Source organism: Telmatherina bonti (assembly GCF_933228915.1).
Source record: "Telmatherina bonti genome assembly, chromosome: 9".
Taxonomy (NCBI): Eukaryota; Metazoa; Chordata; class Actinopteri; order Atheriniformes; family Telmatherinidae; genus Telmatherina; species Telmatherina bonti.
In genome coordinates this window covers 11,874,061-12,015,930 of record NC_136627.1, presented here as the reverse complement: position 1 = coordinate 12,015,930, position 141,870 = coordinate 11,874,061, and the positions used below count along the sequence as shown (strand labels likewise).

The 141,870-nt window shown below is 39.9% G+C and overlaps 10 protein-coding genes across 10 annotated transcripts in view; 3 read left to right on the top strand and 7 right to left on the bottom strand.

Annotated features, from left to right (window-relative positions):
- Positions 1-18,853: 18,853 nt before the first annotated feature.
- Positions 18,854-20,226, bottom strand: LOC306760726 (complement C1q-like protein 4; the record flags this gene model as incomplete). Its single annotated transcript, XM_079246694.1, has 4 exons — positions 18,854-19,290; positions 19,769-19,897; positions 19,992-20,096; positions 20,220-20,226. The coding sequence occupies 4 exons, from the start codon at positions 20,224-20,226 to the stop codon at positions 18,854-18,856; spliced, it is 678 nt and encodes a 225-aa protein (XP_079102820.1).
- A 3,998-nt stretch (positions 20,227-24,224) lies between these two features.
- ftr86 (finTRIM family, member 86) lies at positions 24,225-28,670 on the bottom strand (the record flags this gene model as incomplete). Its single annotated transcript, XM_079246693.1, has 10 exons — positions 24,225-24,560; positions 25,667-25,869; positions 25,957-26,028; positions 26,648-26,689; positions 26,789-26,839; positions 26,960-27,064; positions 27,140-27,302; positions 27,411-27,644; positions 27,791-27,886; positions 28,161-28,670. The coding sequence occupies 10 exons, from the start codon at positions 28,668-28,670 to the stop codon at positions 24,225-24,227; spliced, it is 1,812 nt and encodes a 603-aa protein (XP_079102819.1).
- Positions 28,671-29,262: 592 nt separating this feature from the next.
- On the top strand, positions 29,263-34,335 carry nudt8 (nudix hydrolase 8). Its single transcript, XM_079246984.1, has 5 exons — positions 29,263-29,325; positions 29,976-30,815; positions 30,892-31,024; positions 31,426-31,503; positions 33,642-34,335. Exons 2-5 carry the CDS (start codon positions 29,977-29,979, stop codon positions 33,825-33,827), a joined length of 1,236 nt encoding a protein of 411 aa, XP_079103110.1. The 5' UTR covers positions 29,263-29,325; position 29,976; the 3' UTR covers positions 33,828-34,335.
- Positions 34,336-35,373: 1,038 nt separating this feature from the next.
- Positions 35,374-41,487, bottom strand: mfrp (membrane frizzled-related protein; the record flags this gene model as incomplete). The annotated part of the gene is made up of 13 exons (XM_079246277.1): positions 35,374-35,598; positions 35,699-35,826; positions 36,021-36,155; positions 36,711-36,841; positions 36,961-37,109; positions 37,201-37,277; positions 37,362-37,487; positions 37,575-37,705; positions 38,036-38,255; positions 38,599-38,766; positions 38,893-39,030; positions 39,607-39,715; positions 41,434-41,487. 13 exons carry the CDS (start codon positions 41,485-41,487, stop codon positions 35,374-35,376), a joined length of 1,791 nt encoding a protein of 596 aa, XP_079102403.1.
- Positions 41,488-43,103: 1,616 nt separating this feature from the next.
- On the top strand, positions 43,104-53,383 carry LOC306760618 (complement C2). The gene is made up of 19 exons (XM_079246558.1): positions 43,104-43,181; positions 43,302-43,414; positions 45,616-45,763; positions 46,351-46,536; positions 46,676-46,849; positions 46,956-47,054; positions 47,147-47,289; positions 47,387-47,528; positions 47,665-47,799; positions 50,272-50,376; positions 50,502-50,639; positions 50,734-50,843; positions 50,926-51,043; positions 51,200-51,347; positions 52,478-52,551; positions 52,647-52,738; positions 52,816-52,948; positions 53,034-53,083; positions 53,157-53,383. Exons 1-19 carry the CDS (start codon positions 43,130-43,132, stop codon positions 53,328-53,330), a joined length of 2,334 nt encoding a protein of 777 aa, XP_079102684.1. The 5' UTR covers positions 43,104-43,129; the 3' UTR covers positions 53,331-53,383.
- Positions 53,384-54,416: 1,033 nt separating this feature from the next.
- Positions 54,417-65,415, bottom strand: pnkp (polynucleotide kinase 3'-phosphatase). The gene is made up of 17 exons (XM_079246200.1): positions 65,123-65,415; positions 62,278-62,324; positions 61,774-62,052; positions 61,406-61,702; positions 61,030-61,109; positions 60,824-60,881; positions 59,698-59,805; positions 59,553-59,624; positions 59,351-59,399; positions 59,132-59,202; positions 58,951-59,043; positions 55,862-55,958; positions 55,719-55,780; positions 55,505-55,614; positions 55,024-55,111; positions 54,860-54,927; positions 54,417-54,724 (listed from the first exon to the last, which is right to left on the bottom strand). Exons 1-17 carry the CDS (start codon positions 65,241-65,243, stop codon positions 54,604-54,606), a joined length of 1,821 nt encoding a protein of 606 aa, XP_079102326.1. The 5' UTR covers positions 65,244-65,415; the 3' UTR covers positions 54,417-54,603.
- Positions 65,416-67,868: 2,453 nt separating this feature from the next.
- On the top strand, positions 67,869-76,985 carry LOC306760479 (TRPM8 channel-associated factor homolog). The gene is made up of 12 exons (XM_079246337.1): positions 67,869-67,927; positions 68,265-68,990; positions 69,885-70,101; positions 70,203-70,494; positions 71,600-71,901; positions 73,415-73,589; positions 73,670-73,764; positions 74,449-74,659; positions 74,747-74,983; positions 76,061-76,284; positions 76,372-76,485; positions 76,575-76,985. The coding sequence occupies exons 2-12, from the start codon at positions 68,344-68,346 to the stop codon at positions 76,815-76,817; spliced, it is 2,757 nt and encodes a 918-aa protein (XP_079102463.1). The 5' UTR covers positions 67,869-67,927; positions 68,265-68,343; the 3' UTR covers positions 76,818-76,985.
- Positions 76,986-98,818: 21,833 nt separating this feature from the next.
- On the bottom strand, positions 98,819-116,811 carry LOC306760724 (TRPM8 channel-associated factor homolog; the record flags this gene model as incomplete). Its single annotated transcript, XM_079246692.1, has 11 exons — positions 98,819-99,061; positions 100,319-100,432; positions 102,711-102,934; positions 104,279-104,515; positions 107,326-107,536; positions 107,824-107,918; positions 108,045-108,219; positions 111,526-111,821; positions 113,644-113,929; positions 114,076-114,292; positions 116,165-116,811. 11 exons carry the CDS (start codon positions 116,809-116,811, stop codon positions 98,819-98,821), a joined length of 2,745 nt encoding a protein of 914 aa, XP_079102818.1.
- A 5,432-nt stretch (positions 116,812-122,243) lies between these two features.
- On the bottom strand, positions 122,244-124,313 carry LOC306760722 (endonuclease domain-containing 1 protein; the record flags this gene model as incomplete). The annotated part of the gene is given in 5 exon segments (XM_079246689.1): positions 122,244-122,635; positions 123,625-123,739; positions 123,743-123,781; positions 123,887-124,001; positions 124,294-124,313. Coding segments are annotated over 5 exon segments (681 nt in total).
- Positions 124,314-137,446: 13,133 nt separating this feature from the next.
- Positions 137,447-141,870, bottom strand: part of dpf1 (double PHD fingers 1) — a gene marked incomplete at its 3' end in the record, with an annotated part of 55,219 nt that continues 50,795 nt past the window's right edge. The window contains exons 10-12 of the mRNA XM_079246884.1: positions 138,750-138,862; positions 138,284-138,365; positions 137,447-137,517 (exon numbers count right to left, since the gene is read on the bottom strand). Coding sequence (XP_079103010.1) covers positions 137,447-137,517; positions 138,284-138,365; positions 138,750-138,862 — 266 coding nt within the window. The remainder of the gene's footprint in view (positions 137,518-138,283; positions 138,366-138,749; positions 138,863-141,870) is intronic.

Sequence of the window (141,870 nt, the reverse complement as noted above, 5' to 3'; positions counted from 1 at the left end):
TTGCCCAGTAAGACATCACTGCAGCCCAATGAGTCCCATTCCAGTTCACACCACCAGTACTCGTCTTGAGTTGCAAGAAAATTTCCCTCTGGCCGTTGTCAAGTCAAAAAATGCATTTTTTATCCACCCAAAACTCGGACACGAGAGGTCAGAGTGCAATAAACCTTTTCCATTTCACTGTCTCAGCGTTGTGGTGCAAACAGGACCTGAGACAGTCTCGTCAGATCATCTAATTGCTTCAAATCTTTAATCAAGACCTATATTACTTTCTAGCTGAACAGAAAAATAGAAAATATCAAAGAAATGTGCTTTACATAACTCAGACATGCACCCCCTCCCCACCACCTCACACAAACAAACATACAGCAGATGTAAATGCAGATAAACATGTGTGTGACTGTTTCCACGTAATGCTACAGCTTTACGCTGTTAGCAGAGTAATAGATGGTAATTATTGATAGTCTGTTGGAAAAGATCTATTGCATCACATTTCCTGCTTCCATTACTGTCAGTACACCCAACTGCATGAAATATACATAAAAGCACAAACAAACATGACCTTTGTGTTGATGAATCATACATAGTTATATATATCTGCTGAACAAACTCAGTAGCGTTTCCAACCAAATAAAAAGCAAAGACAGAAAGACATGAGAGAAGGGTTGTCTGTGGTTTATTTCACCAGTGGTACATTTACAGCGATAAGAAGTTAGAAGAAGAAAAACACACCAGAGTGAAATGAGGGAAAAGGGCATTTAAAAATAATCACAACGTTCCATTTCCCCGCTTAGGGACGGATAAAAGCAAGTTGTTTTCAGTAGCTAAGACGATAAATGTCATGTTACGCTGTAAAAAGTGAAATATTTTAGCAGAATGGTGCTGTATTACCAGCCCTGATTAAACTACAATAAAATATGTCTGTATGTTCTAGCAGTCAAATGACCGAGCTTTTTCTGTTATTGGTCCCAAGTTGTGGAATAAGCTGCCCCTGTACATTAGACAGGCTGAATCGCTTCTTGTTTTTAAGTCTTGTCTGAAGACTAATTTTTTCTCATTGGCGTTTGACTAATTTAAAGGGTTGTTTTACTATTAACAATGTGCTGATGCCCCATTATGATGTAAATATGTATGTTTTATTGTTTCTTCTGTACAGCACTTTGGTCAACTTTTTTGTTTTTAACGGTGCTTTATAAATAAACTGGATTGGATTGGATTGTAAATGATATTACATTTTCCAATTTTTAAAATTTGAGATTCTATCTATCCTATTTCTATATTTCCAGTTGCACGTTTTTCATGTCATTTTACATTACATGCCTGAATCTGTTGTTTCTTTATGTAATCTTATTGATATTTCCACTCATTTAAAAATACAGGAAAACAACTGTGAAAAAAAATACAGAAAAAATGTTACATCACAGTTAAAAAAAAATTTTTACAGTTAAAACTGTAAAAAAAAAAAAAAAAATTTACAGTTAAAAACATCACAGTTAATTTTTTACAGTTAAGACCTGTTCACAATAATACCATCCAAACACTTTACAGCTTATCTCTAGTGGCTGCAGGCGGATTAATATTAGGTTATTTAGTATGCAGTTAAGCATGCAGATCAATAAACATAAGTATAAACAGAGAAACAAACAATGTGAAGTGTCTATGATTGTCATGTCTGATCCTTTAATAGTAACAGACTGTGTTTTATCTATGTCGGCAAATGTAGATATTCTGTCATGATGCTAAGCTGCCAGTTTTTATAAACTCTACAGTCAAAAATTAAACAAGATTGCATAACAATGTTTTTTGTTTTGTATTAAAGGAAAAAAAAAAAGGAACATTTTGACTTTTTCATGCATAAAGAAAAGAAGTGCAGCGTTTGCATGCTGCTGCTGGGGGTACTGCAGACACGTTTTGTAAATGTTTCCCTTCATTAAAGCTGCTTTTAAAGCAGCAATGCTGCATCTTCATCCCCGACTGTTCGCAGCAGAGTCAGTCTGAGGCTCAAGAGCGACGTGGCAGCTCCTTCCAAAACACAACCAAAAGATTAAATACTGTCAATCACACCTGCATCAAACATTTATGACGGACACTTACATGCATTAGTAAATGAAATTACTGTGTGACTTATTTAAATTTAAGTTGATTTAAAAGCAAATTTAGGTTCTTTCTTTTTTCTTTTCCTTATTTGTTTTATTCTTTTTCCTCTTTTGTGTTATTGAGGGTTCTGAACAAGGTATGAATTAATGAAGCAACATAAAAAAAATAAATAAATAAACATCTGAATGTACATGAGCATATAACAGGTAAAGAATGTAAAGATTAAAAGGCAGTAAATTGCAGGTTATTATTCATACTGTATTGTTATTTCCAACATTATAATCCACATTCACCACTGTGCCAACTAAAGGTTGAATCTTTTAGAGGTAAATGTGGGTAGATGTGCAACAGTTTGGCAATTAATACAGACTAAAAACATCTTTACAACATGATGGATGCACAGATGTATATCAGATTAATACCAAAATTAGCTGATATTCAGATTGTTGTAAAAGTATGTCAGCACCTGCCGACCGAGGCTGATGTTTATCATGTGTGTGCAGTTGGGTTGCATTTATTTAGCCTTTAACCTGACAAATATTTATTTATATTTAATTTAGCTGAGAAAAATAACATCATGTAAGAGGCGAGAATGGTTTGTTTAACAGGCTGAAAAGTGTTTGTAAAATATAATTTTATTCATGTAAAAACTTAATAATACATTTTTCCATACTTTTATTTGCATTAATTTATGTTGATTTAGTGTTGAAATAATTGGAGTCTGTTGAAGCATGGTGTACATTTCACTCTACACCAAGTATTAATAGGAAAATTAGGAACAAAATCAATATGTGTTGGAGATTGACTAAATGAATATGAGTCAAGAAGATGCAGCCGACAAGATCCTTTTCTTCTATGAACTGAATTTACTCAAAGAAGGAAACTGGATGTGGGAGTTTAAATATGCAATGCAGCCGATTAAAAACAACAAATATCCTGGATTCATACTTTAAACGGAATAAAAGTAAAGAGAAATTTAAGATTTGTTTGTCCATTTATTTTTCCATGCAAGTAGCGAAATTATTTTTATATTGACATGGAAAATTATATAAGAACAACATATTGACATGTAGATTCTGCAGTGATGAAAGGAGGGTTTTAAATGATGCGCCATAAATCTACATATTTGCTTTTTGTTTTTTTGTTTTTTTAAATATAATAAGCTAAACAAGCGGTATTCCACTTGGTCCTACAAGGTCTGCAATCCAGCAGCTTTTCTGTGTATCCTTGCTCCAACACAGCTGACTCAAACAAGCTGACTCTCTCTCTCTCTCTCTCTCTCTCTCTCTCTCTCTCTCTCTCTCTCTCTCTCTCTCTCTCTCTCTATATATATATATATATATATATATATATATATATATATATATATATATATATAGAGAGAGAGAGAGAGAGAGAGATAGATAGATAGATAGATAGATAGATAATGCATATGTATACATATGTGTGTGTGTGTGTGTGTGTGTGTGTGTGTGTGTGTGTATACAGTTGTCCTCAAATTTGTTCATATCCTTTCGTTAAAGAAGAAGCTGAATTTACAAAAGTCACTCAAACAACTGGAGACTAAAAAAAAAGGAAAAATAACTAAAAATTTGTTCATTAATAATTTAGTGATATATGACCCTGTTTCTTTTTTATTTATTTATTTATTTTAATTTTACCGAGATGAAGAACAAACAAATTGGTCCTGAATAAATTAGAGCATTTTTCTCTTGATCAGTGGGACAAGATACGTGTCAACAGATGCAGAAGTCTGACTGAGAGGAACAGAAAACACCTGACTGAAGTGCAAACATCACGGGATTATTCAACAAAATATTAGTTTATGAGTGATGTAACGTCTATTATTTTATCATATTCACTTGCTTTTTAAATAAAACATTTCTATTAAACAAGAATTAGAAACCTCCAGCTTCCCCGCGACCCTGAATTGGAATAAGCGGTTCGGAAAATGAATGAATGAATGAATGAAAGAATTAGAAACTTATGTAACAATTTTCATAAACTTTTTTACTCATTATTTATTGCTTTTTCCCCCTTCTTTAATGGGAGGGCATGAATACATATAAGGACGACTGCATAAACATGAGTTATTTGGAGATAGGATTAGTGATCACATTAACAGGTTTATAAAATAGTATAATTAAACTGAGATTAAATCTCTCTTTGTCTCTAAATACAGACTCTGATAAGTTTAAACAGCTACAATGACTCTTTAGTAAAGTGTTAAATTGTCAATAAATATAGAAATAAATGTTGTCTCTTGTTGATATGTGATAGTGGCATTTATTATTATTTAATCTCTCTAAACATGAGCAGATTCAAGTGTTTAGTTTAAAGAGAATAGAAAGTTACTGCTGGAAATATGTTCTTTCATATAGATTGTTCCTCCTATGAATGAATGAATGAATTGGGAGTCTTTTCCTGGACATACCTCGTAGGCTGGTTGTGGGCCGTTTGGAGCTCCGCGTCCTGGTGGAGGAGGCGCTGCATGATGTGGACAGATCCAGATTAAAATGTGTGCAAAACATCCGTACAACAGACAGAAGTTTCTGAGATTCAGAGATTCCTACGTTTGGAGGAATGAGTGAGTGCATATGAGCTTCTCTTCTTGCCGTATCTGAATATCATCATCATCACAGCTGCAGTCCCGATCACGTCCACGATGATGATCAGCATAACGACAAACGCATCCACTTCGAAGCAGTTCTCACATACTGGAGGACAAAGTTCACCAAGTGTCAGCTTAATGACTAACATACAAAACAAAGGAAACAATGTCTTTACTTACCTTTTCCTTTTACGTAGAACAAATACGTCTTTTCATTTAAAATATTTGCTTGGGCTTCCTGGTATACACATTTGTACTTCAGCTTCTGTTTATACCCAATTTGATATGTTTTCCCTTTATGGATCTCCTTCTGGCTGTCATGCCAGGTCCCACTGCCTGGACAGGTCAGCGTGACGGTATTTCTCCAGAACTCTACTCCTCCTGTGAACAAACAGACAGATATCACGTTTGGTTATTTGCTGTTCATGATTGAATAAATAATTTCACACAGACGCCTTCTTTACTTCTCAGAAAAATGAGGAAACACTTCAAGCATAGCCAAGTGTGATTCAAATCTTGTTGTTCATGTAGTTTTTTTCTTGCTGTATAAGTTTAATAATCATTTTATAGAGAAAAACTAAAGATTTCAGCAGGAATTTGTGATTGATGATTAACATGAATGAAATGTGTTGACAAGGCAAAAAAGAATGCATGCGGATTTAGTATTTTATACATTTTAGGTAGTTACTCTGGTATGGTGTTGATTAATTTAATTTAATTTAATTTAATTTAATTTAATTTAATTTAATTTATTTTATTTTATTTTATTTTAATTAAATTAAATTAAATTAAATTAAATTAAATTAAATTAAATTAAATTAAATTAAATTTAATTTAATTATTTTAAACAGAAAAAATATTTCGTGTTTTGTATTCATGTAGTGGAAATAAGAAACAAGAGTAAAGAAAAATATTGAATTTTTAAAACGTGGCAGCAGCATGAACGAGACGTCAGTGCAGTAAAATGACTAAATCTAATTCATATGTCATTGAATATCATTATAGATGACAGAATATACATTTTCTAAAAAAAAAAAAAGAAAGAGGAATAAAACATTTTTAATTACCATCTTGAGTTTTCACGGTGGACGCCAGCATGAGGAGGATGACGAGCGCGGCCTGAAGACACATTTCTCAACACAAACTTCTTGCTTCTTTTTACACTTTGGATGTAATTTGTGATGGTTTTAATTTATGAATCTGGCTGCTCAGAGTCTCAGAGTCAACCTGCCGCTTCTCCTTCTGACTCCGTCTCACTAACACACACACACACACACACACACACACACACACACACACACACACACACACACACACATACTGAACCCCACAGGAAGTGTGTGTGTTTTTGTAAAAAGATGAATTCACAGTTGAACCTCAAAACAAAGTCAAACTGAAGTGTGGTGAATGAAAGACTCCTGTTTGCTTCCTGATTGGTAAGAAGCAGCTCCAGCACAGATTAAACGGAACATCAGTGTCAATATTTCATCATCTGGTCTTAAACACACACCAAGCTGCATACATGTCTGCTTTTCCTGCAACACACTCTCAGTGGTGGATTATTGATGTAAAAACAATGTAGAAATGTTCTGATTAAACTTGTTTGAGTTGTTTTACACGATTCATCTACTTTGAATCTTACAGTGTGTGATGTGTGGATCAATAACTGATCACCATCATGCAGCATCCTGACTGGACAAATGGGACTACTGTGAACAAAGCATTGAGTTAAATAAATTTTCTTTTATATAATGTCAGGGTGAAAATTTGTCACTAAGTAACCTGTTAAAACACATCAACATATTAAAATACGCCATAATTTGTGGATTATTTGTCATTCATAAACTATTAATGCAACATTGTTAAAAATCCTTCTGCATGAGGTGTTTTTCTTTTAGAGGCATGAAAAAAACAGTATGGAAATCATCTGGTCGTCAGGTCTGACAAACTGATACAAACTCAGATGAAGGAAAGTATGTTACATGTTACACCATGCCTGCATTTATTTAACAGAAGTCAAGGGAAACTGCAGAAGCAGTGTGTGAAAAGCAAAGTATTTCCATCGTTCAGCAGCTTGTAAAGCCGATCAGAAATCATTTGAAGTAACTATTTTTCTGTGACGTGTGGAAGATCGTGAAGATTTACCAGTAATGTAGAAGAGTTCTTATAAAACTTGTTTGAGCCGTTTTATATTATTCATCAACTTTGACTCTTACAGTGTGTGATGTGTCGATCAATAACTGATCATTAAACATACAACACACCCTGATGTGAGGTGAATCTGCTGTTATGTCGCTGCATGTCTAACCTCTCAGTAGAAGAGTTTTGTTTCTGAAGCTGCAGCACAGCTGCAGCTATGTTGGCTTTGTTCTGTACACTGCAAAAACTCAGCCTTAAAAAACAAGAAAAAAATATACAAAAATTAGGTAAATGTTGCTTAAAATAAGATAAAATATCTGCCAACAGAACAAGAGAATTTGGCTTGTCAAGACTTCCCAAAACGAGTAAAAATACTCTTAAAATGAGGAATTCTCTGGCATAACGACTAAGAATTATCTTACCTTTAAAAAATAAGCGTAAGTGTACTTAATTTAAGATTTTTAATCTTACTTAGATTTCAGTTTTTGCAGTGTACTTCTTCAGCTATTCTGTCCATCAGGATCATTAGCTGCATTTACGTGAAACACTTTTGATTGATTGAACAGCCAATCAGAAAAAAACGTGTCTTATAAATCCACCACCAGTTGATCTGAAACTGTTTTCAGTCCAGTCGACTGGTGGTGGTTTAAACCTTTTCACAACTGGACTAGCAGGATAAAAACAGCCATGTAGACATTCATTCTGACATTTTCTGTGGTGTGTTTCTGCACATGCTCAACCATGTGGGGGTCAGGTGACATAACGACAAACACAACAGATTATTATTAATGAGGATTATGGAGCATCTCCATGGTGGAAACGCTCAAAAAACCCATCCAGTCATTTTTCTATACAGTTTATTCCAAGTCCATGGTGGTGCTGGAGCCCATCCTAGTGCGCACTGGGCGAGAGGCGAGGGACACCCTGGACAGATCACTGGCCTCCCTCCTTACTGTTACTAGTTAACCCAGTGTTTCTCACTTCCGAACCTCAGACGCCCTTGCCCTGCCTGTTTTAGACACATTCCTCCTCCAAAGCACCTGAGTCAGATTATTGAACCTCCTCTTCAAGTTCTTTGCAGTCTGCTAACGAGCCCTGGGGGGGCCTGAGGACCTGGACTGAGTTAACCTAACATGTGTGACTTTGGACTGAAGGAAGAAACTGGATCACCTGAAGAGAACTCATGCATACACAAGCAAAGTCCACACAGAAATACCCCAGTTTGATCCAAACTGGGGATTAAACCAGTGACCTCCTTGCTAACCTCTACACCACCAGACTCATTAAAAAGGAATCAATTTTCTTCTTCTTTGTCTTCTTATATATAAGTTTGCATGAATCAAAAGAGTTCTGTACGTATTAAATTTTTCCAACTGGTCGCATCGCTTCGTCCAGGGGTTCCAGCATCTATGTATGGGCGGCTGTAGCTAAGGAGCAAGAGTCTTTCAACTCAAAAGTTGTGGGATTGATTCCACGCTTCCCCTAAATGTGTGCCGAAGTGTCCCTGGGCAAGACACTGAACCCTAAGTTGCCCCAATGTGCCTATCGGGGTATATATGTTCGTCGCTTTGGATTAAAGCGTCTACTAAATGACTGTAGAATGTAAAACAGGAATCTATATGTATAGATCATACATAGAATCCATATCTATATATATATATATATATATATATATATATATATATATATATATATACATCTATCTATATATATATATATATATATATATATATATATATATATATATATATATATATATATATATATATATACTGTATATGTTCTAATTGTACTGACGTGAACTTCACTATTTAAAATGCAAACAGAGGCCTGTAGATGTCCAACTCCTCCAGGCGCCACCATCCTGCAGGTGTTGGATGTTTCTCTGCAGCAACACACCTGATTCAAATGAAAGCTCTTCAAGGACTTGTGCAACAAGCTGTGGACATAGATTTAGTTTTACTCAGGTGTGTTGCAGTAGGAAAACCTTCTGTACCTGCAGGACACTGGATTTGGTGATCCCTGCTATCAAACTGCAGATGTAACTTTCTTTTTATTTGTTTTCTTTTTTGCAGCTTGTCTGACGACTGGTTTCTTCTTTTGGCTGAACTTGTTGAAACCTCCATCCCTGGGAAGATCAGCTTCTGTCTCGAATGTTTGTTTAACTACTAAATAATCTTACTGCAGTATATTATTGTCTATAAATGGGCCTTTATAAGCCTGATACCGGTTTGACAAGCAGAAACTGTTGCATCTCAAAGATGGTCTCAAACAGCAGTGTTTTAATGGTCATAAAAGGAAATGAATATGTGCCTTCAGATATGCGGATGCTGCTTTGTATTATTTCACCAGCAGTAAAAACGCTTTGATGAGCTCGAGCATCCCCTGTGGAAGTTTGAGCACAGTCTCGTCATTTGTGCAGGTTTAGCTTTGTAGGTCTGAATGTGTCTGTTTTATTTCCCTTTATTGACTTTAGCATGCCAAGTCAGTTCCTAGCTAAGTTTAGAGTAAACTGGAACATAATAAAAAGGTTTCTATCTGCTACAGATGAGGAAGTGTTAGGAAACGGATGCACATAAATACATAGTGATCCATTCAGATGCCATAAAGCAGTGTGCAAGAAAAAAATCATGATAAGGAAGTGGAAACTGATAACTTTAATCCCGTATTATGATTTGACAGACTTTATGACATAGTAATAAAGTATTCCTAAAGACATTTACCATAAAAAATTATATAGCAGGTTTGGGTGATGGGTGTTTTTGTTGTTTAAAATAAACTCATGATCAAGAAAGGAAATAATAATTGCCACTCTAATCATATACAGTCTTGTCATTATTGTAAATAATGCTTAATTCATGTGTAAGTCAGTATTATTAACAAGCATGTTTTTTAAAAAGAAAGTCATCAAAGTAAAGTAAAGCTCAGAGTTCAATACTTTAATTTCTTAAACAATTCCTCCATGTTCTCATTTCCATGTAGTTTTATGGATGTCAGACACTTATCTAAGACTTTACATCATTATTCAGCAGGAAAAGGAGCAAAACATTAGAAAACAGAGACTTTGAGGGCTTTCAGACTGAATACACATATAAATGGATTAAAAATGAGGCAGTCACTCGACATGAGATGTAATGAGATGAGAGGAGGTCCACGAGGCCTCACAGGCAGATTTCATCCTGCACATGCTAAGTTAATCAGTAGGAAAACGTTTGGATTGAAAACCATCTTATTCTGTCACATAAAGCAGGAAGGCACTGAAGGTGTTGTAGTGGCTGTTGTCGTCGCAGAGGAAGCAACCTTTGGATAAACTGACGAGCACTTTGTCTCCAGCTTTTAGTTGCAGGGCAACAGCAATCGTTGCACTGTCCTCTCGGTCATTTCTGTTCAGGTCTCTGACCCTGGCCACTGCTTCGCCATTAACCGTCAGAGTGCCGCACAGTCCCAGCGCGTTACCGGGAGAGCCTGCGTCGCTGTAGACTGTGACGGCCAGGCTGTACACACCAGCGTAGGGAACAGTGAAGACACCAGTGTCCGTACTATAGGCACCGCCATAGTTAATGAAGGCATGCTTGTAGACGATGATGCTGTTGTCGCTGAAAGGGCCGTAACACTTGAAATTATCCCCACGGAACAGAGAGACAGTGAAGGCAACTCGGCTGGCTGCAAATGCAAAAGGAAGACATTAAAAAGCTACGTCTGTGATCTCTCATTAGCTGCTTTGTGAAGCTTAATGGATGCACCACCCACCTTCCATAGAGTGGAGACTCTGGTTCGTTTTTGTGTATTCCTTCTCCAGCCCTTTCAGGGTTGCATCAAAGTACGTCTTCAGCCTGTTCATCTCTCGCAGCATCAAGCAGCAACCACATGAACCCTGGTCTGTGCTGCAGGCTGAACACAGACGCACATCAATACCTGTGCAGATGACAACCATTGCAAACATGCCGACTTTATGGTCCACAGTTCCTCACCACTGCCTGGGTTGATGTCCGTATCTGGCGCAACCCGGCTGGGCCCATCCCAGCTGTAGAGGTTGTTAGCAGAAGCTGCATGCAGCAGACAAAGCAACACGACGACTGGAAGGCAAAGAAGAAAAGATGGAAATGATCCAACCTGAGAAGAGTTTGGGTTTTGTTTGTTTGTTTGCAGATGTGTTAAGTCTCACCTCTCATGCTGGTGCTAAACAAAAAACAGCTTCAGAAGGAAGGAAGGTGTGATGGACTGATCAGCTGAGGAAGAATCGTGGATATATAGTTTTCCCAAAGCTCCTCCCTGAGTTTTATTCCTCCTCGGATGACATCGCTCCACCTGGTTTTCTTCCTTTTTGATCCATCCTCTATTTGCCTTCATAACATGACTGGGGATGTTTTATTGTCACCTCACTTCTCACTTCCTTTAATCCGACATTGGCAGACACACACCCTCCAGGCCTTTGTTGTCAGTGCAGGCTGGGTATCATCTATCACCTGGAAAGCTGCTGTCTCAGCTGTAGACGGGGGGGTGATGGTGTCAGTATTACCATTTCTGGTGTGTCACAAACGAGCTGGCTAAGATGGGCCAAAACAGCGTGTTGAAAATGGCTTTTTAAACAGGAGAAATGCACACAAGCAGGTAATTTGACCCTGAAATTTTCTTCTTCACTCCTTCGCTTGATGTGTGTTTAATTACATGGCCTTATAAAAGGACATGTTGGACACGTTTATTTTGTGATTATTTATATAATCCATCATTTGTTTTTTACTGGTTCAGCTTGATAAAACTCACAAGTCTTTGTTTGCACCATCAGATGCCCCCTGTTCTCTAATCTTCTGCTTATTGTCTCATATTCAGAAAACAAATCAGCATCCCAACAAAAATCCCTTGAAATTTAAATTACACCTCACATTCAGCTGTTTTCAGCTCATCAATAGACCTGAATCCTCCAAAAAGTGTGAAAAGTTATTGCCTTTGTCATATTGAGCCGCTGACGTGTCCCTCTAGCAAATCACCTGAATCTCAAGCATCACTAAACTATTTCAAACAACTTTAACACATATTGGAGACAAAAATGCATTGTAGATGTTATGATTAACCATTCTTGCCTTGTTTTGCCCATCTTATATTTGTAGAGTGACATACTTCAGTACTTTATCAGTCTTCTTGTTTTGTTCCAACCTCATCAACACAGCATGTAGATTTTATAGATTTTTGCTTTAATGGAAACTCATAATGCAGTTTGTTTGTTTAAAATCTGGTTTATTTTGTTTTTACTTCACAGATTTCATGAACAACTCATGTTACAATAATTCAGTCGCTGCAGATCAACATATACAGACAAAATATTGAACTTAAAGAGATATAAAAGTCATTCTTAGCGTTTGCAACGAGAAATAAAACTGGGAATGAGACTAGATGATTAAGCAGTAAGTAATGGAAACAGGGTGTAAAGAAGAACATTGAATCATGGTGGGTGAAAAACAGGACTTTTTGCTGATCTTGTTGGTGTCGTGGAAATGTTCCGAGCTACATTTTTACATTTTGTCAGTGGAATACAGCAGGAAGCCAGTGAAGGTGTTATAGTGGTTGATGTCATCGCAGACGATGCATCCTCCTGGCAGGCTGACGGTCACCTGGTCCCCGGCTTTCAGCTGCAAGGCTACAACAACGCTGTTGCTGTCTTCATTGTCCTGGCCGGACTTTTCAAAGAGCGCAGCTTCAGTTTTGCCGTTGACCTGCAGGTTGGCGCAGATGGGCTGGGTTCTACCAGACAGGCCAGGGCCGTAGATAGACACGGTGAAGCTGTAGACACCCGAACGGGGGACGGTGAAAATGCCATTCTGCACATTGTAGCCACCTCCCAGGTTCAGAAAGACGTGCTTGTGAATCATGACCCTGGCATTCGTTTGGACATCCAGGCAGCTCAACGTTTTCTCGTTGTTTAGAGCGACGGAGAAAGCACTGCGGCTGGCTGGAGAGACAAGAGAAACAAAAACAGAATAACAGACACACTGCACGTGTGAAGTTTCCGCCTTTGTGACGGGAAGAGTCGCTCACCTCTCATATTGTTAAGGGACGTCTTTGGTTTCATCAGCTGCATGTTCAGCTCTTCAGCTGTCAAGTTAAAGAACTCCTCTATCTTCCTCATTTGTTTCTGCATGAGACAGCAGCCACATGTCGACTCGCTAGCGCTGCACACTACGCAACACAGATGCAAAATTTAGTTTGATGATGGGAAAATGGAAACGATACTGAACGAAAAGCCAGATTCTCCAACCTGGGCCTGGACTGGGGTCTGTGCGCGGGACTGTCTGGACCGGCCCGTTCCAGGAAAACTTCGAATCCTGACCGAGAGCTGCATGTAGCAGACACAGCAGTACAAATGCTGGAGGGGGAAATAAAACAAATGCATGAACAACAAACTATAACATTACACTAGGACTAGGTCCAAATGAAGCAATAATTAAACCACTGAAGGAAAATAAGAATAAAAAACTCCCACATTTCTCCCACTACATCTGACGCTGCAGTTAAAACTCAGTCACGTCTCATATTCCAGCTTTAACAAGCTCCAGCAACGTTCCCTGAAAAAATAAAGTCCTGCCTCACCTCTCATGATGACACTGGCAAATATAAAAGGAGCCTGTAAAGGACTGGAGAGGTGTAGGCTGATCATAAGAGGTAAGACTATATATTCATCTGCAAGCTCCTCCCCTGTAAAATATCACTTTATTTTCTCTCTTAAAAAACATCTCCCCTCCCTTTCCTTTTGTTCTTCCCATTCGTCTTTATGACTGAGGAGGTATTTTTTCAGCACTAGGGGCTCTCTTATAACCACACATGGACACAAATACATCACGGCCTTGTGGATGCTGCCTAGATATCAGCTCAGAGGTGCATCTATACAACTGCATTGTTGAGGTAATTTGGTGATGTAGTCACTTGCTATGCTGGAAAAAATCATTTCCACTCTTAGCAAGTTTTGCTGCTTTTGTTTTTAACCGTTTGTGGATTTCTGTCTTTAGTTAGTGTTGCTTTATGTGTGAACAGATTTAATTTTGTCTTCTTGTTTTATTTTCTAAGGCCTGTTTCTTTGTTCAGGTTAATGTAATGGGCAGTCAGCCACACACAGAGGGGTTGTGAATAAAAACCAGTTTATTGAAAATGAGGAATGAGAGTGAAGGGGCAAAGGTTCAATCCTGGGGAATAGGCAGCAGAGAGAGTCCAGGTTCCAGAGACGGGGTCAGGAGGTATGGATGAGGTACTTATAGGCAACACTCAGGGGTCCAAAAAAGGCAAGAGTCTGTGTTCAGAAAATGTGAGAGTCTGTTCTAGGCAGAGCAAGAAGGGTAATCTAGAGACGTGGAAAAGTCAGTCAGCAGACAATATACTGAATACCAGACAATAACTAGACATGATCTACTGGAAATCTGGCAGGGGGAGAGACTAGAGAGTGTGGAGTGGGGCTGCGAGTCATGACCAAACAGGTGAAAGACCAGGTGGCCTGAATCAGACTGATGAGCACTGGGAACATGGCAGAGGCATTTAGGAAGCCCCATGTGTACTGAGTTCTACTGATGAGTGCCGTCTGGTCTGGAAAGAAAACGTGACATTTAGGGTGGATTCACATCAGGATAGTCCGCAAGACTTGGTCCGATTGGGGACTCGGCTCAGTTGTAGGGGGGGTGTATCCATCCATTTACAATAATATATCCCCATTCCCACCAAAGGTGGCGCTGCACTAGTGTTTAGCATAAGAGAGGACAAGACCGGCATGAAGAAGAAAACAGCGAGGTAAACATAGAGCAGGAAACTACCGCTGTTTTAGATTTTTTATGTTGTCTTATGCAAGTATAACACAGAAACACACTGCAACAACAGATGCAGTATGAACAGACAAGGCTGAGGACTCTCAACATGATCACTATGTATTTACCCACAATGCAATGCTAATTAAAAGCAGAAAGTGACTTTGCTTTGTCATCTGGTCCACTTGAATCAGGCCGAGACCTGCATTTGTCTGCTTCTCTGGTCTGAATCAGAATTCATTTGGGGCTTTCACATTTCCCCAAATGAAGCGGACTTTCCGAGCAAACGGACTTGGATTCAAATAAAAAAGACTGATGTGAATGTGCCTTTTATTTACTTCTTGTTCATTTGTTTTCTGTTGTTAATCTACATTTGGGTCATGCCTTCACACATCCACAGCTTTGTCCTTCTGCATGACTGACAGACTGAACTCCTGCAGAACACATAGAGGACTACATTTTTTTTTCCCAAACTCACTTTTATAAGATTGATACAGCTCAGAGGTTTGAAAATAATGATACTTAGTGTATGTAGAACGTTAAGTCAGTGGACTATGCATCTAAAGGCTCACTTATGCTCCATCATACATAAATGTGGACGTCATCACCTTCATGCTTCCATGTGTCTTTTACGCTGCAATAGTCAAGTCAGTTCCTCCACCAGTGGGCCGAGTTCAGAGTTCACTTCTGCATTTTGACACCAGTTCCTTTTCTTAGTTCCAACATGTCCACAAGCCTAGAAACGGCAGCAGGAGTGTAACCAACAAACCTAAAAGCAGTGTAACTCTAGAAGCTGTCTGGGGTAAAAAAAAAACAGATCTATCAGAAGCTTTTTAGCTTAACGTAACACTGCATACCCTTCTGACTTTAAAACTCTGTGCTTCTTCCATTTTCTTGCACACTGACCTAATTATGCACATTCCTGGAGCACCGTTATCCTGCAGCATACCAGAGCTGATAAAACGCACTTTGCAACCTTGTGTCCGGCCTCATGAGACAGCTATGTTTTGCTTTATGGCACCGTGTGAAACAGCAGCTAATATGAAAACATGGTCTGTTTTGGACGTTCATCATGGCTGGTTGAACCAAGAAGCCCAAAAGGACATTTTTGAAGGAAAAAAGAAAGAAGTGACAGATTAAAAGTCAATGCAGGACTTACTTTTCCTGGCTGGAAAACCCGCAGAGAACGACTTTATTGTCTGGCAATTTGTTGATAGAATAAATATCTTGACTCCAGGCCAGTGATGAACAATAAAGCAGCATTCATCCTACTTTGTGTTTTAGGGGAAAATAAAACAAACAGAATGATGGATCAGATGAAAACTGAAATCTGTGCCTGTAACACATTTTGTCCCCGATTATCAGCTCACAACAATAACAGATCACCAATTAACAACTGAATTTCCCTTTGGGGAATAATAAGGTATTTTTCATTTCATTTAATTTTCATTTCATTCATTAAATGCTGACTCACTGTTAATGTTGTTAAATGATGGTTAAATATCATGTTCTTGCTTTCAATATGAGGATTTAGTTCAGCGACATATAAAAGAACTGAATTTCAGATTGGCTGTTTAACCAGAGAACAAAACCAGTTAACCAGTTACACAACCAGTTAACCAGCTGTTTTGTTGTTGGGAACTGACATAATCAGCTAATTTAGTAAATGTAAGGAGACAAAGTAACAAGGCGATAAAACAGTTATATTGACGTGTTTTCATTCCTTCATCATAATTTTGTTCACTGGCTCGTATGGATCAGACTTACTGGGTTTAATGGTTTCTCTTCACTCAGAACCAAACCTCAGTGATGTGAAAGTAGTGCAACTTATTGTGTTTACTACCATCATTATCATCGTCACCCACGGCAGCTGATGAAGACCCTCTATGGTAAACATGTCAATCATTCCTGGACAATTAGCAGCAACTCGTTTCTTATTGTGCAGCTTCTCTGCATCTCCGTTTCCTTTGGTTCTGACTGATAGGTAGCTGCATCCACTGGTAAAGAACCAAACTGGTTTTAATGGTGTGTCCCAGTTATCTCATCAGACTAGGTGACATCATTACCGGGTAGATGGTGTTATAGTTTCACCAACTTGGGAAAAAACAGACACTTCCGTAATGGCTGATTTGTTTACATCTACAGTGAAGCTGTATAGAAGTAGAAAATCACAAACCAGTTGTAAAAATGTGCACCATGGAAACCAGCAAAGTCAGGTGATAATGATTAATAAACCACAAACATTTTGACATTTTTTAACAAAACAAGCCCACCGTGACAACGTTATTATTGATGACAAGTCATTGCTGTTCACATTAGAAACTTAATGAAACAAAATATTTCTAAAGTGGACTTCTGCAACTCTCTCTATTATGACCAATCTTCTATCCACAGACTACAGCTCATTCTGAATGCAGCAGCGCGATTTCTTACTGGGACAAGACGCAAGGAACATATCACTCCTGTACTGTGCATCCATTGGCTTCCTGATGCTTTTAGAATTCAATTGAAACTTTTGTTGTTTGTTTTCATATCTCTGCACAACTTGGCACCTTCCTGCTTGAGCGAATTGCTTACTTTGCAGAACTGAGGCAGATCTCTAATGTCAGCGGATCAGCTCCTCTTGCATTGTCACAGGTCCAGATTAAAGACAAAAGGAGACAGAGCCTTTTCTGTGTCAGGCCAAAGGAGAGACAAAAAAACAAAACAAAAACAAATATCATTTGGAGGTGGAACGTCACGGCTTCATGTAGGAAAAAAAAAGCTTGAGATGTGGAACTGATTAGCTATTAGCTGCATCAGCTACATTAGCATAAAGCAAGGCAAGTTTATTCATATAGCACTTTTCATGTACAAGAAAATTCAAAGTGCTTTGCATGAAACATTAAAAGCATTACAGATGGTGTAAAAACAAACAAAATAAAACATAAAAAAAACACAAATAGCAAAATCACAATAAAATCATAAATTATATTACAATAATTAAAATAAGAATTAATTAAAAGTTACTGTGCAGATGTCATTCATGCGTATGAGAAAATAAATGTTTTTCACTGGATTTATAATCATCTAGATTTGGTGAGAGTGTAATCTCCACTGGAAGTGTTATTCCACTTGTTTGGAGCGTAACAGATAAATGCTGCTTCTCCATGTTTAGTCTGGACTCTGGTCCAGACTAGTTGACCCAAGTCTTTGGATCGAAGAACTCAGCTTGGTTTGTAACACAACACACAACATTTGGTGCTTACCGCATCAAGTTTGAAAAACGGAAATTTGAAGGGAATAAAAACACATTATCTGGATATGATTTACCTATTTATTCTATCATGTCCACAGTGAGATATGAAATACAAAGCTATCAACTTGGGAGGTTCGATAATTTCCAATATCAATATCAACTGATAGTTATCTTTTAAACAAGTTGTTCTAAAGAAACAAAAATATCTGGAAAACTCTACAGGAAATTTTTCATATTTTGTCATTTTGAGTTAGAGGAGATTTAGCTGAAGAGTTTGATATATAATATGTGCACGTTGTATAAAAGTTGTGTCATTAAAAAAGTAAAAACCGATACCGATAATTTACAACATTACATTTTAATGTGAATATCGGCCAATAATATCGGTATGCCATTAATATCAGACATCTCTACCATCAACTGATAACATATATAAGCCTTGCAGCTTGCTCTTGAAAAGATCAAAATCAAGGTGATGTTATTCTTTAAATCCAGATTTATTTTTTTTATCATTTTACAGATCATATATTTCTTCTACATAAAATCAGTATGTTAACAATTTTGTTAATGAGATATTAAAATGCACAATATATATATATATATATATATATATATATATATATATATATATATATATATATATATATATATATATATATATGTAGATATATATGTATGTATATATATATATATATATATATATATATATATATGTATATATATATATATATATATATATATATATATATATATATATATATATATATATATATATATATATATATATATATTCCTATGATAAACAATAACATGAACAACAGCAAAGAGGAAGTAAGAACTGATTTGTAGTGGCTAAAGAGGTTTTAAACATGAGAAATCATTTTAAAGTATGGCATTAGGACTGGGAGAAAGCACAGTTAATCACATAGATGAAGAGCTACAAGTCATGTTTGCCACCAGTGGGATGACAAATCACATCATCCTGGCTCAGTCGGTAGCAAACAGCAGGAAACCAGTAAAAGTGTTATAGTGGCTGCTGTCATCACAGAGGAAACAGCCAATGGGCAGGCTGACCGACACCTTGTCTCCAGCCTTCAGGTGTAAGGCGATGACAATGCTAGCACTGTCTTCTTGGTCTTCCATGTTTTTCTCACTGAGTCCCGCCATCAGCTGACCATTAACCAGCAGGCCGGCACAGGCAGCCAAGCTGTTGCCAGGGGAACCAGCGTCGCTGTAAACGGTGAGGGCAAGGCTGTACACGCCAGAGCGGGGAACAGTGAAGACACCAGTGTTCACGTCATAACCGTCTCCCAGGTTGATGAAGACATGTTTGTAGACAATAATCCTCTCTTCGCCGCGGAACGGGCCAAAACAGGTCAAACTGTCGTCATCAGTCAGAGCGACGGAGAAGGCACTGCGGCTGGCTGGAGATGAGGGGAAAAGACAGAAATGGTGTGAAATTGCAAAATAAAGTTGCAATACATAACTTAGAAACCTTAAAATTATTTTCCAGACTCTCATGATGCCACTGTGACATCCGAGAAATGGTACAGTAAAACTTTCCTCTTGAGGACGCCGCATGACGTTGCAACTGAGTTTTGCTTTTCGCAGTTGGATATAAAAACACTGGCTATTTTGATAAACATACACAGTTATTCAGCAAATGGAGGAAGACAGGAAAAGAAAGGGTAAACAGGATGGGGCACAAATAAGACAAGTCAAAAATCGGACCGACTTTCACCATCTGGAGAGAACTCAGAGAAGAGACAGGATCAAGATGGATGCTAAATTAGCCGTCGTTATGGGAAAATCTGCCAAAGATTACTATTGCTTCTTCAAGTATGGAGGCAAGTTTGATAAATTATTTATCACCCCTTTCGAGTTTGAGTGCATATATCTCACCTCTAACGCTGTTAATGATGTTTTTTGTTTTCACCAGCTCCTTTTCCAGCTCGTTGAGGCTCATGTTAAAAAATGTCTTCATCCTGTGGATTTGCTGCTGCATCAGACAGCAGCCACACGACGCCTGGTCTGTAAGACAAACTGATAACATGCACACACACTAATTAAATGCATAATAATGCATTTCTCATCACTAAACTGACTTGTTTTCTGTGTCTCTCACCATTGGTGTTTGAACCGACGCCTCCATTGTCGGTGTTGCTTCCAGGTCCACCCCACGCGTATTCCTGACAGTGTGCTGCTTCCAACAGGCACAACAGTAGAAAAGCTGAGAGAGGAAAACCAAAGTTGAGAAGCACTAAACCCCAAATTAAAGCATTAAATCATGGGTTTTTTCTTTTATAAGCAAAGTTCCTCGTGCACATATCAACCACCAACTTCCAAGTCTCACCTCTCATGGTGACGGTATCGTCTGAAAAGCCTCAAGTTGGGACAGACTGCTGCAGGGTCAAGTGTTCCAGCTCTTATATTCATATATATATGTACTTCTTCTTTTGACATGGCTCCTCCCCGTCCCCCTCTATCCCTCTATGCCTTCATACATGCATACTTTAAATCATTTCTGTATTACATGTGAGGTTAACTGACACACACACACACCTGGAGTGTCTTTGTGTTGCCTATATAGGTCAGGTATCATCTGTCCTATGAGGAGTTGTGTGTGTGATTCCTATCAGCACACAAAGACATCGACTTTTCCTCATCATGTTTACGAGGACATGCAGCTGGTCATTGAAGAAAATGGAAAAAATTATGCTTGCAGAGTTTATAATGTGGTGTTTGAGGCTGCTGGGAGGTTAAACTGGTTGAGTTGATGCTCTACAATCCGAGACTGAAGCTCCTAGATGACGGTGTTGCTCCAAGGTCAGACCTGTTGATATTTGCCTCCCATGTGATGATCTGGCGAGCTGTCCAGGGTGTACCCTGCCTTTCAACCTCAGACTGCTGGGATAGGTTCCAGCTTCCCCGCGACCCTTCATCGGACTAAACGGTTAGGATAATGAATGAATGAATGTTCTTCTTTCTACTAAAGCCCAATAAGGTGGCATTCTGTTAGTATTTCATATTATTTCAGCTATATGTGGAAGATATAGCAGTATTTGTCCATGTGTGATAGATGTTCTGCACCTAAACATGCTAAAAGACAACATGCAGCAGTGGTAATTGTAAATAAATAACATTTCTAATCAGGGCAGGACGCAACAAGCTGTTGCCACCACGGGTAAAGTGAGAGCTTCAGTGCCCTCCTACAGTATGAATAGTGTTGGATTACTATCAACACAAAGAATGACACCCATAAGAATGTCTGGAAAAATAAAGGAAAAGTGATAAATTTCTTTATAATTCTAACAAGAAAGAAAGAAATTGAGGTAAAATCGATCTTTAAAGCAAATCATAAAGATTGTCCATCATGGGTTGATTAATAACTTCTAATGCTGATTCACAGAATAAAATCTGTGGACAAATGACCTTTGATAACTGGGAAGGTTCCCTCCAAACCTTGTGGGAGTAATGGTGGTATTAGAGATAATGACAGGGAGCTTTAATGCAGGTCACTTTGCTGCAGGTATCAAAGATATGATCAGCAGTATACTGGTTACACACTGGGACTGTGCAGCTGATATTTATAACTGGTTTGTTCGTTAACAAAAGTATTCCAAAGACACCAGGAAGAATGAAATGAAACAGGGAGAAGAGTTAAAGCACGGGAAAAGAAAGACGTCATCAAATTAGTTCCAGTTAATTAGTAAAACGATGAGACAGAGCATTGGTATTTGTTGTACAGTGTAGACTTTTATTGAAAGACATTAAATTTAAGGTAATTCAAGGAATGAAATTTGGATTTTTAGTTTGGTGATGTAACGATTTAAGCCCTGACACACAAAAAAAGTCACATTTTTAGAATATGAGGTCCTTTAACACAATTTAACAAGAAATTAACCGTTTTTGGGCGATATTTACAATTTATTACCATGTGATATGACAAAAATATCTGTAATTTTCTGCTCCCTGGTATGTATTAGGATGCAGGAGACAAGAACAAGATTAAGTTCGACAGGATTTTAAATAAAGTTTTTACCATAAAAGTTTCAGAAACTGTATGTATCAAATACTTCACATTGGACTTTACAGGGTAGATAATAGTTTTGCAAATACATAAAACTTTTTGAAATAACCTTTGAAAAAGAATTTGCTTGTCAATAATTAATTCATTTGACAGAAAAGTTTCAAATAATTCTTCATCACTAAGTCCCATTCAGGGGAAGCTGGAGCTTGTCCCAGCAGTTAGCCATTAACAAACGTTGTCCGTGTATCCTACAAAACAGATGTTCAGTCCGACTTTGCTGAATAATTACTTCTGTAAGTTGTCCAGACCAACCATAACAATGTACCCAACGTCCAGCCATGTGACAACCTCAGCAGGCGCAGGGCCCTGAGCAGATCTGGTATCCATGAGGACAATTCTGCGCCACTTCCCCAACAGTCGGCGCCCTCGGCAACCAGCTACGTCGCCGATGCCCAGGGCCGGTGTAACCACCAGATCTGCTCGGGCAGAGTCTAATAAGATGCTAATTTATCAATTGCTATTTTTCCTTTTTTTCGTATTTCTTTTTGCAATCTAAACATATTTTCCCAGGACCAATAAAGCCCCTTTGAATCTGAAGATGTGTTAATTTTACCATGATGGCAACTCGTCCATACATTTCAAACGCGTTTAAACCACCACTAAGGCTTGGCCTCGCAGTTGTCACACTTGTCCACATAATGCAGCAAGAAAAATGTTATTTTGGGATTTATGCATGATACCTGGTTAAATTGTAAATAAAAATTGCAATTATGAACTAAAAAGGACATGAACAAAAAGTCCCATTGTTGTTTTTAATTGTGTATATTTTTCAGTTCCTTCCAACATGGTCTTTCTGTTTTGAGTTTTAGAGGTCATGTTCAGGCTGTAAGTCCCGTTAAATTGGTAATGGTAGATTTCTTTGTAAGCTTTCCTCGTGTATCCTACGAAAAAGAACTACAATCCCACGTTGCTGTAAATTCCTTCCATAAGTTTTCCAAACCAACCACAGTAGTGAACCCAACGCCCAGCTGCAACATATCTGCAGGCACGGGGCCCCGAGCAGATCTGGTACCTACACCGGCCCTGACAAAGAGCACAGGGACATACACAACATAGAACTGCAACAGTCACAGATTGTAGACCATCTGCTACACCTGTACAGAAAGGTAAAGAGCATTTCATGGTCCCCCGCAGGAAGACAAAGTCAGCAACTGGAAGCAGCACCAGAGATGAACAAACCAAAAAACAAAACAATAAAAAACAAAACACGTGTTTCGACTAAAAACCAGAAACTCTCAGCAGTGAATTAACGGAAAATGTCTGATACTTGCAGAAGAGCGATCATGCCAATGTGACCCAACCTACACAAAGCTCAGAGGCAGAGCAGGAGAATGAAAGCCCCCCCAGACCCCAGCCACCCCACCCTGAGGTCAACCCTGCGTCCGCCCAAGAGGTGGAAGAGGGAGGCCCCAGCCAGAGCCCCCACGGTAAGAGGGCACAAGCTTACCTGTCCAGGCCGCAGGCCCCAAGAGCCTGAAGGTGACGCCGCCCCCCGCCCCCCAGTGTGTTGTGGGTTTTTTCACAACACACTGATTTAGAGTTCATTTCATTCCTACAAAATCAAATCAATGAACTGAGCTCAGTCACGTTTAAAAGTCGCATTTTAAAATGGCATCTAGTTAGTTAAAAAAAAAAGCAAAAAAAGCCAACTTTTACAGTGAAGTTCATCAGCAGGATTGATTTCCATAAAAGTTTTAAAAGATGATGCCATTAGTTTTTTCTCCAGTTCTTGGAGAAGGTATGCCATTTTAGATTGATCAATCTCAGTTGGTCGGTTTCTTCTGCATCTTAGAAAAAACATAACCAGAGTCGCTTTTAAAAGCATCTGTTTTAATTCTTTTGTTGTGATATCTGCATGATGCCTTAGACAAATATCAAAAAGAGGACTTGGTTTGAAAGCTACCGTACATTATGAAGTAAAAGGGCAAACTCAGAGAACATGTGTGCAAAATAACAATAACTCAAAACAAGTTGTAGACATTAAGTTAAAACAAAATGACTTTAGCCGTGTTATGCTTAGTATACTTTAATTTACTCCATTTTAAAGATTTACATGACACAAATGCAGTTTGGTGCACAAAGAACATTTTGCAAAGCAAGCATCTCTAATAAGAGCAAGACAACATTCACTGACATAATAAAATTTCAAATGCCTCCAGCCGCACAAGCAGGTTCCATAAACTACCAGACTACTACTACTACTACTACTACTACTACTACTACTACTACTACTACTACTACAACAAACTACCATAATTTCTGCTCAGCTCAGTCCAGCTTGCAAACAGTCAGCGTATGCCCAACTCCTCCCGATAATCTGAATCCTGCATACAGCGGCCCGTCGAATTGTGTCTCGTGCTGATGGATAAGAATAGCCTGATTGTTTGCAATGCGGTAGAAGTTTAAAATCCCTGCATGCTGGTCCAGATAGACACCGATCCGTTTAGCCTTCGGTGAGCCCAGCAGTTTTTCCTGGTTGTTGTGCCAGAAGGAGAAGCCAGTTCCAGACCAGTACAGGCTCCAGGACTGAGTGTTGTGGCCCAGACGGCTTTTATCATCCGCACTCTTACGCGCCATCTCCTTGTAAGCAACACCGACGGTGATCTGCACGTTGGGACAAGATGTAGAAACAGCAAAAAGATGATCAAACCATGAGTAACAACGGCTAAATGGCAAGCATATGGTGATACCAGCACTTAGAGCCAAGAGTCTTCAGGGATCTATTATGAAGAGCATTCAAAGTGCATCATTTTTGTGCCATGATGCTTTGATTCAGATCATGTGTTAGCATGCAAAAACACTCAAGTATCATCAGATTTCTGAATTTAGAAAGAAAAGTTTGTTTAAAAGCAGGATATTGCATGTTTGTAATACATTTCAAAGCATTGCATCTAATAGACATTTCTCCTAAAGACAACACAAAAATATAAAGGCATAACTAACATTCCTAACTCCATAAACTTACTGCAGACCATCAAGTCAGATGCTTTAAATCTGTCTAAATCAACATGCTGGACTGAAGTCATAAGATACCAGGTCTCATTCCTTATAATATCTGAGAGCTAAATTAGCGAATGACATCGGTAAGTGAATGACTACAGTTATGCTAACCATGAGTCATCCATCCATCCAACCACCCATCGTCTTAATAGCTTAGTCCATTTTAGGGTCACGGGAAGCTGGAGCCTATCCCAGCAATCATTACACGAGAGGCAGGGTACACCGTGGACAGATCGCCAGTCCATCACAGAGAGACAAAGAACCACTAACACTCACTCCTGGACACAATTTAGAATAACCAGTAAACCTAACATGAATGTGTTTGGACAGTGGGAGGAAGCCAGAGTACCCGGAGAGAACCCATGCATACACAGGGAGAACATGCAAACTCCACACAGAAAGGCCACCCTTCAAACCTCCTCCCATCCGAGACTGGAAACAGCAACCTTTCTACTGTGTGGCTACAGTGCTAACCACTACGCCACCATATGAACTAATACCAGCATGTTTCCTGGGTACTGTGTGCCATTCCAAAGTCTTTCCACATATTAGGTCAATGTCCTGTTCTGTGGAAAGGAAGGCAAAATTTCCCCCGAAAACTAATCAGGTGGTTTAAAGAAATATTTTTAAAATGACTGAAACTTTTTGTCTACAGACACACACACATTATATATATATATATTTTATTTAACTGATGCCTGAGGATTCACCTTCTGGCCAGTCCACTCCACCTCCCAGTAGTAAGGACTTCCTGCAAAGGGCTCTTTGCAGAGAACCTGTCTCCAGAAGAAGAAACGCTCAGGATGGTCAGGTGGGTTTAAGTTCTCAGCCCGCATTGTGGTCTTATGACCATTGTCTGACAACTGCAGGTGGCGATACGCCGTGTTGGGGTCCATGGTGGGTTCAAAGCGAACTGAAAGAAAAAAGATGCATTTCAGTGAAGACTTCATCACAGAAGTTTCAGTGCTGTGCTCCATTTTACATTCTGGTGAAAACTCACATTTTAACATTTCTTCTCTAGTTTTGGGCTCCGGATTCACAAGTCCAGTTGTTGTTGTTGTTGTTCCAGATGCTAACAGCACAAAACAAACCATGATTAGATGAGTACAACTATAAAAATTATGGGTAAAAAAAAAAAAAAAAAAAAAAAAAAAAAAAAGCTTCAAAAGGAAGTGACTCTCAGCCTCTCCTGCCACGTTATGAAGCATTTTAGTCCAAAGCAAACTTTTTTCGTCAAAACCTCTCAAGATAACATATAATGTATGTCTATATCTACTTCAATGGGAGACAGCCCTTATAAAAATACCAAATTTATTTAATAAATGTAGGTTATTTATTTTTCACAATTATCTGTCGATCCTTATGAAATGATCTTGCGACCCCCATGGGGGTCCCGACCCCTAGTTTGAGAACCACTGTTATGGTTAAAGATCAGTTGCCAACGCTGTGAGAAGAAACATAAAAACACAAAAAGTTATTCACAGCCTACTTTCATCCTGCATCCTGAAAAGACGTTTACCTTGATGTTGAGGAGGAGGGAGAGGTGGGGCCGAGGCTTCAGACAAAAAACAGGTCCAGAGAGGAAAAAAAAAAACAAAAAATAGCAATTGAACCAAGGATATTTCAGCTCCATGGCATCCAGAAGCAGTAAAAGCTACTTTACAGATAGCTGTTAGCATTATCCGTCTTACCTTGAAAACTCACAGAACCTCCCAACCTTGATGGCCGAGGAGCTGGAGAGAAAGCAATGAAAAGATCAAACTGTGGGACTTAAACAAGAGTAGTTTTCAAGCCACACAGATACTCCGTTATCTCTTTTTAAAGAGACTTGCCTTGGGGCCGTGGTGGTGGCAAAGGCAGCGGGTTGGTTATTGGCTCATATACTACAAAAACAGGGAATGGGTTGCCAGAAACATACCCGAGTCAATTTTCTGCGTTAAAAACAAACATTTTCCAGCTATAAAACGCCTGTATTCCAGCGTTGCTGGGTGAAGTTATCAAACCTGTGCCTGGAACGTCAACCTCATCAGAGTTATCAGCAAGTGTTGCACCTGCTGCTGCTGCTGCTGCCACACCATTTGGCGTTGGAGCCGCTACATCAAGATTCACTGCAAACAAAAAAGGGAAGTTTTGACCTTCACAAGCAGAGAAGAAGAAAAACAAAAGACGACAGCAGGTCTAACCTAACATGGCGATCTTGGCCACAGTGGCTTTGCAGAGGTCCTGCATAGACGCTTGTAGTTCTTTCACAACAGAGCGGACGGATGCTACAACAGCCTCATCATGACTCAGCACCGACTCTCCTGTCACGCCTGTCTGACCCAACGGCTCCATGAGGTTGAAATTCTTTGGCAAAAATAAATTAAGGGTCATTAAGTTTCATTAGAAAGGAAAATGCCTTGGTTTTTTACTCTCAAATCAGCTTGTAGCAACATCCTGCTTCACACTCCTTACCTTCAAGAAGCAGACGTCGTCGTCCATGTTGGCCAGCCTGCTCAGTTCTTCACTTTTCAGGAGAAGCTGAGCCACTTCCTGCTCTAGTTGCTGGACTTGTCCCTCCACACTGCTGCATAACGCAGTCTCATGGGAGCAGAGGAGCTCGCCGACTTGAGCGCCTGTTAGATTCAGGCTCTTGACCATCTCAGAGAATGAATCAGAGCTCTCCTTCTGCAGACCCTGCACCAAGGCCTGTGTGTAAACAAAGAAAGGATAAGGATGTCATGAGAAGACTTGAAGTGTGGGGTTTTTTTTTGTTTTTTTGTTTTTTTTTTTTAAAATCAAAACTACTAGAAATTTATTAGAAAAAATCTGCAATGATTGCAGTGTCTACAGACCTTGTGTTGACGAGCAGCATGTGGGAGCTCGATGGCCTTCCTCCTCTTCTCCTGGATTCTTCTCTGAACATCTACCTGCATCTGAAGGAGCTCTTTCTACACACACATACCGTAGTTTAGTGAACAACAGCAACAAGGCCTTTGAATGAGTGAATGAGATTAAATAGTTTTAACAGGAAATCATCACCAAAAGCAAAAAAACAAACAAAAAACTTTCATGTGTGCTATAGGACTCTTGTTTTACAAGTATTTCAAGCTAGGCGAGTCTGAAGAAATACTCCAACTGTGTTTGAAATCCCCTGCTTATTGTTTTTATTCATGAAAACCACAAGACAAAAAACAAAGAAAATGTTCATTTCCAGATTCATACCTGTCTCTCTTTTCTCTCTTCTTGTGGCCTGAGCACACGGTGTCCCTGATGTCCATGTTGGCAGCAAATCTCACACACACAATCCTTGTCTTCATGGCAGAACAGATCCATGGGTCGGTTGTGTTGAGGGCATAATTTAGGCTGAACTGAGGGAAGCTGTGGGTACACGCTGCCCTTCCTCGGCCCTATTCCTGGAAGGACCTCCAAATAGATGGGCATCGATGGTGGGCCAGAGGAGGCCGCTGTGAAAGACCTTTGCTTAAAGCTGTTGGTCCTCAGCTTCTCCATGGCTTCAGCAAGCAACGTGCTCTTTGCCAGCGAGGGTCGAGGGTTGAAGACCTGCCTACATTGAGGACAGGTGTACTGACCACTACTGTCTCCTTTGTCCCAGTGGTTTTGGATACAAACCAAACAGTACGAGTGCCCGCATGGGAGAGTGGCAGGGTCTTTCAGGGCTTCCAGACATACCGAGCAGGCAAAGCTGTCTTCTTCAGGCCAAGCTGAAGCCATGTGGTGCTGGATCCAAACTGGATACACGGGTGACCACAAGTTCACTGAATGAATAAGCTGTAGAGTCAAAATAATTCCAGCTGAGACGCTCAGAGCTTGTAGAGCTTAAAATGGCAGTTCAGACCAATCACATGCTGCTCACATACTAAAGTACCTGTGGTTCAGGGAGGGGCTGGTTGAACAGGTGTGGTAAGGTGTTTTTTTGGCACCTATGTCACTGTTGCCAAATAACTAAAGTAGATATTTTAGGAAAATTAACAATTCATACAAGCAATGCATGAAATAGAATAACACGATGTAGAGAAAATGGAACAAATGGTTTATTCCCCCGAAAAACAAAGTGATGAAAACTTTAAATCTGCTTCAGATAAGATCTGGATTAAGACAGTTTTTAACAAGACAAACTGGTTCATCCGCAGTTTCCATGTGATGCAAACAGTTGGGTATGACCTCACTCCTAAACAATGTGAATGTTTTCTTTTACTCCACCTTTGTCTCAGTTGACCAAAAAATAAGCTAAATGTTAGAGATGACGATAAAGCTTCACGCGCAGACGGCGCAGTAGTGACGCGCGTGAAGCTTCTCTCCCTCACGTTGACTAGCATCAGCCGGCTAGCTTGCCAAGAGAGCAGCCGCTCCTAATATCACCCTCAAGGTTAGTTTATTCCACGTTTAGTGTCATTTTTGCTTTTATAAAGGCCTTTTATTTGGAACTTTGTGTGATAAGCTTAAAATACTTGTCATTAACAAAATTAAGACGCATGCTCTGTTCTAAGAATGATATTAGCAAGCTAGCTGTTTGTTAGCATCGATGCTAGTTAGCCGGTACATTTAACCAGCGTAGTTTGTTTGTTTTGGAGGAAAAGAAGATTCGGAGATGATAAAGTTAGCTTTAATTATTATTTTATGAGTAAAATGTAATCCGTGAGTTGTTTATGTGGTTAATAAAGTGCAGATAGATAAGTAGAAACCGTGTCTTCTGGTCAAAAGTTTGACTTTAGTTACAAACTTTCACCAAATGTGAAGTTATAGAAATGTTGTCAAAAGATGTCCTTTCCCCTGTTACATTAGTTTAAGCGTCATTTTAACTAAATGTTTAAGTACTTAAATGAAGATGTTTGAGTTTTATTAAAGGGATTTTTTCTGATCATCTGGGTTTTGACCCACTCCTCTTTGTGTTAAATGTAAACAGTGTCTGTATGTAGAGGAAAGCTGCATTTTGTTGAGTTCAAGCATCAAGCTGAAGAGTTTATTTGACCCTGATGTTGTTCAAACTACCCTAGTGTACTTGTTTCTTTCTAACAGGATGTTTAGGGGTCTACAAATCCCAGTTTGGGCTTGTCCCATAAGACAGTTCCTGTTGCTGAAAGACTCCCACACGTCGGCTTTCTCTGAATCAGGATGGCAGGGTGCAAGACATGTAGAAGACAAGTGGTATGAACAAATATGTGGAAAAGGCTCAAATAAGGATGAATCATCATTATCAACAAGGACTGTATCCCGTTCCACACAGACGACTTCGCTCAACTCTGACTGTGACGAGTATGAGCTAAGAGACGCCTCCTCTGAAAACCTCCTAGCCAAAGCCATTTTAAGCCATCACCATCACCCTCAGGTCTCTACAAAAACCAAACACGTGTCTTATTTTGTAAACACTTTCTGGGACTGTTTAATCAGCAGCTGGAGAAGTCCGCTGGACCTGAGCCATCCTGCACTTAACTGCATTAGTAAGACTCAATGCAACCCTCAACAAAGCCATCCACATCTCAGACAGCACTCTGTTAGTCCTCTCTGTTTGTCTACACATAAGCCATGGAGTTTAAACGAGTTTCACTGGAAATCACTGCCTTTCAGCCACACTTTTCACCAAACCAGAGCTGCTCATCAGGCTGCCCCCAGTGTAGCAGACACCTGGAAGGACTGCCTATCCCTTGAAAATGAAAACAGGTGTCGACAGATCCTGGGGTCCAACCGAAACCTCTATGAGATGGACAAGGTGAGAAAGGGGGCAAGTCAGGCACTGGGAAAGAACCAGGGGAGATGGGCATCTATCCTGGTCTGTCTCTGCTCTGTGGAAGGGGAACCGTCGTTTCTGTTCACCCTGCGCTCCTGCATGCTGAAGGGCAGACACAAAGGAGATGTCAGGTTCGTGTGCGGCTTCAAACTTGCTTGTAAGGAGTTGTTTATCAGAGTACTGTACATGTCATCCTGTTTTTTCCAGCTTTGCTGGTGGGAAGAGTGATCCATCTGATAAAGATGTGGTAGCCACGGCCCTGCGGGAAGCCTGGGAGGAGCTGGGTGTCAACGTGGGAGCTGAGAGGGTTTGGGGTGTCATGAAGCCTCTGAGAGATATGGTGAGTTGGACGGTTTTTAATTGATTTTAGGTTTTGTCATCTTTATTAAATGCTGCTTTAAGAAATCTAATATTTGATTGCAGAAAATGTTGTTCATGTGACTTTGTTTTGATAAGAATCCATTCTTTTCTCATCAATTCCTGAATATAAAGAATCACTGAATAATTATAAGAACAGAAGAGATTTTTTCTTTTTTTATATCAAATCGTCTCCAGTCTGAACTGCAAAACAACATATATAAACCTTTATTTTCTATTTGTACAGATGGAAACTTTGTAACTGATAATTCTCACAAATAAAATCTATCAATACTACAAAAGAGAGGAGATTAGGTTTTTAAGGGTTTAAAAAGGTGTTTTGAACATTGATGTGTTTTTCTGAGAGTGTGTGTATCTTTCCAGTCAGGGATGATGATTGTTCCTGTGCTGGCGAACCTCGGTCCTCTAGAAGAGTTGACTTTCAAACCAAACCCCGAGGAGGTACAGTAAACCTACATGTCACAAGGGTTGAAATAGCTAGGTTCTCACTAGGGATGGGAAAATCTAATTGAAAAATCAAATAGTTTTTTTTACTTCACAATTTGAAAATAATTTTTTTTGTTTAAAAAAAAAAAGGATTTTTTTAAAATAAGTAAAAATGATCCATAATAATATTTTTGTCATTTTTACTGTTTTTATTGATCGTTTTTACTTGTGTTCTTGGGCATTATAGCAGCAGAATGATGATCTGGCTACTGTGTTGTAAGGCCCGACCGATATGTCGGCTGGCCGGTATGGGGGTCCAGGGTGATATCGACTATCTGTAAAACATTGCTGGTTTTTTATTGATTCATTTTTTTTCATGTTGCCAAGTTAAAAATGTAATTAGGCTACTTATCCAGCAGATGGCGCGCATGTCTGCTGGATAAGTAGCGGGGGCGGGGTCATCCTTGCTCATGGCTGCCTACCGTGGAAGCCGAGACAGAGCAAACCGGCCGGTGAAACAGATCGCAGCTGAGCCAAGTAAAGTGAAGTCTGCTCACGAGCATTTTATATTTTGTCACTGGTAAGTTGAAATGTTAAATAAACAAACACAGTTATGTTTTCCCTCTTACATTCTCTACAAACTTGTCATTGCGTGCCTCGTGGCCGCGCTGCAGCAAGGAATGCAGTGCTTAGTGTTTAGCCTTGTGAACGTGTGTTAAAGTTGGTGGCTGCGTGCCATTTACACGACTTCTGAATACTTATTATTATTAGTGGTGCAACGGATCATCATTGATCCGTGATCCGTTCGGATCAGTATCTACAGTTTGGCACACACGTGATCCGCGGATTGATATATATATATATAAAAAAAAAAAAAGAAAGCTGCGTGCATAATCGTTCCACACAAGTGCAGCGTGGTCATGGCGAGCGGAGGAACTTGAACGCCTCAGTTCATTCAAATCTCCGGTGTGGGAACACTTTGGTTTCCCTGTCAAATACGATGAAGAAGGAAAGAGGTCAGCTGATAAAACAGTGACGGTGTGTGGAATAAGGAAACCGTATTTACATTTTTTAAAATCAGTGAATAATTCAGATAGTTCATGGTATCTAACAGGTAGACATGAGTTTAAGAATGAGCTTAGAATGTAGTGTTTTTACTTTGAGTAATATTTTTGTATTTTTTTCTGGTGGATGGATTTACCAGCCATTATATCGGCTATCGGCCTGCTCTAAAGTCTTTATATCGGTATCGGTATAAAAAAAATCCTTATCGGTCGGGCCCTACTGTGTTGTTTTTTTTCCTAATTGAAATCAAGAAAAATGACAAGTAAAAAAATAAAATAAAGTTTTGTGTAGTTTTTGTTTTTAGTCTACAAAAATCAGCAATATTGTCGCAATTTAAATCAAATCAGCACCAAAAAATTGGAATTGAATCGGGACAAAAACAAATCGTCACAGCCCTAGTACTCACCAGACCAGGGGTGTCCAAACTCTGTCCTCGAGGGCCGTTGCTCATAGGTTTTTGATGTATCCCTGCTCCAACACACCTGACTTTCATTAAATAGATCCAACAGTCAATGAACTTCTGCACATTTGAGTCAGGTGTGTTGGAGCAGGGACACAGAGATAACCTGCAGGATTGTGGCCCTTAAGGACCGGAGCTGGACACCCTGCACCAGACGTGTTTTTGACACAAAAGAAATGTCTTTGTTCTGACTGCCGTTTTGTTTCTTTTCTTTTATTTGCAATATTCTCTGCAAACACCTGCTTGGAAATACTGTCATGTTTTGAGCCGTTCCTCATTTCCATGTGTGCCAAGAAATATTTCAACCTGTCTCGGGCATAGTTATGATTTATCTCTTTGAGTTTTTTTTTTTTTTTCCCACTATTATTATTCAGAAGTATATTTTAGGTGACTTAAAAACACAAAAAGATCATGTTGAACAGCTGCGCTAAAAGTGATGATGAGTGTGAAGTGGTAATATTTAATGCTAAAGAAAATCTTTGAAAGACTTCAGAGTTTAAATTCTGCTGCTAAAGACCATTTTTAAATTAATGAGACTTGTAGAAGAAAGTCTGGCTCTCCAGAAGCAGTAAATCAAAGCAGACCATGGAATAAAAACGATTTAATGCACATCTTTGTTTTATTTCAGGTGGAGGAAATCTTCACCTTGTCTGTGGCACACCTGTGCAACCCCCAAAACCGCGGCTACACCCACTTTCGCACCGGTGACAAGTACGGATACACACTGCCGGTGTTTCGTAACGGGAAACATCGTGTGTGGGGCCTGACTGCAGTTGCCCTGGACCACACCCTGAAGCTGGTTGTACTGCCGTAGTAGCTCACGCACAGACTGTGTCAGACTTATGGTGATTGAAGCATTGCTGACTTGTCCATTCTGGCATGTCTGTATTATTTATTCCTCTTTATTCATTAGAGGAGACACACTTTTCCTTCCGGGTTTTTTTTTTTTTTAAATCAGGGGAACCCTCTCATCCTACGCCTACAAGGTTTGGTGGTCAAAGACGGGCCTGCTGCTTTCACATCACTGGAAAAACTATTTTACGCTCCTGGTCAGCTGGTTTGAAAAGCATCTATGAAGAATCGACAAAACAAATACTTAAAATACTCGACTGATTGTGATATAAATGTTTGATTTTAAATGAATATTTCTGTACAAGAAGAAAGCTTTTAATGAGTCAGCTTAAAAACTGAATTGCTATATAACGTTCTTGTCAAGTAAATGAAGCACATCTGTACAGTACTTAGTGATTTCCAGCTGGACTCCATTCATTCTGTTACCCATGTTTTTCACTACAGATCAGATCTCGACTGTAAACACTGAATCATAGAAGCACATTGTTAATGTGTGAAAGAACAATGCAATAAAGTTTATTTTAAGTTATTTTCTCAGGGTTTTTTTTTATTCCTATTACCATTTGAAGTTGTCAACATCAAAGCAATAAATAGAGCAAAAAGCACGATTCAACTTCTGAGACTGTAAACGTACATTTTACCTGTCAGAACCAAGGCTGGATTATCCAATGGACATTATGGGTGCGGGCCCAGGGGCCTACGCCCATGTGGGGCCCACGTGGGCCCAACAGGGCATATCCCCCTGACTACCAGTAGTTCAATTTGTCTGTGGAGGACCTTTTGTAAACCTAAATATTTTCATCTCCCTGAATGCTACTGAACTAACACCTTTTGATCTTTAAAGAGGGCATTTAGTGCTTTTAAATGGTACCTCATGTGTGGGGTTGGGGCTTTGTGAACTTTCTCTCCAAGAAAAATAGCCTCCATTGCAACAAGCATGTTTTATGGGAAGAGCAAAAGTGCATAATAACTTTTCTTCGTGCTGATTTTTACTTGAAATTTTGTTATTTCCATTGAATATCTTATAAACACATGAAATTGTTTCTTAGATAAATATAACTATATTTTACCACAATATTTAAAAGTTTAAGCAATGTCCTCTGTAGTTACACTTTTTTTTTTCCTGGTAGTCAGGAGGATATACCAGCAGCTTGGACATGAAACAAAATGAACATAAAAGCCACATAGTTGTACAAGAGTGTCTAGTGTATTGCTGTTGGTACCACTGGTTCATAGAGAGTATCATTCACAACTTTCACAAACTTCCAGTGAGGAAGGGGGCCCCTGGAACACTCTGGGCCCAGGAGCCTGTGTACTTTTAATCCGGCCCTGGTCAGAACTATAGTTCTGATATATATAGAAGCAAAACCTTTTCAGACAAGTAAATTCCACACGAACAACATTTCTAAGTTGTTTCCAAGTGCAGACCTTCAGTCATTGAACATGCCACATAGCTGGCTGGATGTGATGTCCTGCATGAACTTTTACACATAGCTGCAGTCAAAGCGTCACGGCTGGGAGCACTCGGTGGGGTCCTGCGAGTCGGGCAGGAGGTGACAGTTGAATGGCCAGCTGAAGGAGAGGAGGTCCAGGGCTTGGCTGCACTGTTGCTCAGCGGAGGAGCAGACGGAGCGGCAGGGTTGGAGGACGCCACCCTCAGGGCTGCACTGGGGAAGAAACATCCCACACACCAACCTCTGCAGCGGCTCGAAGCACGCCAGCTCCATCAGCACCTGGGCGACCAAACCCAGAAAGAGGAGAGTGTAAACTACAGCCGTCAAAGTTTTATAAAGTGGGAGGTCTTTATGCGTGAGTTTTGAAGGGAACTTCTACCCGATATTGTCGCAGGAGAGTTGCAGCTTCTCTCTGGTCGGCAATGGACAGCCAGATGTTGGGGAAGGAGGTGTAGTTGTAGCTGAGGCCCTGGCACATCTCCACCTCTATCAACTCACACGGTGACGCTGTTTTAAAGGTTAGAGGAAATGCTTTAATTCTAAATATTTGTAAATGAAAACATTACAATCATAAAATATCAGATTTTTTTTGTTGACTTATTCAAATCTAAATCCTTGTGTCTATGCGCCTGATGTTGATTTAAAATTTCCTGCTTCTCATCAGCGCGCTCTCTGATCCAGGTCAGAAATAACAGACTCACTGAAGGGGGGGTAAGTGGAGTTTCCACAGTCCAGTTCATCGGCTCCATCTGGGCAGTCGTTCCAGCCATCACACAGCCACTGGTGCTGAACACACTCCCCTGTACTGCAGGTAAAGGGGTTGGGGCCACACGTGCCTTTAACACAGGAGGGGTTAGTAGAAAGCAAGGCCGGATTATCCAATGGGGCATTATGGACACAGGCCCAGGTGCTCATGCCCACTTGGGACCCACCCAGGGCAAGCACCAGCAGTTTGGACATGAAACAAAATGTACATAAAAACCAGATAGCTATACCACTACCAATAGAGTATTAATACAGGTACCATTGGCTGAGAGATGTTAGAAATGTCTTTTCACAGAGTTTCATTCACAATTATCACAATGTTGACGTGGGAAAGGGGGGCCCTGGAACACTCAGGGCCCAGGGACCTGTGCACTGTTGATACGGCTTTGGTAGAAAGAAGTCCGGACAGTTTTTAATGTAATTCTGTTCTGCAGCTTCAAATAACAGCACAGCATCACTTTATAAGGTGAGATATTATAATGAGAAACACAATTATTCCCTCTGGTTCAGATGCAGCAAAACGCCTCTAAACCCAGTTACTTCCATCACTGGTTCACATAAACAAAACAGTGATACCCCCTCTTTACTCTCTTTAAATATGAACTAACTTGACAACAATAACTCACTGTCCAGTACTGATACAGCTTGATACGTTGCATTGAAGCCGATGTCAGCCACGCCTTCATCAGCCACAAACACCACCGTCATATGGGGGCCGGAGGAGGTCAGGTCCGGTGGGAGGGTGGTACCACAAAACCTGGTGCACAGCAAACAGGAGCAGCTGATTCTGATCTTAGCAAACCAGGTTGGCATTGATTGTCTAGTTGGGTTAAAAAGTGCATGAAGCTGTGGATGGGGGGGGGGGGGTTGTCTTACCTCCCCAAGACCCTTCCAGCTCTGGTGTTGGCGCTGTCGTGCACCTCCACATAGTCAAACTGGCACACCTCCTGAGTTTCCAGGCTGAAGTTCCTGAAGCTCAGTGAGATGACTTGTCCCTCGTCAGCAGATATAGACCACACACACAACTAGAAGAGATGAAGAAGGAAAAGATTATTTTCTGTTTTGATAAGTTTTGTGGGTTTTTTTTTTTTTTTTTTTTTTGCATTCTGACTGCACCTGTAGGTGAGGGTAAGGCCTGGGGTGATTTGGACTTTCTAGATAACCATGCGGCCCAAACTTCTGGCCACCACATTCTGTGAAGCAGCAAAGTTTACAAACTCCCTCGTGTCTTCTCTCCTTGCAGTTTCAAAGTTCAGTTCTTGTTTTTATTCTCTCACCGTTGTGTTTTTGGCTGCAGTTTGCCTCGTCTGTACCGTCCTGACAGTCTGGATGACCGTCGCAGACGGAGACAGGCAGCAGACAGCGCCCGCTGTCACACATGAACTCTTCTCTGGAGCAGCTTTCTGAGAAAACATGCAATAAATGCATGCATGAAAACGCATGTGGGCATCATATTAGCATGCATGTACTTTAAAGTGCAGAATACTGACTGTGTCCAGGTAAAATGGCCGAGTACTGCACCGTAAAGCCGTTGCCTGCTATGCTGCTGTCTGAGCGGAAGGTGACCCACACCGTGCTGCTGTTTGTGTTCACTGTGGGTGGTGCAACGTTTCCACAGAACCTGCAGGAAAAACACTTAAATGAATAACCTTTGTTTTTTGTTTTTTCCATTCCACCACACAGTACAGCTTTTAGTTTGGCTACATGACAAAACATCACAGCTGTAAATACTTTAAAAGGTTTATAGGCAGGAGCTTTTAAAAAAAAAAAAAAAAAAAAAAAAAACATTTTTCAGAATTTACCAAGAATGTAAGTCAGCATAAAGGTCAAATTATTCACATGAGAATTTTCCAGGAATTCCACAGCATGCAAGAGAGCTCTCCATAAACACAGACCTTTAGCGCCATCTGGCAATCCTGGAAAGTAATGCCATGCTGGGAGGAGGACTGACCTGGTGACCACCGAGCCCTGCTCAAGGTGCTCCTGCACCTCCAGCCAGTCAAACAGACACCGAGATGGTCCCTCCAACGTCAACGAGGTCACATGAATCTGGACCAAATAAGGGGGCGGGACCTGGATCTTCCACACACACAGCAAGTTGGGGGGGTAGGAACCTGGATGGTTTGGAGAGCTGAAACTCCCTTTGGAGTCGGTCAATACACCCCCACATTCTGGGCAGTAGAAGAAATTAAATTAAATTAAATTAAATTGTGAATGTCAGATTTTATTTAAATAAAAAAGGATAAAATGTAGAATTGAATCGTGTGATAAAAATAAAAATTAAATAAAAATAATATAAATTTAGAATTAGTTTAATTCATTTTCATTTAAATGAAAAATGACCAAATAAAATAAAAGAATTATATTAAAATGTATGCATCAAATAATGTATAGAATAAAATACAATGTTAAAATGAAATAAAATTGAAAAACAAGAAAATAAAATCATGTCAAATGAAGCTAAAAATGAATTATAATTAATAATTTAGAAGAAAAATAAATAAGTAGGCCCACGTGTTTCAGACAGGGGGATGCTGGCAGGCTGTGGTGCCGCCGTGCTGTCCAGTTGGCTTGTGTTAGTGGGTGCTGTGGGTAAAACATGGGACGCTTCCTCTCCTGCACTCTGCAGGTTGGGAGTCGCTGTGGGAATCAACTCATCCTCCACAGCCTGGCTCTTTATCTCTACAGGAGGAGCAGGAAATTATATCAGGTCATTTTAACACACACTAACTCTACGTACGATTATTAGCAACCTCATAAGGTCATCAAATCATTTTAAAATATTCTTTTATATTTCTTTTCACTCACGTGTGAGAATGAGGGCCAGCGCCAGTCCAACAGCTGCTACCAGGAGCAGAGCAGCAGCAGAGACCACCACCACCCCCCAGCCACAACCTGGACCCCGGAGACGTATCACACACAATCCTAAAAGGCCACAACCGAGACCTGGACAGGAACAAAACGTGTGCTGTACTTTCATCATGGCTTTTATAAACAACAGCATTAAATCACATCCAGTCTGGAACTTGATTGAAAATTACAAGTTGTGACAAAACCTGGATCATATTGGCATTTAATCCTCCTCACATTTCAGAAGGGAAACTGTCTTTTTGCATGTTTATATTTAGAATAAAAGCAGCTGAGAGCCACAGAAAAGACGAGAAAAACTTTAAAGAAAGTACGTCTTCCAATCTCCACTAACCCTCATTTTAATTCAGATTTGCTGGTGTAAATTTCTACTTTACAACTTAAAATGACACAATGTTGATGACATAACTTAGATAAAATCAAATAACTACCCCGGATCTACACATGGCATTAATTATATTCTTCAAGGAATTAATATTTACACAAAATAGCACATAATAGCATCTTCAATATACTTTTACTGTTAATCTCTATTCACATAGTTATTATACAACATTTATTTGAAAGGTTTGTGTTTTTATTAACTACACGTAGAAAATGCAAGAATATTTGAGGTTCAGTCACTGAAAGCAGGAAGCTGATTGGTTGATTTACCCGCTGCTGGGGGTTTGATTGGTTCAGGGGTGGATGAAGATGTCCTGAACCCCTCCACCCTCTCCTCTCGCTCCCCCTCCAGCTCAAAGGCAGGGTTACAGAACACATTCTGTAAAAAGCAGAACACCAAACATGAAAAGAAGAAGCTGGAAATGAAAGTAAAGTCATTTTCTGTAATTGTACTATAAAGTTTCTCAGTAAATCTTATGTTGAAACCTTTTAAAGAAAAAAAAATGTCTTCCTCTTTCCATTAACAGGCAGACCCTTTCTCTGGATCTACTTTCACTTGGTATAGCTTGTCGTTACTACGGCAACAGTAAGAAAAACAAAGCAGCAACTATTTTATTTTATTTTATTTTATTCTCTTTGCCCAGCCACTTCTTTCAAAGTCAATCATCATTTTTAAAAATGCTGCCGAAGATTTTTTTTTTTTTTGCCAAATAAGTATAAAAAGAATGTGATCAACGGTGTCTCTGGCTTCATCTTTTTTCTTGTCATACAGTCAAGTGTGTCCATACAATGCATTATTGAACTAAGATTTTCTTTTTCTGTGTACTGATAGTGAAATTTGGAATAGGTGCAGAGATCTATTGAAACACATGCAAACATAAATAGAATTACAGTAACCTGTGTAAATCCTACTGAGCTTGTTTCGTATTGTTCAACGCAGCCTGAATAGCTTTATTGTAGTTTGTTGAAGTTGTCTAATCAGTAAACATGTTCTACTTTCAGTGCTAAGCTGTGAATTAGCTACTTTTATATTTAACACATCTAGAAAAACTCAGATAATTAAAAAAAAAAATCTGATATCTTCAAGACCAGAAGCCGGGCTGTGCTTCTCAAGACAGTAACTAAAACACCTGGAGCACATTTAATGTTAGATGTCATACATGCAGCTTCAAAAAGACCGCAGCACAAGCTGAGATGGCTAAGGTCAACACACATTACTGTAAATCGATGGTCACCAACTTTCAGACCTCGAGATCTACCATCCTACAGGTTTAAATGTTTCCCTCATACAAAACATCTGATCGAAATGAAAAGATTCTCCAACAGCTTGTCAACTTCTGCACCAGCCTGTCAATGAACCAATGATGGAAGTCAGGTGTGTTGCAGCAGGGAAACATTTAGACCTGCAGGATAGTAGATCTCAAGGACCAGAGTTGGTGACCACTGCTGTAAATGTGAGCTAACCAGTCAACAACAATACGCATCATGATGAAACCATTGAGGATGCACTTCTACAGAAAGATCACCATGACAACTGATCAGACCTCATCTATTAAAGAGGTTTATTGAAGATTTATAAACTCTGGTAGAACTTGCAACCAAGACCGGATTATCCAATGGGTATTATGGGCACAGGCCCAGGGGCCCATGCCCACTTGGGGCCCATGTGGGGCCAACGTAGGGCAAACACCAGCAGTTTGGACACAGCGTCTAGTGTATTGCTATTGGTACCATTGGCTGAGAGATGTTAAAAATGTCATTTCACAGTGTATCATTCACAATTTACACAATGGTATGGTGGCGAAGGGGCCCCTTGGAATACTCTGGGCCCAGAGGCCTGTGCATTTTTTTTTCCATCCCTGCTTGCAAGCAGTCTTGGTTTGGGATTGGTTAAAACAGTTAAAGCCTTAAAACTTGGTCTTTTTATATCATATCTCCCAATAAATGACCAAAACTGCACTATAAAGACACTGCGGTATAAAGACGGGGATTTGGGTCCACTTTGGTCATCCAAGTGAGTCTTTAAATTCAACAGTGACAAACAAGTTCAATTCCCATTAAAGGTAAAGTTACAAAGGTTTGAATTTTCCATCTCACCTTGTAAATGTCTGAGGAGTCTGAGTAGACCGTAACTTGGCTGAGGTCGGACATTTTTAGTCTCTCAGGGAAAGAAAGGGGACTTTGGTGACTGATTCTCCTCTGACAGGACCCAGTGTTTTAACAAACGCATCTGAAGAGAGCAGTTCCTCTGTCACGCTGTTTGAAAGACGTTTTCTTTTCATCCTTCATTTTTCGCAGGCCATAGATGCGCTCTGTGGCGGAACCATGCTGCCTTCAGTCCTCCAGCACTGCACAGTCCTCAGTCGGGGATCCATCAACATGAAAATGAAGGATTAAAACAAAAATAAATTCATAATGAAGGATTTTTTAGATTCCGGTTGGCCATTTGTTCAGCACGAGCAACTTCAACCTGCATTTCTCCTGGTTTCTTTTTTTGAGTTGTGTGATTTGCTACAAAGGAGTTTTAGAAAGTTTCTCAGTGCTGAGTAAAGCCGAGTCAGCTGAGAGGACTGAGCCTCTGAGGAAGGTGGGCAGAGAGAGAGATGGAGAGAGAGGGAGAGAGGGTTAAGGTGGTGGTGGTGGGGGGGGGGGGTGTCGGCTAAATCTTTATAATCCCCACAACGATCTTTTAAACCCCTAGCACTTTAATTGAAACACACACTTTGCATGCTCCATCCTGGATGAGACGTTACACAAACACACAACTATCAATGAACTTATTTGCATATACACACACACACACACACACACTTGAGTTTGAACCAAAAACCAGTGGCGCAGAGACAACAGTCTGAGTTGTTTACTAGTAATTCCATGTTGGTTTGGGTCAGATTGTTAGATAGCCATAGCCAGGGACGGACTTACCATTTGGCAAAACTAGGCTGTTGCCAAAAGGCCGGGCCCCCAGTTCTTTAGGGCCCCATAAAACTTGTCACACACTGATAGTTATTTATTACCTAGTTACTTATTAGTAACAAAAATTATGTTTTTGATTAAACTGCATTCGCTAAACTGTCAGCTGAATGATTATTGTATTATGTGTGTCTCTGCACCCCCCTTCAGGGCCGTGCACTGATACCTAATGTGATCTGTGTGTGTGATGTGGTCAGTGAGTTGATCTGTAACTTAAAGGATGACTCGTCACAATAAATGATTAGTTCGTACCATCGAGTGAAGCAACACTTCTCTGTCATTATACACGGTTCTCTCAGTCAGCAAAGAGACTTTTACACTGGCTGTTTGTTAGCAACGCAGATAATATACAGTAGTGGAGTAGAAAGTGCAATATTTACCATCGGGCCCCATGCCTGCTATTGCCTGGGGCCCCAAATCTCTTGAATCCGCCACTGGTCATAGTATAGTTGATTTTCTGTTGTTGGGTTACATGTGAGAGAAGACCAGTAAGAAAGTAGCTTGAAGATTTCAGTTCACAAACTTGTTGTGAAGTTAGGGATGCGGAGACCATCTCAGCTTAATATTTTAAGTCTCTGACTTAAGATACATGATTTCCCAGAATCCTGAACTGTGGGAAAGAGGTAGTAGAAAAAAAGAAAAAGAATATGTGAGCATAAATCTGTGTTCACTTCCTATGTTGCTTAATGTCTTTTCCTGTTTGATGCTGCGTTGGATGGGGGGGGGGTTATCATTCAGCAAATAAAACAGCTGGTCGCAGGTCGATTCAGACACTCCTGCTGTGATTTCTGCAACGTTCAGACAAAAAACCAGTCTGGCCATGTTTGCAAAGTCTGCATTGTGGACACTATTCTCCATCTATATTCAAGCGGGTAAGCCTTTCAGTGTTTAGTCAGCTTGATTTAGTTAAATTTACATGGTTTTATGCAATAATGCTGCTTGTGTACAGAGAAATGTGCTAATCATGTGCACACATACCCTTTGCACTGCAGTGCTTCTGCAGGACTACGGCTACGATTACAAGGATGAAGCATACGAGGATCAACAGCCTCTGAACTGCTCGACCACAGAAAGCATCAAAAACGGACATGTCAGCTATTCACAGGTGAATTTCCCATTTCCAGCAAATAGCATCACGTTTTACACAGAGCTGCACATCAGATATTACATATATATGCACATATTAATTCCTATTTATAAATTCTTATGTATTGAGTCATAATTTGGAAATGATGTCAAAACAAAAAGTCATAATAAAGAAATATTTGATATTCTAAAACAGCTGTTAAAACAGACAATTAAAACACTCATTATGAAGGTTAATTCATAGTAAAGAGAGAAAAAAGGAAGGAGCGGGCAGGAAAATGAAACTAGCACAGGTTTGTTACACTCTATACTATTTGATCTAAAGTAAAATAACAGCATGATAATCCATAAAAACTCTGCAGATCTTTCTCTTAGTTTTACTGAAAGACATTTCAGGTCTTCACATTTAATTAATTATCCTTTTACAAAACATATTATCGAACAACCTGATGTTTGTTTAAAAAAAATAGCAATTTTAACAACATTTTGCCTCAGTTGATCATTTACATGTGAATTACTTCCTGCAAATTATGGGACCAAAACCTCCAATCACAGATACCTGACACTGAAAAATACAGAATTTCATATTATAAACTAAATGTGAGGATTATCGTCCACCTTTATGGTTATCTGCTTCTAAAGGCCAAGTAAAGAAATTACAAGTAGTCCAGGTTAGTAGTACGTTGTCCCATAAGAACAAACACCATCAGTATGCATCGTCGGCTCTCATGGTTAACTGCAGAGAACATGCTGCTTTCATTTTCAACCTGCTTTCTTATATCACCACCTTGTCATATGCACAATCATATAAAACTTCAGACCACTGCATCGGCTCCCAGTGTGATTCGGGATCGACTTTAAGGTTCTTTTAATGGTTTTTAAATGTCTTAATGGTCTCGGACCCTCTTATCTCTCAGAACTGCTTTTACCCTACGAGCCATCACGATCCCTGCTCTCCTCTAGCAGCAGGCTTTTACTGATTCCCAAAGTCAGGACACATATCCACGATGAGGCGTCATTCCAGTGGTATGACCCTCATCTGTGGAACTCAGGGGTGCAGACAGCAGGCTCAAAACCCACCTTTTTAGTTTGGCCTAAGTTTTAATTGGTTAAGTTAATCTGTTTTCATTTTTTTAGTTGTTTATTTTCATTTATATATACATACATACATACATACATACATATATATATATATATATATATATATATATATATAACCCTAACCCTGCCTTTCGCCCTAAGACTGCTGGGATGGGCTCCAGCTTCCCTGCGACCCTTCATCGTACAGACTTCTCCTGTGATGGGGTTTCCACTACCAATCCATATTTAAAAGGAGTTGGAAGTGTCTTTTATATGATGTGTCTGTGTGTGTGTGTGTGTTTCCTTTCTGTCTTATTTTAAACTGTAAAGCACTTTGAGTCTCATATTTTATGTTGGAAAAGCACCTCATAAATAAAGTTTGATTGATTGATTGACATGTGCGTCAGGTTCGTTCTCATTTTACAAAGTCAGCAGATGATGGCCAAATGATGTCACTGCACCAAATTTAGATGTCTTAAGGAGAACAGTTGTTTATGGCGCTATTGATTATTGGAATATCTGTCCATTGGACAGTAAACCGATGAACTGAATAGCAAAGTATCTTTCAAGTATCATCTGAGAATGCACTGTTTAAATTTGGGAGTGGGGAATGGATACATTTATTGTTTGAATGCAGAGTGAATAATTTCTGATGTTAAGGATTTCTGCAACAGTTCATTCTTTGTAGGTTATTATTGTAATTTCTGTTTGTGTCTAGTGTATTTTTTTTTGCTTTTGTTTTTTTTTTTTTTCTGTCTTTTTGTATGGACCCCGGGAAGACTATCTCATCCCACTTTGGACACAAATAATGGGGATCCTATAAAGCAATAAATAATTATCTGTCAACATATTGTAATTATTTAGATGTACAAACATCTCCAGATGTGTGTAGTAATCCTGTAAACTATCTCATCTTGCCTTGTAAATGTTTTATACACAAACATAAAAAAACAAAACCTACGGTGGACTAAATGAGAATTGCAGTTACTTGTAATAAAGGTGTGTAGTTAATGTTTACTATGCAATTCTCCTGATGGACCTCCGAGACCTTATATTTGACACCTCTGCTTCAGCATCTCTTCACTAGAACACCGCATGATTACTTATCATAGCAAAAGTAACCCAGTACTTCCTCTGCAGGGAGGGTTGAAGGGCAGTGTGCTGACATATCACTGTGGCCCAGCGCAGTATCCATTCCCAGTCCGCTACAGGGTCTGTGGCGCTGATGGAGAGTGGTCCCCCATGACATCATCGAATGGCAGACCTGTCTTCAGAGCCACATGCAAAGGTCATTTTTATTTATTTTGCAACAGGCCTTCCATCCTTGTCTCTGCTGTGTCATCCTCTTTCAATTCAATTCAACTTTATTTGTATAGCGCCACTTCACAACAATGTTGTCACAGCGCACTTTACATACACATCATTTTGAGTCAATTCATACATATCCTATAATAGAAACCAACTGATTGCATCGAGTCATGACTTGGATCCAATCCCCCATCCTGAGCATGCACGCGGCGACAGTGGGAAGGAAAAAACTCCCCTTTAACAGGAAGAAAACCTCCGGCAGAGCCCGGCTCAGGGAGGGCAGCCATCTGCCTCGGCTGGTTGGGGTGGAGAGGACAGGAAAGACAGAACAACATGTACAACTGCACTTAATCAGGAAGACCTGCAGAAAGAAGGAGAAATAAGTTAGAGACGACAATATTGGCATATATTTATACATTAATATATTTGAGAAATGGAGCGAGGTACCTATCAGTGCATCAGGTAACATCCCCATTGCTACATAAGTAAAGGTTACCTAGACTACCCATAACTACAAGAGCAAAGAGCAGAACCTCTTCTGAACTTCCCTCTCCCTGCTGCGCTCAGATGTGTTGTGTCCGGCTCAGCTGCAGCTGGATAACGGCAACCTTTGGCCCAGAAACCAGTGGTTCCGCGTGAACACCACGCAGAGCTTCTCCTGCCAGCAAGGCTTCACCCTGCACGGATCAGCACACAGAAACTGCACTCTTTCTGGAGCATGGACTGGAGACACTCCAATCTGTGATAATCACGGTGAGGAAACATTTCAAAGGATGCTTCAGACTGATCATTTATCATGTTAATGGCTATTTATCCATCTGAAGTAGGAAACAAAGAAGAGAAGATCCGCTTTCATCATTTAAAGTGTATTAATGGATTTGTTTTAATGCAGCTGATGACTGTGATGACCCTGGGATTCCACCGGGGGCCGAGAGGTCAGCTGGCCGGTTTCACAGAGGAGAGAAGGTGACTTATCGCTGCCAGACTGGCCTGAATCTACTCGGGTCGGCTGAAAGGGTTTGCATGGAGAACAGGGAGTGGAGTGGCTCAACACCGCGGTGCCAAGGTGATTCTCCTCTTCGCTACAGAAATAATAGAACTGACTGAATAGTTTTCTCTGATTTTATCACCATTACAAGTTGTTTATTGCTTTTTTTTCTGCTTTATTTAAGGTCCAAATACGTTTGACTCCCCCAGCTTTGTGACTGCAGCCTTGGCAGGATCACTGGCAGGAGTGATGGATGTATTCTCTCCAGACTCCAAAAAGAAAAGTGGGTACAGAGCGGGACATTTCAGCTGTTTGGAGATGATGCTCATAAATCAGCTGCGAGATGGAAAAAGTCTGCTTTGTGTGTTGATGAAGGGGAAGACTTTTCTTTTGGCCGGACCTTCCGTGTGGCTGAAGTCAGTCAAATGAACATCTACATTTTACTGGACACATCAGGAAGCATTCGGAAGGAGGAGTTTGACGTGTCCAGGAACGCCACTGTTGCTCTGATCAGAAAGGTCGGCGCTAAAAGAGAAATATTAAACATTTCTTCACTTTGGTTGGTCACTTTGTGCCTTCTTCTTGAAGTGTTTTATGTCTGCATCGCCTCTCCAGCTGGACAGCTACGACGTGCAGCTGAATTTCCACGTCTTGTCATTCGCCAGCGAGGTTAAAGTCATTGTAGACATCATGCAAACTGATCTCAGCGGCGATGCCGATGATGTCGTGGACCTCCTCATGGAGTTTAACTACCACAGTAGGTCTTGTCTTGTGTGTCTTTTATCAATTAAATGACTTTATCATTTATGGAAACTCAACCATCAGGCCTGAAAAGATGCAGTTTATGATAATCCAGTGTGTCAAACATGTGTTTTTATTTCTATTCTCTGCAGGTCATGGCCGTAAGACAGGCACCAACCTGTACTCCGCGCTGCACAATGTCTATGAGAGGATTGGCATGTTAAAGGAAAACAGTGCAAAGAACCGTTTCAATGAGACTCAGAACATCATCATCATAGAAACAGATGGTAAAAGATTCTCACAAGCACCTGCACAAATCGCTTTGTTTATAAGAAGTTGCACTGAAATGCTTTTTTTTTTTTTTTTTTTTTTTGCTTCTTCTAGCTCAAAATGGCAGAACTTTAACATCACAGTTATGCAGACGATACATTAGTCTTTGTCACCTGCAGCTTGACAGACTTACTGTGTCAGTGTCTGAAGCAAGTAAACGCCTGGATGAGAGAGATTTTTCTACAGTTAAATAAAGAGAAAATACTGAGATTTTGTCTGTTTTGTAGCAAAGAGAAGAGGGTCAGCATTGGTAAAGGTAAACACCTGGAGACTCGGGCACTTAAAACCACCGACCAAGTCTGTAACCTTGCAGTTTTAACCCTTTATCAGGCACTTAATGAGAAACTTGGAAAGTTACATTTTTAACAATCGAAAAGAGTGTTTTTATAGTATCAGAAATTAAAATCTGAAAACCCTTTTTCTAAAATAAAAGTTAGAAAGTAGTCAGTGGTTATTTTTAAGAAATTTTTATAATTTAATCCTGAAGGCAGATCTCATGGAAGTCGCTGGAATGTAACCTGAAGCTTGACGACTGGTGTGGAGAACTTAGCGTGGTTCTATGGTTTCAAGGACGATCACGCAAAGATATTTTGTATGTCCAGTGAAGTGATCAGATGTGGTCATTTCCCCGATAAAGGGTTAATAAACTCAGATCTGACTTCCAGCAGCCACATAAAGGCTTCACGAAGAAGCTTTTTACCGTCAGAAACATGAACAGAATGAAGATTAGTCTCTCAGGAAGGCCAGGAGAAACTCCTCCATGCTTTCGTCTCTAGTTGGATCAGTGGTGGAAATTCCTGGTCCAGAAAGTAAAAGTCCTGTTCCGACCAGTCACCAAACCAGCTGAATTTAATGAGCAGAGTTTATTTTCCAGGTAAAGGAGCCTGTTAGTGAAAACACCTGTTCTAAACGTCCAGGTAGATCCAAAACATGGCAGGACTTTTCTGGACCAGGAATTACCACCTCTAAGTGGGATTACTGTAGGAGTGTTTTACCAGGACTTCCTAAAAGAGCAGTAAACATCTGGAGCTTATCCAGATGCTGCTGAAAGAGCTTTAAGTAGAACTAAGAGGTCTGAACACATCACACTGGTTTTAACATGTTTATACTGGTTTCCAGTCAGTCACAGGATAGATTATAAAAACCTTTAGAATGTTTTTTTTTTTCACAGCCAGAATACATCTGTGATTTGTTCAGAGAATATAAACTAAGCAGAGCTCAGGATTCTAGTCCTGACCAGAGTCTGGATCAGACTCCAGACCAGACTCCAGACCAGAATCCAGACCAGAGTCCGGACCAGAGTCTGGATCAGAATCCAGACCAGAGTCCGGGCAAGTTCCAGAACAGAATCCAGACCAGATTCCGGACCAGAGTCTGGATCCGAATCCAGACCAGAGTTTGGATAAGAGTACAGACCAGAGTCCAGACCAGACTCCTGACCAGACTCCTGACCAGACTCCAGACCAGAGTTCAGACCAGAATCCAGACCAGAACCTAGATTAGAGTCCAGACCAAAATCCAGACCAGAGTCCGGACAAGAGTCCAGAACAGTGTCCAGACCAGAATCCGGACCAGAGTCTGGACCAGACTCCAACCAGACTCCAGACCAGAATCCAGACCAGAGTCCAGGCAAGAGTCCAGACCAGAATCCAGACCAGAGTCCGGGCAAGAGTCCAGACCAGAATCCAGACCAGAGTCCAGATCAGAATCCAGACCAGACACCAGACCAGACTCCAGACCAGAATCCAGACCAGATTCCGGACCAGAGTCTGGATCAGAATCCAGACCAGACTCCAGACCAGACTCCAGATCAGAATCCAGATCAGAATCCAGACCAGAGTCCGGGCAAGAGTCCAGACCAGAATCCAGACCGGAGTTCGGGCAAGAGTCCAGACCAGAATCCAGATCAGAATCCAGATCAGAATCCAGACCAGAGTCTGGACCAGACTCCAAACCAGAGTCCGGACCAGAATCCAGACCAGAATCCAGACCAGAGTCCTGACCAGAGTCCGGACAAGAATCCAGACCAGAATCCAGGCCAGAGTCCTGACCAGACTCCAGACCAGACTCCAGACCAGAGTCCTGACCAGAGTCCGGACAAGAATCCAGGCCAGAGTCCTGACCAGACTCCAGACCAGACTCCAGACCAGAGTCCGGACCAGAGTCCGGACCAGACTCCGGACCAGACTCCGGACCAGAGTCACATTTCTCATGAAATCTGCTCGGTAACTTTTAACGAATTTGAACTGATGTTTGCTTTTAATCGTTTTCATTAAGTTATAATCTTACACTGATTTGCAGACCCTGTTATGCTGTTGATGTTTCATCTGGAGCACTTCGAATTATTGTACATGACACGTACCATATAAGAAAACTTGCCTTGCCTTAAAATCAGCATTAATTCTCTCCTAAAATCCTTCTCGCTTCAGGTTACTCCAACACAGGCAGGAACCCTGAGTCTGCTCTGGCCCAGATCCGGCATTCACTCGGCTACAACAGCAAACCCCACGATAACACAAACGAGAAAATGCTAGGTATCACATGAACCAATCTAAAATATTTACACAAGTGAATGTTAGTTTTTCAGAGTTAAGCGGTGTGTGCGTGTGTGTGTGTGTGTGTGTGTGTGTGTGTGTGTGTGTGTGTGTGTGTTTTCCAGATGTCTACGTGTTTGGTGTTGGAGAGAAAGTGAAGAGAGAGGAGCTGAACTCTCTGGCCTCAAAGAAAACTGATGAGCAGCATCTCTTCATTCTGAAAGATTTCCATACTCTGGGAGATGTGTTCAACAGCATCATTAGTGAGTAGCCGCGTCCATTCATTTCAAAACCACAAAAAACATCTTTTTCATAGCAGACCTAAATGAAAAAAGTGTCCATTGGCTGTGAATACAGGTGATCAGAGTGTGACAATGTGTGGGATAGCTCAGGAAGACATCTCGAAGGAACTGCAGATGGCTTCAGTAAAAGCCTACACCAAGCCCTGGCATGTGACTCTGGCATCAGTAAGAGCATCACACACTCTCTGAAAGCATCATGGCCATTTAAAGTCGGTTAGTTGTCACTCGGTTTTGTCCTCCTCTGCAGCCTGAATGGGGACCCAATAAGTACTGCTCAGGATCCATTTTAAGCCAGAACTGGGTTTTAACAGCTGCTCACTGCTTCACCAACAGCAGAGTCCCAGAAGAGCTGTCTATAGAGCACGGTTAGTGTTGTAATCACCATAATTTAAAATGGAAAATATAATTAGAGTCAAGAGCCGAGGACTCCATTATAACTGTGTACCAGTCCAGTTTAATTTCTGAAACCAGTCTGTGATTCATATTTTATACCCATCCATCAGCTGTCTTCTGGTTTTTAGGTGGGGGGAGAGTTCCTGTCAGCAAAGTGATCATACACTCAAATTACAACGTCAGAGCGCTAAGTCAGAGAAATGTGTCTGAATTCTACGACTATGATGTGGCTCTGGTTCGGACCAACGCCGGCATCCCGCTATCCTGGACAGCCAGGTAAGACATGACAACAGAAAAAGGCTCTTAAATATCGATGGGAATCAAAGATTTGACTCTTTTAACTCAGCTCCTTAAAAAGAATCTCTGTTGGTTTACAAATGGCTTTCTGTTTAGTATCACTTAGAGCTTCTATTTTATTTATCTATATAAATTATGAGTGATTACTGGGCTGTACAGTGGCGTAGTGGTTGGTACTGTGGCCTCAGAGCAAGAAGGTTCGGGGAGGTTCAAACAGTGGCCTTTCTGTGTGGAATTTGCATGTTCTCCCCGTGTATGCGTGGGTTCTCTTCGGCTTCCTCCTGTCAAAACACATGCATGTTAGGTTAATTAGTTACCCTAATTTGTCCCTAGGAGTGGGTGTGAGTGGTTGTTTCTCTCTCTGTGTGATGCTGTGATGGACTGGCGACATGTCCAGGGTGTACCTGCGTCTCACCCATTGATTGCTGAGATAGGCTTCAGCTTCCTTGGGACCCTTATATGGACTAAGTGGTTAAGAAAATGGATGGATGGATGAAGTGATTTATTTTTTTGGTATGAAATTTCTTGTCTTCTTTTATCATAAGAGCTTTATTTTTGTGCATTTTTTAATAGAAAATATTTATTTTCATACTTTAATCAAACCTTTAAACAAACAACTGAATACAGGTCCACATCAAGCAAACCAAGTAAATAAACGGCAAAATCTGAACATTATGACACTTAAATTTCCCTAATATTTCAATTTTTTCCCCCGATGCATATGTTGTTTAAAAGCTGGCTTCCAGGTCTCTCTGTAACCTGGTTCGTACCACACCGCCTGCCTTCTAAAAGGCCTTTCTGTCTTTACATAATATGATCCCAGTCTTTACTCTTACAGGATTAAGCACAGAGTGTGCCCATCAACATAAAGTCCTGCCTCTTCTAAAGAGTCAGCTCTTTTCAACAGGAGTCAATTGTTCTGGTTCCCTACAAGAATCGAGTCTTAGAGCCGGCTCGTTCATGAACGACACATCTCTACTCAGCGTCATGTCTGACTGAAAAGCAATGTTAGCAACAAGTTTAGTCATAAGAGTGCAAGTAGCCGCTGTGTTTCCTTGTAGTTTCCTGCCTCATTTCTTTTGGTGTGTTTACTGACGGCTGTCCAACAGACCCATCTGCCTACCGTGCACCATACCAGCCTCACGAGCCATGAGGAGAATCAACTCTACTTGTGAGGACCACAGTAGGTGACTTTTGACAAGATAAGAACTTATTTTTCCTGAGCAAACATCAGTACTTCTTGATCTTTCACTGAGTTAAATCAATGCATGTGAACAGGAAAGGAACTACTAGCCTATGAGAAGACTCCTGCCTTTTTCACCCACAAGAAGGAGGAACGTAAAACGACACACATTCACACACAAACTCTGGTGAGGCATTGCTCATGTCGATCAGTGATGAGGGAGCAAGTACACACAGTGTTTCAGTTTGTTATGTCTGACTGCAGAGGCCCGCCTGTGTGGAAAAGGCCAGGAAAATACTGAAACAGCCCACAGACGTGACTTTGGAGGAGTTTGTACCTGAAAGATTCCTCTGCACTGGAGGCACTGAGGGCTACCAGGACACCATCACATGCAAAGGTCTGCACTCTGCCTGTACTGAACAGCGACCATGTCAGCTGATATATCCGTGATTCCTTTAACGGTAACGTGTTTGTGTTTATAGGAGACTCTGGTGGACCCTTGTTTCTGCAGAAAAGAAAGCGCTACTTCCAGGTCTGTTTTGTTTCTTTCTACTTCAAAGATCTTTGCAGTCTGACTCTGAACGGTCTCCTATTTTCCTCCTCAGGTGGGAGTCGTGAGCTGGGGTATCGTAGACACATGTGAACTATCTGCTCGTGGGTCATACAGCAGCAGCAGGCCTCCTCCAGATGCTCGAGACTTTCACATCGACCTCTTCAAGATAATGCAGTGGCTGAAAGAGCAGCTGGGTGCAGAGATCCAGTTCCTGCCTGAGATCTAGAGCAGGTCCAGAATCAGCCTGAAGGATAATGACTGGTCTGATGCCAGTTTCAACAATGCTAATGCAAAGATGATGACTTTTCTATTTCTTGTTAAAGCCATTCTTGTAAATCAGTGTTATTTTCTTTCCTCTTTTCACAATCACTGGCAAATAGAGTGCAAAACTGTGAACTTTCTACTCTTTTACTCAAGTTGCTTTCTGCAGGTCTTCCAGAATAAAAGCTGCTGTACATGTTAATCTGTCTTTCCTGTCTGCTACACCCCAACCAGTCAAGGCAGATGGCTGTCCTCCCTGAGCCGGGTTCTGCTGGAGGTTTTTCTTTCCTGTTAAAAGGGAGTTTTTCCCTTCCCACTGTCGCCGCATGCATGCTCAGGATGGGGGATTGGATCAAAGTCAACATTCAATGCAATCAGTTGGTTTCTATAAGCTAGTCTATTTATTATGAATTAGCTTGAATGGATAAGTCTGTAAAGTGCTCTGAGACAACATTGTTGTGAAGTGGCGCTATGCAAATTAAGCTGATTCAATTTTAATTGAATTGATCTCTCCCTATGATGGACTGGCAATCTGTCCAGGGTGTACCCTGCGTCGCGCCCAAAGACTGCTGGGATAGCTTCCAGCTTCTACACAATCCTTAATCAGACTAAGCAGTTCAGATAATGAATGAATGAATGAAAGTTAGACTTACTTATTTTCTGGGTTTGGGCACTTTTACATAATATAAACTATATAGATGTAGAAGTTGAAAGTAGAATAAATAATCACACTTCTTACAATACAAAACAAAACATTTTAAAGGACTGAAACATTTGGATAATGAATGAATTGAACTGAATTGATCTCCCACAAGCCTGTCAGTTTCCATTCAGGGCTCATGCTGGTATTTTATAACTTTTTTTTTCAGTGGATGCAGACAAATATTAGATTTGTGGCAAGTCATGAGCAGTAATAATAACCAGATTTCAAAGCTTTATTGTCCATTTTGAATTATGATTCTGACTGAGGCAGAGTGAAGCAATAAAGGGGATTTTTGAGAAAAAAAAAACATGCAAAATTACTAATTTTTCTCTATACTCAATATGTACACAGCATAGCTTATCAGACCACTTTATTTCCGTTTATTTCAAAGCTGAACTCTTTCCTGTAACACAGTCAGAATAAATGACATGCTTCTCAGCTACAAGTCTAATTAACTTTACTGTTGTCATGGTGATTAATGTCAGTTAGACATTAAAAACGGCAAATCTTTGTCAGAAAAGTAAAAGGTGTCCAATCAGCCTTCAGAGAACTGTCTGAACAGAGTTTCAGACTGGCTGTCTTTGAAGTCTGGAACAAAGTGAATCTGGAGGATCTCGGAGAACCCTTCAGACAGAGCGGGAGCCACAAAGTGTTTCCTGTCCACAGAGAAACGGCATTTAGTTCATGGTGAGATAAATTCCTCTGAAGAGTTTTCACCTTCAGGGATCAGAACAAACAGGATCAGACTTCAGGAATCGGTTGTATTTACCATTACAGAGTTATTCACTTACTTGTAGCTGTGGAAAACCATGTCATTGACCTTTGCATGTTTACTGTCGGACGGAACCATCTCGCGGAACTGAGAACGACAACATTGAAAACCAGAAAACCGTCAGTCATCAGGATAATAACTCAGTCATGAGCAAAGAGGGCTGTGTGGAGAGGTGAGTCATACTCTGTTGTTGTGCTTGGCTTGTTCCAGAGAGGCCGAGAAGTGGAAACAACGACAAGATACTCCTGCTGCCTTGGCCACGTCCACATATCTGAAAAATACAGTTTTAAAAGAGACTTGCCAACTATGATACAGGATTTTATGACTTATCAAATGAATCTGAGGGACTATAAATAATTTTTATGAGTTCCTGGATCTCTTTAGTTCTTGAAATTACTTTTATTACTGTCCATCAAACAACATGAGGTAATCTATCAAACTGAGCCAACACCAAAAAGTGACTTAGATTAGAGTTTAAAGTAAAAACACACCGGCCTTCTCCACCCTGCTTGCAAATACACTCACAAGTCTGGGTGTGATCGTTTCCATCCATGCATGATTCATCCTTATGAAGCCTTTGTGCATAAAGGTGTAGCCGGTGGGGTGGACTGTGAGTGCATTAGTACAATAAAACAGCAGGTAGCACTGCTTCATTTATATCTACCGTTTACGGGACTCTAGATCAGGGTTGGTGTTATCTACAGCGACGCTGCGGCCCTCCCTCAGAGCACGCTCACATGCTGACACACAGGCCTGCCAGGAGCCGAGGGTGTCCTGATGCAGAAACAACAGGTTCGATGTAAAAAAAATTACAAGGAAAAACTTTTACAGGTGGTTTATCCAGATGATGGAGGTGTGTTCCAGTAAAATCCACTCACCCTGTTTACATAGACGTAGCCTTTTGGAATAATGTGGGTGTGGAAGAAGGTGGATTTACCAGCTGTCGAGAAAAAAAGGAGTCAAGATCAGACAGCTGATGATGGAAAGCAAGACCTTAAAGGTGACAAAGCGTTTCCCTTACATGCTGGGTAACCCACGGCAACAATGACTTCAGTCTCACTGCAGGTGAGAGAGGCGGATGGTGGGTCGTACAGCCTGGCGGTGGAGTCAAGCTTCCTCTGGTAATTCAGAATCAGAGGATTATTTAAAAAACACACACACACCAGAAAATGTATTCTACGCATAGGCCGTATAAAAGATGGACAAAGTCTTTAGGTTTCTGAAAAGTTTAAATGAAGCTCATGAGGCGGTATCTATTGTCACCATCTTGGCAGCGTTACATGCTGTCACTATCGGAGGATACAAAAATGGGCAAAGAGGTAGAGCTGAGAGGGGGACTGTGAGCGTGGCTGTGGATTATTTATATTTATCAAACTCCGACACGCATGTAGCTATAAGCTAACCAAGCTAACCCTGAGCTAACGGTGCTAAATAGCTAATGAAGCTAGGCAGGCTAAAGCTGTTAGCCAGCTAAATACAGCGGTTGTGCTACACTCTGGCTTCTTGCAGCAGCATATCAGGTATCTGTCAATCAAAAAAACAAACAAGTAAGCCAGGATTTTACAACTTCACTGGAAATATTAGCTTAACCCTAAAAGAAGAAAAATTAGGACGTAGGCAACAACAAGTTGAAAAACATGCTGAGAAACACGTTGCAATTAATTTGGTTAATCCGCAAAACGTCAGTAAAATAATGGGGTATGAAAAAAGCACTTTAACGCAGAGGTTCTTAAACTGGGGTCAGGAGATCATTTCAAGGGGTCATCAGATAATTGTAAGAAAAAAGAGAAGAAAGAAATAGCCTTCACTCATCAAATAAATGAGGAAATTTTAACAGGGCTCGCAAAATTAAACCATTAATGCAAAGAAAGATCTGCGAAATTTGATGCTAAAAATTTTTTAAAATATTAACTAGACCCGTCGCAATAAGCAATGGGTCAATTAATCGCACGATAACAAAAATGTGCGCAATAAGTTTGCTGGATGCAAAAATTTTCATTTGTCTTTTTTTTCTCTCTCTCTCTCTCTCTCTCTCGTTCAATGTCTAACCCAAAGTGAAAGAGTAAGCAAGTTCCACATTTGTTTTAATATAATATTAACTAATAGATTTATCAAATACAATACAATATTTAGAGACCGTACGTTCCAGATTACCATATTGCCAAAACCCCAGGAGAAATCCTGATCTGTTTTAGCAGACTGGAGATTGGATGAGCATAAACTAGTCTGCACATCGAGCTAAATGTTATTTAGAAATTAAAGTATGTCGATTTTTGAAAGGGTGTATTTGCATTATTATGGCATAATTGTTATTTTAGTTGAAAATAGTCTCAAAATGACAAGAATAATGACACAATATTATCACCTATCGCAATCATTTCTGAGACAATTAATTATATGGAAAAATTTGTTACTTGACAGGTCTAATATAAACAACAAAGTTAGTAAATATTAGGGGTGGGAAAGTCGAATAAAAAAAAAAAAAATTGGGGGATTTTTTTTTTTTTTGCTCAATTTTAAATATATATATATATTTTTTTTTTTTGTTAAAAAAAAAAGAAGATTTTTTTCAAATAAATAAAATGAATGCTGCGATGGACTGGCGAGCTGTCCAGGGTGTACCCTGCCTGTTGCCCAAAGCCAGCTGGGATAGGCTCCAGCTTACCCGCGACCCTGAATTGGATTAAGCAGTTCAGAAAATGAATGAATGAATGAATGAATAAAATGAATGCACCATTAAATTATTGACATTTTTATTGATCTTTTTACTTGTCTTCTTTGGCATTATAGCAGCAGAATGATGGTCTGGCTACTGCGTTGTTTTTTTCTCATTGAAATTAGCAAAAATGATGAACAAAAAGAGTTTTATACTTTTTTTTTTGTTTTTAATCTACAAAAATGAGCAATATCAAAGAATTGTGAGGATTGCAATTTAAATCGAATCTGTACCCAGAAATCAAAATCAAATCAAATCGGTACAAAAGCATATTGTCAAACCCCTAGTAAACATGTCACATAAAAAATCTGAATTTTACATTATCTCAGTGAAAAGTTGATAATGGGCATTTAGGTGCCTGGTCACAACTGTGAACCACCAAAAATCACTTTATCCTCTTTATTTATGAAGATTCTGACAGTTTTCCAGCTTTACATTAAGAGGATGTGGCAGGATGACCCATTTCACACATCACACATTTAATCACTCAGTTGTTACATGGGGGATGTGGGCCACAGATGCCAATGCAGGTTATCATCGCTCTGAGAACCACTGCTATAGAGAAGCAGAGTTTATGAAAAAAGACACGGTCAGACATTCAACAATCGATGAAAAAGTCTCCACAAATTGTTGAACAAGACTTTAAATTTTTCATCAGCTGCAGTAAAAAACATCATCAAAATATTCTGCGACTCTCACTCAGCAGATCTGGAAATGTCCTGGATGCCATTTTTACATTGAGGAGTGTTAGCTCGAATTTGTGCCAGAAATAGTAGCAGCAGGTTTTTTTTTCCAGACTGCAGAGAGACTCTGCCTCTAAGGTGCTCTCTATGTATACAGTTATGCTACTGGCCTCTTTTGCTAAATGTTCCTCCAGCCGTCCGTGTCCCCCGTCGCAACGTTTCTTCTGCCATGAAATTCTAGAAATCCTATTCTTCTTTAAATATTAAAATCTCTGACTTTCTGTGTTCTACTGCAACAAAAATAATTACTAACTATTACAAATTCATTTAAATCTGTTTTTAAATGAGTGGAATTGAGAGGGACTGATAAGCATTTGTGGACTTTGCATGCTGTTATTTGTAAGTTGGCACAGGATGTTTGTAGCTCTTGTGACATTTCCAGGAAATGTTTACCGACTGGGTGATGTAGCTAATTCCTCCTTTATACATCTTACTGCGAGGTCATGAACCCACACACTCAATCTCTCTACTTGTGGTGTAAATTAAGCCTGCAGTGATTAGGCCTATAGAAGGAGCTTGGAGCTAAAATAAGCTTTGTATAAGCCTGATAATGGCGCATTCATTAGAATCAGGCATGCTGGAGGAGGGACACATCTCAAACATGCAGGGCATACCCAGGATCAGGATCAGGAAAGTGTACTCTTAACTCACAGGATCAAACTGAGGCAAACTGTAGGGGGCGCTCTTCCAGCCCAAAAAGTACTCCTCTGGTGTGTGGAACTGCAGCCCGATGTTCAGAGCAAACTACAATGATAAATAAAAGACAGCTTTCTGCTTAGTTTACCTAGAAAATGACAACTTATGTAGAAGATGAAAGAATTTCGCCTTTTACCAGTCGATCACTGCAGGAGAAGTCCTTCTTTTTCTTACCAGGAGCCCAGTTTTCTGGCCTTCCTGCAGCATCTGAGCACAGAGAGGGAAGTTGCTTATGCTTATGTTGTGTTTTGACTCATTAAGGATTGTCTGTTGTTTACTTTAAGGGTTAAGTGAACAACAGCTGAACTTTAAGTTTACTTTTCATCATATCACATCCAAACTAGAGCTCACTTACCGCCTACATAAATACTCTGGGTCTTATCAACGGTCACACCATCATTAGCCTGAGCGGGAAACAAGAAAACAACAGTACACAAGACTGGAAAACACGATGACAAAAGCAGTTTCTGTGACTCAACACGACAGTAAATCGATCATTGCAACGTCTTGAGGTGTAGCTACCACCTGGTTGTGTGTGTCCACGGATTTCTACACACCTTCTCACACAGGTGATTCCACATTCCCATCACTGGTTTCCTGTAAACACCAGGACCGGTTGCTACAAACACCTGGAACACAGACGATAAGGGGATTCAACTTTACATCCTAATCAGTGTGAGATAACGGTACAACACCACCAACCTGCACAGGCAGCTGCAGAGTGGTGAGGATGTCCTCCACTTTAGACTTAAAGACTTCTGGTCTCAGTTTGCCTTTAGCGATCCCCATCTGGTTGGTGAAGAACACCACCTGGAAGAGGAGGCCACAAAACTCCGCAAAACACCTCCAGAATGTGTCAAACTATTATACTTCTCTGGCTTTAATCTAACAAATTACTGAAGATTAATAAACCCTGCACCCTCCTCATATTAAAAACCCTCTTTTTTACCTTTGTGGCATAAAATGTACATGATAAATAAAACTACTAAAACACCATCATACAGTAATATTTTTCACACCTTATAAAAATGTCAAACCTCCTAAAAACTACCAAATATTATATCTGTTTAATTTTTTGTATTTCAACCCTTAAAATGACTGTATAATTGTTCAAATGATGAATAATTTATTTTAAAAAACACAAAGAAAGCACAAATCATTTTATATAATAAATATCAAGGGGATCGGGCTTTGATGGGACTGAAAGTCCTGAATAAGTCAAAGATTAGCTGCTAAACTGATTTGATTGCATTTGTATTTCTTATGTAGTGGCAGATACTCCCTCTGACGACCTTTATGTCAAAAAATGTCCTTTGACTTCCATTAAAACTACATATTTTAATCTCACAAACATTACTATTTAAAATCATTAATTATTTAATAGTAGCATATAAAGAAAAGTAATAATATCTGACATTTTTACTGGATTCCACCAGATTTAACTGGGTTTTCCCCAGCAGGCAATGGGTCAACCAGTCAGCCTTAAGAGGGATTTGTTGGTGTGTTTATGTTAAATCATTTCTGATTATTTAGATACTGATTAGATATTAATAAGGAAATTATTTCACACAACATAACAAGATATACAAGATAAAGACGTGACTGTGGCAGTTTATTAAAAAGAAAAAAAAAAGAAATGTTGAAAAATAAAAAACTGCTCCTGGCAAAGACAAAATTATTATTATATTATTATTATCATTATTATTATTATTATTATTATACAGACAAAATGATCACAAATTAGAAAATAAAAAGTTGAGAAAGATGAACAAAAATCTGTTAGGAGGGTATAAATGTTAACAACTGCAGCCGACTTGCACTTCCCCACCTTGTAACCTTTCTTCAGCAAACTGGCCAGCCTGGGCTGAATCTCCGGATACAAGATCCTGTTAAATTAAACACAAGGACAATTAGAACAAATCATCTGTTTCAGGGACATAACAGACAGAGATGGAAATTCTGTTGTAAAAAAAAAAAAGGGAAAAAAGGTCTAAGCTGGCAGTAGTTAGGTGGAAAAGATGAGAGCAAGCTTACTTCCAGTCATCCGGTGCAGTAGGGAAGACTTTGCCAGACTTGGTGGTGATGATACAACCATCAATGTCAAAGCCAGCAATCTGAAGGCAGAAAAGAGACAAACTGTTCAATCTTAAGCACCTGAAGTAGTTCTGCATCAGATTATTGGGATGGATTTTGGGAAAGTAATTAAAATCGCAAGCCATCACTTGATTATCTGTTTCTTTAATTCTGAAAACATTTATTTCTATTATTCATACAAGAACTAAACTTAATAATTCTGTCTGAGGATGAGTTAGAAGTCAGACTTTGGACTTGGATGACAATGTGTAATAGACTAACCCAGTACGATCACATATTAAATCTTCTCTAGGTGTTTATTTAAAGCGGTCTCCACCTTGTCGCTTGCTTTTACACCTGCAGCTGTGTAAAGCAGCAGGTTGCCGATCTGCTGCCAGCTGCTCCTCACACACGCCTTCGCTGACGATGAAGACGGAGAAGATTGGCCGCCTTTGGTCTCCTCTGTATAAGACTTTTCTGCAAACTCCTGCAGACGCTTTAGTTTTTCCTCAGCCAGTCTCTCTTCCTCATCCTCCTCCTCCTCGTTCATGCCTCGATCTAAAGCCTCTTCGTCTCTTCTCTGTCGCTTCCTGTCGGGGTTGTGTCTCTCTGGGCTCAGATGCCGTTTAGACGACTAAAAACAAAATAACATTCACGCTCAAGCTATGAACATCGTGACGTTAAAAACATAATATATGATGTTACCTTTGCAGGAGAGGAGGCGAAGAAATCTTTTATGCTGCGTTTGGGCGTCGGACTCACTTGAGCTTCTTTTTCCTTCCCATTTTTTCCTGTTTTTGTTTTATCGGTGGCTTTCAGCCTCGTCCTAACCATGCTCGAAGCTGATCCGTTGGAGCTCAGAGAGAAGCTGAGGGTGAACGGGTGCTTCTGCCCCACCAGGTAGAGAGTACCTCCGGGAGTGAGTTTACCAGACTGGCCACGGCCCAGCTTCACACCATCCAGGAAACTGGGATTGGGGCCCAGCTGTGGAGGAAAACAAGTGGACTTTGGACAGTTAGTTTACGAGCTACAAGATAACCGGGGATGGCTTTACAGGTAAAGACAAAGGTGTGCCGACATCAGCTGTTCAGATGTTACATAACTGATTATGTGTTTATTGTTTGAGACAAGCATCACCCAGTTATGGTGTTTCTGTAGCTCCACAGGGAGATTTATTATATCAATGAGATTAAATGTATGCTTATTTACCTGAGTAACAACCACATCCTGATCTGCATAACAAGCCACCACCTTGACTGAAGAAAAGACAAGAGGATCAAAATGTGTACACACACACACACACAAAAGCAAACCCTTTTTTGTTTCCAAGGTTTTACATATAATGCCTTTTGTCCTAAACACACTGTCAAGGAGGAAAGACATCCGGAATGATCTTCTTGAGCCCCATCAATGTGAGAAGGGTTAAAAGGTCATTTCTAAACAACCTGTTCATCACTTTACAGACTGTATGAGACAGAAACTGTGAAAAGCCCTCAGACTCTACTGGTTAATACGTTAAATATTAAAGTTCTCTAACACAGTCAGAGAAAAGCTACACGAGAATGGCTTGTTTGGATGGTTAGCAAAGAGAAAGACTGTTCTGTCCGAGGTAAACATGGCGACACATGACTTCAGAACAGACTGGCCCAATGTGGACATAATAATAATGTACGGCACCACATTTGGTGAAAACCATGAGCACCTTATGAGCACAAACGCTTCATGCTAACTGTGGAGCACGGTGGTAGAGGGATGGTGATTTGGACTTGTGATAGACCTGTATATCTTGTATCACTGAGCATGAACTACTCTGTATACAAAGTATTCTAGAGTCAGATGTGAGGCGGTCTGTCAGACAGCTAAAGCTGCATGAAAACATGCACAGCAGCACAGCTACAACAGAATGAATGAAAAAAAAGTGTCAAGGTGGAACAAAGGCCCAATCAAACTGCAGACAGGGGCTTAAAAGACGTGTGCATGAGTAAATTCCTGCCAAACTCAATGAACTGAAGCAACATTTTAAAGAAGGCTTGAAACTCCTCCACAACAGTGTAAGTGAATAGCCACCAATGTTTCAGTCGCTAATGGGGATCTTCATAAATAAGTGACTGATAACATCAAACATTCATTCATTTTCCTAACTGCTTAATCCAATGAAGGGTCACGGAGAAGCCAGCAATCTTTGGGTGAAAGGCAGGGTACACCCTGGACAGCTCGCCAGTCCATCACAGGGCTAACGTCAAACAAACATGCACAAAAAAATAAATAAAATAAAAATGTACAGAAAATGCAACTAAAATAGGATTTACAAACAACTTAAACATGGCGTTTACTTAGTCTCTCACACACTGCTGCTGTTAAACAGTTTTAGTGTTTCGTTGTTTGCTTGAGCTTGTATTTACCCAATTCTTTTTTCATATTACAAGTTAGAATTAGCCCTGCGATGAACTGGTGACATGTCCAGGGTGTACCCTGCCTCTTGCCCAAAGACTGCTGGGATAGGCTCCAGCTTCCCCGCAACTCTTAACCGAACTAAGCGGTTCAGATAATGAATGAAAGTTAAAATGACTTATTTTTTGGGTTTGGGAACATTTACATAATATAAACTATATAGATGTAGAAGTTGAAAGTAGAATAAATAATCACACTTCTTACGATACAAAACCAAACATTCTAAAGGACTGAAAAATTTGCCTAAACTTTAAAGCCCTTCAAGTCTCATTTGATACTTCACACTTTGCAAAATCGTTTTAAATATAGCAGAAGCTGCAATATGAATATTTTATCATGTTAATGATAAGATGTTAAAGGTTTTAAAGAAAACGTACACAGTAGGCAGAGTTCTTTAATTTATTTACCTTTTCCTAAAAAATAATCTTTTTAGTAGGGGTGTGACAATATGCTTTTGTCCCGATTCGATTCAATTCCGATTTTTTGGGTGCCGATTCGATTTAAATTGCGATTCTCAGAATTCTCCGATATCGCTGATTTTTGTAGATTAAAAACAAACAAAAAAAATGAATAAAACTTTTTTTTGCTTGTCATTTTTCTTAATTTCATTGAGGAAAAAACAATGCAGTAGATATAACATCATTCTGCTGCTATGATGCCCAAGAAGACAAGTAAAAAAAAAAAAAAAAAAAACAATAAAAATGACAAAAAATTTATAGTGCATTTCTTTTTATTTATTTGAAAAAAAAAGTATTTTTTTAACAAAAAAAAAAAAAAATCGATTTTTTTAAATTGTGAAGAAAAAAAAAATGCTGATTTCCGATTTTTTGACTTGATTTTCCCACCTCTATTATTTAGTATGTGTAAATCTTCGATTGTGAAATATAAAGGCTGCCTTCTGTTATAAAGATGGGTGTTATAGTCTATTATAGATCTGTTTATTAAATGAAAAATACTTATTACTCCTAAGAGAAATAAGAAATTTGGGGATTTTATGACATACAGAGAAAGGAGGGAATTATGCTTCTCCTTTTCAGACACTAAGAAGAAAATGTGAATCTGTAGACAAATAAATAAATAAATAAAATTAGGTAACGTAAATCCTAGGACTGTGACAATATGCTTTTGTCCCAATTCAATCCCGATTTTTTTGGGTGCCGTTTCAATTTAAATTGTGATTCTCACAATTCTCCAATATTGCTGATTTTTGTAGATTAAAAACAACAAAGAAATTTAAAAAAAAATTTTTTTCTTCATTTCAATGAGGAAAAAACACAACGCAGTAGCCAAACCATCATTCTGCTGCTATAATGCCCAAAAAGACAAGTTAAAAGATCAATTAAAAACAATAAAATGACAAAAAATTTATAGTGCGTTCATTTTAATTATTTGGGGAAAAAAAAAATCTTTTTTTTTTTAACACAAAAAAAAAATCAATTTTAAAATTGTGAAGAAAAAAAATCCCGATTTCCGATTCGACGTTCCCACCCCTAGTTAAGTGCCATTTATCAATATATCCCATTTAAAAGTTCACGTTTCTCGCCATGAGGAACTTTATCACGCGCATTATTGCAGCACATGAACGAGCAGCGGTCCGCCTCACCCTGGTGCCTGGAGCATCTCTTGTCGGCCACCCCGGTGTCCGGACCTCGGCCCAGAATCACAGCCCGTCCATCCTGCAGACCAACCCGGGTTCCGGACGCGCTGGACAGCGTGCACCACATCCCAGCAGCAGCTTTCACACGTTTCCAAACTATTTTCAGACAGCTGAAGAGGTAAATGTAGCTGCGCGAATAATAACAGAAAACCTGCGTACGTTCTGAAACTGCCACGTCTCTTAATAAAACATTTTACCTGGGGAAATGTTCCGCTTTTAATGGCTAATTAAAACCAGAATATTTTGTGTTTGCTCCTAAATCTGCAGAGGAGTTTATTTTGGAATGTGTGCGAGGTTCAACCGAGAAATATGTTCGATGACAAACATGTCCCCAGCTAAGGTTCCGCAATGAGCCGTGCTTACAAGTTGTGTGCGTGTTTTATTTTGTTTTCGTACTTTTGTGTTGCTGATGAGTCGTAAACGTACCGGTAAGTGGAATAAGGTCTGAATATTTTTAATCAACAAGATTCTTGTGTTTATTCTTACAAGACATAATTTCTTCAGTGTAAATAGTTTTTTTTTTTTTCCCGTGTGAGGGAGTCGATGTTTTGGTCCTCCCTGTCAGACGTAATGCGGAAACGCCTGAACCTTATTAGATTAATCAGTATGTTTATATTGCAGAGATTAATCGAGGAACCCAAAGAGTAAACTACAGTTTGTCTTCTGTAAGTGTAAGTTACAACCTACTGGTTTATGAAAGAGACATGGTAGTTGGTTCAGACCTTTATTTTTATAGACTTTAAGTAACTTTCAGCTTTTAAATACGCGTTAATTGTCTGAATGGAAATGATGCGATGGTGTTTTTTCAAGGGACGTGACAATTGAGGCTTTTTGTTACCAATAATAAGTTAATGTGTAATCACTTTCTTTTTTTGGTTAATTACTTATAGAAAGTTGTATAAAATTTATTTGTGCTTCATGTGATGTAAACAAGTTATGTCTGTGAAGTACTTTAGGAAAAACCCCTGTTAGAAGCGGAGACAGACGGGCCTTCGGGCACACCTGGGTATATGTTTATATGGTTTTGGTGCGACAGTTTATTTATTGGTGTAACTGATCCATAAAACTTGGTAGATATGCGGCCAAACGAACACTGGCTCGATACCAACTCCTCTGTCTGGGGCCCTAAGTAAATCATACTTTCATTCATACATTCATACTTTCCTGACCACCAGCCCATCATCTGCAGCCGCTTTGTTCTGTTATTAAATAACATCAAACTAAAGTAATCAGATAGTTTAAATCAAATCAAACTTTATTTGTATAGTACTTTTAACACAGAGGCATATCAAATTGTTTAAAAATGTCAAAACTTAAAAAAATGATATTTCTCTAAAAAATTTCACAGTGATGAGTTGAATATGGCTTTTTGGCAAATAATGAAATAATTTTCAGGACATGTCAGAAACGGAATCAGGATCAAGTGATTACATGTTTGGGATGATCCGGATCACTGTCGTGGTCCAAGGTAGATTCTTTACGATAGGGAGATGGGAATAATTTTGCCATTACCGCATCTAACACAGATAATGGCATGAATAATTGACAAAAAACCCCCCCAAAAAAACCAAAACAAACATTTCAAGATGACATAATGGTTGATAACAATATAATCCGACATTTTCTGACCCGGTCATGTTGATCTGCTCAAATTGGTGTTCCAGTAACTTTAAGATTATCGTAGCCATTTGCTTCATGTTGCGGTCTGAAGGTATGTTTCCAGGGTCATAGATTTTAAATAAGATGTGGCATCTATCCTGATTATAGAAATAGTCATATATGCAAGTACACGAGTTCTATTATGGGGTTGGAGTCTTGGTGGGCTGAGTGCTTCAACTTGAAAGTGAGAACATAAATTTTAATCATCAACTCATCAACATGAACAGTGAGTCAGCAGCTTTTGTGATTTTATTTGTTGTGTAAGTTTTCCAACAACTTGTTGTCATCTTCTGCACCTGTCAGATGATGAGCCATTTGTTTGTGTCAGGTGTGTTTCAGTGGGGAAACACTAAAACCTGTAGGATGCAGCTAACAAGGACCGGAGACCCCTGGTGTAGGCTATAATTCTTTTTTTTTTTTTTTATTGGTTGTGGGCTGCTTTTGTGTCAAAATGTGTTTGAGGTAGCTTTTGTGTGGGTGTTAATAGACAATATACAGAAACAAACCACTTTCTAACAACAGTGTCTTATTTATTCCAATTTTTGTCCATATGTCATAATGTTGTCCCTGTGATGCACTGGCGACCTGTCCAGTGTGTACCTTGCCTCTCGCCGGATGATTGCTGGGATACGCCCCAGCTTCCTCGCGACCCTGAGCTGGTTTAATGTTATCATGGTGCATCTGTTTGGTATCAGAGAATCTAATAATTTTGGACCTGACTTAGTTAAACTAGGTTGAGCTAACATCTCCAGACAGAGACTGTTTCTACTCTTTTGACATCATTAAATATTGACTTTAAGCAAAACAATAAGCAGGGTTTTTTTCCATCCAGTCTTAGCAGGCGTGTACCTGCAAGATAATCTGCATGTGTAATTTCATACTCCCTCACTAAGTATGTTGACATACTGGTGTTGTTTCCTGTAAGCCGTCACAGGGTTGTCCTGTTTGAACCCTCTCTCTGTGTCATTGTCATCCTTCCTCAGATAGTCCCTCCCTTCCCCGCCCTGATTTCATTTCTTTCTTCTCCTCTGACAGGTAGTGTCCTTCTGTAAGTCACCTGCCTGGACAACTGTCTGCAGTCACATTCAACCAGTAAGACAACTTAAAAGTCCATTTTAATCTGTTTTAAATGTAAGTTTTGTAAAGTTTTTATGTATGCATTTAACTAATTGTTTATTATTTGAGTTTTTTTTTAAGGTTATTTATTAAATCTGTTCAGTATTTTTTTTAAAAATATTTTTAATGTTGAGCTGGAAAATCTATTACGGTCTTTTGTGTTTTCACATTGCAATGAACCTTCTTCTTGAAAACAGCCAAAAAGTGGCTATTTATTATATATTTCTCCACTTGTACCAGATGTTACTAGGTGGTTTTAAAACTTATTGATCATATTTGTCATCAGAACATCTCTCTCCCTCTCTTTCTGCAGGACTCACTGCACTGATTAATTTTCAACATTTTTGGTGACCATCCAGGGCGCTGCTCTCCTCACCGTTAAATCTATCATCATGTCTGAACGGCCAGTCCAAAACCACCATGAAGGGGCCTACATGTCAATAATGAAAGGCTTGAGAGAACTGGACTTCTGTGGTCCCTGTGTTCCCAGCGACCTGGTGCTGATTGGAGACCACGCCTTCCCTTTAGCAATGAACAGCCGCGGGCAGGTCCTGATGGCCGCGTCCCTGTACGGCAGTGGGAGGATTGTTGTCCTGGGTCATGAGGGCTACCTGACTGCTTTCCCTGCTTTGGTAGCAAACGCTCTGACTTGGCTGAGAGGTGACGGATCAGACAACCTCTCTGTAGGGGTGCACAGCAACGTCCGAGCTGTCGCTGAAAACCTCGTCACATCCGGCTTCCAGACAGAAGTGGTTGGGGCCTTTAAGAACGAACTGGGAGTTGGCGTTTATGTGACGGATGCCTACAGCGTTGGTTCTGACCCAAGAGATCTAGTGGCGTTTCTGAAAGCAGGAGGAGGCGTGCTGATTGCGGGGCAGGCGTGGAGCTGGGCTGCAGAGCACCCGAAGGAGAACACGCTGCATAATTTCGAAGGGAACAAGGTGTCTGGTGTTGCAGGGATCTACTTCTCGGACCATCTGGGTGAGGTGGAGAACCTGCCTGTCTATCCACAGATCCCATCCTCCTGGATGGCGGCAGTGTGAGTTTACACAACCAATACAGGCTGTCCTGGTTCTGCTGGAAGTTTTTCCTTTCCACTGTCGCCCACCATAACTGAATCAAAAAAAGGATCCATAGCTTCTCAGTCATTTTTATTCTATCAACTTACATGAACACAGTTGGTATAAATTGGACTAGCATTCTGACTCATTTCATTTAATTGGATTATAATTTGAGTAGGGCGAGGTGATATGACCTCAAATCAGTATCCTGTTACCTCAATTACAGTTAATTAGCTTTGTAATTTTAGCACTGAGTAATGTTTTAGCATAGATAACTGAATGTTTTGCTGCATAATAGAAGAGCTCGTGATGATAATAAAAATAAGTGAAAAGAAGCAGTTTAAGTATAAATTGTCATTTAATTAATATTTTTGAATATATCTAAGAGAAATAATTTGATTAATTAATTGAGAAGCAAGATCACATTGATTATCGGTTCTGAATGTCTGTTCCGGTTGTTTACCCAGTCCTGACTGAGACTGGACTTCGCCTTTAAAAGGATTCTAAGATCCATTTGTCATAAATTAATTAATTTAATTAAATTAATTGAATATGTCTAGTCACTTAATCTATTTTTCTAAAGTTATTTTATGATAACTTTGACATAATTTATTATTGTTTTACAGTTTTTATAATATCTTGAAGCTTCATTCATATTGTAACCATGGCAACTATGATAGTGACAAAAATGCCATTTATTTTATTAAGCTAACAGAAATATCTTTCTGTGATAAATTATCTCACATTTGTAGAATAAAATCTGTCTAAATTTTCATTGAGTTCAGATTTAGCTTCAACACATCGAACTGAAGCAGTCTACAGAAAGTCTTAAAGCATTTTGCTGCCGTCTGTCTTCTTCTCTCAAATTACAGAATTGGTAAAGATTTCGAGGATGACTTGGAGTTCCTCCTGCAGGGGATTTCAGAGTTTAATGTCCATACAGGGTTGGTAGCTTCTGAAGTTCTGGTCCATGGCCCGCTAGCCTTCCCCATCGGGACCACAGCTGATGGGCAGGCGTTCCTGGCAGGGGCCTACTATGGTCAGGGCCGGGTCATTGTGGTGACACATGAAGGACTACTAGGAAGTGAGGTAGAGTCAACGTAACAAAGACAGTAAATAGGAGACATTTCAGTGCTTATTTTGTTTCATGTTGCATGTTGCTTTTCTAACAATCACTCGTCTAATCGCAGGAAATGGCTCCATTTTGGAAAAATGCCCTTCACTGGTTGGACGAAGGCCGCAGGGGGGTTGTTGGTGTTGTCTTTGATCACGCCCTCCAAACGCTCAGCATGTCGGGCCTGAAGTGTGAGAAAACGGGCTTCAGGGAAGATCTGAGTGTGTTTGTGGGTTCGGCGTACAGCGGCGACCACATAGAAGAGATCCAGAACTTTGTAGCAGAAGGCGGCGGCCTGCTGATTGGTGGACACGCCTGGTACTGGGCACAGACCCACCATGGGCAAAACCCATTAACTGATTTCTCAGGTATGATGTTGTTCGCTCACATTTACTGGTATAATAATGTACAATAATGCTGATAATAGACAATAATATAATAGAGCTACCTGATGCATAATGTCAAGGGAAACGGAGTGAAAAAAGTTAGGATTAAGACGTTCTTCCTCAGGATTCTTGGAGGTTGGCCTTATCCAAGGATTCATTATAGTCCTTTGGAGTTGTTATTTAAAGCACAAAGCATCAAAAACATACTATTGTTTATGATTTTGTTAGAAATATAGTCTCCTTTTGTTTCAAATGGATATTTTTCCCCTCTCTGGTTCCTGTTAAAGCCAGATTTGGTTGAAAAGTTCTGATCAATCATTGGTGCAGTGGCCAAAATGGAACTTGTTCCATGTTAGGTACAAACATATGTTGAAGAACTTGTGCTGCAAAGATCCTCAGAACAAAATGTGGACTGGTTAAACTAAACTGGCTAAATCAGGGAAGAAGCTGCAGGGTGACTGGGAAGAACAAAACTGCTGTCCTGCAAATAAGCATCAGCCCTGGACGACTCCAAAGGAGTCTTCACCTTAAATTTAGGAGCTCTGGGAAACATTTTAATCTAAAGTCTTTATCATTGGGAATTATGCTGTTGAAGCTAAGTGGAACCAGTCCTTGTCACATAGCTCTGAATATACGTGTTGCATCGTCTAAACTGTTTTTATTATAAACTTTAAAATGAGCATACATGTATCTGAATGCTTGTATAGGTCTAAAATAATACACTGGGGATGAAAGCTGATTGGAGATAAGACCAGGAAAGCTATTTTTAAAAAGGAGAATGAATAAGGGAATATGACATTTTAAGTGGGTAGTACACACAGCTCATCATGTGGTCTGCAGCTGAGGACATCTAGAGGTCAAGAGAAGAAGTGCAAGTCAAATCCCAGATGTTGCGATGTAGCGTCAGTATATGGTTTATTATAATATTGCAGAATATATATATGAGAGACCTCGAATCTATATAATACTTCCTTTTAAAGCCACATTTAGACTCTAGCCACATGATGATGATAATATGTCTATAACCAGACTAAATGCAGCATGTCAGTTTAACATAGCAGATTAAGTCCAGTTTTTTGTCTTTCAGCTAACAAAATCCTCAACAAAATGGGGTTGAGCCTGTTGGGGGCCACAATTTCTGGAGGTGTATATGAAGCCCCAGTTCCCAGCCAGGCCATTAAAGACACCTACCACTTCCGCCACCTTCTACACCGCTTTGCTCAGCACGTAACTGCTGGTGAACAACTCGAGAAACACGAAGAGGAGCATCTTAGGAAGCTGGGCAACGACTGCACCGCATACTTGAACATGAAGGCTTATGACAGCTGCTTCTACAATCAGGTGCTGTCCACTCTCACGGATATCCTTAAGACGTCAGGGCTGCCACAGGTGAGTTGACACCATGAAAGAAACTAGTAAAAAAAAACAAAACAAAACAGTGTAGTAGAAGAGCACAAAGCCATCTAACCATTTTTAAAGTTTCTAAAGCAGCATATGGTGACAAGCTATTAACAGTATCAAATTATTCTGCATGTTTTTGTTCATTTATCTTAAATAACTCATACAAATTACAGTAAATAGGATGTTTTTTTTTAATCTTAAAAAGTTAATAGGTTGGCTTTTTTTTTTTTTTTTTTACCAATCAGTAAAACTCCAGTGTTTCAGATTATTCTGAATAAAACTTTCTGAACAAAAATGTTCACCTGTTGCAGTTTTTGCTTTCATTCGGTGATATTTTTTCCAGATCCAGTTCCATGTCATCATTTCTGCTTTTCTTTGACATCCTCTTAATAACACTAACAACTCTTCTTCATTGAACTTGCACATGCATAATTAGATTCTGCCTCAAAGATCCTCTTTCGTAAAGATTCAGCTTTGTCATGTATAAACACGTGACAAAGCTTGTCACATGAGTAGAAGCATTAAGATATGTAAAAATCATCAAATAAGTTGGAAGTAATAAATAAACAGACTTTTATATATTGATTTTTACTACATACAAAGCAATATAAATGCAAAAACAAATAGAGTGGATGTGGTTGAGGAGAGTATTAAACATGTGAGTGATGAGGTGCAATTATGGATTGTGAAGTTGGTTTTGCCATTTATCTGTTCAATAGAATGACTATTAGTCCTGATCTGCAGGATTCTGTGTTTCAAAAGACTGTGTGCAGTGTGAGTGGAGTCATTTGATGATTCCTGCTCCTTTTTTTTTTTTTTTAGTCCTGGAGGAGTACAGGACTTGAATATCGGCAGGGTGGCTCCAATGATGAACTCTGCAGTCCTCACAGTGTGTTGTAATCTTGTCTTGTCCTGCTTGGTGGTGCTTCATGCTGTGTTTTGGAGCATGGTGTGTTGTCTTTGCAGCGGAATACCTCAAAAGGAAATAGTCAGACACTAAATAGGTTTTGCAGAGGTCATTGTGACACTGTCAGATGTCCTCTCAAAGTCTACCTCTCATGCTGATGGAGATGGTGGTCATCCACCAACCATCCATTTGGACCATCCAGTAGCACAACATTCATAAATAAATAAAACTTCTTGAAAATTAGTCCATATACACCCGAGTGCACTTCAGATGCTTTTTGTAAGTAAACAGAAATCCAGCTTTAGCTACAGCTGTAACCTCTGAAATATCCTGCATGGAGAATTTTTAACGGTCCAGTGATCTCACTTAAGTGTTAATCAAATGTTTTCATGTTTATTGCATAGCGTGTTTTTATGCTCTTTATTTAGATCAGAAGTGCCTTATTTTCTCACCAAGGCAGTAAACTTGCCCCATAGCACTGTTGAGTGGAGTAACTCAATTCTCTATGCTGGGGATATGTGTTTTTCTCAATTAGCAGTAAAGCCACAATGCACAAACACACCATTAACCATGCATTATGTCTTTGTTGTCAAGGTGAGTGACAGCTGTCCTGTTCAGAGTCCCAAAGACCACCTTCTTCTCAATGTGGGGGCAGAGGTATTTAAGGTTTGTCCAGACCCAGATGCCCTCCTGCCCTACCTCATCAAGCACAACCCACTGTTACCAGCTGTCTACAACAAAAGAATCAAGATTGATGTCAACACAGAAGGTCAGACTCTGTTATTAGTTTCATGCATGAGCGTACCCTTTAATTTTATATGTGTGTTAATGTGGGTGTTTGTGTGTCAGGACGGGAGGAGTGGATCAGTACAGGTCTCTTCCTTTCTCCTGGTATGAAGACCTACTTGGCCATACCTGCAGAGATGGTCAACAAGGGATGGCAGGTACACTAGTTTACCCCCTTTCCTTTCTTAACCTTCATCACAGTGCATTAAAATGACTTTTTTTCCTCATAAAACTGGATTCATTTTCACAAACAGAAAAAAAAATCATGCTTACCTGTTTCAAAAGCACATATCTTTCTTGTTTATTGTTGTAATAAAGAATGGGAAAATATGTCAATAGTGTCTTTTTCATTGTTTTTTGCATATATTTATTGATAGAAAAATAACCCACACCAACGAAAATTTATTTACAGTTTTTCTTTGAAACTTTTTACTGGTGAAGATCAGGGGTGCGTGCTACTTTGAAATTTAAAGTGAGCAACACGACTCAATCGTCCGTCTCTGTCCCCCTTTGTATCTTTTACTTAGTCCGCATACCGGTTAGTCTCACGGACGAACAGAGTGGAAGAATAGCTCAAATAGTTCCCTTTCAGACACATCATTGTCTTCTAAATGTGGCTCTGCAAGTTTACGAACAGTAAACTGTATTGCTGTATTTCGACGCATTCAAACGCCAGCAGCTGTCGGGCGCTTGCAAAAATCGGACGCATGAATGCGTCGGCAGTGTGTTGAAGCTTAAAATATTGCCCCCCTCTCCTTCAGCCCCTTGTTACTAAACTGCTCCCTGCTTGAGATCAAAATGAAACATTAAGATCATATAAATATCTGCCTTTTTCTCATCAGATTCAAATCGGTTGTCAAACGGATCATCTTAATGCAACTGAGCTGAAGAGGCCTCCACGTGTTCATGAACGATTTCCTGTTACTTCAGAGATGGTGCAGGTGTGGAACCTGTGGGGAGGACTCCTCTATCTGGTGGCCCCTCCCAACACACAAGTGAAAGGGGTGGAGGTCATAGTTCAGATGGCTTCACTTGCACCTTACTATAAATCAGGTAAATGTGAGGGATTTTTACTAAACATCTGTGTATTTACCCATCGCACGTTTTTTTTTTTTTAATGCCTCCATTTATTCCTTTCAGGTGTGACGACAGCAGCGGAGTGGTTGGCGCTGCGCAGAGCTCCATCACCCTGGGCAGAGTTTGAGTTTGACAACATCATCCTCACTGTGCCATCAGAGGCAGTGTGGAACCTGGACCGCCCTGATGAGCTGGCAGCCCTTTGGAATGCCATCATGAAGGGCATCGCTGACCTCGCTGCCATACCACACAAATTTCCTCGCAAAGAACGCTTTGTAGCAGATGTGCAGATTTCTCATGGTGAGTGTGTGTGGCTTTCACACTAAGGTGCAAACACGTCAAAACAAAAGTATTTTAGCTATCAGAGAAACATGGCAAAATATCTTTTAGTTGGTATAATTGGTTTCACTTTGTTGTGGAGGAATTTTGGTATAAGCAGGCAATGCAAGTTTATTTATATAGCAAATTTCATGTATGAAAAAAATCAAGTGGCTTTAAACAAAAGCATCAAAACCATTGCAGTGCTGTAAATAGAAGACAGCACCTAATACGGGTTAAATTTTAGCTGTCGGATAGGTAATCTCACATTTCAACCTTAAATATTATGGGACACTAAGGAGTTCATGGTTGACTCGGTGGTTGTCCAGGTTCTGTAGCTGGAAAACAAGCCCAAATCATCCGTCTTCCCCCACCGTGCTTGATTTTTATCCCAGTTTGCTACAGTGCATCATGGCTAAATATATCTACTTTGTCCCAATCCTCCTGACAACACTGCAGGAACCTTGTGGGTTTATTCAGGTCCAAATGTGCAAACTTAACCATGATGCCATGTCCTTTTTTTTTGGAGACAAGAGTCTCTCCTTCAAACCAAGCCATACTTTTTCAGTCTTTTTCTAATTAAATTGCCAAAATTTGAAATATTTACTGACCTAACTGAGGCCTGCAATCTGAGAAGCTGCTCTAGCTCTTGGTTACGTTTCAGTTTCTAAGCTTTGCATCTCTAAATTTGCTCTCGCATCATAACTGGCAGCTGTCTTGTATTTTTTTCAATTGTGAATGAACTTTCTCATTGTTAAATTATGGACTCCAAATGATTTGGAAATGGCTTTTTTTTGTTTACCATGCCGGAGGGGGTGGGCAGCAGTATTTGTTAAATTAATATTTAAGATAATTTCCAAAGTCTTTCCTTTTTGGCATTGGGTCAGCAAATACCTGAAGGTGCCATGATACACTTGATTAGCATTAATAACAAGAAGACCTGCATTTTGTTTGTTATTCCAGTTTGATGCGCCTTTACTATGGTTCTGTGCCACAGCTGTGGATTCTTAAATAAATACTTACACGCTGTTACATGCTTAAACAAATTTCTCTGCTCAGGTTGGATGCATGCAGGTTATCCCATCATGGCACACAAATCCTCAGCAGCTGAGCTGGTCAGTGTTGAACATGCTAGGAGTAATGGCATGTGGGGTCCCATTCATGAGCTTGGACACAACCAACAGAGAAGCTGTTGGGAGTTCCCATCACACACTACAGAGTGTACATGCAACCTCTGGTCAGTGTACGTGCATGAGGAGGTGCTGGGTATCAACAGGGCAAAGGTAGTGGCTAGAAAAATGGGATCATGTTTGTCTTGTCTTGTTTGTATTACAGTACTTTACTGATATATTTTCTTATGGTCAATGCAGGCTCATCCTAACATGACTTTAGCAAATCGAAACTGTCGAGCAAAACAGTATGTCCAGGGCGGCAGGAATCTCAGCAGCTGGGACATGTGGGTGGCCCTGGAGACATACATGCAGGTGAGACTGTTGCATTTCTGCAGAGAAAAGGCTTATATCACATCAACAGTTCATAATTTTCATATTTACCCCGGTCTTCCTCCATATAGCTCCAAGACAAGTTTGGCTGGGATGCCTTCAAGAAGGTGTTTGCTGCCTACCACAAAATGAGCAATTTCCCCAATGACAACCAAGGAAAGATGAATTTGTATGCAGAGACTTTCTCCCAGTCGGTGGGGATGAACCTGACTGGATTCTTTAAGGCCTGGGGGTGGCCCATAGAAACAGCCACAGAACAGAAACTCTCCAGCCTGCCACCCTGGAGGGATCACCCCATGACCCAGTATGACTGACCATCTGACTGCTGCCGAGTGCCGACTTAGTTATGAGCATCAGTTTATTAGCATGAGCTGTATTATTCCTGCTGCATCTTGATTGTATTTATTCCATTATTTTCCATATTTATTCCATTTGTTCAGAGCAACTGAAAGTATGCAGTGTGTTTATGTGAAGGGTACAAACTTTTGGAGAAATAGTTACAATATGTTTCGTAGATTTATTGTTAAAGAGGGTAAACATCATCACCAATATTTCTGCTGCTTTTAGCTCTCACACTGGATATGTTTAGTCTTCTGAACAGCTTAAAGATGTAAGTACGTGATATTTGCACTACACCTCTGCCTTATACTAAAACTCCTATCACGTAGTTTGACACCATCAGCAAAAGTTGTTCATAGGAGGAAAGGAAGTTTTATTTTTCAGTTATGAGAGGTTTGCTATTATAGTAATCAATAAAAATAATATGAAAAACAATGTGTGTCTACATCAAAAAAGCAATATATTTGCAACAAAGTTTTGCTATAATGTTGTGCATTGAGGTTAATGAAGGGATAAAAATATTCTGTAAGGGGGGACTTTAAAGAGTTAATAAAATTAATCAGTTAACAATCTGAAATTATCTTAATATATTAAAAACCTGTTGATATGACCAAATTCTTCCCAGAAGTGTTCCTTTGTCATATTAAAACAATATTCTTCTATAAAAAAAAAAAAAAAAAAAGAAGGGGGAGGGGGGAAAAAAATTGGGTTTGTAAAAAAAAACAAAAAAACCCCCAAAAACATCTGTATCAAAATAGATTCACTGTCTATGTTTTTCTTTCCTTTAAAAAAAAATGAGAGAAGAGCATAAAATCAGATGAAAGAAGAAACTAACAAATATGCTTGTGATATTAGTGCCTACATTACCATGAAGAATTTTCCTATCGATCGAGCATCCAATCAGAATAAAAATGTGTCATGTAGAGATGTCAGCTGATTACTGAAGCATAGATTTTTTCACCCAAATAAAAATGACATTGTGATCTAATGTTATAACACAATACTGTAAAAAACATATAGTTTGGACACGGACGCCTCATGCGCTGCGGAGAGCGAACCAGCGTCGCCTCCATCTTGAATTGGTCTCCGCTTTCGAGTCTTGCTGCAGAGTGAACGCAGTTTCCCCACATAACTCTTTTCTGTGGAACAACGCGTATATATTACACACAAAACACTTTTCTACATAACTGGCTTATAAATAATGTTAACAGTGAATAATCTGCTAAATGCAAATGATAAATTTTAGTTCTATGAGGTGTTTATGGAAAAATATATTTATGCTTCAAAAAGACAGTTTTACATGGTAGCATAATTACCTCAGTCATCGAGGTTGTTTTCCGGCTTTATTTATTTGTCTCTTTGTGTTTAAGATAACTTAAAAAGTTATTTATTGATTTTCATGAAATTTTCAGGACTTGTTGGAAATATGAAAAGGAAGAACTGATTTAATTTTGGTGTGTCACCATTTCAATTTGGGAAGTTTTTAAAGAATTCTTTAACATTGTGCTTGGCAGAGGTTTGCGCTCTCCAAGTGTTTATGTTCCTTAAGTGCCAAAGAAACAAATGAAGGATTGTCATGTGGATTTAGTTTTTCTTGAGAGCAGTAAAGTGGAGGTCAGTGACACATTTGAGCTGTGAAACAAAATAGTAGCTAACTTAAATAAATATGCTGAAATATGGGTTTGTTGTCTAAAGTCGGTCCTTGAGGTCTGCTGTCCTGCAGGTTGTCAATGTATCCCTGTTCCAACATACCTGGCTTACATTAAATCCATCCACCAACCAATGAAGTTCTGCACAATGACTAATTAATTTGAGACAGGTGTGTTGGAGTAGGACACGAAACGCCGCAAGATTGTGGTCCTTGAGAACTAAAGATTCAATGTAATTTGTTGGTTTCCTTATTTAGGCTGTTATAAACAGCTGGATTAAATTGAATTATATAGTCTGTTTTAAATGAATTATTGTTGGACAACAATGAAATGGATTTGATGAGATTGTAAAAGTGCTTTGTTAGGGCATATTTGTGAATTGACACTATAAATATTTGGAATGGAATTAAAACAAACGAAAAAACAAAAATTGTGGGCAATATTGAAATTAAAATAGCATTCTCTGTTTTAATGTTCGATCATTTTGAAGATACACTTAGCAGGTTCATAACATGTCTAAAGTCAACAGCAGTTGGGCTGGCTATATGCAATGGCTGGAAAATAAAAAACCCAGAAGTCATAGTTTCACATTGAATAATAGGCAAAGTTGTGTCAATCAAAAATGAATAACTTTTTTATACCACATCATGTTACCTACAGATTTTAGTTGAAGACACAAGAAAAAAAAAAGTAACCTAATGTCTTTCTATAATAGTTTTTTTTCATTTATTTAAAATAGAAACAAATATTCATGACAGGAACTTCTTACAGAAAGGTTCACTGATGCTAACATGCCTGTTGGCTCTTCAGTCTGTGCAGCTAACTTGTTTCTACTTTTGCTGTTCATGGTGAACTAAGCTAACTGCTACATCATCACACGAAAGACATGTATTTATTTTTCATTTGAAGTGTTTACCAAATAATATCAAGTTTTTCATGAAGACTCTTTAAAGTCTATTTGTGAATATTTTCCCTCTTTCACTGTATAACATGACAAGTCGGCAAACAATAACCTTCACTGTGGCAGAAATGCTGATTTTTCTCCATTCTGCACAGCTAGCTTAATGCTATTTAGGGTAACCTAACTGTTGAGTCATTGTATTAACCCTTTCATGCATAGTGGCCATATAGTGGACACCCATAGATGTATATAGGTAGACACTGCATAGTATCACGCTACCCATAGACATTATATAAACTTAGACGCCTGTTTGAGTGCCGGAGAGTGAACCAGCATCGCTGGCATATTAAATGGGTCTCCGCTTTCAAGTCTTGCCACAGAGTCAACGTAGTTTCCCCACATGACGGTTTTCTGTGGAACAATGTGTATTTATTAAACACAAACAAAACACTTTACTACACAATTGGTTTATAAATAATGTTAACACAATGAATAATATACTAAATGCCAATGATAAATTTTACTCCTATCAGGTGTTTGTGGAAAAATATGATATTAATGCTTCACAAATAGAGTTTTACATGGTAGCATAATTACATCCGCTAAGGAGGATTTGTACCAGCTTTATCTGTTTGTGTTCAAGATAACTTAAAAAGTTACGGGCGAATTTTCATGAAATTTTTGGGATTCTGACGGAAATGTGAAAAGGAAGAACTGATTTTAATTTTGGTGGTGATCCACATCACCGTTTAGATCCAGAAACTTTTTAAAGGCCTTGGCGGAGGTTTGTGCTCTGTTTTTCTAGTTATCTTTTGAATTGCACAATTTTGATTCAATATTTTATTTTCAGACTTTGTACAACTGTATCTCTATATTGAAAAATGACTAAATGTAAAAAAGGAGTCAACAGTAGTCAAGATAAATCCAGCAACTATTTTCGTATTTTGTTAAGCATACAGTTGCAATAACTGGTGAAATATTTAAAGTGTGGAATTACATTTCACAATTAAGGTTAAATAATAATAAGTTATTTGACCAGATAAAAAGAGATGGATAAATCCAAATGCACCAATAAACAATCAAACTTGTTTTGTACCAAAGTAATTTATAAATTCATTTATATTGTAGCTGTATTGTTAAATAGCATTATAAAAATATTTTGGCAAGTAGTGTTTAATGTTTGACACTGACCTGTATCGTAACAACATCTCTGCCCCTCGTAACAAACCAAACTGAGAGAAATCAGATAAAAATTTGTGTTATTGTTGTGGTTACAAATAAATGCACTGGAGGGGTATGGGAGACCCATCCAAGATGGTGGTGTGATCGTACGTCTGCTCGTACTGGCAACGTTATACTATGCCACATCTACTAAATATGTCTGAGTTTAGATAACCACTAGTTTGTTAATTACACAACTAATAAACTTAAAATGGCCCAATTAAATAACACAGTCAACCTAATTTGTTGCAGAATATTTAGCCAATGACTCACAACGCCAAAACTGTCGTCATTTCAGCCACTTAGCTGAATGGTGGAACTGTTGGAGTTTGGAACTATAGGCAGCTCTATGAACCACGTGACTTCCGCATTCCATTCTTTCGATAGAAGTCTATGGCAGTGCTCATTGGAGCTCCTAACTATATGGCTATCTGTAAATTAAGAAACATAGTTAGACCCCTGAGTTTCCTGTAAATCTGTAAAAACTTACCAATCAAAACGTTTGGGCCAAAATGAAGTTGTTCATTTTTTAAAAATATTTTGTAAGCATCTTTTCTTGGCTCTCCACCTCCGCAGGGTGTATCTGATAGCCACACCCTGCATATATATTGCTAGTTCAGATAAAAATACAAAGTAGTGAAGAAGAAACACGGAAGGCAAACATGGCTGAGAAAATGCAGTAAGGATTTTCCCGACCCGGCTCAGTTTATTTGCCTCCTCCTGCAAAACAACCAAGAAAGAGAAATTTGAAATTTGAAAAAGGTACAAACTAGAAAAAAATTCCTGGATCCAAACAGTGATCCAGATCACAACCAAAATTAAATCAGTTCTTGCTTTTCACATTTCCAACAACTCCTGAAAATTTCAAAAAATTTAACCATAACTTTTTGAGTTGTCTTGAACAAAAACAGACAGATAATTGCTGGTAAAAACATAACCTCCTTGGTGGAGGTAAGAAAAAAGCCTTTCACATCTTGCTAGCTCCCCAACATTACCAATCCTAGCTTTACCATGGATGCGCAATTTCGCATGTATAACAGTCACACGGGCAGAGCTAAAGATCTGTTATGTTCCCGATCTGCGTGTGCAATCTAGATTTTTCGCGTGGGGCTGAACCACAAGGTTTGCAGGTGATTCATAAATGGGGGGCAGGTGCAAACGTGTTGCAGTCTCTATTTAAATTAGGGTTTGCGTGTGACGTGGTTTGCAGCATGACGAGTTTGTATTGAAAACATGACCAAATAAATCTGATTAACACACAAATAAATGCTGTATGGAAGCACAATTCTGAAAAATTAAATGCGAACACATGATGAAGGAAAAAGATGATAAAGACATTTCCGTTTCCGTTAATGACTGCCGAGTAGTTGCGAACCTAATAACCGTATCCATCCGGCGAGACATTACATTTAGGTGTTGGACAGCACATCTGATCCCAGCTGCGACACACAATATCGGTCTGCAGGTGTGTGTGACTCCTCTCCACATCCATCATGAGCTCCTCCAAAAGCTCTAAAATGCTGGATAAGACATTTGTGTTGATGATTTGATGACAGACATTTCCAAATTGTACTCATATCTTGAAATGTTGTAATAAATTCCTTTTTTTATAACTACGATGTAGCCTGCCTAGTTTCTGCTGGAATACTTGCGGTGTCATGGCTCTCAGATCTACCTGGAAATCAGGTTCATAAGGGAGGTCTCCTACTCTACACAGTTCTACACATACATACACACCACTCTGAGCTGGTGTTTGTAATATTTTGGAAACACCACATTTCCAAATGTCTTCTGACTGGAACTTTAGTTTATAGAGCCTCGTCTCTAACAACTCTGAAGCTTCCTGTTGTTCCTAAACTGTGGAATGAGTCGCCTTTGCACATCAAACAATCCACCTCGTTTCCAGCTTTCAAATGGTCTCTTAAAACATATTTTTTTCCCTTTGGTTTTTTGATGAGTTTAAAAGGCAGGTTATTGTTTCTTCTTTTATTGTTTAAAATTTTGTTTTTAATTCACATATTCTATGTATATTAAATTTTCTTGTGTTAAAATGGTTTTGTCTAGTTATGTGTGCATGTGCAGCACTTTGGTGAATCTGCATAGTTTTAAAGTGCTCTATAAAAAAAGATGAGTTGAGTTGAGTTAAGGGTAGAAAGTTCACTGGACCAGATGAGTTCAAATTCAGGCATTCCCAGTGCTGAATGTTCCCATAAATAAGGAAACAAGTGAGAAGAAGTGCATCAGGCAAGTCACCAGATGTCTGCTTGGTTTATCTGGACATTATCACGCAGCCTTTTGATTTTTTTTAACTAAGCATCATGCTGGACTGTAGCCTGTATTTTGCCTTTTGATAATATATAAGCAGCTCTTCACACAACTGACGTTCACCAAGAAAAACATTTCACTCGTACCTCCTGCAAAATCAGGCATATTTTCATCATTACTGTAATTTCTGCATTTCGTAAGCATGGGATCAATACATATTCATTAATTCTGCAAACCTACTGCAGCGGATTTAAATTACCCGCGTGTCCTTTTTGGAAGGTAACGAATACTCCACCACAGACCTGAGTTTGCGAGAAAAGCATTTTGATGAAAGCAGAGAGAAACAGTACCGCTGGGGCAGTACCGCTGGATTGGCAGACTGGGGTGGTGGTCCCCCTTTTTAAGAAGGGGGACCGGAGGGTGTGTTTCAATTCCAGGGTAATCACACTCCTCAGCCTCCCTGGTAAGGTCTATTCAGGGGTCCTGGAGAGGAGGGTCCGCCGGATTGTCGAATCCCGGATTGAGGAGGAGCAGTGTGGTTTTCGTGGACCAGCTCTATACCCTCTTTGTGGTCCTGGAGGGGACATGGGAGTTTGCCCAACCAGTCTACATGTGCTTTGTGGACCTGGAGAAGGCATTCGACCGTGTCCCCCGGAGGCTTCTGTGGGGGGTACTCCGGGAGTATGGGGTACCGGACCCCCTTGTACGAGCTGTCCGGTCCCTGTACGACAGGTGTCAGAGCTTGGTCCGCATTGCCGGTAGTAAGTCGGATTCGTTTCCGGTGAGGGTTGCACTCCGCCAAGGCTGCCCTTTATCACCGATTCTGTTCATAACTTATATGGACAGAATTTCTAGGCGCAGCCAAGGTGTTGAGGGGATCCGACTTGGTGGCCTCAAGATTGGGTCCCTGCTTTTTGCAGATGACGTGGTCCTGTTGGCTTCATCTGGTCGTGATCTCCAGCTCTCGCTTGAGCGATTCGTGGCCGAGTGTGAAGCGGCTGGGATGAGAATCAGCACCTCCAAATCTGAGACCATGGTCCTAAGCCGGAATAGGGTGGATTGCCCTCTCCGGGTCGGAAGTGAGGTCCTGCCTCAAGTGAGGGAGTTTAAATATCTCGGGGTCTTGTTCACAAGTGAGGGAAGGATGGAGCGCGAGATCGACAGACGGATCGGTGTGGCGTCTGCAGTAATGCGGACTCTGCGCTGGTCTGTCGTGGTGAAGAAGGAGCTGAACCAGAAGGCGAAGCTCTCGATTTACCAGTCGATCTATGTTCCTACCCTCACCTATGGTCATGAGCTGTGGGTCGTGACTGAAAGAACGAGATCTTGTATACAGGCGACTGAAATGGGTTTCCCCCGCAGGGTGGCCGGGCTCTCCCTTAGAGATAGGGTGAGGAGTTCGGTCATCTGGGAGGGGCTCAGAGGGGCTCCTCCACATCGAGAGGAACCAGTTGAGGTGGCTCGGGCATCTGGTCAGGATGCCTCCTGGACCTCCCTGGTGAGGTGTTCCAGGCTCGTCCCTCTGGGAGGAGACCCCGGGGAAGACCCAGGACACGCTGGAGGGATTATATCTCTCGGCTGGCCTGGGAACGCCTCGGGATCCCCCCCGCAGAGTTGGCAAATGTGGCTGGGGAGAGGGAAGTCTGGGCTTCCCTGCTTAGGCTGCTGCCCCCGCGACCCTACCCCGGATAAGCGCTGAAGATGAAGATTATGAAGACAGAGAGAAACAAAATGATCTTTTATGGACTTGATTGGGTCCTTTAGACTCTTTATGCCTTTAGGTTAGAGGCATAAAAAGGGTGTTTTGTAACCCAGAATAAAGGGGATTGGAGGTCTCGTATAATCTGCAGCACCAGCATGTTGACATGCTGTCTGCAGCTTGTTGAGAACTCAGCTGCCTACCTGTTAACGGAGAAAAGACGGTGTGAGCACATTACCCCCTGTACTGCGTTCTCTCTTCACTGGCTGCCTTTCACTTTTAGAATATTTCAAAAGTTTTACTTTTGGCTTTTAAATGTTTAAATGATCTGGCATGCTAGTATCTCTTTGAGCTTCTTCGCCGTCACCATCCTGTTAGAGCTCTCAGATCTGAATACCAGATGCTTCCAATGGTACCGAGGACTTGACTTGTGACTCGCTGAGACAATCGGGACAATCCCTTATACCCCTAAAGGTACAATTAGGTACTTTATTTTTTGAGAGTGTAAACAATTTGGACAGAGATAAACAAATCAATTTAGATGTCTTTTTGACATCCTGATGGCAAAATGTGCTCTGTGGGAGTGAAAAGTAAAGAGAGAGAGGGAAAAAGTGATAAGAAAATAGTGATAAGGAGCAAGTCAGAGTTGGATTGAGGTGGTAAGAAATTCCTCCAGATTTGGAAGAGTTTTTCCCATAACAGTCTGACGTCAGTTCGAGGAAGTAATTCCTCCATGATTTTTTGGAGATCTGGAGGAATTTTTTCCTACATAAGGTATTCTCAGCTTTTGATGCAGTGGGATTTCAGCCTCACAGATGTATTTTTTGCTTGTTCTTCTGTAAACATCAGAGCTTCTAGATTCTGAACCTTTCTCAGCAGGTCTTCTTTAGAGCATTTTTACTCTTCTTTCTCTTCTCGAGACTTCTTCAGCTTGGATAATTCTTGTAGAAAAGCTGACTTTTCATCCTGCTGTTGCTTCTCCTGGTCTTTCAGTTCTCTCTCAGACCTCATCAGATCTTTGCAGGGAAGCTCCAGTTTCTTCCCGCTCATCCAGGAGGCTGTTCCTCTCCCATTGTTGTTTCTGCTTGTCAAGTTCCTCTTGGGTTTTCTCCAAAGCAGACTTTATTCTGGAGGTTTCCTGAGCAAAGCTGGTCTCAGTTTTCAATAACCTCATCTTAGCAGTGATAGCTGCTTCCAGCTGGATGACTCTGTTGGAGACGTCTGCTCATAAAGTTTCTTCCTCAGTTCTGCATACAGAATGGCTGTTTATTTCTCAGACACAGATTTCTGAGATTTCATTTGTTGTTTTAGCTTCTCCACCTCAGTCATGAGAGCCATTTTCTCCTCTGTGAAATTCTGTTGTTCCTGGAGTTGAATTTGAATCTGGCTCAATTCTGTTTTGGCTTTGTCCGTTTCACATTACAGTTCTGATAAAGAAGTCTCGGCTGATTCTCTTTTCAGTATTTCCTTGGGGAGTTGTGTTTCCATTTGCTGCACATTCTTAGCAGCAAACTGCATTGCCACAATACTGACAATGCAGGTCCTTCAGCTGATTCAGCAGGTCATCCTGTTGTTTCTGCAGTGCTGAGATTTTCTCGTCTTTGGCAGCCAAGGTTTGATGAAACTGATGTTCTGGGATCATCAGTAGACCTGGTGAGGGATGTTCTGTACATCAACATGGTTCATGTTGACAGACTGCTTACTCGTTGGCTTGTTGGCAGCAGAAGCTTCAGGATTGGATGTGGCTCCACAGCTAGTGGTGCTGCCAATGATGGGATCAATTCAGGCTGTGGTTCTGATGGTGGTTTTTGAACCACCGATTCTGAAGGTAGCAAATAGTGTCTGATTATGGGTTTCCAGATGTTATTGAAGGATTTTCCAGGTTTTGCAGAAGTCTTTCTGAGGCCTGTCTAGGTGATGTATATATGTTTCACTTTCTGCCTGATGACGAGACTCATTTGAGTTTTCTTGAGCAGGCAGACAGATCGGCTATTTCTATCTCTGATGATGGATGGCTAAATTCTTCATCTTTACTCAGAACAAAAGGTTCTGTAATGACTTGCACTTGTATATCAGATCCAAATGTTACTGGAGGAGTTTCCAGGATTCCAGGTTCCAGAAGACACTCATGCATGGGATCAATTGGTACCTCAAAGAAAAGTACCGGTTTCTGTCTCAACTTTCATGCATTGTTGGATTTTCTTTTGACATCCTTGAGTACTTGCCTGCATAGAGATTATATGCATTTCTTCATAATCATGATGTTCCTTGGCTCTAAACTTCAGATGGTGTTGTCTGCAGAGAGTGTTCAACAATGAACCAAAGCATAACTTGCCTTTATCCGGCACATTTGATGGCTGTTTAACCAACTTTGATAACTGAGGAAATTCCTCAAGATAGTCATCGTAGGTTTTGCCCATGGATTCCAAATGTAGATCCCAGACAATCTTCGGTCTACTTTTCTTGCATAATTTTTTTTAAAACTTTGTTATTCCGTTCCATTTGGTTCATTGATTTACTTGACTTCTTGTGAAAGAGATGTTTTATTCTCCGATGCTTGTTTGGTGGCAGTCTGTACGGACTGCTCTGCAGCTGCTTGTTCACAATGCATTGCTGCAGGTTGGGGAATCTGGTCTGCAACAGACACATTGACGATAATGTCACCTGCAGTCACAAATGAATCTTGATTAGGTTCTCCAACCAGAGGCTGTCCAGAAAAAAACAGTCCAAGGGCTGTCCAGTTCAGCCTTTGTGTTGTCTTTTTGTCACTTGTCCATTGGATGTTGAGATGTTGGATTCTCTGCGTGATGACAAGACTCATTTAGGTTTTTTGGAGCAGGCAAAGAATCAGCTTCTTCAGTCTCTTATGATGGATAACTAGAAGTCTCCTCAAGCTGAACTTGTGTCGGTTTTGTAAGAACCAAAGGTTCTGCAATGAGTTCAACTTGGTGAATAGTCTGGCACACAGACCAGTGAGAGACTGGCTCATAGACATGTATACAGATCTCTTTATTATGTCTATGTTCAGGCTAAACTTGTTGCAGCTGATGGCTAACCGCACCACAGGTAACTTCAGCTGAGCTGCTGGGTGACATAGGTGCATGTGTAGGGACGTTTGTAATTGTAAAAGCAGCATCACAAATGGTTTAGAGGTGGGTATACTCAAGGCTGACTGAAAAAGAAGTGTGTATACTCTGGACTACACCACTGGTTACGAAGCTGATATGAAGATTTTTCTTCATTCTGCAAAGCTTGATTTTTCTGTTACCTCTTTTTTTTTTTTTTTTTTTTTAGCTTTTTTTTGTATGCAAATAAAGCAGCATTAATTTAGGACTTATGTAAAAAAGACTAACACATTACTGGTGTATGATAACAATAATTGAGAGCAGAGTTGGAAAAAAGTAGGAAAAATGAATGAAGTTTCAAGAAAACAAAGAAAACAAAAAAAGAGTAGTAAACAAAAAGAAGTCACAGTCAACACCCAAACCATCATGTTTCTGAGATTAAATGTGTAAACATGTGTGTACAAGTGTGCAGAGTTTAAAGGGAAGACATGGTGAAACTATCCTTCCAAGTATGTTCAGCATCAAATACAGTAAATGAACTACATTCAGCAAAATTTTTGGGAATTCGTGAATATTTTCAAAATAATTTTCCCAATAGGTATTTAGGCTTACATATTTCTCTCCAATATTTCTGTCATTGTAATAAAGTCCTTTTTTTCTCTTCTGTTTCAGACTAGGCATGATCGTGTCTGTTTTTAATGCAATTAGAAAAAGTCAACATTTACACCCTGAGCAACTACAAACAGAAGTACAGAGATGCCATCAAATAATGCTTCATATTGAAGGCAAGTCAGTATCAGAAGGGGAAGGCATTAAAGAATAGATTTAGATTATTCGCTGCTGTAACTTGGATGAAATCTATTTAATAATTTGGTAAAAGGGTGCAAGTTTGTTTTTTTCTCACAGTTTAAAAAGTCATGTTCAGACATCAAGGAATTTTTTCTTCAGTTAAACTGAAGGCATTTTGGATATCTTTCAAACACATTTAGATGTTTCTTGTTTTGGCCTGCTCTCAAGCTTTTGTTCTCTCAAAGTTTTTAATGATCTGAGGAGACTAGACAGAAGATGAATTCACAGACTGGGAACAAGTGTCACAAAACTCATCAAGAATGAAAAGTTTACCTTGCAAGTGGGGTTTCATGTTGACAGAATAATAATCCCACATGTTGTTAATACTATCAGATCTGATCACAGTTTGAGATTATTCCCAAAAAAAGGTTTTGCTTTTGTTGCTTTAGTTCAACCAAGTTTCACCTCTGAGTCCTGAGTCCTTTACATTTCTTTTATCTAACCGTCTCTCTGACTGGCTCCTCATCAGGAGCCTCATTTAATAAACTATGCGTAGCAACGATGATGTATGTACAGAAAACAAGAAATGCGGCACAAAATTTTTTTCCCGATCTAAAAAGCAGCGCGCATGCACGTTCCACACTTGTTTCGCTTTATAATTCAAGATCAACACTAAATTTTGCACACGTATGGAAACATCTTGTCACGCCCACATGTTTTTACCTTTTTTTAAAGGTAAAAAAAGAGGGATTTTCTGGAATATGAGGTAGAAATCTCAATAGATCAGGTTGTAAAAAGTAAAAATTGGTTTATTTGGTGGATATGGGATAAACACCTCCAACACCAGAAAGCCAGAGGAGCGTTAGCTGGTGACAGATGCTGTCAACGCATCTCATTAGACCACCGGACTTATACAGAAAAGAAAAATACAATGGTCAGACAAAATTTAGAGGGAAAGCACATTGCCGTTGTAGCGTTCAAAATATCTGCAGCAGTTTGTTCTTACGGGAGATAAGGACAGACCTCCATGTCTCGTCTCGTCTGGGAACTCACACAGACCATTTATTGAAACTGTTTATGCCCACGAAAAGAAAAAATAACATCTTGGTGCATGCAGGCACACGTGGTATTGTGACATCAGTACACATGCTACTTAACATGGCTGTGCTATTCATGTTCTTCTGAAATGTCCTCAACACTCCCACTCAAAGACATGTGTATAGCCCTCTTTTATATCAGTAAACATAAGAACAAGCAAAACAATAAAGATAGTGATACTGACAGTGTTCAAAATAATTCAAGATATTCACATCTGCCAGTTCACATTACTCCCCAAACAAATACTTTTTGAACCTCTCAAACTTAGCTTTTGTCAGTGGTTTGGTAAGGACATCAGCTACCATGTCTGCAGTACAGCAGTACTCAAAAGATATTTTCCCTTCTGTATGTGCAGACCGTACAAAATGGTACTTTATATCTATGTGTTTACTCCACTGTCTACACACTGGATTCTTAGACAGAGCTATTGCCCCATTGTTGTCTTCATATATCTTAACTGGTACATGATGATTACCACTATCTATCCCTTTGAGTAGTTGTGCGAGATACATACTTTCTTGAGTAGAGGCTGCTAGTGCCATGTACTCAGCTTCGCAGGTAGATAGTGTCACTGTTGGCTGTTTCCTGCTTTTCCATGAAATTACTGGACCATTCTCACTCAAACTGAAACAGTATCCAGATGTGCTCTTCCTATCGTTCCTATCAGCTGCCCAATCAGCATCACTATATCCTTCAAGTTGTAGGTTTTTCACACATTTTTGGTAGTGTAGTTCTTGGTCTACAGTTCCCTTCAAGTACCTCAAAACTTGTTTTGCTGCAGTCCACTGTGGCTGTTTTGGTTCTGCCAGGTGTTGTGACAGTTTACTAACAGTCCAGCTCAAATCAGGTCTAGTAGATGTCATAACACATATTAGACTACCTACTATTTCTCTATATCCTGTTGGGTCTATGATCTCACCCTCTGTGTCAAAGTTTAACTTTTGTTCACTTGGTGTTGATCTTGGTTTGCATTCTGACATCCCAAAGTTTGCTAACATCTTCTCTATTTGTCTCTTCTGAGTCATTTTTATCTCTCCTTCACTGCTTCAAGTCAATGCCCAGGAAGTATTTGAGTGGACCAATGTCTTTCATCTTAAACCTTCTCTTCAACATTTCTTTCACATCACTGAGTAAGGTGTTGTTACTTGCTGCAATAAGCAAATCATCTACCCAAACTAGTAGAATCACCTTCTCCTTCTCAGATTTTCTGCTGTAGACACAATGGTCAGCATCATTTTGTACAAATCCATTCTCTGTCAGGTAATCGTGCAATAACATGTTCCAGTTACGCTCGGACTGTTTTAAGCCATACAATGACTTGTTGAGTTTACATACTAAATGTTCTCCTGTTATTGACTTCACCTCAAAACCTTCTGGCTGCTCCATATAGACCTCACAGTCCATTGGAGCATGGAGGTAAGCAGTTTTTACATCCATTTGGTGTAAAGTAAGACCTTCCTGTACGACAATCTGCATTAGTGCTCTGACAGAAGTTATATTGGCCGTTGGTGAAAAAGTTTCTTTATAGTCAATCCATTGTACTTGTCCATATCCTTTTGCAACATACCTTGCTTTACACATCTCTAATCCTTCTGGATTCTCTTTCACTGCATATACCCAGCGACCTCCCACTGCTTGTTTACCTTCTGGTAGTGGGGTCAAAGTGAAAGTTTCATTTTCTGTCAAAGAGTTCATCTCCTCTTTCATCGCCTCAACCCATAGTTCTGAGTTCTTGGAGTCCATTGCCTCTTTAAATGTTTTAGGCATGTTATAAGTCACCCTGTAGAAATAATCAATATTATCATTTTCAACATCAATACACTCAGCCTTACACTGGTACTCCTTTAAGTGTTCTGGAGCTTTTCTTTCTCTCTTAGGGTATCTCCTTTCTTCTTCTTTCTGAGTCCCATCTATCTGGATTACTCTCGTCTCAGCAATCTCCTCATTGCTAGACTCATCACTCTCTTTAGGTTGTTTCTTGCTCTGACTGACCATGTTCTGTGGTGCATTACTGTAACACTCAATGTCATTTCTCACGTCACAGTCTGTCTGAGTTTGGTTATCTGATTTACTTTTAGTGATGAATTTCACCAGCCTATGTTTTCAGAATTTTTCCTGTCTCAGGATAGTATATGTTATGTGCTGGACTGTATTTATCATATCCAACAAAAATTCCCTTTTCATGTCTGCGATCCAGCTTCTTCTTACCCTGTTTATATACGTAGCACTCAGAGCCAAATATCTTCATGTTAGATAAGTTTGGTGTTTTTACTGTGAAAACACGGTAAGGTGTCTGCTCTAGACGCTTACTGTAACACCTGTTACAGTTTTGGGCTGCTGTCTGAACAACGTATTTCCATAGTTTTTTTTGGGAGGTTACTCTCCAGCAGCATGCATCGTGACATTTCAAACAAGGTTCTCTAACCTCTTTCAGCAGTTCCATTTTGTTGGGGTGAGTAGGGTGCACTTGTCTCGTGCCTTATCCCGTTACTCCTGAGTAAAGACTGGAACTCTTGCCTGGTAAACTCGGTACCATTGTCTGACCTTATGCACTTTATGCCTTGTTTTCATATGCTGTCCCTCACTGTCCAGTAAGTACACTTCAGCGTCTTCTCTCATCTTTGCCATCCCGCTCACCTTTGATCCATCAGCAAGCAAGCCTCAGGCTTGAAGTTCTCATCAACCGTTTTGAACTTGGTAGCATCGTCAATCATGTGTGTTGTGGCGCCGCAGTCGACCATGAGACCCTTCTCATTTCCTTTCCGAGTCGGGCAGTCACTCATCCTGAAGAAACAGAAAGACGCGTTTCTCTTTACATGATCACCAGTTAGTCCTTGACCACGCCCCCTTCCTCGCTGCGGTATGTCCTGTTTTCGTTGCTCTCTTCTTCCTGGTAATTCATGGGTTTCACTGATGTCACGGATTTTTTGCGCCATCTTTAGGACCTAGCGCCATCAACTGACCGAGGAAAATATGGCAATCGCACATCTCTCTCCAAAAGAAAAAGAGCGTTATTTTTAAAAAATTAGCATTTTAGGTTTCGATCCGTGTCTTTTACCAACTGAGTTACTAACTCCTCTAAAATCAGCCCAACTTTTACCAAATTTGTCTTTTGCTGACGTTTACATTTATTTAATTCATAATCCATCCCCCTACACCGGCGAATCCCTGAAGGCATATAAGAGTACCAACGCCTACCGCTACTTTACATCAGGATGGGTAACTGATGCCAAACTTCACCATCTGATGGACAAACATCTTTTCTTCATCACAGGAAAGGTACGTCTTCATTCACAATTTTGCTAGCTTAATATGCGGTTAAAACTGGGTAAGTTACGTTTGCTATCTTCTTTTTCTCTCGTTATGCGCCTCAGTTTGCTGTACGAAAAAACAACCATAAAGCGGGATAGATGGCATTTATTGATATTGTCTTTAATTTTTTCATTATAATAGATGTCGAAATACCCAAATAATCTATAATACCCTGATTATCTGACACTGAACATAATCAAAAGCGGGTATTCTTGCTGGAACACTAAACCTACGTATTCTTCTTGTGTTTGTGTGGATGCGTGGGTGTTTTAAACTTCAGGTAAAACATTCACAGAGTCTGAGTCTAACCCCCACACATCCCTGGATCACGGTGCAGGAGGATGGGACCGTCGTCATGGCTCACTGCACCTGTAAAGCAGGCCTGGGACAGGTGTGTTCTCATGCGGCAGCCCTCATGTATTCAGTGGTAGCTGCTGTTGAGGTGAGAAGTGGACAGGCCTGCACGCAGAAGCCCTGTGCTTGGACTCAGCCGAGTAGCGCATCTGTGAGTGGAGTTCCATATGAAGAGCTACGCAACATCAGCTTTTCTCATAAAGAGCCCCGCCAGACTCGAGCTCCTGGTCCTGACATCACACCATCTGATGAAGAGTGCCAGAGATTTCTGGACATGCTACATGACAGCAAGAAGCAGGAGTCCAAGCCCAAAAGAAGTGCGATCCTGTCTGTTTCAGAGGGCCACTCCCACAGGTAAGACAGATCAGAACTTAAAGTGTCTCCTTTGCATTTCCTCCAAGTCATGGTTTATTCATTTTCTCTGTTTTTCCTCTGTCCCTCTCTTTCAGGTTCATCCCAAAGGTGATGCAGCTGGACCTGCCCACTCCTCTGTCAAACTTGTTCTCAAGCTCCCGGCTTCAGATGGACTTGCCCTCCCTTCTGGTTGAGAGTGCCATGGTCTTTGATAATCTTCATCTCACACAGCAACAGGTATTGGAAATCTGAATTGGAACATTTCAAATTATTTTTTAAAAATTTAGCTGTAAATATTTAAAGGTAACATCATTTCAGTTTAGGAGAAATGGAGCAAAAGTTTTATTTTTCATTTTGAAAGTTGTACTGTGGCTGCTGCTTCAATTCATCAGTGTACTTTAGAACTATATTCATGTGTCACTGTTTTTTTTTCCAGTGTGTGATAGTTGAGGAAGAGACCAGGGAGCAAAGTAAATCTAAGGTTTGGTTTGATCAGAGGGCAGGAAGAGTCACATCATCACTTTTTAGTGAGGCAGCCAGAGCAGACAGATCAGCATCTTTGATCAAAAGGATTTGCTATCCCCGTGCGTCCCAGTTCTCCACTGAGGCTACAAGGTACAGAGAAAAGTTTGACAGGAGACTTCTGCACAGCTTCCAGTACATCTACTGAGAATTTAATGCTAGAGAACCCTGCATTCAGCAGGATCCATTGAGTTTAAACTTTAGTTGGTCAAATTTTGATTCACATTTCGTATTACAATCTTTGTCAGATGGGGCCAGGTGTGCGAGGAGAGAGCAACAGCAAGCTACATTGTTATGATGCAGGACAACCACAAAAGCCTCCAAGTAAGGGTTTCAGGGTTCATCATAAACCCAGAATACCCCTGGATTGGAGCTTCACCAGATGGTTTGGTTTCCTGTGCTTGCCACGGTGATGGCGTTTTAGAAATAAAATGCCCCTTCAAAGCCAGGCACTGCTCCCTCACCCAGAGCTGCCAGGATCCATCTTTCTGTCTTGCCATGGGAGGGGATGGGGTGATGTCTCTGAAACCCAACCACAAGTACATGCATCAAGTGCAGGTACAAATGCATATTGCAGAGGCAAGCTACTGTGACTTCATGGTTTGGACACCGCAGGAAGCTTTCACCCAGCGCATCTTGTATAATCCTGCCTTCTTCCATGATGCCTACAGCAAAGTGGTGGAATTTATCAAGAGAGGGGTGCTACCAGAGCTGCTGGGAAAATGGTACACAGCTCCTCGCCTCAGTTCCACAGCCACTGAACTGGGATGCAGTTGCGATCAACCGGCAGACTGAGATTCAATCGTCTGGAAGCTGCTGACAGCTGAACTTTCACAGATCCTGTCTTAAGCTGATCCTGGTGCCCAAAGCAATGTGTGCAAAGAGCAGGTTCAGCAACAGAGTTTGCATGTTCAAAGTTTGTTTTTCATGTTATTTTCATGAATTTTCAGCATGTTTACTGACTAAATAAGCCATTACTTTGAAACATTTTTTAAACTAACAATTAAATATTTAGGTTTCAAACAAGTAAACTCATCTCAATATTAAAACCCCAGCTGGCTAATTATATTTAAAGGTATCAGAGGAGCTAATGTATTTCAATGTGTTTTTACAACCTCCAATATTGCTTTAAAAATCATTTGAAAGTGCAAACAAACTAAATCAACTGGCAGGAGGGATAATTTGATCACTAAAAGATGCTAAAAATGACTGGGTTCACTTTTTATCTGACTTATGATGGCTCTTTGGAAGAAGTCTAGTATTGCCTACATATATGTGAAAATGAAAATGATTATTCCGCTAGTCTGTCCTTAAATGAAACATTTATTATTGGCTATTATCAAACTTTTTGCTTTTATATTTAGGAAGATGCAGGTAAATGTAAAATTTCTAACAAATAAAACATTAAATATTTCTTTTTTAAATACAACTTTTATTAAACCTTTTTGTTGAAACAAATTATAAACAAATAAACCAAGCAGAGAGAATTACTGTAAACAGCAGAGATGGGAAGTGAGAACGAGAGGCCTCACTCTGTCAAGATTTATTAATCAATGAAAAACTGACAACCTAAAAACACGGTGCCCATTGAAAAGTCGATAATCAGTAATAAATTGAGTAATGGCTTAAGCCAAAAAAATCCAAACTATTTACAGCATCACAATCCTTGCACACACATTACTCTGACGGGACAACAGATGGACAAATGTTGCACAGAGAACACCACACTCTGACTATCTTGTCTAGCGATGTGAGGTTTCCTGCAGTTGATGTCTGGCACAGAGAAATGGGTATTGTGCTTTGAAGAATTGTGTACTTGTTCCTCACGAGACCAATGACCCGCTCAACGTGAATCCAAACAGCTGCAAGTCCCCTGGAATCCTCAAGTTCGGTAGGATGCAGTTGCTGTTTCCCCTTAGTAAAGGCAGGTATTTTAAGGTGAGCACTGTGCAACCCGACAGCATCTCTTACGGTGAAGCCTCTGTCTGCCAGGACCACATCACCAGGGGACAGATGTTCCAGGTAGCCAGAGTTTTCAGTGATGTACTTGTCACTGGTTCGCCCTCCCCAACCAGCAGTACAGTAGATACAAAAACAAGTTAGAGCAATAATTGTAATTACTAACTAACTTGTAATTGACTGGATCGATAATAATTTAATATCAATATTTTAAACTAATTGCGTTCACTGATCGCAACTTCTTAATCTTGATCAAGATTGTTAGCATGCTAACGCTAAGTTACATAGGTACTCACCCGAAATAAAGTGTTCAGCGCAAAGCCGTGAATGTTTAGTGGGAGTCCAGTGATCCCGTCTTATGGCAGCAATCCACCTCTGTCTTCGTTCGTTTTCTTTAGGGATGTTATAAAACGTAAGTGCTGTTTGTTTTCCCTTGGCGTTATCGCAACCGACCGCACAGCATATAGACGGCATGATTACAATGTACTTCCGGTCTCAGGACGGTCCTAAAGATGGCGCCGCTGAAACGCAGTGACGTCACATGAAACCCATGAATTATCATGGCATGTTCTGGCCATGTGCCCCTTTTTGCCTCATGTGCCTCAACTTCAGCCAGGTCAATTTTCTTTCCTCTCCCTCTCCCTCATGCTTTTCTTGCCCCACTAGCTTGCATTACATTGTCCCCTTCAGTATTCATGTCACCTTTCCCATATTTTTCAGTACTCTCGTAACTTCGCAGTTTAGTTTTAAACTCGCCGAACGTTATGGTGTCGTTGGTCTGGGTGATGTGCACGATGAATGGCTTGTAACAATCAGGTAGCCCCTTAACTACCATGGCTATCTGCAGCCCGTCACTAATATGTTCATCTGCTCTTCTCAGTGGCGTGAATATAGTCTCTGCTTGAATAATATAGTCATTGACTATTTCATTGCTAGCTTTATGGAGGGAAGAAAGTTCACAATACAAACTGACAACGTGGGGTTTGTCTTTTCCCGATTAGTGCTCGCGAAGGATCTCTAGTGCTTTTCTTCCGTCACGTTTTGCGTCCCTCATGACCAGTGACAAACTTTTGTTGTCTACACATTGTACCAGTTCAGCATATGCCTCTCCGTTCTTTGCCTCATCTTCCGTGAGAAACGTCCGGCAGTTAAAAGTGAAGCTTATGCAGATGTGCATAAAACTGCAGTTCCCCCATCCGCTAGGGGCTGAAAAACAGAGCGAATCCCCATGTTAAAAAGACCAACTTCACAGCAGAAATAAAAATGTTTACAGTCTGGTTCAAAAATCCATTTTCGGTTTAATAGGTCAGGTTTACCTTCATTAAAACTGTGGGGGGAGTGAATTTCTTTCTAACACAACCATTTAAAAGTAATTTCATCTCAAAATTTGTCATATTTGGGAGCGTGTCCTTTTGATTGACAGGTACCCAATCTCCCACTTCAAGTAAGAAGAACATAGAAAAACTGCGGTTTTTAGCCAATTAACAACGTGACTTAGCTATAACCCGCTTACCTCGGTTAGCTGGTTAGCTCCTGATATCTCCTGGTTAGCTTGGTTAGCTCTTAGCTACAGAAAGCTCAGTGGTCGCTCGATGTCAATCATCCACCATGACTCACAGCGCCACTCTTAGCTACCTCTTTGCCCATGTTTGTATTTTCCGGCCAAGACGACACGCATGCTTCAGCCAAGATGGCAATGGTAGGAACCCCCACCGAGCTTCAATTCAGCTCTTCAGAAACTTTTGGGTGACGTAACGGAGGCTACGTCCATCATTTTATATACAGTCTATGGTCCCTGCCTACCACGGCAAGTGTAAGGAGCAGATAGCCGCAGTCTAGAACCAGCTGGATCCAGACTGAGAACACAGCCTGTCAGGTCTTACTCTTAGGGTGTTACTCGACAGCTCAACCTTTTGATTTAAAAATGAAGAAAAAACTTCAGGTCAGGAATGAGTGAATAAAAAAGTACATATATATTAAGAAGATATTCCAATTTTATTAATTCTTAACACAATTTATTAATGTTTTATCCATTTTACTTTATCAGTCCCTTTTTTACATAACCGAAAAACACCCTAAAAGAGTGATATTAAAACAAAAACATGTCCCAACACAAATAAACATCAGATACAGTAAAGCCTAACACACAAAAGCTAGAACCCCAGTTTCATTTTTTACACTTTTGTAGTGTAAAAGTAGTGATCTGATTTTAAAAATGGTGAATGAGCAGTAATCCTGTGTTTTTTTGTAATCTGTTTTGCCCCTCAAAAAGAAAAAAAAAAAACACATTGAGCCATTCAAACACATACACACACTTATACAGCACTTCTTATTCTTATTTTGTGCTTTTCATTTATCACACACATTTACACAGAGAGGCAACTCGGGCTTCAGTAGTTTTCACATGTAGTCTCAGGAAGCCAGGATCAACCTTCCAGTTGTCAGATGGCTGCTATTCTTCTAGTCACCCCCCTGTGATATCTGGGAGATAAAGACTTCTCCTAAACAGGTGTTTCGTTGAAAAAAAAGACTTTTTCTTTCATCCACCTCACCAAGTCATATCTGGATCATTATGATTTATTGTTTCTGGATTCTATTAAGCTCATTAAGCACAATACACAGCATTAAATCCAAGATCTATATTAAAGAAAGATACTTTTATTTTTTGGAAACACAGGATTTTTCTAATTATTCCAGTAACTGCTTTAATATCAGAACTACATGTTGCTTGCAACTACTGATAAGAAACTCAGGTCATCCACACTATAAACTAAATCCATTCTGAGTTTCAGCTATACTGGACCATGGGATGATCGCTCCAGGGTGGCAGGTTGGAGAGTTTCTCCTCAGTGGCACTTTCAATAGGCCATCCCCAGGCCTTAAAGAATTCACTCAAATTCATCTTCACAGACTGGGAGAAAGTTTCAGCATACAGGTTCATCTTTCCCTTGTTGTCATTGGGAAAGTTGCTCATGTCAAGGTAAGCAGAAAACACCTTCTTAATGGCATTCCAGCCAAACTTTCCTTGGAGCTGAAAGGAAAAAGAGTAGATAAGATGTAACACCATCATTCTCTAGTTGTAGTTTAAACATGTTGAAGAGCTGTGCTGGTATTTTGACTGTATTCCTGAGTAAAATAATCAGTCTAAACGTTATAAACAACGGTAAGACTCTGTTTTTTCACCTCACACAGACTTTTCCTTCTGTTGTCATGTTCACAACGGTCATTAACATGTTTAGATGATCTGACCATTGTTGGACAGCAGTAAGTGCAACCGTGAAGCATATAAACTGGATCATTCAACAAGCTGTTTTCCATTAAAATGGAGGTTCATCTATATTCCAGAAAACCAGGCAAGAAAAGAAATAATAACCAGGAGAAAACGAGAGTCTACATGGGTTTAGTGTTTACTACATGGAGACAATCAATGAAGAAGAGGGACTTAAAAAGTCAGACAGAGGTTGCGGCTTTCTGCAGGACAGGTAAGTGCATTCAATCTAACGGTGAAGTTTATTTTATGTTAGAAACAGGGCAGGTAGTCCAGTCTACTTTATCCTTCCGTTTGAATTTGATGATTTAGTGTTATTTGCTAATTTGTTAGTTGGTCTATAGGGGAAAGGCTCCATTGCTGTTGCTATTCACAGCAGTCAAACCAGAAGGTGACCGTGTGCTTCTTTCAGCCGTATTTTACGAGAGTTTATTTTTTCTTCTTGTTTCATAATTTATTTCAGCTCATTTGAAAAGAAGCTATTATTAGCTATTATGTATTAGCAGTAGCTTAGTACCAAATCAAATTGTATTTCTAAAGCGCTTTTCATGACAGAAGCAATACAAAGTGCTTTATATTATCAAACCAAGTCATGCAGATTAAAAAAAAACATTCACACAACAAAACTGACATAACTGAAAAACACTCTCATGTTCTCTTTCAGTAATACACACACAAGGACACACAACAACTACCCCTCACTAAGAAAAACGTCATATTTCTTAAATAGTCTTTAAAAAAAAACAATGAGAAAATTAAGTAAGAGCAGCAACAATAAATTTAATATAAATGTGCTAGAAAGGAGATAAAAAATCAAACATACAAAAAAAGCCACATTAAATCAAATTATATTAAATAAACAACGATTAAACAAAAATTACTTAAAAGGTAAGATGAAAAAGTGGGTTTGGAGTCTCTTTTTAAAAGCATCAACAGTCTCTGCATCCCTGACACCCTCTGGCAAGCTGTTCATAATGGAAAGAACTTATATACAGAATAAGCTATTGTAATTTCTCTCACCTGCAAATATGTTTCTAGGCAAGTCCAAACATTCCAGTTGCTGAGATTCCTGCCTTCCTTGACAAACTCTTCCACACGGCGCTTCCGTTTTTCCAAGGTCATTGAAAGATGAGCCTGCAGTATGGACATTTAAATGGGTAAAAATGTTAATTATTAGAAAAGTATGAGTAAACTCCTAATGATAAATTAACTATTACTAATTTCAAATTCTTATCAGGTCAGTCCACCTGATCTCATTATAGAATTGGAAATAATTAAGATTCAAGATGCAATATTTTTATTGTCATTATGCAAGCATAATGAAATTTTGCAGTGTCTTGGCTTGAGCACACATAAAGAAATATAAATATAACAGGCCTAAATAAATAAATCAAACTAAAAAAATAGAAAACAATAAAAATTCACATATTGTTAAAACATTTTAGGTATCATGAGTTTTGTGTGTGGTATGTGTGTGTTGCTGCCAAGGAGGTTATGTGGTACCTGGCATGGTCTGTTTGTGTTCAAGATAATTCAAAAAGTTACGGACGCATTTTCATGATATTTTCAGGAGTTGTTGGAAATGTGAAAAGGAAGAACTGGTTTTAATTTTTGTGGTGATCCTTTGTATTACTTTTTCTTTTTTACTTTATTTGTTTAATTTTTGTATCTTAAAAAAAAAAAAAGGCAAAGTATAAAACTTTATTTTGCTTGTCATTTTTCTTGATTTCAATTAGGAAAAACCATAGACTGTATATAAAGAGATGGACGGAGTCTCCGTGACGTCACCCATAGGTTTCTGAAGAGCTGAAGTGAGGCTCGGTGGGCAGTTCCTACCGTCGCCATGTTGGCGGCGTCATGTGCGTCGTCTCGCCCGGAAAATAAAAATATGGGCAAAGAGGTGGAGCAGAGAGGGGGGCTGTTAGCGTCTTGGATGATTGACATCGAGTGAACTCCGAGCTTCCTGTAGCTAAAAGCTAGCCAAGCTAACCCCGAAATAACGGGAGCTAACCAGCTAACAGAGGTAAGCAGGATAAAGCTAAGTCACATTATTAACAACCGCAGTTGTTCTACGTTCTTCTGACTTGAAGCCGGATATAGGCACCTGTCAATCAAAAATATGATGAACTTTGAGATTAAATTACTGTTAAACGGGTGAGTTAGAAAAAAATTCACTCCCCCCACAGTTGTCATGAAGGTAAACCTGACCTATAAACCGAAAATGGATTTTTGAACCAGGCTGTAAATGTGTTTATTTCTGCTGTGAAGTTGGCCTTTTTAACATGGGAGTCTATGGGGATTTGCTCTGTTTTGGAGCCAGCCCCTAGCGGATGAAGGGGGAACTACAGTTTTATGCACTTCCGCATAGGCTTCACTTTTAACCGCCGGAGGTTGCTGCTTGGGAAAAACCAACACAGTAGCCAGACAATCATTCTACTGCTATAATGCCCAAGAAGACAAGCAAACGATCAATAAAAACAATAAAAATAACAAAAATATCATTATTAATTATTTTTATTTATTTGAAAAAATTTAGAGTTTTTGTTAAAAAAAAAAAAAAATTTAACTTTTTTTTTTTTTTTTTTAAATTGTGAGGAAAAAATCCTCATTTGAATCATTTTTATTTTATTTTCCCACCCCTAATGCCTAGGGGCATGTTCTTTTGATTGACAAATACTCGATTTCCAAGGGCAAGAAGGCAGAGAGTAGCATTGCTGCAATTTCTAGTCATATAAGAGTTTGATTTAGGATTAGCCTGTCTACCTCCATTAGCCATTTAGCTTGGGGGTTAGCTTGGTTAGCTCTTCGCAATGGGGAACTCGTTTAATAGATGTAAATTATGCAGCCCCCCCATCTCAACTCCACTTATTTGCCCATTTTTTTAATTTTCTGGGACGCTCCAGACGCGATGGACAGAAGCACCCAACAAGCTTTATGATTCAGTAGAAACCTATGATTGACGTCATGGAGGCTCCGTCTATTTTTTTTAATGCAGTCAATGGATTTGCCTTACTTTATTAATTTACCTCACTTTGATAGAAATGTGATAAATCCAAATACATTAATGGCGATGGAATCCTGTAATATTTACTATTCGTGGATTAGTAAGTGGTTTATCAGCTTAAAAAACGTTTGAGTTTCAAGGAACTGGTAAATGAAAAATAGAAAGTCAAATTTCTGGCTCCATTTGAGTTTGGAAATGTAAATCTAACTGAAGGAAATCCCGGGAAGAATCATAATGCCTTGATTATTAAACTTTTGAGATGTCATATCATCCATTGCTGGGCAACAGGAGCACAATTGAGTGGCTTGGTAGGCTGTCTCCATGTGGATGTATCACAAATGTATAACGCAGAAATGTAGCTTCTGTGGTGTCTCGTTAGGAAATAAAAAAAAACAAAAAACACAATACCTTTGCTCTGTCCAGTCCCAGCACCTCTTCATGCACATACACAGACCACAGGTTACATGTAGCCTCTGTTGTGTGTGGTTTAAACTCCCAGCAAGATCTCTGTTGGTTGTGTCCCAATTCATGAGTTTCTCCCCACAAACCTTTGGTCTTGGCATCTTCTGGTCGGACCAGCTCGGCTGCTATAGAGGAGTGCATCATAATGGGATACCCTGAATGCATCCAACCTGGATGAAAAACATAATCAGTCCTGTTTATTGGTTTTCCTCCAGAGAAATCATGCAACCACCTGCACACATCGTTCTTCACAACCCTCTTTCCCTTATCCCAGACCTAAACGCTAGACTGAACACAACTACAGACTGTCTTAATGACTTTTCTTTCCCCCTTGTTAAGTTGAAACAGAGCAGTCAGGTCATCTGCAGAAATTCCCAAATAGATACAGTATTGTTGGCTGTCTGAAGAATGGGAAGGAAGAACTACCCAGGTTAATGTCAGAAAAACATGTGAAGCTGGGGAGGGTTGTGGGTTGGAGGCATCATTGAACTGAACTGAATTGAATTGACTAGACATTGTTAATGTACACAAGTTAAAACAAAATTGCATTTGAGTGCCATTCTGCAACATTAATAAAAAGAAAAATATTGTAAAAAATTACTTAAAAACTGTGAAATTTAGAAGGCTAAAAGCATTTTCAAAAAATTGAATTAAAAAGTCTGTTGTGCAGTAATGTGCAAAATATATTTATGGCTGTCCGTGTGTGTGTGTGTGTGTGTGTGTGCGTGTGAGAGAGAGAGAGAGAGAGTCTGTATGAGTCCATAAGTATTTGCTATGTGGATTGTCCAGAGGAAAACAGCTAGTTGTCAGTCTGCTGGTATGGGAATTCTTCAACCTGCTGACAGCATCACTTGACACAAGTCATTCCCCATATCTTGCACTGTCTCAAACACACACACACACACACACACACACACACACACACACACACACACACACACACACACACACACACACAAATATACTTATTGTTGATGTAGTTGTTGTTCATAATTTTCCATTTGTTTTTTTCGCAGGTGATCCTGATGATTGTCTGCTTTGTTTTCTTATAAAGGCCTTTGGATGGTTGCTGTTTCTGTTTTTTGCTGGTTGTCTGGCTTTTCTGTCGGGGTTGGATTGTACAGTTGTTAAGGTTGTTTTCTATAGTGTGTATTTTGGTCTCTTTTTTTCCTCTCTTCACTCTCTTATTTGTTTTGTTTACTCTCTCCATTCTCAAATCATTTAGAAATAAAAGGAGTAAGTTTTAATGTATGAAGCAGATCTTAACCTTTGCACGGCTTTATTTTCTTTGCCTTCATAAAACTCAAAAAAGCAAATTTGTTCAGCACAACGTGGTTGAACAAATTTGTTATGATGTTGGACAAGACAAAGTAAAATTAAATAAATAAAAACACAAAAAAAACTTTCCAAACCTCCTTGGTTCAGTTTCAATACACAGGCAAACTAAGACTCACAGCCCAATGGTAAAAGATAAAGTACAAATGTGTAAAATATTGGCAGAGAAATGTACTTACCTGCTGAAATCTGCACATCAGCAACAATGCGTTCTTTGCGCTCAAATGTTTGAGGTAGAGCAGCCAGATCTGCAACACCTCTCATGATGTCATTCCAGAGTTTTTCCACCTCATGAAGGTGCTCCAGATCATGGACAATATGAGAGGGGACTGTGAGGATGATGTTGTCAAACTCTAACTCTGCCCATGGCGAAGGAGCTGCACGCAGTAAGGACCAATCATCTGCTGTTGTCACACCTGTAAAGATGTAAGGATGGATGTTTTGAAACATTACTTTTGATAGAAAAGATATAAAAAAGTGTATATATATATATATATATATATATATATATATATATATATATATATATATATATATATATATATATATATATATACATATTATATAGAGATTTCTTTCTAACTTTTAATTTTCTCTGTGGTTTGCTATCCTAATGTGTAAAAATAGAAACTATCTATTGAAGATTGTTAGAGTGTGCAGCAAAATAGCTGCTGCAGCTATTTTCAGTGTTTTTTCAGGGTCAGTGTTTCCCCCTCAGCACTTCTATTTAACTTCATGGTGTTGGTGTTGGACTAAATCCCTTAGAACAGGGGTGGGCAACTCCAGTTCTTGCTGCAACACACCTGACACACATCAGACTTAACTGGCAAACTGGAGCATAGCTTAACATTAAACTCTGCACTAGTGTGCTAATTAGCCACTGATTTGAGTTAGATGTGTTACAGCAGGAAAACTTCTAAGACTTACAGGATTGCAGCCCTTGAGGACTGGAGTTGTCCACCCTTGCCCTAGGCGTCCAGGAGGCATCCTGACCAGATGCCCGAGCTACCTCAACTGGTTCCTCTCGATTCAGAGGAGCAGCGGCTCTACTCTGAGCCCCTCCCGGATGACCGAGCTCCTCACCCTGTCTCTGAGGGAAAGCCCGGCCACCCTGCGGGGGAAACTCATTTCAGCCGCCTGTATACGAGATCTCGTTCTTTCGGTCACGACCCACAGGTCATGGCCATAGGTAAGGGTAGGAACGTAGATCGACTGGTAACTCGAACGCTTCGCCTTCTGGCTCAGCTCCTTCTTCACCACGACAGACCGGCGCAGAGTCCGCATTACTGCAGACGCCGCAGCGATCCGTCTGTCGATCTCGCGCTCCATCCTTCCCTCACTCGTGAACAAGACCCCGAGATATTTAAACTCCTCCACTTGAGGCAGGACCTCACTCCCGACCCAGAGAGGGCAATCCACCCTATTCCGGCTGAGGACCATGGTCTCAGATTTGGAGGTGCTGATTCTCATCCCAGCCGCTTCACACTCGGCCGCGAATCGCTCAAGCGAGAGCTGGCGACCAGATGAAGCCAACAGGACCACGTCATCTGCAAAAAGCAGGGACCCAATCTTGAGGCCACCAAGTCGGATCCACTCAACCCCTCGACTGCACCTAGAAATTCTGTTCATATAAGTTATGAACAGAATCGGTAATAAAGGGCAGCCTTGGCGGAGTCCAACCCTCTCTGGAAACGAATCCGACTTACTACCGGCAATGCGGACCAAGCTCTGACACCTGTCGTACAGGGACTGGACAGCTCGTACAAGGGGGTCTGGTACCCCATACTCCCAGAGTACCCCCCACAGGAGCCCCCGGGGGACACGGTCGAATGCCTTCTCCAGGTCCACAAAACACATGTAGACTGGTTGGGCAAACTCCCATGCCCCCTCCAGGACCCAAAAGAGGGTAAAGAGCTGGTCCACTGTTTCGCAACCAGAACGAAAACCACACTGCTCCTCCTAAATCCGGGATTCGACTATCCGGCAGACCCTCCTCTCCAGGACCCCTGAATAGACCTTACCAGGGAGGCTGAGGAGTGTGATTCCCCTGTAATTGGAACACACCCTCCGGTCCCCCTTCTTAAAAAGGGGGACCACCACCCCGGTCTGCCAATCCAGCTGCACTTCCCCTGATGTCCACGCGATGCTGCAGAGGCGTGTCAGCCAGGACAGCCCCACAGGATCCAGAGCCTTAAGGAACTCTGGGTGGATCTCATCCACCCCCGGGGCCTTGCCGCCAAGGAGCTTTTTGACCACCTCAGCGACTTCAGCCCCAGAGATAGGAGAGTCCACCCCTGAGTCCCCCAGCTCTGCTTCCTCATCGGAAGACGTGTTGGTAGGATTGAGGTCTTCGAAGTATTCCTTCCACCGACCCACAACGTCCCGAGTTGAGGTCAGCAGCTCCCCACCTCCACTGTACACAGTATTGATGGAGCACTGCTTCCCCCTCCTGAGCCGCCGGATCGTGGACCAGAATCTCCTCGAAGCCGTCCGGAAGTCTTTCTCCATGGCCTCGCCGAACTCCTCCCATGCCCGAGTTTTTGCCTCGGCAACAGCCGAAGCCGCATGCCGCTTAGCCCGTCTGTACCCATCAGCTGCCTCCATAGTCCCACAGGCCAAGAAGGCCCGATAGGACTCGTTCCTCAGCTTGACAGCATCCCTCACTGCTGGTGTCCACCAACGAGTCCTGGGATTACCGCCACGACAGGCACCAACGACCTTACAGCCACAGCTCCGGCTGGCCGCCTCAGCAATAGAGGCACGGAACACAGCCCATTCGGACTCAATGTCCCCCACCTCACTCGGGACATGTTCGAAGCTCTGCTGAAGGTGGGAGTTGAAGCTCGCTCTGACAGAGGACTCAGCCAGACGTTCCCAGCAGTCCCTCACAACACGTTTGGGTCTGCCAGATCTGACCGGCTTCCTCCCCCACCATCTGAGCCAACTCACCACCAGGTGGTGATCAGTTGACAGCTCCGCCCCCCTCGTCACCCGAGTGTCCAAGGCATGTGGCCGCAGGTTCGACGATACGACTACAAAATCGATCATTGAACTGCGGCCCAGGGAATCCTGATGCCAGGTGTACATATGAACATGGTGTTCGTTATGGACAATCCATGCCTTAAAATGCCTTTACACAAAAATGTATTTACCAATCAGCCACCAGATATCCATATAATGATCATGCATTTGATTCTCAACCATCCCTTGTGATACACACACTCACCAGACTTGTAATAAGGTGCTGACACAGCCACCTGCACAATAACCTCTTCCCCATCCACCTTTACGTCACGTGGAGCCACCAGATAGATAAGTCCGCCCCATAGATTCCACACCTGCATCACCTCAGAGGTTACAAAATATTTCTTGCAAACAGAGGGTGCTCTCTTCAAGACTTTATCTCTGAGCACATCAGACTGGCAACCAATCTGGATCTGAGAATCAGAAAGAATATGTTAATCATTTGGAAATGTGAAAACTATGCTTTTACATTATGACATTAACCAATGCCACATTTAGCAGAAAGTTTTGCTTCTGACTGAATATGAAGCGAACCTTGGAGGCAATTTTGTTACCATGTAGCTATGAAGCTAGCTGGCAGGGCATTAGATCAGGTACAGAAAGGCCTAACAGTTTTCTAGTACAGACTTGATGTAGCTCCATAAAATAGCAGAACAGGATTATAATAAATACAGTTATTACATGGCATAATATACTGTACCTTCCATCTGTTGTTAACAAGCTTTGATGGCATTATCATGTAGGTCTTCATGCCAGGGGGGAGGTACAGACCTGTACTGATCCACTCATCATTTTCTGTTTCACAACCAGAACCACAGATTTTGAATCCATTTATGTAAATAAGAGAGAAGTATACACCACCGATATCATTTACTGTTTTGTTGTTATTTTATTAATGTGTTAATATTTGTAGAGTCTGACCCGCTGTTTTGGCATCAATCCTGATCCTTTGGTTGTAGACGACAGGCAGTGGTGGGTTATCCTTGATGAGGTAGGGCAGAAGTGCATCCTGGTTTGGGGAAACATCAAACACTTCGGATGCCACTCTGAGGAGTAGATGGTCTGTTGGAGTCTTCACAGGGTTCTGCTCACTCACCTTCAAACATAATACATACAAACACGAAGAGACCAGATCTCTAACTTAAAGTTGTCTATTGCTTGACATCCAACAGTTTAGGACTGCTCAATAGATGAAAGAATATTCATATACTTTATTAGGTTATTTGGGAACTTGTGACAGCAAATACAAGCACAGAATAGACTAAGAATAAAGATGGTCTTGTTTCATACATTTGTCTGTATTTCCTCTAGGGATGGGGATATCGGTACTCTGGAGTCAATACTTAGATATTTGATAGTATTTGGATACCACTCTGTTGATATAAAACATGACTTTTGTTTTACTCCTGAGAGCTTAAGGTACAAAACTGCACACAACAACAGCAACAGTTTCTTCCTTCTGTATTATATGATTATGGTAACTTATCATATGACATGGCTACTGTTGGTGATGATGGTATTTTTTTTCAATATTTTACAGGTTTAATGCAAGCTACAGTTGATTGTGTTGTATTTCATTGATTATGTTAATTGAACACATTTTTCCCCATTTCTATTCAGTAAGTGTGAATAAGCATACATTAATATGTAGTTTAAGTATTTTATCATTTTTAAAGGGAGTTTTTAAAAAAAAAAATCTTATCTGTCTTTGTTTAATTTACTTTGCATGATTTATTGTTCGATAAAAAAAAAAAAAAGCATTTCTTTCTGGTATTGATGCTAATAGCTTGTACATTCTACATTATCCTAGTACTGTGAAATGATGATTTTCCTCTGTTCAACCCCAAGGGTCTTTTAAAGGTTTTGGCTTGAAAAAGACATACACAAATACAATGGCATATTTCTCTGTCATTATACACTCAACATAAACTATCAAATTAAAGCTAACACTTGTGGGATTTTATCTGAAGTGAAATCACAGATGCTGCTATTTTAAAGTAAGTGAAGATGGAACATGAGAAAGTTTTCATATTTTTCCTTGCCTGAATATTTTTTGCATTTCAAAGTAAATAAAAGTATTAAAGGTTACTACTATAGACAAAAACTCCAAAAAACCATGCCTCAACATGTGGACAGTACCTGTGCAAAGTTTCATGCAGCTGAAGCAAAGCACAACAAAGTTTCAGGGATTTTAGTAAAGAGGTGTCACGCGTTATTCAGTTCAGCGCAGTTTGGCACAATTTGGCACAATTTAGCACAATGTGTGAAAAATGAGATTTATTTAGGTATTGAAAGGCAGAAATGATTCAACCTGATTTGCAGGCCTGAAAAAGTTAGTTTCTCAAAATTTTTAAAGGAATATTTCCATTATTTATTGCCCTATTCATTAAAACCATAAGCAACAAGGATTTTTGACTTATGACGAGGAACATGTTAACTAGAAAACACTATTTATATAAGAAGAAAATAAAACTAAGTTTGTGGTAAACATTTTGTGTGATGGCAAACAGAACATATTTATTCAGCCATATTCCGTTCATTTTCAGCATCCCAGTTTCCTCAGTCGGCCTGCAGGAGGCCTCGGTGTCAGATGTGGATTCTTGCACACTCTCAAAAATAGAGGTACAAGATAAGGACATTTCTGTACCTATAGGTACATTTGAAAGAAATGTTCTCCCAAAAGTACAATACTGGTCTTGTGACATAAAGTACAAATTTGTACCATTTTGACCATAAGGGTATCTGCAGCATTGAAAAATGTAATGTTAATGGCTGTAATGTTACAAACTAGAGCAGAGTTGAGTGATGACAGTAGTACTACTTAACAGTCATTTACTACACCAGACAATGAAGGTCAGATGCTGCAAACTAAGTGTATGGCTGGTCAGTATTTTGAGTTTTTGAAGATTATTTCTAGGTTAAAGATAGGATAATATTGCTAAGTTGCATGGACCAGGCCTAATGCTGTGGAAAACATAAAAAACACAACTTGATAAGGTGAGGTTGAACTTGATAAGGTACAAAAATAGACCAGAACTGAAGGGTACAGAAATGTCTCTCAAAAGAGTACACTCCCAGCGACAAGCATTTGTACCTTTTTAGGTACAAGCTGGTACCTCTATTTTTGAGTGTGCACACACAACTCAATCCAAGCATCTCTTAAATAATTTCCAGGACTTCCAGTTTCTAGAGTGCAGCGTGTCTTCTGGAGTCCTGTTGTGGTTTTTTTTCTATTTCTTTTTTTGATAAATAATGTGTAAAAAGCAGACGCTGCAACACTGACTACCGCTTGACCGTGTGCAGTGGGTGTGTGCGTAATGTGTTCTACAGATGCACGCACAGGTTGTATTTTTCTGTGTGTTAGCTTTATGCCAGGCTATAATTTTGGCTCTGATTGGCCGATCCTGACCCCTCATTCTAATTGTGTGATTGGATAGAATCACGGCAATGTCATCATGTTTATTTCGATGTGACCAATCCGCACTGGCAAAGCCGGAAATGTTTGTGACGCAGAATGACTGGCACCTGTCATCGTCCGATAATATTCATGTTTCCGGGCAGGAAATGGTGAGTTTGAACGGCTAACTTCTTCCAAAGCTAAATGGGAAACTTAGTTGCTTCACGAAATACAGTTTTATGTCAGTAGATTAATGTTTTGGAGGCAAAACAGCAAAGGTAAGACAGAATACGTGATGATGTTTTTCAAACGTGAAGCATAAATTCAGCCTTCTTTTAACTTTAAGTGAATCCTGGTCATAGCGAGATGAAACTGGTATATGTGGAATCTGTGGGATGTGTGGTTTCAGTAGAGGTGTTTGTTAGTTTCCATGCCACTGGGTGGACACAAGGATCCATTGTGTTTGTTTACATATTTTTACGGACTTTGGTGTTCTAATAGTTTATTGTCTGGTCTGTGTTTGGTGGTTATGGTTATGAGTTTTATTAGCCATTAGCTAAGAGTGTGGACTTTTTGTGGATACCACACGTCTACTTTTGTATTAGTTACACAAAGTTACACCCATGAAAACGTGATGTTTACTCCTGCAGTCCTGGTAACTAGGAGTTTGGGTGGAAGAGGTTTTTAAGAGTTGACAATTTCAATATCAGTAATGATAATGGTATTGATAGAGACTTCTTTAACTGTATTGTGGTCCTACTTAAGCTGAAGTTGAATTTGTTTGTTTCTCCTGTGACTGCTGTCCATAATGTCCCCTCATAAAATAAACAAGTCGCAGCTTCAGCTGGGTGTCCAAGTTGTTGTTATTAATATTGTTTGTTAGTGGTTTTAGTTAAGCTTTTTGTACCAGCTTCTGTTTTAAATATATTTTGTACCTCTCTTATTATATGTGATACATTGTAGATTTATCAGACAAGTTATTTTATAAAACCTCACGTGTCCCACCTGTGGTATGCCAAACTTCTTCAGGATGTCAGTGAGGAAGAGGAGCACCTGAGTGTAGAAGAAGCTATCATAAGCTTTCATGCTCAAAAAGTTGCTGCACTCCTCCCTCAGCTTTGGAAGGTGTTCCTCCTCTTGTTCTGTAAGGTCTTTCCCGTCAGTTACATGGTCAGCAAGGCGGCGAAGAAGATGGCGAAAGTGGAACTGGCTGACCTGACGTGGCTCAGGGTACTTGTAGGAACCTTGTGCAATTGTGTCTGTTAACAAGGTCAAGCCCATTTTGTTCAAGATTATGTTTCCTGAAACACAGAAAATACCCAAATCTGACGTGTGAAGGAATATTCATTCATTCATTTTCTGAACCACTTAATCCAATTCAGGGTCACGGGGAAGCTGGAGCCTATCCCAGCTGGCTTTGGGCGACAGGCAGGGTACACCCTGGACAGCTCGCCAGTCCATCGCAGGGCCACACAGAGAGACGAACAACCACTCCTATGGGCAATTTAGAGTTACCAATTAACCTAACATGCATGTCTTTGGACGGTGGGAGGAAGCTGGAGAACCCAGAGAGAACCTGCAAACTCCACACAGAAAGGCCACTGACTGAACCCCCCAGCCAAGGATTGAACCAGTGACCTTCTTGCTGTGAGGCCACAGTGCTAACCGCTGTGCCACCATGCAACCGTGTGAAGGAATATATGCTTGATATTTACTCTGTTTTATTCATATTTATTTATTTGTAATATTCAATTGGTTTCTCTTTATACATGTGTGATATGTGTTTGTGAACTTAATATCTGTAGCAAATTCCTGAAAAGTACAAACGGAGATTTGTCAGACTGGCATTTAACTTCTTCTTTGAATTAGATTTTTTTTAAAAAATAAACAAATTATTTTTTAGCTCAACCAGCTCCATGTCTTTCTATCTGAAGGCTGTAAAGTTCCTCTAACACAGTGTCCCTTAACTCTATCACCCACTTCTATCAGTCCTCTCTCTCTATTCCCCTTTACCCCTTGCCTCCTTCTATCCTTCCCTCTTAGATAAACTAGCTGCAGGAATAGATAAAGAATGGACATTTTCAGACTTCAGACTGCCTGAACTGACCCCCTTCTGTCTGCAACAGGGAAATCTACTCTGAAACCGGATCTGGATGGTTCACATTTCTCTACTTGCAACCAAATATTTTAACTTATACATGAGTGTGCAATGAGTAATTTCCAATACAAAAGATCCTGCTCAAAAATGGCAGAGAAGAAGGCAATTTCTCAGAACTTGCAACCCTGTTAAGGTTTACTCTGTGTCTCAGATCTCAACATTTCTTCAACAGTCTTTGCTTTGTGCTTCTTTGTGTGTTCATGTCATTATTTCATCTCAGTTTGATGCAGATGTGGGTCTGTTCTTTTTTTAAAAGATGCTGTATGTATTTCGAACATCCTGTTATAACCTGGATTACAAGGGTCACTGCATGGCTACAGATTTGTTTTTTATGTACATGATTGTGTCTGAAACTGTTCACTGCATTTTTACACAAGAGCTTTGTTTCCATTACATTTTTTTTTGCAGAACAAAAACAATATTTTAAAGATTTTGACTGTGTACAATTTGATTTTTTGAATGGCATTTAGCACATAAGCTGTAATTCTTATAAAATCTTGTCCTGCTACTCCACTTTGAGGAGGATGGAGACACAAAGCATTTTGTATTTTTGGAGCAGCTCTTTCAGTTGCTACTACTGATGTTCCCGCTGTCCTCATCGTAAAATGGAAGAAGTCATCCACAAAACATCTTTACTTGATATAACCTGATCATGTGACCCCATAAATCACATCCAGTGACTTGTAAATGTGAAGAAAGTGTTTTCATTACACTTTTGAGACACACTTCTATATTGACACACCTGAAAAACCGTCTCATGAGGGTGCAAAACCTTTTTAGATATTTAAAAGGTTTTTCAGTGTAGGTGTTTCCACTACCAGTTTTTTTATTAATATATTTAGGTTTTGCACAATTCTAAAGGTGATAGAAACACAGCTGCAGATACAAACACAAGCGCATTATTACAATACTGTGACAGTGCAGGTGCCTCATGTTGATAATGAAAAAAATATACATCAACTTACCTGAGAAGTCTTGGAATGGGTTTTGCCCTGGGTGTTGTGATGCCCACCACCAAGCATGCCCAGCAATGAGCAGGCCTCCTCCCTCTGACACAAAGTTTTGGATTTCTTCAACATGTTTATCACTGTATGCTGTACACACATACACACTCAGGTCTGGTCTGAACTTTGTCTTTTCACATTTTAACTCTAGATTAGCTAAAATGGTCAGTTTTGGATGAAAACCAATGACTCCACCCCGGCCCTGGTCCAACCAATGAACTGCATTCTTCCAAAAAGCTGACAGTGTCTGAAATAGAAACAAATTTATGAGAAAGGGTTTGTAAACATCATTCCATACAATAAAGATAATCAATGACAAATTATCTGAAGTTAGTGTCAAGAAAAAGGATGTTTAAAGCAAGTATTCTGCTCTTTTGACTGATAAAACGGCACCTCTGCTTTCAGTAAACTTTCATGTGTTGCCAAAATGACCCGTCCTAGCCCATAATAGGTTCCTGCCAAGAACACACGTTCATCGTCGGTGATGCCGATGGGGAAGGCTAGAGGCCCATGGACCAGAGCCTCAGAGCCTGTAAAATCCCCTCGAAGGTCAAAGCCTGAAACCCCTTCCAACAAAAATTCAAGGTCATCCTGAAGGTTTTTCCCAATGCTGTAACATGAGAATAAAAATGGAGACAGAAGCAGAGAGCTGAGCAAACAAATAAAAATGTTCAAAGTTGACAACATGTGCTTTCACATCAACTTTAAGCAAAATGGTTCTTCAATGAGCATTGTTATGTTTCTCAGTATTTTTTATAAAATATGCAGTCAAATTTTTGCTCCCTTTAAATACTTTCTAGGGTAATTGGCATAGACTGTATATAAAGAGAATTGGTAACTTATAACAGAAAATACAAGCACAGAACATAATGAAGACAACTTTCTTGTTTCAAACATCTGTCATTCATGAATGCGTTCGGCGACCACAAAATTGTTCATGTCTTTTCTCCAAGTTTGGTGTTAATCTCGGAAGAACAGAAAGACCAGTTGGTCTTACTTTGCATCGATTAATTGCCAAAACATGGCCATAGGTTTGTTATCTGGGACAGGGACAGATGAGGAAAAATAACCATAACTATGAAGGATGCATGAAAACAATAAACTATTATAATGATACTAAATTAAGAATGTTTTCCCTCATATTTTAAGTGTTATCTTGATTATAAATAACAGCATGATGAGCTTTAAATAATATAAAAATTATATTATGCATAACCAGGTCAGGGTCGGCGATGTTGCAATTTTTTGTATCAATCTGATACAAAGTATGTCCAGGGCAAATATTGCTAATACTGATGCCATCATTTAGTTTTCTTTTTTAATTTTGATAACAATCATAATAAAACCATTACAAAGATTTTTTATCAAAAAGACCTGAGAAATTTTAATTGAATTTTTTTTCTTTTGTTTTTGTTCGTTGTCAACAACCTAATAAAATAACTCTTTCCCTTTTATCAAACACAATTGTTTCGGAAAAATAAACACAACAATGCAATTTTAGCTTAGCTTAACACAACCAAAACTTTCCTTTTGGGTGGCTCTCGATCACATTCTTTGGCTTTTAAACCCCAAAGCCCTCTGCAATCAAAATATCCACATCATCTTGCTGGTATCGATCTACACCAATACCAGCCTTGGTATCAAAATTTAGATTGATCTACCCAGCCCTACAAGATGCACATCTCTGTGGTGTAAAAAGTGGGAAAGTGGTCCATTGCAGAATAAAATTTCATTACATAGCCTGCTGTACCCTCTACGGTTTGTAAAGCAAATTTCTACCTGCTGTGGCATCATTTGTCAAATCAAACTTTATTTCTAAAGTGCCTTTCATGCCAGAGGCAACACAAAGTGCTTTACATCACAAAACCAAGTCATGCAGATTAACATGAAGGAAGCCTTCACATACCAAAAAATGACTAAACAATTTAAAACCACCATCACGTTCTCAAGGTCAGACAGCAGAATGCCACAGTTTTTGGAAAGAGTTTGTTATTAGGATATAAGAAAAAAAATTTTTTCATAACGAACGGTTGGTGAATGAGATCTATTAACATTTCAGACAATAACACAACAGTAGATTTAAACAAAAAGATTATGTGTATCATCTTTGCCACGCGCAATTTCCATTAGACTAACTATAAATAAAATTTTATTTTATAAAGTTACTCCAAAACATACAGAAAATCATAAATACTCTGTTTATTCTGTCATGTATGTCCTTACTAAAGCTTTAATCTGTTTATCCCTAAAATGTTCCCCCTCCCATCACCACATTATAGACTCTACTTCACCGCTGCTAAAATCATTCTTGTTGCTGGGGGTGAATCGTTGCAGGAAAGACGGGGGTGTGTTGCTTGTTTATCCTGCAGCATTTTGTGTAATGCTGCAATTTACACTGAAGGTGAAGTATGAGAAAATTTGAAAAGATGTAAAAAGTGAAAGTGGAATTTTGTAATAAAAAAAAAAGAAAGCATTCACTTACTCTGTAATCCTCCAAGAGGGTGGGATTTCTGGGTAAATGGGCAGTTTTTCTTTCTTCCCATAATCTGCTGTAAAGTAGATTCCTGCCACTCCTGAAACTTTATTCCCAGGAAACTCAAGGATTGTGTTTTTATTGGAGTTGTGTGCAGCCCAGTTCCACGCTTGTCCTCCTATCAAGACCCCTCCTCCTGACTTCAGAAAGCCCACCAGTTCTTGAGGATTGACACCAACACTGTAGGCATCTGTTACATAAGCACCAAGTCCCAGACTTTCATTAAAAGCCTCCACAACGCTGACTTGGAAGACTGATTTGTCGAGATTATTTGAAACTGCCTGTTGACTTCTGTGTACTCCCACAGAGGGGTTTCCAGGTTCCCCTCCTTTCAGCCAGATTAGAGCCTTTTCTACCAGAGCAGGTAAGGTGGTCAGGTAGACCTCATGACTCACAGCTACAATTCTTCCACGGCCATATGAAGAAGCAGCTATCAGGACCTGACCATCGCTGTTCATCAATAGCGGAAAGGCGTGTTCTCCATTTAGAAGAAGGTTACAGGGAACACAAGAGCCACTCAGGTCCAGCTCCCTCAGACCTGTCATCACAGATCTGTAGGCCTCTTCGTGATAAAACTGAGTTGGATTGTCAGACATGGTGAGAAGAATGGATGATCTAAAGGTTGGTCGAAGACAGCGACTGGAACAATAAAGGTGCGCTGGATGGAGATTGACTTTCAGCACTTAGACGTGTCTGCCTGGAAGAGAATAAAATATTTAGCTAATCTCACATTAAAGTTGTGGAATTAGTCAAATTCAACTAGATGAAAGTTGAAAAGTCACTTTTACCTGAGCGTTAGTTTTGGCACAGCTGTTTTCAAACACACACCTATCTGACTGGAGAAGAGGATCAAAGCTGGTAGAGGAAATGTGGAGGCACTATTTAAAGAAAACATGAGAAATGAGAAGGCACAGAGTCTGAGGAGGCACTACTGTCAGCCAATGAACAATGAGAAAGCTTAAACAAGATGATACATGATAGACTGTATGACCTTACTTAGACATGACATTCATAAACACACACCTGGAAGCACCGGCAGATAACTTGAGGCATTACCACCATACAAGGTCCTGACTGGTGCGCTGATGTTCATTTGCATTATAGCGCTAGTGTCAGGTTAATATATAATCTCGGCCATAAACATTCAGTCGTCTTTATTCAACATGAACCACAGGAAATGAAAAGAACGGGATCCCATTCAACAAGCAAATGATACTTACCGTCCAGATTTCATGCAAAGAAAGAAAGTATTTTTAAGATGAATTTAAGTGTTTACATTTGGTGAAAGTTTAATCTCCACTGGCTGTTTGTTTCAGTTTGTTTAGTCTTTCCCTCTATACTGTATACAAGGTCCTGACTGGTGCGCTGATGTTCATTTGCAATATAACATTATACATACACAATGCAAACATTAAGTTGTCCGAACTTTTCAACAAAATAAAGTAAGCTGTAGATTTATTAAAGCATGAAACAAAACTCAACCCAAGAGTCTAAACTTTTCCACTTTCCCTTTTTTTTTTCTTGGACAATGTGTCAAAACATCCCCTGTAGATCATACACAGCTAGAGAACATCATAAATGTTAAACTGAACAATAACATAAGATATATTTTAAATTATAAAACATGCCTGATAAATTGTAAATATTGTGTTGTTATCTTGATCAGGGAATATTAATTTTTTTTTTTTATTAATAAATTAAATTTAATACTTTACTCTGTCAAACATTGACACACACATGTAAAACCAAAAACAGGTTTCTAAACGACATGTAAGATTAAGATATTGATGTTTTGGCATATCAAACTCTGTTGGGTTTAGTCTTATGACATGCAGATGTTAGAAGCAAATTTGCAAACATTTGCAAATAAAGCCAAAGCAACCACAGCTGAAAAATCCTCAAATGTCTTCATAAAAGCACGATTCCTTCGTCGCATCTGATGGATGATAAGCAGCAAAGGTTGCATGGAAATGCTTATAGCTGTCGTAACAAGTTTTAACCAGAAAGTTATCTAGAAGCACATTCCTTGCAGCTGTCTGAATATGTCTGAAAATTATTTTTGACATGCTACCACTAACATATTGGATGTGAGGGCCTTTAAATCAAATTATGAACCTCAGTGTCACGCAAGTCAAGTTTATTTCTGTGGCTCATTTAATGTAAAAAAAACAGTTTAAATCCTCTCACCTAAGCAGCTGGGATAGACTCCAGCTCCCCCGCGACCTTTGATCGGATTAAGTGGTTCAAATAATAAATGAATGAATGAATAAGTTCAAAGTCCTCCACATAAAAATATAAAAGCATTACATATGGTGCAAAGAAAACATTAAAAAACATTAAAAAGTAGTTAAATCCAGCAACAGAGATAAAAAATCACAAAGTCATTAATAAAATTTACATTGTTAAGAGCAATATAAGATGAAAAGTTACTGTGTTGATTTCATGCCTTGATGGACAAGAAAAGAAAAGCTTTTAACCTGGATCTAAAGGTGTCTACATTGGTTGAATGTTTTATTTCCACTGGTATTTTGTTCCAGTTTGTTTTGTCTGGACTCTGGTCTGGACTAATTGACCTGAGTCTTAACCACTTTGATAACAAGTTAAAATCAACTGTTGACTCAGCAGCTCCAATTAAAACAAACAAATTAGGAATAAAATTCAGAAAACAATGGGGAAGCGAGGAAATAAAAAAGTTTAAAAGACACTGCAGGAGAACAGCAGAGAGAAAATGAAAAAAACAAAACAAACAGTACAACAGGAAAAAGTTTAAAGGGAAAAACCCAAAGTTTATAATAATACAATTCAACAAAATCAATGTAATTACATCCAATCTTTTATCTCAGTTTAACGGTAATCTTCACAAATCTGAAGTGTTGATTTTATCAGAGGATACACTGGAGAGTTTTGTCCTGGTTGAGTTTTATCCTACCTAAAAATATCAACCGGCCTCTTAGACCACATTCCCACATTTAAAAACATTTTATGGTTTCTTTGAGCCTGAGTGGAAAGGTAAACATAGTAAGCTACTCTCTTCAGAAGGATGTTTTCCTTCCCACCTTTAAAGTAGCAGTGTTCAGGCAAGGCAGCAGAAACAAAATAGAGGGGGGCATGATCTTTTTTGCGGGGGCATACCTTTTTAACCTTGATTTTATCTGCCTCAGGCTGAACAATGGCTCTGTGGAAGGGGGAAAAGATTTGAGTTTGTGGGGGAAAAAAAAACTCACTTTTCCTTCTTGTATATTTATGAAAATAATTCAGTATATTCATGTTTGTATTCGAAAGTAATAAGGTGTAATTTGCACTCCAGACAAAAAAAAAAAAAAGAAAAAGAAAGGGAATACTGCTGAGTCCAGGGCAGGTACAGCTCCCCCAATGTCCGCCCATGCTGCTTGGACTGGCAGCATGAGGCCCTTTCTGAAGAAGAAATATTCCTGATAACTACAGACCTTTATCCAACTTACATTTTTCAAGCAAAATGATTTTTTTTTTTTAAAGTTGTTTTTATTCAATTTAAAGAGTTTTAGAATAAACACATTTTTTTTTTAAAAACGTGTGTTGGGTTTTAGGACAAACCACAGTACTGAAATGGCCCTGTAAAAAAATATTAATGACCTCAGTTGCAACCTGGGGTCTCAGAAGCTTTCTGTTCTGGTTCTACTGGATTTTAGCACCGCATTTGATACAGTAGATCACCAGATTCTATTAAACAGAATTAGAGATCTGGTGGGTCTCCCAGGTACTGCTCTTAAATGGTTTTACAACTTTTTCACAAGCGACAATTGTCTGTAACAACGCATACTTCTCAAGAAACTATAGAATAAAATGTGGGGTACCCCAAGGATTAATCTTCAGCCCAATACTTTTTATTTTGTATATCTTACAACTTGGATATGTCGTCAGGAAACATGGGATTGATTTGTACAGCTATAATATTGACACAGCTGATGTACAACTATACATCATTGTGTCTTCTGATGACTTAGAGCCAGTCAACATCCTTTTAAACTGTATTTGAGATATAAAGTAAGGGATGTAAAACTTTTTATAGTGTAATCAGGATGAAACTGAAGTTTTAATTATTGGCCCTGAAGACAAGAGACAGATCATTTTATCCAAATTACGACATTTGTGAGAGATGTGTGAGAAATCTGGGGATTCTTTTTGACTCTGAGCTGGATTTCATTCCACACAATGAAATGAAGACAGGATTTTTATCATCTAAAAAAACTTTGCCAGAGTCCGCCCATTTCTCTCTCATGTCAGAGATGTGCTGATGCATGTTTTTTTTCTAGTAAATTAGAATATTGTAATGACTTGCTCTCTGGTATTCCAAAAAGTCTTTTTCCACCCCACAATTACTTCAGAATGCAGCAGCACAAGTTCTGACAAGGACCATGGGTTGGGAACATATTACACCAGTTTTAAATTTGCTGCTTTGACTCCCCGAGCATTTCAGGACTGATTTTAAGGTTCTTTTAGTGGATTATAATTGTCTTAATGGTCTTGGGTCTTCTAATCTATATGACCTCTTTTTGTATTATGAGCCCTCTTGGACCCTTAGGTCCTCTGCTACTGGTCTTTTAGTTGTTCCTGGGGTAAGAACTAAAACATACAGTGAGTCCTTGTTCCATTATTGTGGCCCTCAATTGTGAAACAGTCTGCCAGAAAACCTCAGGGTCGCAGAGACTGTTGATGATTTTAGAAAGAGCCTCAAAACCTACCTTTTTAGCAACTCTTTTTTGTTTGGTCCTGAAAAAAATGTGTGTGTGTGTGTGTGTGTGTGTGTGTGTGTGTGTGTGTGTGTGTGTGTGTGTGTGTGTGTGTGTGTGTATGCGGGTGTATGTAGGTGTCTGTGTGTGGGTGATACAGTAGAGAAATATAGATGTGTGTATAAAGAAATAATGCTACACTGGTAGAATTGGCAGAAGAAAAGAAGTAAAAATGTAAAAAATAACATGTTCAAGTTAACTCTGATAAATAATAACCCCATGAAATAAATGATAAATAATCCCATGAAAGGCATTTAGATTTTCAGCAAACATCAGCCACACAAATCACATATAAAAGAGTAATTTTTCTTTTCTTAACATTTATACGAGGCATAAAATCACATAAAACACAATGGATGAGCAACAGAATATGGAGCATAGGAGTCACATCTCAAAACCCATTGCTGAGAAATCCTCAATGTCTTTATAAAAGCACAGATTTCTTCCTTGCATCTGACGGCGTCTTCTAAGCAATAATCAGCTCCTCTTTTTCATGGAAAAATAAGCAGTAAAGGTTGCATAGAAATGCATACAGATAGCTGTCATAACAAGTTTCAACCAGCACCGAAGTTGGTATTTACATGCACTTTCCTTTCAGCTGTCTGAATATGTCTTTGGAGATTATTGTTGACATGACACAGCTGGAATACTGGCTGTACAAGTCTTTACAAGCTGAAGGACCTCAGTGTGAGGCAAGGCAAGTTTATTTCTGTAGCTCATTTCATGTACAAAACAGTTTAAAGTGCTTTACATAAAACAGTAAAAGCATTAACAGATTATTTTTACATTTATATCATGATAGGATGCTACCTGTGCAACAAGTCCAGTTGGGAGATTTCATTGCTATGAAATGGTGCTGAGGTGCATTGTGCACCAAATTGCAATAGCTGCAAACCTCCAAACTTCGTGTGGTCTTCATTAGCTTCACAACGGTGCCTGGACAGTTTGGTAGTTGGGTTTCCATGGCTGAGCTGCTGCATCCGAGCCAAACATCTCCAAGTGCAAAGCAAAGTCTTACAGTGGTGTGAAACCCACCACTCATCATCTTTAGAAACGTGTGTGTGTGTGTGCCTGTGTGTACACAATACATGTACATGACCAACACTTAACCCTTTTGAAGCCCAACACAAGAAATAATGCTGAAAACTTCTATTTATTTTTTTTTCACATTTTTTTAAATTAGTCCTTTACAACGCAGGATTAGTTTTATTTGAATGAATATAATGTACAATAATTTTATACATTTCCTGTCTTGTTTTTTATTCCTGGCAGTGGTTGTAAAACAGCTCCCCCACTGGTTGATTGGAGAACTGCTTCAGGAATTCCTCCAGTTCATTCAGAGAGAGCTTCTCCACCCAGTTCTCCTCTGTGTTTCTTGCAGTGGCGGCACCGCTCTCTATGGGCCTGCCGTTGTTGTCCACGCAGCAGTAGGCGTTCCACAGGTAGCCTGGGATGTTGACACGCTTCACATTGTTTTTGACAATCCAGTTGTCTGCAGAGGGAATGGCTCCAACCAGCACATAGGCCTTGAAACATTTGTTACGGAAGAGATCTGTCAGCTGGGATTCATGGATCCTCCAGGAGTTTTGATTCAGCTTGGGGTTCTGAGGGATCACGTTGGTCAGAGTGAAAGTGGCGTTACGGCTGGGGACTGCAAGAAAGAAGACACAGTAGAGAAATATAGGTGTGTGTGTGTGTGTGTGTGTGTGTGTGTGTGTATCAAGAGAGAACGCTATGTAGAAAAGAAGTAAAAATGTCAAAACTTCAAGTTTTTGGTTTTCATTATTCTAACTGCTTAGTCCAATTCAGGGTCACGGGAAGCTGGAGCCTATCCCAGCAGTCTTTGGGCAGGGTACACCCTGGACAGCTCGCCAGTCCATCGGAGGGCCGCACAGAGACAAATAACCACTTACGCTCACGGACAATTTAGACTAACCAATTAACCAAACATGCATGTCTTTGGACAGCGAGAGGAAGCCAAAGTACGCAGAGCGAACCCACACATACATTGGGAGAACATACAAACTCCACACAGAAAGGCCACTGACCAAACCTCAACACAGCCAAGGATCAAACCAGCGACCTTCTTGCTGTGAGGCCACAGTACTAACCACTATGCCACTCTGCAGACCTCAACTTCAAGTTAACTTCATTAAATATGCCATGAAGGGCTATTACATCTGCAGCAGACATCAGTCACACAAATCACATGTGCTCCCAGGCCAGCCGAGAGATATAATCCCTCCAGTGTGTCCTGGGTCTTCCCTGGGGTCTCCTCCCAGAGGGACGTGCCTGGAACACCTCACCAGGGAGGCGTCCAGGAGGCATCCTGATCAGATGCCCGAGCCACCTCAACTGGTTCCTCTCGATGCGGAGATGTATCCCTTATATGTATAACATATAAGAGAAATATAAATTATTGTCATAATTTTTTGGGAGAATAGATCAAAACAAATTGTGTAAAATGTGATTGACAAAATAAAAAAAAAAAAACATGCTGTAGAAATAAAATATTGAATGCAGAAAAATAGTGAAGCAGCTACGTTGTGAGGTAAAGTTATCCTCAAAGGAACTTCTTGTTCCAGACATCTGCAGTCCTATAGCGCCATCTACTGTCTCCCACCCAGAGAAACCCACTACCTGCATGGTGTCCGTTGGGGTTGAGGTGACCACGGTCAAAACCAGAATGTGTGTAGTCTTCATTCAGAGCTTGCCTCTCTCCCAGGAAGATCCCAGGGTTATCTTTCCCCAGCCACTAGCCATCCTTCATCTCAGCTGGCCAGGAGATGTTCACCAGCTAAACCACATGGACAACAACAGGTATAAAGTGGTTTCCATTCCAGATTCAGTTCAACAAGCTTTACAATATCAGATAACCTTCTGCGATAGCGTATGCTGGTACCTGAGGCTCAACAAACCACCTTTTCTCTCTACCACCTCCACTGCTGGGCTGGAACTGATAAGCAGAGTAGACAGCAATACGATGGTTGGTGTCATACAGTGTAGCAAAATGGTACCTGACGGTGGAAAGACTCTGAGTTATTATTATTATTATTATTATTATTATTATTATTATTACTATTGTTACAGGGTCAGAAGTAGGTTGATGGTGTTAAATGAAAGCCCAGGACACAGTCAGTAATATGACATCATAAGCTACAACATTAGAGCAATGTCAGATTTTCTGATTAATCAAATCAAATATTAAAAAAAGAAAAACAAAATTCCTTATAGTGCTGTAAATGGTAATGTGCTTTCAGGTCCTGGTAAAATACCTGTTGACAAAGCGCTAACAGAGATGAGCTGCACCGGGGGTTGTCGCCCCCCATGCAGGCACCTTCTCCTTATAAAAGAATGTCATACATTCTGGCACATCCTGGAGAAAAACAACAAAACAGCAGCTCCTGCTAATGAACATCTTCCAAAATACTCTCGAATCCTCTGTAATAATCTGTGAAAAGAACACAAACCTCAAACCGATTTACAACATCTGCGTGGACAGGAAGGAGAAGTGGTAAAAAAGCCCACAAAGCTACCACGTTTGGCATTTTCATCCTGGATTCTTAGTAAATTATAAATATTACTAAGTAAAACTGAAATTGAGGAGAGTCTTTAGTTGGCTCTTGAGGAGAGCAGCTTGTAGGAGCAGTTCCGACGGACTGGTGTGGAGTTCAGGCTTTAAAGGAGCTGATGGAAAATTTGTACTTTGAGAGCTGAAGTCACATGTGTGTCACCAACCCACCCGCCCTTCCTGTGGGCTGTTTGGGGAGCCGTCACCTGCGAGCTGTTTACACACCTGACTAACATGTAGAACGGCCTGGGAAGAGACGGGAAGCCTCTTCTATTTCATAATGGTTAAGATTAGTTGCTTCCTTCACTACTTTCTACAATGATCTGTCTTTCCTGTCTGGATTCGTACGTTACAACCCCTCCATTTTTTTTTTTAAATTCTTCAACATGTTCTAGTTTTTGTCTAAGAATGTTGTGCGAACAAGATTCTTTTACATCTCTCAGACTCTTCTCCCACACATAGATGTTTTTAATGCGGGTTATTTCACTTTCTACACTGACTGTACTCTTGTTTTTTGTCTGAACTCCAGCTGTTTGGTGCATGACATCAGCGTGGGATGGAGCATGATTGCTGCTGCATAAAGTGTGGATGAGCCGAGTGGGTGTGTGAAAATGGAACAAATGTGTGACGAGTGAAACATGAAGGATATGTGACAATAACTTGTATGCAAAATGGACATCAATGTCTGTTTTTTTTCCACATTTTCAGAAGCTTTACTTCTGTTTCTCTTCTTTTTAGAGGCAAGTTTTGGATTTTATAATCATTTGCATGTATGTGATTACTAGAGAAATGAAGATTTTGATGGTTAATTGTGTGGAGAGTCATATGCAACCCAGCCCTAGTGTCCAGAGAGACAGCTGATAACACTGTGTGACTTCATACTGTATGTTTCTAATACACATCTGTCTATATTTAACCAATGATTCATTGGAAATAGAACATTATTTATAATAACTGAAAGTCATAGAGGAGGTTGGAGCATTGTGATGGTGAGATGACAAGCTAGTGATTCCTCCAGGGTTTCAGAGCGTACTGACCCCTTTAATTGTTTCAAATATAGTAGAAACACAACAATGTTTGATTAAAGGTTCTGGTCCTGGAATAATTATTGCATGTGATTCCCTTCCAATCATCCAAAAGCTCTTGGTTATGCAACACTAAGATATCTGTTCATGTGTTGGTTTTCCCACGATTTCAGCACCAACTACTGAACCATGCGCACTCATGTTTACATAGAGCCGTACAACACATGCACATGATCAACATTTAACCCTCTAAGCCTTGAAACAATATGAAATTGTAGGAAGATTTTGTTCTGAAGTTTTTATTTGGTCATTTTAGCCAAATTCTGAGTAGTTTTTGTTTATTACCATGTCACTGGTAAAACAATAAAATCGTAGTGCAAAAGATATCTAAAAGGGGCAAGAACTATATCAGATATGATGCATATGGTATTAAAAGGTTAGATGCTAAATTATTAAAAGTTGTGATTGTTTTTAAGGTTAACAGTGGTGTGTTTGTTCTATGTATACACACACATAACACACACATGCAATGTGTGTGTGTGCATATATATATATATATATATATATATATATATATACATATGTAAGTTTGGTAATAAATGTAAATTTGGTAATAAATATAACACAAGCTGAATGTAGATTGTGTTTTTAAGGATTTTTTTAAAATTCTATTTTATATTCCTGAGAGAATTTGTACTTTTGAAAGGTCAGATTTGCAACAAAGCAACAATTCAATGACTTAAAACACCAGATGGTTTGTTACATGAAACCTTTTCAAGCGTGATGCCAGATTTCCTTGTAAGGTAAACAATCCAGGTGTTTGCAACACATGAGGAAACAAATGCAGCCTGTTCAGGGAAACATCAGCGTTCTCAGTGGAAAACTATATTCTCTCTCTCTCTCTCTCTCTCTATCTGTCTATCTATCTATCTATCTATCTATCTATCTATCTATCTATCTATCTATCTATCTATCTATATATAGATAGATAGATAGATAGATAGATAGACATATAGATAGAGATAAATCTTAGAAATGTAGACATCCACCTAGAATTCTTATAAGAAATTTATAAAATCTGATATATTTGAAATCAATTTTTATTATGTGTTATGAAGCAATTTTCATTATTTATAAATTATTATGTTGTTATTTTACTTGTTCTGAATGTAGAACCTTGAGTAAAACGCTACCCCTTGTTTCGGAGGTATTTGGCTGAGAAAATATTCTACAGGAGGTACAACGTAGAAAAAAGCTGATCTATGATTTAAATACTCTTAAAAAGCCTTGAGGCGCCTCTCATTCCTTATATCTTTCCAAGCAGCCAGACTTTCTTTCAATCTTTTAATGTGTTATGAACAATTCTTCACCAGGCTTTCTGAAGGTCTTTTGCTTTCTATTTTGACTTAGGCTGCTTTTAAACTCATTTTCAGTTCAGATGTAAAGCATAGGTTTTCACTGAGGTGTTGAAAGTTGAAAGGGAGCGAAGGAGGGGCAAAGGCCTGAGGTGTGCCAAATGCCACAAGATGGAGGGAAGCACCCTCTCCAGACCCTCAGCATTACTGTGGGATCACCTTGACAGACAAGACACAAAGGCAGAAACATACAAAGAGAAGCAAAGAATCCTGGAGAACTTTTCCTGAAGGCTGTTTGTGGAAAAAAAGAAGAATATAAGAGGGTTCAGTCTTTGAAGAACAAAGATGATCATACAAAATATTAACTTCCAGGCTGGGTAGAAGTCATGCTGCACTGTAAACACATCTACTGTGAAAGCATCACTGCATATAGAGAATGAGAAATGTGCAATTTCACTGCACAAATACCAAAAAACTAACACTTTAAAATAAAATATGTACAATATTCAAATAAGAGTGACAACAACATACAGACTTGAACCAACTGAAGAGCCCCATGCAGGGTGAAGCAGTTCTCTGCTGGCAGCGGTTTGATCGCATTTGAGATGTTCCTGAGCTGCAGCTTTTCAGAGGAGGGTGTGTAAACATCATTCAGAAACATGCAGTGGCTGTGAGGACTGAAAAAGAGGGCAATCAGTTCAGCAGTACACACCCCGTCAGCAGAAAGTGGACTTCTCTCTGCAGTGCCTCTGCGCGAGCCCGTGTGGGGGTGCCGACATGTTTATGTGTTTTAAAAGTATGAAACACGCTGCAGTGAATTACATTTTATTGAATGCAGCATTATTCAGCAACCGAGAGGATGAAGCATCCCGAGCTTTGTAATGCTGGATTCAACAACCATAACTGGCAACATGTTTAAAAAGTATGTTGATTTTTTGAATAGTGGTTTAATTTTTTTCTCTAAACTAATTTTTATTCACAAAGCCGGCTGGGATAGGCTCCAGCTTCCCCGCGACCCTGAATTGGATTAAGCGGTTCAGAAAATGAATGAATGAATGAATAATTTTTATTCAGTAGGAATTTAAATAATGTCGACCCACAGTTGGATTTAGATCATTGTGCTGTACTGTACAATTTCATTCCTGATTTCTCCTACACTAACATGCAATGTTAACGGATGCTGTAGGGTTGCTGCCCTCTGCCCTTTTATTTTAAAAAAAAACAGCAGTAGTTTTCAGCAAGTATTAAAGTCTTTAAAAGCCCCTTAAGGTGAGAATGTGTCTAAACTCTGAATAATCCATTTAAACAAAGCGCAGATACAGATAAGTGCTGAAGAAAACACAGGAAGCATCACTGATAACATAAAGTGACGGCCTTGTTTAACCACTTTGCATCTCACAAACATGGTTGCAAGACAGTCAGCAGGTTGTACCTGTTTGCAGCAGTGTGATTGTTTTATGAATATAGGATATGAATAAGAGTTTAGCTCTGTGCATCTATTTATTATAAACAGTTTAGAGTAATTATCAGCTCATACTGCTTGGCTCTGAGTAATTTCTAATGTAAACATAGATGTTAAACTATTCATAAATAAGGATCAATAGATGAAGATCTGAAGTGTTGAATTCATATCTTATCAATAGCTGTTAATGTGTAAAATCAACCTCTAATTGCAGGTTTGATTGCAGGTGTGCATAAAAAGCAGGAATTTGCTTTTAATTCGCTCATATTTGTTGGTCTCAATGCTGAAGTCTGCCCCTAGGTTGCGCTGTTGAGTCGCGTTTTCCAACCCAACCTTTGAATTAATATCCTGTCTGAACAGCAGATTATTCCAGTGTTCATTCACCTGGAAGACAGTCTGCAAACTGATGATCCAGTCTCTGACTGGCTGCGAAATCAACATCCACAGCAAATAAATTACAGATTTATCTCAATAGATTGCTTCAAAGTCAGAAAACAACTTCAAAGTGAGGCTTGAGGCAAATAATCATTAAAGATGGCACGCTGAGTGACAAGAGAAGGTAATAAAATGCTGCTTCGCCGGATTTTAATAATGATTTTTAGGGGTTTGATTTGAAGCAGAGGTTAGTTTTAGCAAACTGCATTTCCAGTGAACGTGACTGGAGTTTTGTCACTCAGATAGATCGCAAGGAGTTGGGTTCCCCTGATGCAGACTTATCCTAATCCCTGACTCGAAAGCATCGTCAGACAGTGCTGGCAACTGGAAGGAAACTGTGTGGACCAACAGGAAAGCTGTGTGTATGTGAGGAAGCAGATCAGAAATTAGTCCTAAAGATGTAAATGAAAGTAATGAGCTTTAACCTTTTGCAGCTTATGTGTTTGGGAAAACACTTGTGTTGATTGGCCACCTGGCTGTTAATAAATAGAAATGTAAGTTTAATTGTGTTTTTTCTGCTGACCACTATTCGAATTTTGATTAAATTCCTTAAAAGAAAATAAATAAGAAAAATAATGCTTAATAATATATAATTAAATATAAGTTATTAAATATAACTATTATTGACAATAAATATAGAAACTAATAATAAGGACAAATTATCTTTTTGACGCTTAAAGACATACCTTGCTAAAGCCCTTTTCTTGCATCTCCACCCTCCCAAATCTTTGCATTTGAATTTTTCGGTTCATTCATAATTATGCTGATATGCTCAGTAAGGTGTGTTAGTGTCTGTTTGAGCAAACCGGATCACATCTCATCATTTACCTCCACTTTTTAATCTTATTAAGGGGGAAGTTTTAAAATGTGAATCCATAATTTAATGGCAGTGATGCAAATCTGCTGAGCAGGCGTGATATTGGAAATAAACACATTATCTGGTTCAAATCAGGATTAATTTCAATACTTTCATTTACTATTTTTTATTTGATACTGATGACTTGTTTTTTCTTTAAAAATAACACAGCATGCAACTTGTGATGAGGAGCCGTAAGATGGGAAGCAAAATTCCCTCATGACTGAACGAGTCTTTGGCAAACAGCTGGGAAAGCTTCAGGTCCAGTGGAACATCAGAAAAACATGGTTTGTGTTTTGGATAAAGATCTAAATCCAGGGTTAATTGTAAATAATCACTGTTTTTTCAGGTCTTCTAAAGAAACCATCTGACTTCTGAAAGTAGATCGTCTTGGTTCTCATGTCTCAGTCTGAGACGGAGACGATTTTGGTGAACGAGTCAAAATATTGAAGAAGTTCGTGCACAGACGAAGAGGTGAAACTCCGTCTTTCTGCTCGTTTACCTCTCTGCCTGCTCCAAGGACACATGGCCAGACACACACCTCAGCCCAGACACAAGAAGTAAAAAGAGGAATTCAATCACACCCCATCAGTACCCCCTCCTACCCCCCACACCCCCATTTCCCACCATCTTCTCCTCTCTCCTGCTCTTCCCTCCTTTATCATTTTCTCTCATTCTTTTTTTCATCTTTTTAAGTCACTTCATTTCAGATGCATTCATACATTTCCAATATCTTTATGTATGAGTCTGTCACCCTCCCTCCCTCCCTCATACTCACCTCCCCTTGGTGCCTCCCTTCCCAGCTCCCCAATTTTTATCTCTTTCTCTCTCTCTTTTTTATCTTTCTCTCTCTTCTCTCTACACCTCCCTCCTTCCTTCCTTTTTTTCCCTCCTCCCTGGCCCCTCCCTCTTCTACTATCCTTCTTCCATCCCATTACTGTAATCCATCACTCTTCTATCAGCCACCATGCAAACAGGCCTCCTGGTTACCATAGCAACCACCTCCGGCCTGGCAGTGCGCAGCCCCTCTCTGATTGGCTGGCAGGACCTAGGCACTCTCAGTCTGTCTGGGAGATGTGGTAATTGGCTGGGAAGCCACACACACACACATTTACACACATGTACACACACTACAGAAGTCACATCCTGAAATATAAAATACTCACATGCACACAAATACACACACACTTAAACAGCCTTGTACTTATTCTGGGCCTAAATAAATATATATACACGTATTCTGTTGGGTGTTAAAAGACACATACACACAGCATAAACATCCTCAGAGAGACTGGGGTCAGAGTAACAAAGCTCATAAGAAGATGAGGGCTCTAGGCTGTGAGTGTGAGTGTGTGTGTGTGTGTGCACAGTAGATTTTGTGTGAAAGTGCATGTTTGCATGCACACACGTCTGAATTTGTGTGTGGCATGCAGGCGTTTTTGTGTGGGTTTCTGTATGCACAGGATGGCTGGGGTTGGGGGTGGTGTGCAGGCTTTTGGATAAGGTTGGAATTCTGCCAAAGCATGGATGAAGGAATTGTGATTTTTTTTTTTTCTTTTTTTTTGGGAGGATAATGTTAAAAATACCTATATTCACCCCCAGGAACTGAGTGTGCACTAGAATTTTGGTTTCTGTCTCCTGAAAAGAAGCAAGGAAGAAAGAAAAAAAAAAGGAACTGTTGATGGGCTTGACTTCACCCGGCTGCAGCTGCACAGCCAGGTTTGGCCAACACACCAGCTATGATGAATGTCTCATCTCCAGGAATATATCCCAAATAAAAACTGTACCTGCCCTGAATAGCAAAGTGTCCTCGCTTCTGCAGTGCTGCTTGAAAACAGCTGTGGACAATGGCGCTCCTTTGTCCCTCCTTTTCTAAGTTTTGCAGGCCAGCTTGGTAAAACGATTCTGCTCTTTAATCATTTCTTCATTTACATCCAGTTTTATCATTTTCAAATGCTTGACAAGGTTGATTTAAATTGTCGTGTGCTGCAAAAAAGAGACAGGATGGGCCTGTTTAGTATATTTTATCTGAGAAGTGCTTAATTTAAACTGATGATTGGTTATTCTGGTTAAAAGCTGACTTTGAACACACTGCTCTGCCAGACTGCAATTTGCAGAGAAAAGAGGTAAAAAGAAGATGAAAGAGGTTTGTTTTGGCCCCAGCTTTCAGCCGGCAAGTGCAACTGTATGTGAAAGAGGAACTGTGTGCTCTCTACCTGAAAAAAAGAAAAAAAAATCAACAAAAATAAAAAACTGAAAACCATTTGAGCTGCCCTAGTTGGCAACAACACAGATAAGCAGACTAGACGGAAACAGAACGCTGTCCAAAAGCACACAAATGTTCAGAAATTCTTACTGCAGGAACGAGGCTAAATGCTGCACAAACATAAACACACACACAATGACAACGCAAAGGTAGGGCTCGTTTTTCAATCTCATCTTTTTAATGGAAAAAAAAATGAGTCAAGGGAGGAGGAGAGGAAAACTGGGTAAATTGAGAAAGCCGAATGAATTCACAGAGAATGACTGACAGCAGTGATGGCGGCAATACTGTCGCAGTCCACATTTCAAAGCATTCCCAGGTACCAGACAGAGAAAGGGAGAAAGAGAAAGGGAAAGCAGAAGAAAAATGGGGTAAAAAAAGGTCTTGGAAGATTTCATCCTCCTCTCGAGGTAAAAAATACAAATTAAAAACTCATCTTTATCCAGTGTTGTTAACAACAATCACATTGAAAAAATGTCAAGATCAAAAATAAAAAGTGCACCCGCCCTTTTTACTTCCTCTCTCTCACACGCGCGCACACACACACACACACACACACACACACACACACACGCATACACACTTACAATTAGTTTCATATTTTTCAAAAGAAAAAAAAAAGTGCAAGCAAGATCACAGAACAGCAATTTACAGTTGAGGCCGGGATCGGCCCAAAGTCTCGACCCTCCCATGGAGCCACCCAATCAGCCTAAGATCAGGGCAGACGGGGGGGGGGGGGTTAACGGAGCAAACAAGAGGTCTGAAGGTTCCTGGTGTGGCTTAGATGACCCCAAGTCCCCTTTCCCCCCCACATCATCACCCTCACCTTGGTTTGTCCATTTGCACAAAGAGATGGCTCAAATTTCTTTCGATGACCCCACCCCTCCCAACATGGCTTCCCCAAAGAGTACAATCAAAATCAGTTTGACTCCACCATGTTTCTCCCATCAAGTGCCAGGAAAGCTCTCAACATAAAAGTTTTTCAGCCAAAACCGACATCTTTGTCACCAACCATTCAAGACACAAATGTTTCCATTGTTTCCAGTCTGAGAATCGCCACAAAACATTTCTACTCAAGCACACTTCAAGTCTAGGTGTTAGCTCTGATTGGTAAGATGTAAACTATTGTTGGATTGGACACCAGTGGGTTGTTTTTTTGTTTTGTTTTGTTTTTTTAGCAAAAAATACCACAGATTTGACACAAATGAAATCCAAGTGCCATGTGTGAGTTCTGTACACTCAAGTACCCTTTCACTGTAGTCTGTAGTCAGTATTACAGCCCTCTGCAGTGCTGTGCCATTCAACTAGTACCACTGATGAGGAACAGTAATCATTCGCTAATTTGCTTCACTCTGACCCAGTGGTTATACACTCATACATACACACACATACCGTTACACACCAAGGCATAAACACTTACGGAGCAAATGCAGCCACACTGTGCAATATGCACAAAAGTGAAAAAATAATTTCAACAAAAATCCACGAATCATGAAAACAAACGAGGAAACAAACAGGAAATGAAAACAAGTTTAAGATCTTTGCTTGTCATTATTTAGAAAACCATCATTGACCATATCAAAATATAAAATCAGAACATTTTAAGTGCCATTCATGCAACAGTGGCGTTACACATGGGTTTACGGGGGTAGCACAGTATTTGCACCGAATGTCCTTCTGTATCAGATGGCGAACAGTTTCGATAGATTCCCACAAGCCAACTGATCTCACAGGTTTCCATTTAGAGACACGATGCAGCATTAAAATGAGACGTTCATTTGAACCTAAGTCAGCTAATTCAGAGCCTTTTCATATTTTGATTTGTACAGAATGTAAAAAAATCCTTTTAAAACGCAGATTTGTTTTCCTCATTTCAGCCTCATATTTACAGCTACTGTGTCCAAACCGGCAGTTGAATGAAAGGAAGCCTTCTCTGTTCTTAGAAAAATCAAAGACACCCTCTTAAGTCAGCACTCCATCTATCTGGTGTGTCCACTGAAGTGGCCTTGAGAAGGCCAGTCAAACGGTTGAGGATAATTATGTGGAACTGTGAGTGGAGAAAAATGCTTAAAAAAAAACAAAACACTATTTTGTGCAAGCTCCCAAACATACATGATGGTTGACGTGCAGTCTGTTATAAGAAAGTCTGCTCGAGCTTTATCTTTATTCTCACGTCCAAATGCAGAACATCTCTGATCTATTTTTCACTTTCATCAAACAAGTTGCCTCATACTATGCAAAGAAAATTTACCTTGTGACTTAAACTTTAATCTATGCAGCCCACATGGACAAGATGCTTCCATGTGTTGTCATCTGAACACGTGTGACCAGAAAACCGTTAATGGTATTTCTGTTACAATATCTGCGCGGGATTTCCAGATGTTTTGCTCTACAGTGTGAGGGCTCCCACTCGAAGTACGGGCTTTAGTGGCTTTAACCCATAAGAACCCAGCGTGACATGTATGATACATTCAGTTTCTAAAACATTTGGCTTCACTTTATGGTCCAAACTTTGTTCCAAATCCTGTTGACAGAATCAGATTTTTGTCTTCTGTCTGTTGACGGTCACCAGAAAGCAGAAGAAGTTTGGCGTATCTCATGGTAATAATAAATAATAAAAATCCTACAAAAATTTGGTGCTTTTTTATTTTATATTTTGGGACAAATAAAGTCCTAAAATAAAATAAAAAATAGACTTATCTGATCATTTTTTCATGGGTTGGGTCTTTATGGGTCCTTGACCAGCTGTTACTGTATTGCTTAATTAAGCTTTTGATGACCATTAACAATGACGAAGATGATGAGATTCTGAGGAAAACATTCACATTTAAATCTTTGAGTATTTAGCTTCATCGCTAAAGTTTGAGCCAAAATTTTTTTAACAGTGAATAACCAACCAACCAACCTGCCTAAGCAGCTATCAAACACTCCGAAAGTCAACATTAATGCCCATAAAGCAAATGATAGAGGATAAATTTCACAACTATTAATGGTCCAGTTGATCAAATCAAGAAAAATCACAGATTTACTTGAAACATCAGCAGAAGGACTCATCAGAATTTTTAAAACCAGTCCTTTTGACTGAGTGGGTGGAAATAAAACATGATAGCTGAAATTAATTGATCTATTTAGGAAAAACAGAAAAGAAAAAGAAGGTTGTGAATCTCTTCTCTAGCTGTGAGTAACAGGCTTGTAATGATCTTGATTTCTGATTGTAGCCTCAGCCAGAGACTGCTCGCTGTCTAGTTTTTATCATATACACTACACACGCCACACGGGGTGCCATGATGTATTTTACTGGAGGAGAGGACAACGTTGACACTTGACTTACTAACATGAGAAGTGTTTGTTCCTAAACGCTGTCCTTTTGGGCATTTCATAGCCCAAAGCGTTAGCTACAATTTTCACGTTGCTATGGCAATGAATCCAGACTTTATCATCTTACCAGCTTAGGGAAGCCAACACATCTAAACATGCCACTTTGGGGGTACTCTGTGTATTCAAAACAAAATGCCAATATGTAACAAATTAGCTTAATGTCCAGTAAAATATCAGTGGAGGTGGAGAGAAGATGATGGCTTTTGTAACAGGACAATAAGAAACAAATCTCACACTCAACATGGTCGACCACGAAGGTGCAAGCTGGATTCTTCATGGTCCCAACACTCCACTGGCCTAAACGCCACTGCAGCTGACTGAGCTCAAAGTGACGGCCCATCCAACATGGCTAAATAATGCCCCAGAACTAGATTTTCTTCTTCTTCTTTTTTTGTTTTTTTTTTTGCAAGAAAAAAACCCCAGAAAATTGCCACTGAGGGTATTTCTAAGCAATCACCAGATTTTGTGCCGCAATAAAAGTGCTTACAATAAAAGTAATCTTGCATGAAGGATTTGAGGAATGTGTCACGTTGCGTTTTTAGTCCCAGTCACAAAAAATTCTGATCAAACTTTTTCATGTCTCCCTTTTCGTTGAGCATATATGAAGCTACAGTTTGCTAAACTCAGCACGAATGTGGAAAAAAAAAAACAGCTAACTCACCAGAAGCAAAGCATGAGGATAAATGCTGACTTTCCTTACATTCACCTCACGTTTCTACTCTTCTCTTAGATCCCATCTGGCATGGAGCTGGCTACGGTGACTGTACGGCTCAAACAAATCCACACAAACACACACACAACGGTTGGCCAAAGAGTTCATATCATAAACACATTATTGCAAATTAAGTGTGCTTTCTTTTCATTTTCAATTTAAAGTTTTTCTTGGAAAACAATTGAGAGAACAACATGCAAATGAACTGAATTAAATTAAAAAAAAAAAAAGGAATCATACAAAATGTTTTTAGGCCTCGCAAGAACCTGACAAAGATCTGCGTTGTCCATACATCAATCCTCCATTCTGAACACATACATAATACACACCAAGCACCAGGAGTGTTTCAGTCTTGCATTGGCTTCGAAGTCTTTGATTGGAGGACGGGGTGGAACTAGAGGTCAGGTGAAGGATTTCTGACAGATGCAAAAGCCGAAATTGTCATTTTTCCAGATACGTTTTTTTTTTATCTGAGATCACTGATTATAGAAAAGTCCTTCTACCCTTTCATCAGAAGACCACATCCATGCACTAAAGCCTCCGATGTCATTCCCAAAAATAAAAAAGCGGCATTAAGTTGTGGAAACCCCATGCATGGAGAGAGGGATGGGTGAGGTCAGAGATGCTCTGAGTTCCTGACTGGATGCTCCTGTCTTTTCACCGAGGGGAGTTCTTCTATGAGCGCGTAGTTTGAAAAGCAGTCTTAATTCTGTACAATTCACTCCCGCTCTGATGCCGCGCAGGGTGGGCGGCCCTGCAGACGAATGCCAGAGCGGAGTTCAGCATCTCAGCTCCGCCATTCACAACGTAGAGGGGCAGAGGAAATGAAAGAAATTTTGGTCGTGTGTACATTTCACAGTTGGCGAACACTGGAACACACACTGCTCCATGGTTATCCAGCCTCCTCACCGCCGCATCCTCTGCCCAGCACCTAGCCGTCTTATTAATTCTCATTCTCTGCTTGACTGAGTTGCAGCTGAAGATCATTAGGGCTCATCTGAGGGCCCTTATGAGGGTTCCTGCGGAGTAGTACGCCTCAGAAGTGCCCTTGGTGGGCTGAAGAGTATCTTACTAGCAAACTCATTGCCGGCTGATGAATTCCTCTGCTGAGACTGAGCAGAGATGAGGGAAGCTGGGGTTGGAGCTCGGGTTCAGGTCAAGCACAACAGGGAATCTGAGTGACAAAAGAGGACGGAGGTTGGCTCGCCGCTGGAGACACGTTCAAGAGTGGGTGCAGCGCTGAGGGTGCTCTGTGTGCTCAAAGGTCACAGGGACAGATTGTAGAGAAAGTGGCGGCGAGCAGATCAGATTAAAGGGAGAGGTCGGGGTGCTAAAGCACAGTGGGAGGAGGGGGACGAGGGGTGACGGAGAAGGATGAAGGGGCCGAGAGGATGAGCTCCACAGATTAAGTGAGGGTGATGTAGGCTGAGGCCTTCTCCTTCAGTTGTCTCAGACACAGATGACAGCTCCAGCTCCCTGTAAAACACACAGATCAGAAGTTCATCACAGCTATTGTAAAGCCTTGCGGATTAATCCCCCTATTTCCCACAGAGCGTTAAGTAACGCTGTAAATTAAAGCTCTGTGCTGAAGCGGCACACGCTGTGCCTGTGGTCTGTGGATGCAGGAGATTTCACAAGTCATTTTGGTTTTGGAAAAAAGGCGTCGAGATTTCTGACGTTAATTAAACATCAACTTGCAACTGATGCTAAAACACACCTCTCAACCTCAATACTTCAAAGTAAATGTGAGTTTTGCCAGAAGGTGTTGTTTGAGCTTATACTGTAGAATATATTTAGAGGTTGAACGTCATCAGAGTCCACGAAAGGTTGAAAACACACAAGATGCTACAGATGACTTTCCAAAAAGGTTTCTTGCTGATTAAAGAAAAACACTGCATCTTTACACACTGTGAGTGTCAAACGCTCAAGTTGGCATCGCTACCGTATCTTCAGGCAAGTGACACTTTTTCCATGGAAACAGCATCTATCTACTCCTTATTTCCATGACAACCTCATCAAACATCCTGAGGCAGCCATCTTATATGGCTAATGAGAGTTTGATTGAATAAATACTCGTGCTGCACATTTGCAATCCCAGACTGTCTCACCCTGGTGGATTCACATTCAGGAGAGATGCAGAGTGTTACATTGTTCTCTACTTAAAAAGTCCAACACGACTGTACCAACTGTTACAGACACTTGGAGAGTTGATGCCAGCTGTTTATTGCATGGTTCTGCTTACCCTCTGGTGGTTCTGACATGGGAGGGCTCAGGCAGTACATGTGGTAGCCTCTGTCACAGTCGTCACAGAATAACAGCTGGTCCTGCAACAGAAGAGAGCAGATGTTGTTACACGGAGACAGACTTTCAATGAAAGCTGAGGATCCAGCAACTGTGACACTGTATGCGTGTGCACACCGGTTTATTCATGTCAGTATGTGAAATAAATCAGTGGGCATCAGTATGGCCGTGTGATTAAACATCACCCTCCTGCCACTTTTCGGTTGCCGTGCACTCAAACGCATCACCAAGCCTCTGTTTGCAAACCACCTACACCAGCAGCATCCATTAACCTCCGCTAGAAGTCACAGGCTCGTCCACGCTACATGTTCGTGCATGTATGTACAGTTTGCATGTGTGTGTGTGTGTGTGTGTGTGTGCAGCCACTTGTGTTTAGAAGTAACATGTAATATGAAAAGAGCTCCTACGTCGTTTTCAGAGGTGCCACACAGGCTGCAGGACTTGCACTCGATGCACTGCCAACGATAAGTCCTCACCGCAGCCGTCATGTTCACTGTGAACTGCAGACAGGACGGGTGGCCTGGGTGCACACACACACACACACACACACACACACAAATATAACACATACACACCAGCACATAGCCATACAGTTTTCACCATCAGTGTTTGTAGTTTGAAGGTAATTGTTCATCATTCAGCTAGTTTATCTGTATGTTTGTGTCACAGAAGTGAAAAGGACTTCAACGCTGAACCTTTTAATAACTAAATTCTAAATTTGCTGCCATTTAGTTGTATTCATAAATCCAGAAATCATTGGATTTAAGTGAAGTCTCTTTTTTTTGAGCTGTTACATGAATCATAAGCTTGTTTTTTTTAAAAGGAAAAAATGACATCATCTTAGTCAAACTTGTTTCTTTTTCTTTCTTTTTTTTTTCTTGTAATTTGAAAAATGAAATAATAAACGATCCTTTTTGCACAGAATGTCTTTGCCATGACAAAATAAGCTTTCCATCTTTGTCCATATTAATTGGAGTTTTCCTCGGTACATGTTGTTACATGATCCTGATCATAAAACTATGAAGTCAAGCTCACCTCCTGACTCTCATTTCTCTTCTTTATTAGTGGTTATAAAAAAAAAAAAAGGACCATACCAGCATTTTGCATTAGCCCATTCACTACAAATCACATCAATCTTTTTGTTTTTTTTCTGTCCTCTCTTTTTATTTTTCCAAATGCAAAAGAAACATTTAAGGACGATATGTACAGTATATGTATATACAGTACATGCAGTCATGTGCATCATTTACACGACAATCTCTGCTTTTACATGCAGCCAGAATGTACAAACACATCCCATAGTAAGACAAAGTTCAGCTAGTAATGGGGGAACAGATTGAAACATTATGCAAAGTTACTCAAATAAAAGAAATACCTTCTGGTGTTCACAAATAAAACACACACTATCACGCAGAAAAACATCCATGTAGATTTTAATGTTACAATGAGGTCTCAGAAGCGGAGATAGGCAACGTTTATAATCACACCTGGCAGATCAGCAAGGTTAACCCAGAAAAAAAAGACAGACATTTGATCATTTCATATTTTAATGCCTATAAATTTATGTGACGGTGGTGTTATTTTGATAACTGCAGAGTAGAATGATCTGGTTTCCCACCAGTCCAATGTGGCTCTAAACTGGAGGCTAGATCCAGTTATACAGTCATACCTAAAGTACACCCTCTTTAAATGAATGGTAAGTCCTTACCGGATCTTTGTCTCGTATATAAAGCCCAGCATTTTACATCAAGACATTCTGTCATTAACAGTAAGTAATTATGTTGTGTTTTCTTTTTGTTTGGGTTCAAGGAAGGTTTCGAATTTGACTATTGAAGATTTTGGTACACAGAGGAGTTCATGGCCGACTCACTGCTAGCAAAACAAACGGGCCCAAATCATCACCCCTCCACCACCGTGCTTAACAGCTGATATGATATGATAAGCTTTAGAGCCTTGTTAGCCTCCTTCAGTTTAAAACTCTTGTGTTACAGCTGCTACCTGTTGGTCTGGGTGCTCCCCCTTGTTTTGTATATCCCAGTACCATCGCCAGGCTGGGATTGGTGCTAAACCTTCCTCATTCCTGCGGTAAAAGGTTCAGCAGCCGCTGTGTTCGTTTGGCAGCTTGTCTACTCTGTTGAGACTCTTATTGTTTGTGACTGAAACAGTGTGCAACCTCTTAGAGGGTGTTTACTGAGCACCATAGTTGAGCCTTCAAGGCATTCTTGTTCAGTGTTGTAAACTGCTGTTTATTGTTAATTGTTTGGAGTTTGGACCAAACCACCACTCATTCAGACACACCAGTTCTCTGTTGTTTAGACGCAGTGCTTCTCTCTGCTGTAGATTTATTCTGGACTTTCTGCAGTCACCTGGCTTGTTTCTCTCTTTTGGTATTGATTAGTTAGTTAGTTTATTTCTTACTAGTTAGTCCAGTAGATATTTTATTAGTGTCTTTAAGCAGCACCACCCACTCCTCCCTCCTGTTACTTCTGTTTGTGTGACGTCCACCTGCCACTTGGGACAACAAACTCCACATTACTCCACTTTACATGCAGGCATCTTTATCTTCCATAACTGCCTCCTTCTCTGGGTTGTAACGTGTTCAAGGGAAACATGGGATCATGCAGGAGCTTTGCTGCATGCTTTGGTTAAGTGAATGTTCTTTGTTTTAATATAATTTGAATGTGTGTTTTAATATTGTTAAGTATTGTGTTACGTGTTGTTGTACACCTTACACTCTTTTTGTGGAAAGAGTTGAATTTATCTCAAGCATTTGCCTGGAAAAACAAAAGTTAAATGAGATATGTTGGATATTTACCAATAATGGAGGTGTACATTACATCTGTCATTGCTGAAGTTGTTTTTCTGTTTTTAAAGAGAAGATGCTTTTTTCTTGTAACTTCTCCAAAGCAGCCAGACTTTTTCAGTTTTTTTCAACCTGTTCTGTCATGAACTTTAATATTTGTTAAAGTGGCTTTTTGTAAGCACTGTACAGACATTCAGATCAATTCAATTCAACTTTCAAGGAAACCTCCGGCAGAACCTGGACATCCGCCTTTGGGAAGATTGTCAGCAGTCTGGAATGTTTTCCATTTCAGAATTATCTTTTATATAGTCGTATAATGTAATTATTAGACTGCACGACCTTTCGTAGAATGACAGGCAACAAAATCAGCTTCTCATTTCGGATGTCTTTCCGCCGCGGCATCGCGTCAACGTCTAAATGCTGCATGTAATTCACAGCACCCAGCTGTCCCTCCCCCCTTTAATTCCTGTTGGAGAAGTAATGGTACACTTCATTTTTCACTCACTCCTTCTGCTAGTTGGTTTACTTTTTGATAAAATAAAGAATCCAGTTATTAACAGAATTGTAAGACGTGGCAAAAAACCCCAAATAATCTTCCATTGTGTCCTGATGCATAAAACCTTTGAACTGAAAGAGGGTGCACTTTCTTTTTCAGGTGTTTCTATTTACATCTATTTATCATCTTTTATTTAATCATGTTCCCTCTGCTCATCTAAATGAAGAAA

Excerpts from the sequence above, each read along its gene's own strand:
- nudt8 (XM_079246984.1), top strand. The coding sequence starts at position 29,977 with ATGTTTAGGGGTCTACAAATCCCAGTTTGGGCTTGTCCCATAAGACAG. Across the intron at positions 30,816-30,891 it reads AGACACAAAGGAGATGTCAG|CTTTGCTGGTGGGAAGAGTG; the intron begins GTTCGTGTGCGG and ends TGTTTTTTCCAG. Across the intron at positions 31,504-33,641 it reads TCAAACCAAACCCCGAGGAG|GTGGAGGAAATCTTCACCTT; the intron begins GTACAGTAAACC and ends GTTTTATTTCAG.
- LOC306760618 (XM_079246558.1), top strand. The coding sequence starts at position 43,130 with ATGTTTGCAAAGTCTGCATTGTGGACACTATTCTCCATCTATATTCAA. Across the intron at positions 51,348-52,477 it reads CCGCTATCCTGGACAGCCAG|ACCCATCTGCCTACCGTGCA; the intron begins GTAAGACATGAC and ends GCTGTCCAACAG. Across the intron at positions 52,949-53,033 it reads GGACACCATCACATGCAAAG|GAGACTCTGGTGGACCCTTG; the intron begins GTCTGCACTCTG and ends TTGTGTTTATAG.
- pnkp (XM_079246200.1), bottom strand. The coding sequence starts at position 65,243 with ATGTGGTGCACGCTGTCCAGCGCGTCCGGAACCCGGGTTGGTCTGCAG. Across the intron at positions 62,325-65,122 it reads GAGATGCTCCAGGCACCAGG|TCAAGGTGGTGGCTTGTTAT; the intron begins GTGAGGCGGACC and ends TCTTTTCTTCAG. Across the intron at positions 54,928-55,023 it reads AAGCCAAGCACAACAACAGA|TTCCGCGAGATGGTTCCGTC; the intron begins GTATGACTCACC and ends TGTCGTTCTCAG.
- LOC306760479 (XM_079246337.1), top strand. The coding sequence starts at position 68,344 with ATGTCTGAACGGCCAGTCCAAAACCACCATGAAGGGGCCTACATGTCA. Across the intron at positions 71,902-73,414 it reads AGACGTCAGGGCTGCCACAG|GTGAGTGACAGCTGTCCTGT; the intron begins GTGAGTTGACAC and ends TTTGTTGTCAAG. Across the intron at positions 76,486-76,574 it reads CCCTGGAGACATACATGCAG|CTCCAAGACAAGTTTGGCTG; the intron begins GTGAGACTGTTG and ends TCCTCCATATAG.